This window comes from Artemia franciscana, chromosome 20 (genome assembly GCF_032884065.1).
Source record: "Artemia franciscana chromosome 20, ASM3288406v1, whole genome shotgun sequence".
NCBI lineage: Eukaryota > Metazoa > Arthropoda > Branchiopoda > Anostraca > Artemiidae > Artemia > Artemia franciscana.
In genome coordinates, this window is record NC_088882.1 from 22789396 (window position 1) to 22923013 (window position 133618).

Here is a 133618-nt window from a genome sequence, read left to right on the forward strand (position 1 = left end):
TAACGTCACCACTTAGAAAGGAGCAGAGGATAAGCTCCAATTTCTTTAGCAATGACAGAAATTTTAAAGTTTAAGAGGTACATCTGATAACATTTCTCTACCTCAATCCCAAGTCTGAAAAAACAAATGATAAACCCAGCCAAAATCACGGCAGCACTTTCGGACCTGTGGGAAAATGCCGCTTTCTTGCTTCTGTAAAAATTTCTATTTATCACTCAAAGAAGATATATTGGCTGTGGGGCCGGGTAACTGCCGCATATATTTAACACTTATAGATTTTAGTCCATCTTGAATTTGAAAGTGGTGCCTGCCTGCTTGCCTGCTAGAACGGAGCTTTCCACTCGAAAGCAGAAACATGGTTTGACGAAATGTAAGCTTGGCTGCACAACTTCAGATACTCTTCTCTGACATAGACTATATAACTCCACTTCACTTTTCACACCATAGGCTCTGGCTCGTGGACAAGCAAAAACCATCCTTTTTGGCCCCAGGTAAGAGTTCTGCGGAGCTTCCAAAATGTAATGTCATATTCATCAATCCGGCCTGAGGTCCACGCTTTCCGTAAAAACCGCACAGGTTAGACCCTTGCCAGTTTCCAGGAATAAGCTGAGATCGGTGGCATAGGAAAAAAAAACGGGACAAAACCAAAGTGTTGCTCTCGCAACACAAATTAAAATAAATTGCCAAGTCAAACTCAAAACGAGCAAAAATTAACAAGAGTAGGGCTGATAACCCCTATGGCTTCATAAGACCAGAACACAATCTGCGCTTTACTGTAAAAAAAAATTCGTTTGAAATGTTTTCACCTTTCTTACTTTCATAATGAAAAATTTTTGAAACTTTAAGGAAGAAATGTCAATATATGTCAATTAACTGACAATCAACCGTCATTTGTTTATTTTATTTTTTTTCAGTCAAGTGCAAATTGTGTTCTGGTCTTAAGAAGGCATAGGGGTTATCAGCCCTGTGCTGTTAAAATTTAAAAATGTTAATAATTGTAAATTCATTAGTATCGTCCTACTTTTTCCGTTTTTCTACTTCAAAACCAAAATGTTGGATTGCAATTTAAATTTTGGATAAAATTTGAATATACTGCCAAAATAAAGCAATTTTCACCAAGATTGCTTGTTTTTTACAATCACCTGTGAGGATAAAACAAAAACAAATAAACATGCATCCACACTCTTTCTTCTGGGAAAAAATATGTATATTTAGATTGGATTTTGAAACTTCTGTGTTAGAGCTTTTTGATAAGTGTAATGAAGCTATTTTCACTAAGATTGCTTGCTTTTTATGGCACTTGGTATTTCCAATTGACATATAGCGATCGCAATTTCTGTCCGTCGGTCTGTCTGTCGGTCCCGGTTTTCCTAGTTCGGGCACTTCCAGATAAGCTAGGACGATAAAAGTTGGCAGGCGTATCAGGGATCAGACCAGATTAAATAAGAAATAGTCGCTTCCCCGATTTGACTATCTGGGGGGGGGAGTGGAGGGACAGTTAATTGGGAAAAATTAGAAAAAATGAGGTATTTTTAACTTACGAAAGGATGATCGGATCTTCATGGAAATTTGCTATTTAGAAGGATCTCGTGTCTCAGAGCTATTGTTTTAAATCCCGACCGGATCCAAAGACATTAGGGGAGTTCGAGGGGGAAATCGGAAATCTTGGAGAACGCTTAGAGTTTAGAGATCGGGATGAAACTTGGTGCGAAGAATAAGCATAAGTCCTAGGTACGTGACTGACAAAACTGGAACAGGTCCGCTCTGTTTGGGGGAGTTGGGGGATTTCCAGGGCTTTGGCGAGTTCGGTGCTTCTGAACGTGCTAGGACGATGAAAATTAGTGGGCGTCTCAGGGACCTGCACAAGTTGACATGATAACAGTCTGTTCCTTGATTCGACCATCTGGGAGGGCTGGAGGGAGGGGAAATTGGGAAAATTGAGGAATTGAGGTATGTTTATCTTACGATTGGGTGATCAGATATTAATGAAACTTGATATATAGAAAGATCCCATGTCTGAGATACTCCATTTTCAATTTGGATCGGATCTGGGGATATAGGGGGTGGAGGGGGGAAACGAAAATCTTGTAAAACGCTTAAAGTGGAGAGATCGGGATGAAACTTGATGGGAAGAATATCACAAGTTCTAGATATGTGATTGACATAGCTGGACCGGATCCGCTCTCTTTGCGAGAGTTGGGGGGATTTCTGGTACTTTGGCGAGTTCGAGAATAAGCACAAGTTATAGATACGTGATTGACATAAGCGGACCGGATCCGATCGCTTTGGGGAAGTTGGAGGAATTTCTAGTGCTTTGGAGAGTTCGGTGCTTCTTGACTTGCTAGGACGACGGAATCGATAACTCTAGTACCGAGTCCAATTTTAGGTTCCGACCTCGTCACAAGTGCCATATGAGCTCTTGGCTCTTGTTTGAAGGCGTTTTTCTCTTTTTTCGAAAATCAGGCAAATTTTCTCAATTCTCTAGCTTTTGGTAGATAATAAACTGAATAGATTTAATATATTTAAAGTCAGCATAAAAAGCCAATTCTGTTGATGTGTCAATTGTCATCGAAATTCCATTTTTAGTTTTGATGAATAATGGCCCGAGTCACCCGTTATTTGCAGTTCGTTATAACGGATAATTCGATATGATTCTGTTACGGTAAACAGTTTTATTTAAATCTATTCAATTTATTCAGTTCAATTTGAGTATCGACAGAAAGAGAATTTGACAGCTAAATTGCAAGTTTAATATCTGAAGATACAAGGATTTTCAGTTCGAGGGGGAGAATTGTGCTGTTTTCGAAGAGGTATATTTTATACTGCCATTATAAAATCAAAACGTGGTATCTATGCAGGCAGGATGAGTTTTGAGTAGGAGTCCATAAAAATTTGAAAGATCTTGGCAAAACCCCACTTTAGGGGGCTTTTGAGATCTTAAAAATCTTAGAAGGCTTAGGAAATTGCATACAGACTTGTCTGCACCTGTTAATCTTGAGAAACGATAAATCTTTCCATAACTTTGGTTTGAGTCTAATTTTTCTTTACTTAGGGTTCGGATATAATAACATAAAATTAAATACAAAATAATTAAATATATTATAGATTAAATGAATTGATTCCTATAACAGGAATCTTCACCATTTCTAAATTGAAAGTTTTTTTCTAATGTATATCCTAAAATATTATCTCGTACCTCCCCCCCTCAAAAAACACTTTGGATGGAATTTTTTTTCAATTTTGTTATAGTGTTATCAGTTATTTTTCAAACACTAACATATTTTGCGTTTTGTCCCCACTGCTGTTAAGATTTCCTATCATATTCTGACAAGTTGTAGGTCTTTGAAGGCAAAAAGAAGGTCTGAGATCACTATGATCGATTAACAGCAAGCGGGACATACCAGACTGTGCTTACTTAAAATATAAAGTTTTGACATACTTCAGAAAATGTGCTGGAAAAATTTGGTTAGCCTATCACTTCTTTTGAGACTATCAGGTCGTTTGAGTTTTTCTCAGACTTTCCACATTTTACATAAACTCTCATTTGCGCCATGTATCAAAAGAAAAGGCTAACTTTCTGGGATATTTTAGAGATTGGCTGAGAAGCTTTTTCCTAGAAATCAAATTTTACGCTCGTCAGTCCCGACTTGATGATATTGCGTGGATTGATCCTGCTGCGACAAATTCTTTATCTGTATTAAACAACCAAAGGAATAAACACATCTTAATACCTGAGATTAACTCTAGGGTTAAACTTTTTTTTAAACTATAAGCTAAAGAGTATGGGTACCTTACAAGAGCGGAGACTAGCGCTAGTGTCGACACAAAAACATCCCATCGGCGCTATCTAGTGTTTCTTTGCATTTTTCGGTGTAATAATAAGAACAATTTATTTAATTCGCGTAGTTTGTAAAATTAGTGTAGTACAAATAACAGTTCGATAGGGAAAATCATTTTATTGGATAGTGGATCACAACAAAAATATTGGATATTTCGGGGACATATACTGTCCTGGCCGAGTGGATTGGTGCACTGGATTCGGGATCCTTTGTCTGAGTGGACGCGGGTTCGAACCCCAGTGTATCCAAATTCTTCAGTTTGGGACGAGGGTCAGAGGCGTGACTCTGTCAGCTTAGGCAGAGTCGACCCAGCTCTAAATGGGTACCTGGAGAAATCTGGGGAAGGTAAACAGGAAGGGTGTGCGAAAGCACAGGATGGCTGGCCCCCAACCCCCCATTGTACTTCCTGGCTGAAGGGCCAAGAAGCGGAAATCAGCACCGCCGGTAGGGACTGTAAATTCTAATGCCGTATCCTTTACCTTTTTTTTATACTGTGGCCGTCATCAGCAGATAAACTAATTCAAGCGACGGATTACCTTTTTTCAAGGTTGACGAAACTATCAAAAATTAATAGAGATAGAAATTTCACGATGAAAAAAAAAATAAAAGGGACATTTGACGAAACTGTACTACACAGAAAACTCTTAGGTACACTGAGTGATGTAGCTAAGGGGGGGGGTTGCAGGGGGTTTGAACCACACCGGGTAGCACCGGGTAATAATCACAAAATGATTGGATGATCACTTCTAAAGTATGCTTATGTAGAAGATCAACGTCAAGCCAAACAGCTTAAAGAAAAGGTCACCATATCAGGATTTTTGGCTTTTTCGCTTATTTGGCCTTACTGTTGGTATCTTGTCTGTATTTTTCGCAGTTTAGCGGGTCTTGGCCGTAAATAATAGTTGTAAAATGTGGAATATGTGAGATTGTTTTGAAGCTTTCGGTGGAAATCCATACAAGCGTTTACTTGTATGGCTGGTATATTATATAAAATAATATTAGGAACAATAGAAAGGCTTCTTCCAAGCCGAGTACGTACGCTAGAGAGCACACTTGTCAATAGAAGAAGAAAAAAAAAATTTGGGACATCTAGTGATCTTTTGAAAAAACTATCAGACTGCTGGTGTTGGAACTTGGTCCTTAAGGCTTTTTTGGGCACATGCGTTCCTCAAACTATCACTTGTGCAGTGTTTTCAAGCTTGTAAAAAGAGCAACGTATTTTTTTTTTTTAGCTTTTTTGCACTCAAAATATTATCAACAGTATCATTGCACTACCCCTTAGCTTGGGTTTAACACAATCTTCGATAAAAATATTGTGTGATAGAATTATAAGAAAACGTAACATAAGGCCCTAATTCGGCCCTATTTTTAATATCTCCTTTTTACACAACAATCAACCTTAACTGTCTCTTATCTGAATTTGGTAGTTGTGGCCAGTTTTTGTGCAATGTCCTATACAAACCCCTAACCCTGTCGTACCAATAAATCCCTACCAGACACCATCACACTAAATCAAGAATATTCTTCATTAACCGTATAGCGTACTTTAGTTTATTATCAAAAACGCCATACCTTAACAGAAAAGCATCTGTGAAAGTAGCTTTATGAGGCAAATTAAAATAGTCTTTCGCATTCAACGTAAGCAGAAAGCTGTTTATCCCCTAGAAAAGAAGAAGAATGTAATACATTTTGCTTCATACATTTGAGAAGTTTCGGTCAAACGAAAAAACTCTGTGCATGGAATCACTGGGGTGTAAAACCCCCTCCCCCCATGGGAAACAGAGATTAAAATTATATCTTAAGACGGAGATTAGAAATGCTTCCAATAAATCACGGTAATGGCAAAGGTTCTGGCAAATCATTTCCTAGGGAAATTTCCTGTTGGTGTTCATGGAGTCAATGCTTTTTGGAACGTGTTACGAATAATTTTTGTAGGTATGATTGTCATACTTTATATACTCGTATAATTAAAGGTGGCCAATCACACTAAATATCTTTAAAAGAAGTGTTCATGTTGAAATAAAAATTACTGGACAATTTGCTCCTGAGCAAACTTTGCATCATAATGCACCAGGAAGAGAGAAGCTAGATTCTAGATCAGAAAGTGAAGTTAACGATAGTTTAATAACTAAGAGGTTTATAATTCCCACGGTGTAATTTAAGGATAGACACGCTAAATGGAGCTAAAACTAGTTCTGAAGGAATCAACCCTAGACAAAATCCACTTTAATGCTGGGTTGACTCCTTTAGTAGTAATCACGGACAACCAAACTAATTAGATCATCGGTTTCAATTTATGTCACTGGCACAATAAATACTGTATATTTCCATCTCTGGAAGATTCTCCGCAGAAATATATGGCTAAATTTCCGAACTCTTATTAAATCTTCTAGGTCTAGGCTTGATTCTTGGGCATAATCAAGTGCAACAAGGTCCATTGAACCTTCCTTAGAATAGAATAGAATATATTTATTCACTACAATAGCCGGAGCTAGCATTAGTATGTCATGACAAAAATAATTTATACCTTCAAAAACGCTCACAGGAAAATTTAAACAAACAATACATTAATCAAACACATATTAATCAAACATTAAATATTGGTCGGGTCAATATTCCTTGTGCAAGACGTTGAAAAACAAGGACCTAAATCTTTTACATATTTCTTCCGGAACTTCTTGCATTTCCTTTATGTAAATCATCATGTTCTGTATCATGTTCTGGTTACGTTATAGGCTTATTTGCGTTCTTGCAGGGTCGTTCTACTATGAGACTCAAAGATTTTAAGTTTCTCGGCGTTATTCAACGGTGATTGCTTGATGTTAATGATTCAGGAACTGAAGATGTTGCAGAAGCAACTCTTTTCGGATATATCTAAGTGGTGGATTGATTATCTGACCGCTAAACAGATTCAGAATGTTGGCCCAAGTGGCAAACCATGTGTCTTGGCTACAGCAACTCGAACCCAGCTCTAGTTTCACGGCAATTAGTCACAGAAATCGATAAGTCTATATAATGTTTAGACAATATCTTGTACTGGACTACTAGACTCGTCGAGTTTAGATGCTCTTCTCAGAAGCACCATTTTGATTGCCTTTCTTCCGAATTTGCCTACCTATTTTTTGTGCAATCTAAAGAAGGTTTAAACACCTTCTCAAGGTATATCTTAGTCCCTGGTTTCATTCCTGAAAGTTTTGTTTACCTACCTAACTCTGATACCCTTAAAAAAACTATTAGCTAGAACTTTATCCAATATTGGTACTATTTTGAATTGAAATGAAACTAAAAAACTTCAAGGTGGAGAAATAAGACTAGTAGGGGGGGGGGCTCAGGAATTGGTAATAGTTACTTTCACTGAGTACAGAGACAGCTAAAAAGTAATCATACGAGTTGATTCAGAATTCGATGCTCTATCCAAACGTGACAATCATTTCCATTTTAATTTTCTTTTTATAATGTATTTAGAAAACTTGTTCTTCTTCTTTTGCTTGACATTATGGATTCTTCAGTTAAAACTATTTAGCCCTCTTTGTTTTTCTCCCTCTATAAGCGGTGTGTTAAACTATTGCAAGTTAATCCAATTTATATGTCCTATAGTAGCTCTTTAGATGAGGCAATGAATAATCCGGGTGTATCTGTCGAGTTCAATATTCTTTGCGAGGATGTGGTCAGTCAGGCTTTTAACTAAAGGTGGTAGTGACTTAACTTATAGTTAATGCTTTCTTATTCTTCTTCTTGGAAGCTCAAGCCTTGGATGAACTTTTTAACAAGTCGCTCCGTGAATCTGGCAAAACTGCAAACGAGACTTAATAGATAGCGCTAATCTTTGAGGTCTTTTGCAAGGGTTAAGAACCCCTCCGAGGAACTTATTCCCAGGTATAGTCGTAATCAGATTTTTTGATATAACTAAAAAGTGTTTTTAAATCGAGTAAAACAGATGTGTCATGGCGACTGTTAGCGACCTAACAAGTTGCTCCGTGAATCTGACAAACGAAGCTTGCTAGATAGTGCTAATCTTTGAGGTCTTTTGCAAGCATTAAGAACCCCTCTGAGGAACCTACTCCCAGGTATAGTCGTAATCAGATTTTTTGATATAACTAAAAAGTGTTTTTAAATCGAGTAAAATAGATGTGTCATGGTGATCTGAAAATGCGTGTCTCTTTATCTACTGGTGTCTGCACTATTAATGGTTTTAGTGATCCAAGACAATAGTATTCCTGGTTTTGGTCGCCATATTCTTTTTTTTTTTTCTTTTTTAGCTCCTAACAATACTCACGACTCCACCTGATCCACGTCGAATAGATGAGCGAATAAGGCCAAATTTTGGGCAATCACATGAATTGTCACTAGAGGAGGAGTTTCGGCTAAGTGGAGATTTTGATGATGTATCGTCAGGAATCCAGTCCGATATTGATTCCAGTTTAACAACGAGAGATGTTTCACCTGATATAGAAGAAAGGAAGGTAAAGAGTCAATTTTTTGTTCTGTTTTTTTTCTCACTCATGAGCTATTAGGTGACAGTTAGCTCAAGCTAGAGGTTATATAACTCGGACATGTCTTGCTACTTGAAAGACAAAACAAAAAGCAAGTGAATTTTAACTAATACTAATAGTTCAACTTGTGTAAATATTAATATAAATGCATTAATATTATTACTAAGATATCTTACTCATAAGATACAATTTCGTTTTCTTGAGCTGTATCACAAACGATTGATCACAAATTCAAATACAACAAAATTAACACAAATCATGTTTCGGAAAACGAATAAGTAAATAAGATGTTATAGTTATATGTTAATGCTGAAATTACGTCAAGTTACATCATATCTTGATATGTTTTTTGTATTGTAAACCTAACATTTCACAGATGACCAGTAGGACCATCCGTTAGCAGTGCGCATTAAACATCATCCTAGAAACAGGACACATAGTTTTACCCATAAGACATAGTTAAAATAGATTTTGGTTATAAGATACTCGTAAGATACAGTCTTTTTTTTCTTAAGCTGTATCGCAAACGATTGATCGCGAATTCAGCAAAACTAGATCTGCGTTACATGGGCAACGTGAAGTGTTGCGGCGACGTTTGTTCGGCTTCGCCGAGCAAAGTGTTGCAAGAGCAACACTTTGGTTTTGTTTCCTCGCTTCGATTAAACGCTGAAGTTCTTAATCTGTAAGGATCTTAAAACAAACAAGTCCCCTACATGTCTTACCACTGGAACCGAATTGATCTTACCATCAAATACACTGGAAACAGAATAGGTACACCAACTAGCAAAAGTTGCGAACCCCTCATTGCCGAAGATGATTATACCGATGATTGCCGAAGATCGACTGCCGTTGAAAAAAATCTATCTGTTTTAGTTCAAAAGTTGTCTTTTTTGCCGTAGGCTAAGTTTCTAACGTCATCACTTAGAAAGGAGCAAAGGATAAACTCTAATTTCTTTAGCAATGAGAGAACTTTTAAAGTTTAAGAGACACATCTTATATCATTTCTCTACTGCATTCTCAAGTGCGAAAAACCGAATGATGAACTCAGCTGAAATCACGAACAGAAATGGGTAGAAACAACAGATTGCAGTGCTTTCAGACCCGTGGGAAAATGTTATTTTTTTGTTTCTGTAATTTTTTCTATTTATCACTCAAAAAAGATAAATTGGCTGAGGGGGCGGGTGACTGCCGCATATATTTAGTACTTATAGATTTTAGTCCATCTTCAATTTGAAACTGGTGCCTGTCTGCTTGCCTGCTAGAACGGAGCTTTCCACTCGAAAGCAGAAACATGGTTTGATGAAACGAAAGCTTCACTGCATAACTTCAGATAGTTCTCTCTGACATAGGCTATAAAATTCCACTTCACTTCACACTATAGGCTCTAGCTCAAGGACAACCAAAAACCATCCTTTTTGGCCGCAGGCAAGAACTCTACGAAGCCTTCCAAAATGCCAAGTCATATTCATCAGTCCGGCCTAAGGTCCACACTTTCCGTAAAAACCGCAGAGGTTAGACCCTTACCACTTTCTAGGAATAAGCTGAAATCAGGGTGCTAGGAACAAAAAAAAAAAAAAAAAACACGACAAAACCAAAGTGTTTATCTCGCAACATAATTAAACACAAATCATATTTTGGAAAATAAATAAGTTAATAAAATGTTATAGTTATATGTCAATGCTGAAATTACGTAAAGTTACATCATATCTTCATATGTTGCAAAAAAAAACAGTAAAAAAAAAAAAAAAAAAAAAAAAAAAAAAAAAAAAAAAAAAAAAAAAAAAAAAAAAAAAAAAAATACACTCACAATCAAATTGGTACTGCCTATAGACAATTGTTGACGTCGATGGTGTTGCCGCTGAATGTAAAGAGCTAATGGTTGAAGATAACATAAAAAAATGTTCATGATGATCAAATAATTATATGTGCAGTTCATTATATATTCAAATACCTATCTGAATAATTATAATCGATCATTTGTAAGAAATGGAGGATAGAACTGTTTAAGCCTTTCAAATATTTTTTTTCTCTCCCCAGGATGTCCTGGATTTTAGTCGCAATAGTTTGTTGGTTTTACTGTTGATGAAAAAGTGACTTGTGTTCATGAGGGACGATTTGATAATGACTAGAAGCTCGAAATGCTGTCAAAAATTGGCTAAAACCTCTTTCAGCAGAATTGTGTGGCGATCATCTTGTATACCCAAAAATATTACTTTAAGTATTAAGATTTAACTATCTATTATCTGGGAATGTAGGAGTAAGCTATAGCGCTAGAATATACGCACAATGATAAAAAGTTCCCCGTATAATGAACAACAGTCTATTCCATACACGTACGGAGGGGGTATCTTTGCCGACTTCCTCAAATAACTTGGGATTCTTATGATTTTCCTCATTATTTTCCTTATTTTCTAAAAAATTTAACAACATTTTTTCTCATTTTGGCCCCAGCCGCTATTTTTGCCTCCGAAATAAACTAATGCGTATTTGGCTGGTCTAGTCTCTTGATTTTCTTTTCGTAGCTTTCGTTTAAAGAAAAAATATTGAAAAGCGGTCTAAACATAGAAATTTCAAATTATCCACGGAAATTTTTCTGCAATTTAACCGTGCATATCTCATACAGAGAATTATTGAGCATAATATTCTTTTCTCGAGTAATCTTCAGTATTTTTGCCCCCCCCCAAGCATTGGAGCACTAACAGCATTGGAGCTTACTACTAACTTATTTCTTGCAAATTAGCTTTTTTTTTTCAATGCAACATGTGCATGACAGTAGCATGATTGTTTGCAAATGAAAAGATCATTCCCCATTTCTTTTTCTTGAAATGGATGCTGTCGTAGCTGATACAAAAGGAGGAAAGGTAAAATCTGTCCGAGAACTACTCGTTGACCCCTCTTCCCCACGCACACACATATACATAGAATCGTTTTTTTTTAGAAACAGTCTAAGATTGTAAAAACTTTCATTGATACTGGCATGAAATTACACCTTTGTAGAGAACCACGCTCCCAATGTAAATTTTTTAGCCAAGTTGTATATTTTTGCTTGTTATCTTAGCTTATGGGCATTAATTAATGGCTTCAATTGCAGTGCTTTAATTTATTTTTAGTTGTTTTGGTAATTCGTTAAAACAGTAAAACTGCATATTATTTCGTAACTGGGGGAAATTACGAAATACATCGTTAAAATCATAATATTTTGGGGAGGCTGTCTAGAGACACGGCTCGGACTAGATCCTTATCGTAACTGCTTGACAGCGGATGAGAAAAAGTTATATTTTTCTTATCTAGGAATGAGAAAATACGTCAATTAACTATGTGAGGTTGATTTAAAAATGATCGTGAAAAAAGAAAAGAGTAGAGTGATAAACAAATAAAAGCAACAGTCGGCAGCCAGGCATTTACGCTAGAACTTATTTTGTGGGATAGGTTCCGAACTCGGAACCTATCCCATGGGAAAAATAACCTTAATGAAAGAGTAGGAAACCAAGTCGAGAAATATTCAAATGTTCAGATGTGGTTTTCTTGGCAAGGGGGGGGGATGAATCCCATTCCTTTTTCAGACGTTCCTTTCTAGAGCCGTCTCTCCCAGTGCAGGGGTTCTTTGTTGCAGCTCTCTTCCTTAAGAAGATGATGTTGGAGAATACAATGCGGGTGGAGATTACGTTTTAGATGCTCGACTAAAAAATGTGCCTAAAAAAACTTTTTAATTAAATTTTAATGATAGATCGTGCATAGTTCAACATTCGTTTTTATTGAATTGTGTTAGTTTCGCATAATATTTGAGCAAAATAGCGCTTCTACCCATGCAGGGATTTAACACGTATCCCTGTAATTTCAAGTGTTTTTTTAATTTATCTTTTTTTGGGGAGGGAGGAGGGGTACTGCAGATGTTATCGCCCCTTCTCCTCTGGTAAATAAATTTTACCATACGTGATTTTTATGTGATTCATAATTTTTATGGTGGCTGAAGGACTAAATTTTGAATTCCAAAAACTAAACAATTTAAATAATTTAATTTATTATTTATGTGTTGTTTTGTTAGCTAATTTGCACGGTACATTCGTAATAAATAGGTGTATAGGGACACAAAGACTAACAGTATTGCCCAGCTTAACAGTATTGCTTTATGGAAATCACCAACAATATTTGTTTATAAACCCATAGCTTAACTTTTTAGTTTTGTTTACTAATGTCTGGTAGAGACTGGTGCTATTATCGGTTAATATTGCATGAACTGTGAATGTTGCTTCATTTTAGGTAGTCACTGGGCAGAGCACTACTAACAATAGCACAGATTTTTCCCAAACTGATCATTTCTCTACTACTCAAGGAACTGAAGAAGAGGAATCACTGCTGTTACCATCTTCTTCTTCTGTTGGCCTTTCTTCTCATCAATGTTCTGGAGAGGCATCTTGTATCAACTGGGAGTTGAAAGGGGAAGGTAAACTTGTAGAAGAATGCCACGAAATTCAGGTTGCAGAGTCATCCATCCCAAAAATGAGATCACGAGGAGTTGAATCAAGCTATCACGTGTTCTCTGATTCTCAGAAAGGAAAGGAAATCCCAAGTTCTAAAGATTATATAAAAAGTCTGACACATCCAGGGAGAAACGATAAAGCCAAAAGTACAAATGTGAAAAAGAATGAAGAGGGAAGTAGCTCCTCTAGATCTGCAGAAGTACAAATTAAGAAAGAACAGAATAATGTTGATATTTCTGAAGACTTGGAGAAATATGATACTATTTTACAACAAAATATGGATCGAAGTGCAATATTAAATACATCAGTGCCAATTAAACCGGATGAATTGTCCGAAACTTCATCAAACTATGCCCAAAATGAACCTTGTGAAGTTCAACCGTGTAGTAGCAAGAAAAAAGGAAAAAGGAGACGAAAACGTGTTTGTAATGGAGGATTTCCCTCCAAGCCTGTTGAAAAGGTGCCAAAAATAGAAGCAATACGAGAAACGGAACCTATCCAAGAAACCAGTGCATTAACAAAACCAATAAAGGAACTTTTGAGTGTGTGTAAGGTTGTCGGAACGTTCGCTTTTTGTTATATGGTTAATGCTTATTTCGAAATCAGTGGTCAAAGTCAAAATCCTATTTCAGAGCTGGCTCCTCCCTTATTCGTTGTTAACGACTCGGTGACTTTTGTGGGCAATTAGTTGCTTAAGCCAAAAACATGAGACGCTTATAGCTGTTGAGCAATCACTGTTACATAAAGTTAAGCCAAGTAAGAAAATAGTTTTAGATTTTGCAGAAAATACTCAGTTCTTTGAAAAAAGGAATATTTTTCAAATTTACTTTCACTTTTATATTGTGTTTCCAAGGTGATTGTAAAAAAAAATACTTCTTTTTTGTAATTTGAAAATGGTTTCCCTTTTATAATTTGCTATTACGAGTTAGACTACTACTAACAGGGCACAAAAAGTTATTATTATTATTATTGTTATTATTAATTTATTAGGGAGGGGTTTCGAGCATTATTTTTTTTTATTTTGCTGAGAGTCTGAGTGGCTTTGTCCACCTACCTATGATTCAAAATTCACCAAAAAATTTTTGACAGCGTTTTTATTTTTAGCACACTTGATATATTTTCTGAAGAAGCGTTTCTACCTTCTGCATAAATTTTGGTACAGCTACCCTGAATATCTTTGCAGCACTTTAAGAAAAATCAAAAATCAGTTTTAACCAAACTTAACTGGTACAGTCACATCCCCATCAAAGCCCACAGTTACAGATTCATAATATTATATTAATATGAAAGTTGCATTCAATATTTTTATGAAAAAATAATTAGCTTGATTGATAAAAACAAATTATTCTCCTACTCAAAACCAGGGTGTGCATCTTATACTGTTTTGAAAATACATCAAAAAGTGGGAAAATATTTTCTAGCAGATTAGAGGCAACGGAGATGAACTATAAATATAAAAAAATCTTTTGAAACTTCTTTCTTAAAGACCACTCAATATAATGGATCTTCTGTATGTCAAGTTGAATGAATACTAGCCGCCTATATACTTTGTCGGGAAAATTCTTAGCTAACAGTTTTTGTTTAAGCGGCGGAAAAAAGCCTTATGTTTTTTTATTATATTTTATATTTGCCAAAACTTCAAGGAATATACGCATAAATGTGACATAAAATATAAGAAGACCTAAATATCTTCTGAAACCCTTTAAATTGAAGAATTATCTTGTCAAATTACAAAAGAACTGTTTTGGTGAAAAGGTTAAAAACATTACCTTTGCTATCAAGTAGGACAATGAAACATGAAACAACCTTTGTTTTAGGGTGTAAAAGTTTAATTATTTGGTTGTTCGAATAGAAGGATTAGCCGTATTATTTATATCTGATCAATCATATTAATCATAAGGAATAAATGCATTTGAATAATGCTCAGTTGTAAACATTATAGGCTATTTTTAATTGTGCTCAAAGAACAAGAAAAACACTATTTTGAAACTGCTAAGATATGAATATCTTAAAAAAAATATAAACACTAAACTTTACTTTGTAAGTTGGAATAAAATCATGTCTATTATTTAAATTATTCCAAAAAACGTAATAAATGGTGCTGATTTTTTAGTTTTCTTTGTTGCCGCCCTGGCCGAGTGGGTTGGTGCGCTGGATTCGGGATCCCTTGTCTGAGAGGACGCGGGTTCGAATCACAGTGTACCTAATTCTTCAGTTTGGGACGGGGGTCAGTGGCGTGACTCTGTAAGCTTAGCCAGAGTCGACCCAGCTCTAAATGGGTACCTGGAGAAATCTGGGGAAGGTAAACAGGAAGGGTATGCGAAAGCACAGGTTGGCTGGCCCCCAACCCCCCATTGCACTTCCTGGCTGAAGGGCCAAGAAACGGAGATCAGCACCGCCGGTACGGACTGTAAAGTCTAATGCCGTATCCTTTACCTTTTTTTTTTACCTTTTGTTACCTTTTTAGAGTGAATATATTTTTAAATAAAATGCATCATTCCCGTCATCAAAGCTCCCTCTAAAAGAAAACGATAATTATCACCAGAAACTAAATATATGTTTTTTTTAATGATTTTCGTGTTGACTTTTTTCTTATTTAATTTGCCATTTTTTTTTCTATCAAGAGTCTTAGATATTCAACAAGGACTTTTTTTTAATAGCACTTCGCACAGTTAAACCAGTAGGGAATTTTTAAAACTGAACAGCACATGCGCATTGTTTGATATGTGTATGGTATTAGAAACAGGATTTGCGAGCTGGCTTTCCTTTCAATTGTTATTCATAACAATCGGAAAGCTTTCAAATAGATATTACCGAACTAGTGAGAGTCAGCTAGATTTAAAAGTGAATTCAATTTGTTACTAAATAACGTTACCAGCAAGAGCTTTTAGAGCCAAATTCAAGCCATTACCCCTAGGATAATAAAACAATCTATGAATTAGCTATTTTTGAAGGCCACATTGCGTTTCCATGACACATAAATAACAGTTCAAATAGGGATACATATTAAACAGTAAAAACAATGATAAAAGCTCTGTATATTTCGACTACACATACAATGACTGCCATCAGCAGATATCTACTGGTGATGATCGCTGTGTATGTGATCCAAATATCCAAAAATGTTATGATTGTTTTTCACCGTCTAATAAAAAGATTTATCGCTTTTTGAATTGTTATTTGTAATTCTATGAATTCTATTTTTATTTATAGAATTTTTCAGAATTCCTGGCTAAACTGTTTAAGAACGAATTTTAGTTAGAAGAACGTTACTTTTTTAACAATACCAAAGATCTATTATATTCCTATTTGTCTTGGTCCTGTATTGCCATTAGTTGTTATAGTCGGTTATGTTGATTTGCGGAATTCTGTATACTGTTTGTTAAAGCTTTTGTACTTTCATGAATTGTGTTAACATTTGTATCATATTCTTATTTTTATTGGTATTGTATTTTATTTATTTTAAAAAGTTGATTGAAACAATTTACGATATGTCAGTGAAAAAATTGCAAATGAAATGGTACTAATGCGTTGTAATTATTTATGCAAACGACTCTCAAAATGAAACTGCCGTATTTTTCTAGAATTTGTTCCTAACATAATTCTCTTAAAATACTAAAGACTAGGAATAATCTACTCAATTTGGGTTCTAACTTCTAAACAAATAGTATTTATCCTATATAATTTGTGTTTTCAGTAAATTCATATTATACCCTGGAATCAAAAACGGAAGAAGATAGGGGGTAGTAGCCTCTTTGCATGGGAAAGTATCAGTCCGTATTAAGTGGCAGCTTTGATCTTTCCTCTCTGTTAAATAGGATGTTTAATTCCTAGGGGTATCAAAAATACGGATTTGTTAAGAATATTCGTTTCTCTTTTATTACGAAGGAGAATGTGTTTATGCCCAAAACTCAAGGGTTTTTTCTAGAATCTATTTTCTGAAAATATTACCGTGCTCTACTATGAATATGTTCTCTTTCCATTCCAGTAAGTAGTAGCCCCCTTTTGCTCTAGCTACTTCATAAAAGGTTGGCAAGACAGAAAAGCCAAATAGGGAAACCTTTGTATAGCTCTACCTCAAAAATCACTTTACATAGACTACATTTATATGTAACCTTTAGTAAAATCAAGGCACACCAATATGCTCCATATCAACGAGACAGGGCGACTTATAAAAGTTTAAACTAGTGCTAATATCTAAAAATGAAGATCACCGGTGTCATCTATCTTTTGGCGTCTCTTGGATTTTTTTAAGCTTTGTAATTATGCTTTTTTAAGCAATTGAATTATTGCTAAACTAATTTTGCCAATTTCTCTAATTTTGCATTATTAAGACAGTTAAGAATGCCAAGGGTAGATGGCCTGGTGAACGCCAAATGGTAGATGGCCCTGGTGAATGTTTGTCAACATTAGTGCCAGTTTTCACTCTTTTTAGCTACCCGTACCATTTATCATACTTCAATTTTTTCTGGATTTTCGTTTATTTAGATCCTTCACAAAATTTCCCCAAAATCCTTCGACCCCTGTTTTGGCTCTTCTGTTGCTTTAACATTTGGTTTCGTGCTTTGCAATTTTATAGTTGTCAATTTGCGTCTTACCTAACATACAGCGCATTTTTGTAAAAGATCTTATTTATTTTTGAGGGTGTCTCATTTTGTATCCTCTTTGTACCCTCATTGTCGAGAATGGTAATCATAGTGACTTATTCTCCTTATAAACTAGTTGCGACGACTAATCTTTTTTATTTCATTCTTAAGATTATCAGCTCACTAAACGTCCTCTTAAATGTATCTGTACTTTAATCCAAGTTTATTTGGTTTTTGGTTAAATTCCTCAGAAATTTTAATTCTTCTACCCATTTTTTCCACTTGCTTCATTATTTTATTGTTTATTTCTAAAAAAATTCTTTATTTGCTCGATAGTTGGAACTATGTCACTTAAACATTTTTAAAGCTTGACATGTTGAAAATTAACGTAGGAAAAGTTAAATTTAATACCGGTTTTAACTTACTAATCAATTTCAAAACTCAAAACAATTCTGAAGGAATATTAAAAAGAGTTAGCTTATTAACGCAAGGTAAGAATTTTGTTGGTATTGTTGCTAGTTTAAAGTGGGAGTGATCTAGCAAGATAATCTCTGAAATGAGTTAAATAAATGAAAGTAAATAATTTTAAATGAAAATAAATGAAAGTAAATAATTTTATAGTGAGGCAGACCTCACTGCCTTTGTGTTAATAGTCAGATAAAAAAAATAGTTTCTTCAACTGAAAGTAAGGAGCGACATTAAAACTTTAAAAGAACGGAAATTATTACAGTATATAAAGGGGGTGTCCTCTCCTCAAAACCTCGCTCTTTACGGTAAAGTTTGAATTTTGTCCCGAATTTTTAAGAGTGACTCCTGAAATCCAACGACCGTTTATTTAGAACAATAAGACGCTTTTTTAAAATGCCAAAAAAATTACCTTTATGCTTCATAACTGTAAAATTAAATCTTTTTCAAAGTGACAACTAGATAAATACAATCACACCAGAAAAAATAATGATAAAACAGAAAAACGTATCCGTTCAAGAAAAATATTTCTGATTATTGTGGCTTTATATATCAGCTCATAGGTACTCTTGGAATGCAAACAAAAGTTGGCGGGGTATTCTTACCATAATTGCCCCTTATTAAGTTGCTTTCCTTGTGTTTTCTATCACTATACGAACTTTCTTGTGTTCTAATACTGCACCAATTACTAAAAAACAATTGCATATTTACGATAAAAAGAATGTGAAAACTGGCAAGGGGTCAAGACCTGGAAAGGGGTCACTCAGTCACGAATTAGAACTTGTATTTTCCTTATTAAGGGTCAAAATCTGTTGGCAGGCAGCCAACAATAGGGCAACAAAAAAATTTTCCATGGTTTTCCCCTATTATGCTCTCTTTCCTTTGGTTTCTGTATAATTACTTTATAGTTCAAAATTTCTAGGGGGGGCTTTGCCTCCCTAGAAATATATTTTATTAATATATATATATATATATATATATATATATATATATATATATATATATATATATATATATATATACATATATATATATATATATATATATATATATATATATATATATATATATATATATATATACTGAACCCCCTAAATTTTTTTTCATTTTATGTAGAGTTACAACTATGTGAAATTTCTGATCTTTAAAATTGTTGTTGTAGTTATAAAAAAGGTAATTGTACGTAGAGTATGGCTATTTCGAATTTTGCAATGTAATTATAAATTTGCTATCCCTTTTTTTTGAATGGTAATTTTCTGTTTACTCGTCTTAGGAGTTCTGAGTCCTTTGTAATTTACATCTGTTCTCTATTATTTTGCCAATAAATGCTGCCATAGACTTTAATTCCCATTTTTCACGGCGAAGCTTATCGAATTTTGCTCTTGCGAAATTTTTGGTTAAAATTAAAAAAAAAAGGTCCAGTTTAGGTAGATAAAAAAAAGGGAAAAAATTGAATGACCTAGGGATGAACAACTAAAAAAAAACCGCACATTTGAATGAGATGATTTTCAATTTTTCAAGGTCTTAAAATACTGGTTCGTTAAAGGTTAGTTCACCCTCCCCCTCCTTTTTTCCAAAAAGCAGAGGTTGTCTTAAAATTTGTCCAAGCGTCAGATCCTAAAATCAGCAGTAAAAGAAGTAGAAGTTCTTCTGTGATTCATAAAATCTATTAATACTGTGCAAGATTTATTAATAATTTAAGTAATACGATATTATTGTTGTCCCCCTTGAGCAACTCATAAAAATATTTGGAGGATGTACCACCATATTTCACTCGTTTTTGCCCCTTCAATGAAACGAAAGATGCATATTTTGTAAATTGACTCGAGCATTAATTTAAATAAGCAATAGCAAAAAAGGGAATTCGCCGTTGAACGCTACGTATTTTTTGAAGAAGAGAATTTTACCAAGTCTATTCAAAATGCACTTAAGAGCTTTTTTCCCGTTCATTTAATTCATTTTCCCGAAAGCAAAATTCGAAGTTCCTCCCTCCCTCCCAAAAACTTCTGAACTTTTCGACTCGACCCCCCCCCCCTCAGACAAAAACTTATAAATTTTTCTTTTACGTCGATATCTCCCCTTAGCCCTCCATCCCCCCCAAAAAAAATACAACTGAAAAATTAAAATTCAATTCTGTGCCCCAATGGTCAGACAAAACAGGGTAGTAGACATACCAAAAACTCCTTATAAAATCCAATAGCAGTTTTAGTGAAATTAACTGATTCTAGTTTTACAGTGGAGAAACATTCGCTTCGCGGGTCGGGAATCCCATCCATAACGTCAGATGATTGTTTTCAGAAGTGATTGGCTGGGAGTTATCGATAATACTAATTATACAAAAGTAAAACACTAAAACTTTTTCCGTCAGACGTTTTCCCCCAATTTAGTTTTGCATCAAAATCTAGAACAGCAATAAATTTTCCTTTTGGTTTATTTCAATCTTTCTTAGAACTGTTTTATAGAAATACTCAAATTGACCTCGGAGCAACTCCTTTGTAAGTCTAATTAAAGTTACTCCTGAATATGCGTGAATCAGTTTCAGTATCTTAAGGTGTCGTGTGTCTCTTTCAATGCAATCTTCAACAAGGATCTTACTAACGACCTAGGGGGTGCTGCCACCTTCTTTTGGACCTAATGACTTTCTTTTACCTTGCACGTGCTCGTCATTGAGAATGGGATTTTTTTTATTTGTGTTAAAGTTTAACCATTTCAATTAAATAATAGAAAAGCACAGCTTATTCAAAGCTGTCAATTAGGGTGCCATTCAATGACCAATTATAAAAACCCAACAGTGAAACATTCCTAGGAAATAATTAGAGGTCAGAATACTTAATTAAAGAAACATAATTTATTAGAATGGAATCAAATAATTAAAATCACAATGTTCATACTATTTTCAACATGAGAAAATTATATTTAAATGCAAAATACCCTGTTTTTTAGAGCTGGATTTTTAACTCTGTCTTCACACAGATCTCCAAAATTATAGGTTTTGGTACCTTCGATAACCTTTTTTTAAACTAATAGCTGATTAAACTTATGTCAAGTAAAACATTGAAAACTATTTCTTAAACTTTTCAATGGTTTACTTTAGGAAAACATTTTTTTTTTTGCGTTTTGTTAGTCCCGACCAACGTCTTGAAAATAAAAATAAACCCTTTGTACCAAAATTCTAATAAGGTTAGGCTCAACCAATAAAAATTACTCGTCTAACTTCTAACCCTATGCAGTAAACCGTAATGACCATCTTGGTCCATTTATCAGAAACTTGAAGCTAATTGTTTGAAAAAATATATATGCTTATCTATAATTAACTGAGTTTAGATTTTTTATCTGGAGTGGGGTGGGGTGAGGTTTTTGGGAGTGGATGGGGAAAAATCCTTTTTGGTCACAAAATGTAGTTAAATATGTTGTGTTAAACGAAAAATTATGTGGTTCAAAACTTTGCATTTATGTTGTCTAAAATGTATTGAACCTTACATGTGTAGTATGTTGTAGTATATTGAACCTTTTATGTGCCTTTTTGCTTTTGATTAAACCAAGTTCTGATCTAGAAAGAATGTTCAAGAAATGTTGAAAGTGTCCGATGTGTTAGAAATCTTAAGGGTCTAGACAGCGCCCTGGGTATTTTTTTTTTTTTTTTTATCCATCTCTGTTACCATACTCAATCAAAGAACCCGAATATGTTTTTCCGACGAGAGAGCTAAGGTTTGAAAAATGGCTCTTATTACAAAGGTACAGCAGTTATCCCAAATGTAGCAAAATTTCGTATTTTTCGTATGTAGTTTTGGTTTTCTGTGCAGAGGGCGGGGGCTAGCCAGCAATTGAAGGTGCAAATAGTCAACAAATGAAATGATCCGTTGAAGATTTTGTTGGTCAATCATGTGCCTTAAACAGAAGTTCAAGGTTTGATGTGGCTTTTAACAATCGTAGGAAATTCGGAGTCTGAAATGTGTCATAAATTAGCCGAAAATGCTTGTCAAACGACAGGCTAAAAAAAAAAAAAAAAAAAAAAATCAGAGCATGAACTCTTTTGCGACGGATGCTACATAAAAGCCGTGTAAAAATTGCATGGACCAGAAGGGAGCCATCTTTTTAATGCCTTTGCTGGTTTATTTGTCGTAGGAAACATACCTAACAAATTCTGCAATAATAAAGGATGTCTATGCGTATAAGCAAAAATACAGGGTTGTCAATGTACTTGGCAAGGACTATTTTGGTTTTTCTCATAATTCTCAAATTTATAGACAATTTTATACAGACTTTTACAATGTGATCGTTCAAGCTAAAAGACAGCTAAATCCTTGATAGCTAAAAGGCACACATCTCGATAGCTCGCCTTGTCTCACTTATATCCCTAAAATCTAAAGATAGTAATTTACTGTTCTGGTGAGAACTATAAGCATTGACTTACGACTATTCAGATGTAACTTATTAACCCCTAGCCAAAATTTACGCATAAGTTGTAGGGAATTAACCAACGTTGTTTCTAATAAAGTTGTGATCTTAGCTGTGACCAAAACTGTGCTATCATCAGCATTTAAATATATTGGCAAAATTCTTCCCCTTCTTCAACAGCACGGAAACTATTACTCTAAATACCCTACAGTGAAGCTTCTTGGGCCACCGTTTTATGTTTGTATTTTTTTTTTTTTTTTAGGAATAATGAATGATTGAAATTGATTGATTAGCAACTAAAAAATGAAGCACCAAGGACTGATCCCAATGGGAATGTGTTACTTGGGTAGTAATTATGCAACGTTACACATCGGCTTCTATCAGGTACAAATTCTACAAGAAATGAAACAACATTTCTGTAGATTCCATAAGGGCATCAAACCATGATTAACCAAATCAAAGTCCTTCATAATTTCTATAAAAAGTGTTCTTATTACCACTATCCAGCTGATTTATTAGTAACAGCAGTAAGGTAAATTTGCGCCTGCTCTATTTTCCTTTTCTTTCTAATACCAAAATTTAATGTCGCTTATAAGTTATGGTTCCATAAGAATTCCTAAGAAACTATTGGTTTGTCAGCTTAGGCATTAAAAAAATGTTTTCAAGATAACTCCATCATTTGTTCTTTATCGCTTCAAAAATCAGCGGCTGGTGAGTTCTCTGACGGATCTCTTTGCTACTAAACTTTTGTCTCAACCCGACGTTTAATGTACACCTCAAGCATATATGTTCGAATACTGTCTGTCATTTTTTTTTCTATCTTTATATCGAGTTGCCAGAACTCACTAGCATAAAACAGAACCGACATGACATTGTTGTTGAAGGTTTGCAGATTTACGAAAAGGGTTTTTTCAACCTCCAAGCTAATCTAAGTTTGTTGAAGGTGACGATCGCCTTACCTATTTTACCCAGTTTTCGAGACATTTAATTTCATGGGCTTTGTCTATTTTGGTATTTCTGCATCACAGATGTCATTGGCAGATGATTGTGGAGTTTGATATTCTCACACATTCTGTTTTGTCAGTGCTGATGTTCAATTTATATCACTCTACTTTATTGCTTACTTTGTGAAAGAGCTTTCGTAACCGCTGTTTTTCACGTTCCAGAAGGGTCATATCATCAGCCAAACCAAGGCTAGACAAAGGTCTATTTCTGACTGCTGCTCCAAATCCAGTCACTTTCCTCAAAACATAGCCCGTCAATACGATAAGAAAAACAGCAACAAGCGCATCCTTGTCACACTCCTGATCTTATATAAAATATCTAGTAGCCCCAATCTCTGTCTTAATGCAGCATTCATTTTATTTCGCCGAATGCCTTTTTTCATTCTCTCTAGGATGATGAGAGCCACTATCTTCTTTGGTACAGACATCTTGTTCAAATATCGAAATATCGAAAATCCCAGGAATCAAATTTTTCCCACTGCAATAAAGTCCACAAAGTCATGTGAGTGGACATCACACAAATTTATTGGCGGTGCGCCAATAATGAAAGAAGTGCCAGCTTGGATAAAAATGTCGGTGGCAAACCGGCGTGCCGCCAGTACTATCGATGCAGCAGTGCGTCACTGGTCTGTTTATATTTAGTCCTTTGTTCTCGTAATGGTTTGTTGATTTTAATATTCTAAGTAATGTAACGTGCCAAGTAATTTTGAAAAAGTCTATCAATATTGAGTTCTAACCAGAAAATAGGAATAATATCTTATAGACAGAGTAGACAACGGCGCATTTAAGGGGAGGACGGGCGTATGGATCCACCTTAATTTTATCAGGATTTTTTTAATAGCTTATTCTCTCACTGTCGGCAGGCCTCTTGATTATTTGCAGAATAGTTTAATAATTATTTTTGGCAGGCTCACAGCAATAAAAATTTCCCTCTTTAAAGATAATGTTTTATTAAACATCTATTAAGAATACCTAACAGTCCGTGGTAAGGAACTATAAGTAAGTAGCGACTCGGTCAAATAATAATCGAAACTCTAAAAACAAAATTTTGATAACAATAGATACATCAAAAGAATTGGCTTTTATCTTGATTCCAAATATATATAAAATTAATTAACTTTCATGATACCCGTCAAAGGCTACGAGCCTGAGAAAATTCCCATGATTTTAAAGAAAGGGCGAAACACCCACAGCAAGTCAGGGCATCTCAATGAAAATCGCACCACCAGGCTCAGCGCACGGATACTATAAGTTCTAGTGTGCTTCTTAAGTGACCAAAAACAAAGAAGGGCAACTATTCCTCCTCATAAGCTCTTATTTCCCCAAAGTTTTCCGATCAAAATCTTGAGATAGCCATTTTGTTCAGCATAGTTGAGATTTCCCAGAACTATGCCTCTTGAGGTGGTAAGACCCAACAGCACCTGGGTAAAGGGCTTTAAGCTAATTTTCCCATTGTTTATATGTTATTGGGTCTTATACAGAAGTTTTTCCGGGAGGGGTTCTTATTTTCTACATGGGGAAATTTTTCAAGGGTAGAATTTTCAAGGGAAATTTTAAACAGGGAAAATACCAGAGTTCCTATAGGAAGTACTTTTTATTTGTTTTAATTTTTCTTTGGTGATTCAATCTGGAAGATTGCCAAATACCTTTTTTTTTTTAACTTTCTCTCTCGAAGAATCTAAATGTCCTTTTGTTAAACTTTTTCTTCCTTCATGAACAAAACTCCACAATTTCAAACAATACAATATATTTACATGTGACAAATTGTTATTCTCGTAGTTATCCATAGCGTTTCGAATGACAGGTGGCCGGATAAGTATTTGTTGTTATCTTTTAGGGGTTAAACCGGGATAAGTCGAATATAAGTGGATAAGTGGAAATGCAACCGGACAAGTAAAAGAACACGGGGTCCGTTTATTTCTCGGTTTCAGCATAATTTTAGACTCTTGGTCCGAGTTTCGTCGTATCTCAAAAAGATTGGGTTGCTGCCCCCTCCCGTTGTGACACCTCTTTCCGTTACAATGGAGAAAAAAGCAAAATCAACTTGCATTTACATGTATTGCAGCTTCTGTTGTTCAAATCCTGCTCTAGGTAAGGACTCTAGACTAGTCTAGACTGGGTCGAATTTAAATGATACAAGGTATTTGCAAAGGCGGAACTAATGGTGCTTGTGGTAACTTTTAATTTATAAATATAATCACTTTCAAGAAGAAGAAGAAGAAAAATTAAGTAGAAAAAGCTGAAGCCTAGCTAATTATACATATGACTGATACAAAATATATTAAAGTCTGGTGTGATGGATGGTAAGTGGTATTGATTTAGGTAAAATTCTAGATGAAGGACTGAGTTTAGATTCTTTTTGCTATGTTGGAAATGGGTTAGCCTATTTTAGGAAAATGAAACTTTTAGAGATAGGTCTACAGGGTACTTAAATGGATACAGACTACTTAAATGAATTAGGCTACAAGAAAACTGTTTCAGCATCGCAACTTTGCTCAATCCCAATTTTTAAGGTTTCAAAGACCTGCAAGTTCATTTCCTAAATTTAGAAAAAAGCCTTTAATTTCCCTTAAAATTCTGCTCACATAACAGGAATTGTATTATAAGAATGAAAACCAGAGAAGAAGAAACTGATAACTGAAAATTAAGGTAAAATGTTGTTTTGTCAAAATTTCAATAAGTATAGACCTATCAAGTAGGCTAGGCAAATTTTTAACCCTTAGAAATCAGAAGAGGGTTAACATAGAAGCTTGGCAATACCTTCCCAGAGTATGTTTTTGGCCCTGTATTACTGAAATTTTCACTTTCTTAATCTAAGGCCATTCCAAGATTAGAAAAAGTAGCTAAACTAGAATAATACCAGGGTAGGCTATAAGATGCTCTTCACCAGGCCTTTTTTTGCAGGTTTTGTTTTGCACAAGCTTGGTGACTAAACACTAAACATTTGCTAGCGCCTTAACATCTGTTTTATGCTTGGGACCACCAATATTAGGCCAATCTCTACATGTGGGTAGACTAATGCCTTATAGAGTTTCTTTGCCACACCCAACTTTCTGGTGGTAAAAGTTCTGTAGAAGAGCCTAAGGACTTAGTTTGCTTCTGCACCTTGAGTGCAAGTATGGCCATGGAACTTAAGCTTCCTGTCTATAATTATACCCAAGCCTTTTTCTTCAGCTACCACCTTAAAGTGGCTGTTCCTAATAGTTAAATTTGGTTAGGGTTATTTCAGCCATGAAGAAGAACTACAGTAGACATTAAACTACAGGCTCTAGTCTTTTGGACTATCTTGAATGCTCATTGAGGTTTTCCTGAAGTAGTGAGGGTTCTTTGTTACATATGGCTTGCCCCAATAGCTTACAGTTGTCTTCATATGAATAGGCTATTCAGGGCTATTGAGCAGTTGTTGATGTACACACTGAACAGTGTAGGTCCCAGGATGGTTTGCTGCAGGACAGTGCTGAAAACTACAGCTGGTTCAGTAAAGATGACACCATTTTTGTGTGAGAACCTTTCTGTTCTATTTGATAAGAAGACCTTGTTGTTGTTGGTGTAATTGAATAGTTTCCAGAATTTCTTCTCTATGCTCCAGGATCCTTTTAATGTTTTTTCTTCAACTGTCCTCAGGAAATTCCTCATTGTAGTGGCATCAATAATTTACCAAAAATTAAATTCAAAAAAGCAAAAATTAAGACACTTTCATTGTATATTTAACAAAATATAATAAATTACTAATTTTGAATTATAATCAATTTCAACAGACTCACAACTTGCCTTCATTAATAAACATGTATAAAAACAAGCAGTAAATCCAAAACCAGTTAAAAATAAAATTAAAACTTAATTTTATACCCCCAACAATTAATAACTAAACTAGGCCTATATTATATATATTTTGACTGTTCATTAAAAAAAAAAATTAATTGATACAATATCCAATAATTTTTTTCTTACTTACACAATTTTATATTTACAAATTTAACTTACAATTATTTAACAGGGGAGGAAGAATCAGATAATGTTTACATTACAATTCATGCATTACCATACACCCACATATAATACACTATTCATTATTTTACAAAACATCAATTAGGCCAGTGTCCTTTACTTATTGTCCTTTTAACAATATCAACAGTTTTGAACTTGGTTATCAAACACTAAAATATTTAATGCCTTTAGACTCAGTGTTTATAAAAAGTAATGTTTAAAACATTAAAATTAAGATTAAGAAAATCAGATAAAAATTTGTAAGTCAATATTTTTAATTTAGTTTTGAATACCAAAAACCAATATATTTGACACCTTTATACTTCATAACTATAAAAAATTAAATCTTTTCAAAGTGAGAACTAGATAAATATAATCAGTCCTGGAAGAAAATAAATGATAACAACACACAAAAAACATGTTTGTTGAGGAGGAAAATACAGGAATTCCCAGCATTCCATTCAGGGGAAACATTTCTGATTATAGTGGTTTCATATATCAGCTCCTGGGTACTCTTGCAATGCAAGCAAAAGTTGACAGCATATTTTTGCTGAAATTGTCCCTTATTAAGTTGTTATTATAATTACACCAACTTCTTTATGTACTAATAACTGCACTAATTACAAATAAACAAATACATATTTAGAACCACCATAAAAAGGTGATTCTTTGATTGAATGTTATGAATAGTTAGGCTCTTATACTTTTGTTGTTGACAAGGATTGTTATTTACTTACCATTTATTACTATGAAGAATTTGAATCTTTTTTGTTGCTCCAACCAAATCATATTGGAAAATGTGTATGGAAAACATGAAAGGGGTCACTCAGTAAAAAATTAGAGTTTTTATTTTCCTTATTAGTCATCAAAATCTATTGGCAGGCAGCCAACAATGGGGCAACACACTCCTCTCCATAGTTTTTCCCTATTGTGGCCTCTTTCCTTTGGTTTCCTTCTAGTCCCAAATTTCCAGGGGGGCCTTGCCCCCCTGCTGGTGCCCATGAATGAATATGTGTATAATATAGTTATAAATAGAGCAAAGTATACTATAGTAAAGTGAAGCAATTATGTAGTTATAAGTATATAATAAATAGATCAATATAGATATTGGCAGTTCATTTAAGCACATGCACCTGTTAGTCATATGACAGAAGCATTTAACAAGGACCACTAAGAGGGAATAGTTCTCTTGTCCTGGATGGAACACTTAGTGATTTTCCATTATAGCATTACAATTGTATTAGCTGTTTGAATAAAACTTTCCTTGGGTGTGTATATGTCTGATATATAGCCTAGCTTTTTAGATATTCCTGCATGTTTTAACTTAAATACTGTGTATCTGAATAATGACAAGAAGATTAATTTTCAATTCATGCTTCAGAAATATAAATTTTAAAAGATTTGAGCTAAATGATGTATGTAAAAAGTGCCTCAATCTGTACCTTAAATATTGCAGTTTTCTTCTTCTTATAGATATTGTCAGCTTGTTTATTTTTCTTGCATTACTTAAGAACTCATCCAAAGATCCAATCTTCAGAATAGGCTGATTATAGTCCATCAAAAGTTATGGACTTTAGTGTCAAGGAAATTTTTCTGATGGCTAGGAAATAAGATACTAAACTACTCTTTATGGAAAGAACTTTCTGTAAAGAAAAAAAGAATATTTCCGAAAAATATTCTTTAAAATATTTGAAAGAAAAATTTATGGAAAGAATAATAAGCATATCTCAACATTATCAAATCCTGTCTCAATAATTGAAAAATAAGCTGGGGTCTGTCCATGTAACATCAGCATTGCTATGGCACTCAAAACCTCAGTTTTTTTTTTAAATTGGTACATTTTGTGGACATAAGCAACTATACTAGTTATTCTTTGCATATCTTTTTTAATTTTTGTTTTATGGCCAATTGAAATATTGATGGCATTGACTTATTCAATTGACTTATTTATCATAGGAAAAAGACATCAAAGTTGTGTATCTTTGGAAAATGCTTCCTGTCTTTTTTTTTGAAAGGTTTAATTCAAAACTGTTGATGAATGCAAAAATCTTAACTATCAATTGAATAAACTACAGATCCCAATTCTCATGTACATACATCAAACAGATGATGTCATAATGGCTTCGAAACTTTTCAATGCTGACTCCTCCTGTCAAAGGCCCTTTCAATTTGATGATTCCTCCAGAACAGGGGGCATTGTAAGAATTTGTCCCAGAAGAGGGAAGAGACCAGAGTGAGTAACCACTACTTCTCCAATTGTAACATATGGACCAGTTACCTCCTCCCCCTTTCAGAACTCAAAACCAAATCTCTCATTCATTTACTTTAGAAAGTTTTAAAATCAGAATTTCTTATACATATAAAGATTTTAAAGTGTAAATTCATTATCTCATAGGATTTGTGCTTTTTGGCACAAGTTTTACAGCAAGCAAAAAATGATAACTTTTACCTTTGGTACAAATCTTACTGCAAGCAAAAAAATGATACTTTTTTGACTACCAAAATTAGATTCAAACTTTTGAATAAGCCAATTAGAAACCAGATTTCTATTTTCTGGTCTGGTCAACAAACTGAAGGTGAAAACCCTCGTTATAATAAATCTTTGCAAAGAGGTTAGACCATATGTTGTATAATCAAAAAAAAAAAAAAAAGAGTTGTGTTGCAACATTTCTGAGGTCAGTCTACCCAGTGCTTAATTTAGAAATCCGGGTTGATTCAGGATATATAAGGTGAACCAAAAGTTGGGAGTGTAATTCAGTTTTTTGGTAGTCACTCTTTGATGCACTTTATACTACTATCATTCATTGGAGTCATTTTACCTGAAGTTGTATATGAAGTAAGAAAATAAAATTATTGTCAATAATTGTGTTTGTCTTTGAGTCGAGGTACAGGTACAGTTCCTATTGTCTACTGGTTCGTTCCCAAGGGAATCTGCCCATCTCGGCAGACCTAAACGTCATGATAATGAGTTCGTCTCCAAGGTTATAGAGACTGGTCAATAGAACCCTCCCAATCTATATCCATTTAACTATAAAGCTCCCATACCACAAACAAAATAAACTTTATAAGCAATCAATAAACTATATAAGAAACCAAATAAACTTCATAAGAAATAAATAAACTTTATAAGAACCCCCCCCCCCCCCCCGTAACACAATAGAGTGATTGCCCATTGGAAAAAGTCTTTTTGATATTGCTGTTGCTGCTCCCTCCATTGATGCCCTTAAGATTGCCCTTGACAAGAGTTGGTCCATTAAGCTTTGGAAGACTGGGTGAGATGCAACTGAGTCAATGGCTCCCCATCATCAGTGACCAGTGACTCAACGTGATTTTTCCTGATTTTGCTGGACAGTGCGATTTAATGTAATAGTAATAGTTAATAGGTAATAGTAACACTTGCTGAAATAGTTCACTAAACCCTATAGGCTATGTGATAATTAAATAGCATGGAACCCTTATGTGTTTCACTCCATGTTTGAATTTTCTTCTTATTTTTTCATTACAATGGACTTATTATGTTACAAGGCTTACTTTAATTCTTTTATAAAATTGTCGTTGTTGCTGTATAGTTGAAATTTTTGAGCCTTGTTATAGAAAAGTTAGGTGTGATAAGTAGTTTTGAAAGTTCCTCTATGGAGAAATGCTCCTCTTAAAATTTGCTGGGAATGTAAAAACTAGCTGAATAGCAAAAAAATTATCAAAAGTACAGGGAAACTATGACTTTTTGGGAGAAGGAAACACAGGAACAAGGCACCTGCAATATCTTTGGTTTAGTTTAATGGTTTAATGGGAACCCAAGCAAGCACCTACAACAAAAAAACATATATAAGCAAGCAATTAATTATAAGCACAGGCAATGCACGTTAATAAGCAGAGCTTCAAGCACAGCAAGTCAATATTCTGCATCCTCCTTCTTTTGTTGATAACATCAAAGGTTTAGCCTAGTGGGTGGGTTTTTAATTCGCCCAGAATGTGTGGTGTTGCGTAGCGGCTGTCTTGGTCGTTGGGTTAGGTGCGAAGGGGATTGTGAAGGAGACTCTGCAGTGGCAGCATCTGCTAGTGGGGCAGCAAATCTTTCGGTGGGTGTAGTTGTAGTGCAAGGTGGCGTTGGGAAATTTGTGGGACTTGATGGGATGCTATGTGGATGTTCAATTACTATTTGGGCTTGAGGAGATACGTGGGATTGATCTGCAGTTATATTGGGTTCCAGGGACGTTGCTTCAAAATGCGGATTGATGGACATACTTTGGTTTTTCTCTCTGATCTGTTGCCTGTTCTGTCTGTAGACCTTTCCATTCTCTGTTTGAAGAATGTAGGATCGTGGCGGGTATTCGTATTTTTCCAGTATCAGTGCTTTCTGCCACCTAGCATTGTGGTCGAGCTTCACCCACACAGTCTGATCCTTGAGCAGTGGTTTTAGGTCCTTTGAGTGTCTATTATACGACTCTGTTTGTAGTTTCTGTTGTCTTTCTCTGGCTTGTTGGAAAGATGAGGGTGGGATGACCTTGGAATTTAAGTGTCTGGGAAGAATGGGTAAGACGGATCTGAATTGTCAGCTCATCAGCAACTGTGCTGGTGAGGCTAGCCCATCGACTGGTGTGTTACAGTACTCCAGCATTGCTAAGTACAGATCAGACTGGTGTTCTACGACTTTGGACATGATCCTTTTTGCCGTCTGTACCGTTTTTTGCTAAATCCATTTGACTGTGGATAGTTTGGGCTTGATGTTTTGTGGTCAATGCTCCATTTGTCTACGAAATCTCTGAATTCCTTCGACGAGAACTGAGTCCCGTTGTCTGACGTCAGTGTTTTCGGGATTCTGTGTCTGGCAAAGTGGGCTTTCAGTTTGGTGATCACTTGCTGTGATGTGCCAGTTGTTAGCTTATCGACTTCTATGAACCTGCTGTAATAGTCAGCAGTGACTAAATACTGAACTCCTATGAATTTGAAGATACCCGTTCCAACATGTTCATATGGATGTGTGGGGATTTGAGATGTCACCATACTCTCTTTGACTTGGTTTTGTGCCATAGTACAACAAGCACTGCATCTACTAATCATGTTCTCAATATCTTTTGTAATGTTTGGCCAGAACACTACCATCCTGGCTCGTTCTTTGGTTTTGACCATTCCTAGGTGGGAAGCATGTAGTTGGTTTAAAATGTCATTCTGCAGTGTTTCTGGGATTATGATTCTGTCGCCCTTCAGAATCACGCCATCCATGTATGTTAGTTCATCTCTGTGATTCCAAAACTTGAGTATTGCAGTGTTGCATTCATGGCGATGATCAGGTCATCCCTCAGCAATGGTCTTGACCAGCACTTGTAGGTTTTGGTCAATCCTTGTTTGCTCTATGGTTTGTTTGATCTTGTTGTCGCGAATTGGGACAGATCTGAGAAAGCTGAGTACTGCAAATTCGGAGTCATGCTGTGTGTCTGGATCTGTTTTGGGCAAGTGTAATCTGGAAAGGCATCTGCAACCGGAATCTTGGAGCCTGGGCAATATATGACTTGTATGTCATAGTTCTGAAGTGCTATCATCATTCTTTGAAGTCGTGGTGGAGCTTTGGATATGGGCTTCTTAAGTATTGACTCAAGAGGCTTGTGGTTGGTGGTTACAGTGGTTGTCCTACTGTATATGTATTGGCGGAAGTGTTTGCAAGCGTATATTACGGCTAGCATTTCTTTCTCAATTTGCAAATACCGTTTTTCTGCTCTGCTGAGGGACCAGAATCCAAAGGCAACTGTTTTGTTGTCGACAACTAGCTGGGCTCCTAGCCCATGTTGAGAGGCGTCCACTATGACTTCTACATTTCTGCTCTTATGGTCAAAGTATGAGAGGTTTTTGCAGATTGAGGCTTGGATTTGATAAATATCTTTGGATCTTGATAAATAATTGTACATGCCTAGGAGCACCTGTAGCTGTTCGTGTGATTCTGGTGCTGGCATGTTCGCAATTGCCTTTGTCTTCTCTGGATCTGCTTTGATCCCTTCACTGGTCAGCTAGTGCCCGAAGTATGGGATGCTTATGGCATTAAAAATACATTTATCTTGGTTGAACCTTACTCCTGTTTCTCTGGCTTGCTGTAATACTAGCCTCAACTTAGCATCATGATCTTCTGTATTTGCTGCTGTTCCAGCAATGTCATCTATTATGAGTCCAATGTCGAGTCCTTTGAAGACTTCCTCCATCTTCTGTTGGAACTCGTCCTGTGCTGATTTGACTCCAAATGGGTATTGCTTCCAGCAATATCTGCCAAATGTAGTGCTAAAGGTGGTTAGGAGGGATGACTCTTCATCTAGTTCCATGGACCAGTATCCTTGTCTTGCGTCCAATTTAAAAAAATGTATTAGATGCTGAACATTTTGCTGCTACATCATCAAACGATGGTATTGGGTGGTAAGGATGCTGCACCCATTTGTTTAGATCGACAGGATCTAAACAAATCCTAAGAGATCCATTTGGTTTTTGGACGACTACGATTGAGTTTACCCATTCAGTTGGTGTAGTTGTCTTCTCAATAATGCCAATGACTCCAAAGCGATCAAGTTCTTCTTTGAGTTTTTCTTGTAGGGCAAATGGAACTCTTTTTGGTGGTTGTACTGTCGGTACAGCTCCTTCTTTCAAGTGGATTTTACACTTCCCCGGGAGTTTTCCTACACCTTCAAAAACATTTCCATATTCCTCTAGTATTTTGGCCGTTTCGGGTTTCATTGTGGGTGCTGGTTCGCTCTGTACATTTAGAATGAATTTGATCAAATTCATATTCTGACTTGTCTTTCTGCTAAGGATTGGCTTGTGATCAGTGTTGACCACATGAAACTGGTGAACCTGTTTCTCACATTCCTTGTAGCAGATGCATAGCTCTACAAACCCCAAAACCTGTAATCTTTCTCCGGAGTAGCTTGTTAGAATGTCTTTTGTTGGTTTCAAACGAGGTTTAGGTGCCATGCTATTATAGTCACTGACCGGAAGAATATTTGCTTCAGCTCCTGTGTCTATTTTGAAGACTAAGTCTAGTTTCTGGTCAACAATTCTTATTACAGCATCTGGCCCATCTGCATGTTTCACTAGCATACTGTTGACAATGTCAATCATGAACTCACTTGCACTTGTTCCTGCTTCTTGTTGGCTTATTTCATTCACAATTTTGTTTTTACATACTTTGGCGAAGTGATTCAGTTTGTTGCATTTTGAACATGTTTTGCCCCTGGCTGGGCATTTATGATTCTTTGTGTAAGGTGCACCACAGAAATAGCATTCCTTGTGGTTGTACTGTTTCTTCAGGGCATCTATCTCTTGTTTCATCACGGGCACTGAAGTCCTACTAGCAGCTGTCATCTGCGCTTGGGTTTCCTGTACAGATTCGATGGCACGGCAAATCTCTGTTGCTCTGGCAAGGGTTAATGTCCCTCCTTCACTTAGCAATTTCTTTCTAATCCTGTCACTCTTAACTCCAAAGACAAGACGATCTCTTATCAGGTAGTCTCTGCTGGTACCAAGGTCACAGTCATTAGCAATTAACTTGAGGTCAGTCACATATTGTTCAATGCTTTCATTACCTTGGTCTCGCTTGTGGAAAGTAAATCTTGTCACTATGGGGTTTGATATGGGTTCAACATGGGCTCCAAATTTATTAAGGTACGTTTGAACCCTGTCTGTCTTGGCATCTGTTAGAGTCCATGTACTGAAAATGTCTCTTCCTTTATCACCAACCCATATCAATAGATACGAACACTGGACAGCCTGGGATTTACCTTCCAGTGGTCCAGAGAACATTAATTCACAGTGTTGTCTGAACCTTTTCCAGGCCGATTTTAGGTTCGCCGATGACCAGTCCAAGGACGGATGTGGTGCGCTCTCCATGTTTACTGTTTTACTTCTGACACTATGCAATATCTTCGGTTTAGTTTAATGGTTTAATGGAAACACAAGCAAGCACCTACAAGAACAAAACATATATATGCAAGCAAATAATTATAAGCACGGGTAATGCACGTTAATAAGCAGAGCTTCAAGCACAGCAAGTCAATATTCTGCAGCACCCATCCTGCATGCCTTCCTGATTTATTGAATATCTTCAAACCAAGACTTAGTTTTAGGTTAGGGCCTAAGTAAAATGTTTTGAGTCAGGTATCATCTATCTTTTGGGTGCTATAGAAGAGAAAATCACAGGAAGCTGATGGAATTGCATACTCTTGCCCCATCAGTTATCTATTATGCTTTATCAGGAAATAAGCTCTAGAAGAATGCTTCTGGCAAGTACTGTCATTATTATGTATCAGATCATGGCACCCTAATAAGACCCTCTGATAACACTACAGGAAATCGCCTCACTGTTATAGAAACATGTTATTTTCTTTGTAACCAAAGTATCCACAAATTTGTCCCCCTTTCTAAGCTTTCATTTAAAACCAAGTCATTTTTTAGAGTTACTTCATGGTCTGGTTTTGTTAATTTTACTCTAGGAAAACTTACGTTATAGTAATACTAGAAAAAACAGTGCTTCTTCTATCAACTTAAAGGACTTGGACCCCCTCCAAAATAGAGTCTCCTTCTCATCCATTTCCTTCTTGCTTCATGTTTTTATTTTATTTTAATAGTTGTAATAGTTTATGGATTTCTTTCTCTAGTGACTTCAAGGAAGGATTAATGGCATTTTACATGGTATTTAGCATATATGTATTAAAACAGGAATCAAGAGAAACTAAAGCTCTGACCAAATTTAATTAGAAAATGTACAATTCGCATTTAAATGTATATTTTATCTGATGAAGAAATGAAAATTGTTTTTCATGACATCATAATCTAAAAAACAAACTAAAAACAAAAGATAAACCTCAGTCTAATATAAAATAAAGACTAATTAAATTTGAAACAAACAAAACCAACCTTTATTTGAGGGGGACTATCACACTCATAAATCTCCCCCTCTGGGAGATATAGGTTAACATGTTTCAATAACGTACTAAACTCAATATGCATAAGAATTGGAATTGGGAATTTATTGAAATTGGAATTGTGATGTGGAATCAGTATTGGAATTGGGTAAATTTTGGTATGTCCAATCACTATCTCATATTGGCAGTAGAGTTGGTCTGTTAAATTCCTTACTTTGACTCCTATATTTTTGGATTTCAAACTTCAAATCCTATTTATCAAATGAATTTTTTTTTTTTTAATGAAAGAAATCAAAGAACAAAACAACAAGAAAACTTTGCAGGCTATGCAAAATATGCTCATAGTTGTAATTATGTTGCTGTCTTTTTTCTCCCTTCTTCCCAGTTTTCTCCCTCTCTTTCTGTTGGTTGTGCATATGTGTCAGTGTGTTTTTGAAACCTAACATCACCTTCTTCAGTTACCATTGAGACTTGGTTCAGAGTCTTTGTATCAATAACATTCAAATAGTAATTTAAGCCTGAATTTACTTCTAGCTATGACATGGTACATTTTGGCCATGCTAATTCATTAAGGCAAGCAAAAGCCCTGGGTGACTATTTAATTGTTGGTGTCCATACTGATGAAGAAATCGCCAAGCATAAAGGACCACCTGTTTTCAATGAGCAAGAAAGGTATATTTTTAATAATGCATCTCTTGTTGCACAAAAATTGTTTGCAAAGTATCCAAATATAGTGGATTTTTTGTTTTCTAAAGGAAATATTGTTTTTAAGTTTACACGATTCTTCAAATCTGCCTAGGTTGACCAGCAGTATGCAAAGCCAATTTTTTAAAGAGACCCAACTAACAAAAATACAACATTTTTAGAAAGGCAGAGAACCTTTTGGGGTTTTGGTATTTTTTTTTTCACTGAGTAGAACCTACTTAAATCATTTTTAACACTCTGCCTTGAAGAGTTAGACATTTATGTTGATGTATGCACAGCACTGGGTCTTGGGGCTGGTATCAGAAAACTTAACAACAGGGATAGGGTTAAAAGGGATTTAAGTGTATTTTCAGGCCTCATTTCTTTCTTACGTGCAGATATAATCCATGGTTACCTTAAAATTTTTATAGCTTAAAATATAACTTCTTAGTGACGTATGCAACTAAAATTATGGCCATTTCATGGATATTTGGCTTAATTTTTCCCAGTCGTCTTGCTCTAATCATATGAAACCAGACGTGTTGTCTACTTTTATTTTGAAAAACATGTCAAGGGCGTTTTGGGTTGAATGCCCCCCCACACACACACAAACTCACGAACAAACTACAGTTGATAAATCATGTATCTAATTTTTTTGTAACGCAATTACAAAAACGGATTGCCATAGTTGATACCCTCCCCCAAATCCAGGGCGCAGGCTTAATTGTGTCAGTTGTAGAACCTGTGCATGATAACAAATAATTGATTCTGACATTAAACATTCTGACAGGAAGTTTTCTAAAGAATTCAGGTTCTTCATAACACTGAAGGAGTTTCATAACCTAAGCAACTGCCTGTATATAGAGCAAAAGTTTACATAGTCTGTTTATTAATGTAAATTAAATAAAAAAACAAGTTTTTTTAAATGGAAGTAAGGAGCGACATTAAAACTTAAAACAAACAGAAATTACTCCGTATACGAAAGGGGCCTTTCTTCCTCAACGTTCTGCTCTTTACGCCAAAGTTTGACACTTTCTCGTAACTCTACTTCTTAAAACAGTAACTATGTATAGTCATGTATGCTCAAAACAAAAGGATCTCATGTTGTCATAATTTTAGAAGGGGAGCGAAAATAAGGGTTTTGGTTTTTAAGAATAGGGTTTGTTCAATGATTAAAATATTGAACAAAAGAATAATGACATAGAACACTGAAATAATTTTTGTGCCCATTGTGGATTGTCTCTCTGACATCCTATGAAGTAAATACACCCTTCAGATTATCAATACGCTGATGGCAATTGAAAAGATGTCACATCAAGTTTTAATCAAATGCCGATTTTATTTTACATTGTGTTTTATTTTTCTTATTTGTTAAAATAGTTAGAAAGTGGTGCTTTTGATATCAAAGATTGGGTTGCATACTTGATGCTTCAAATCCTTGCACAACTAACTATAGTTGAAAGGCTAGGTCAAAGAGAATGGGAACCTGACAGTTGAATTTGAAACTATTTAGCATGGGTTGAAAGGGATTAAATAGCTATAGCAGTGTAGCAAAAAGAGTATGAACAACTGTAAAAGTGGAAACTTGTTTAAGTGCTGAAAAAATTACATCTGCTATCTAGCGTTTTGGTTTTTTTCCAAACTTCCCAATTATTTTTTTTCATGCAATTATTGCTGCACTAATCCTGCCAATGACACTTATTTCACCTTTTTATTATTCTCGATGAATGCCAAGAAACTCTAGATGGTATCAATGAGTTTTTTTTTTGTTTTTTTGTTAACACTAGGGGCAGTTTTCATTCATATTAGTTACGTATACATTATGAATTTGAAGCCATTTAGCATGGTAAAATAGGGATTAAAAACTTCAAGATGGGCTAGCAGTGTAGCACAAAGAGCGTGGATAACTTGTGAGATTGAAAACTTGTGCTAGTGTTGAAAAAAACACCACTGCTATCTAACGTTTGGCTTTTTTTCAAACTTCGCAATTATTTTTTTCATATACTTATTTCTACAGTAATTTTTCTACAGTAATTATTTCTACAGTAATTTCTACTACTAAAAAATGCCAAGAAACGTTAGATAGTATTGATGAGTTTTTCTCTCTACACTAGGACCAGTTTTGTTTCCATTTTGGTGTAGCATCTAATGACTTCGTTTATAAAGTGGAAAATTGGATAATTGATATAATTAATCTGCAGTGCTGTCGGATTATAATGGAAATTTTTCTGAAAAATGCAATTTGTTTTTGGTTTCAAGAAGTATTCAATTCAAATCAAGTTTGTACAAGGTAGGTCTAGGTTGCCTTTTGAAAATCTTTACAAGATAAGTATACTAGTTTGTTTTAAGCTGGTGAACCTTCTGAGGCCATGATTACGATTTATTTACCCTTCCCTGTATTTTAAAGTACATGAAAAGACAGGTATGCAGCAGTTTAGGGCATACATAAGTTGTCAGCCGCTAGATAGCGTTGGCGTTTTTTGTTTTCCGCTTAAGTGCCTGTTTTCACTCCTATAAGTCTCCCGTGGTCTTGCGGCTCGTCTTGAATCGACTGAAGAGTTTTACACACAAGCAACGTATTATCTATATATCAGCAAATTTTGTAAAACACAGCAAATGAAGGGGAGAAAGTGTGTGATTCACGCGCATTGGAAACGTAGGGTGAAAGATGTGTTTTCCGATTTTCTATCCTTTTTCAGTTTATTTTGGTACATCTTTTCTTACATGTTCATCACTTTAAATATTCCACAACAGAGCCATTTACTCGGATTGACTCTTAATTAGTGGTTGATTCCAACAAAAACGTATTTTTTTCCGACAGTGCAGTAGATGTGTAATGTAAAGAGTTATAATTGTGCTTATTAATAAAGTATCGTATCGTATCGTTGATTTGAGTTACCTCGATAGCATATCTTTAATTGTTCCAAGTTTTTTTTTATCCTTAACTCTCGGGTCATTATAGGATTCTGGAACGGTCCAAAATTATTCAGGTTTAGATTGGTACGACGGAGTAGGGGTGTCAACATTCCTGTCTAGGAAGGGGTGTCAACATAATAGATAATCATACAAGTCTAAATATTGCGATTTTGCATCCTGAAGCCTTTGTCAACGGGAGAAAAACATGAAAAAACTAGCTTATACATCAAACAGTTCGTGGTAACGAACTGTAGTAAGGAGCGACCCGGCTCAATAGTAACCAAAACTCTAAAAAATTGAAGTTTGATATCAATAGCTACATCAAAAGAATCGCATATTAATGCTGATTTTAAATATATAAGTTTCATCAAGTTTAGTCTTACCCATCAAAAGTTACGAGCCTGAGAAAATTTGCCTTATTTAGGAAAATAGGGGGAAACACCCCCTAAAAGTCGTAGGATCTTAACGAAAATCACACCATCAGATTCAGCGTATCAGAGAACCCTACTGTAGAAGTTTCAAGCTCCTATCTACAAAAATGTGGAATTTTGTATTTTTTGCCAGAAGACAAATCACGGGTGCGTGTTTATTTATTTTTTTTTTTTTTTATTTATTTTTTTTTTCCAGGGGTCATCGCATCGACCAAGTGGTCCTAGAATGTCGCAAGAGGGCTCATTCTTACGGAAATGAAAAGTTCTAGTGCCCTTTTTAAGTGACCAAAAAAATTGGAGGGCATCTAGGCCCCCTCCCACGCTCATTTTTTCCAAAAGTCAACGGATTAAAATTTTGAGATATCCATTTTGTTCAGCATAGTCGAAAACCATAATAACTATGTCTTTGGGGATGACTTACTCCCCCACAATCCCTGGGGGAGGGGCTGCAAGTTACAAACTTTGACCAGTGTTTACATATAGTAATGGTTATTGGGAAGTGTACAGACGTTTTCAGGGGGATTTTATTTTGTTTGGGGGTGGGGCTGAGGAGAGGGGGCTATGTTGGAGGATCTTTCCTTGGAGGAATCTGTCATGGGGGAAGAAAAATTCAATGAAAAGGGCGCAGGATTCTCTAGCATTACTGTAAGAAAACAATGAAAAATAAACATGCAAACGTTTTTTCAAATGAAAGGAAGAAGTAGTATTGAAACTTAAAACGAAAAGAGATTATTCCGCATATGACGGGTTCTAAAAATACTTTAGCATAAAGAGCGAGGTATTTAGGAGAAGATAAATACCTTGCTCTTTATGCTAAAGTATTTTTAGTAATTTCAACTATTTATTCTAACGCCTTTCTGATTCAGGGGTCATTCTTAAAGAATTGGGACAAAACTTACGATTTAGTGTAAAGAGCGAGGTATTAACGAGGGTACAAACCCCTTCGTATACATAATAAAAATATAAGGTTATGAAAGTTTGTTACGTAAGTTAATTCTTAAGTTACGTATATTTTTTACTAATAAAAACGGTCGTTAAAAATTAAAAGTTCTAGTCGCCTTTTTAAGTAACAAAAAAATTGGAGGGCAACTAGGCCTCCTTCTCCACCCCTTATTTCTCAAAATCGTCTGATCAAAACTAAGAGAAAGCCATTTAGCCAAAAAAAGAATTAATATACAAATTTCATTTTAATAATTTATGTGCGGAGAGCCAAAACCAAACATGCATTAATTCAAAAACGTTCAGAAATTAAATAAAAAAAAACTAATTTTTTTAGCTGAAAGTAAGGAGCGACATTAAAACATAAAACGAACAGAAATTACTCAATGAAAAAATAAACATGGAAAAATTCTTTCAATTGAAAATAAGGAGTACCATTGAAACTTAAAACGAACAGAGATTATTACGCATATGAGGAGTTCTAAAAATACTTTCAAACAGTTCGTGGTAACGAACTGTAGTAAGGAGCGACCCGGATCAATAGTAACCAAAACTCTAAAAGATGGAATTTTGATAACAATAGCTACATCAAAAGAATCGGAATTTAATGCTGATTTTAAATATATAAGTTTCATCAAGTTTAGTCTTATGCATCAAAAGTTAAGAGCCTGAGAAAATTTGCGTTATTTTAGAAAATAGGGGAAAACACCCCCTAAAAGTCATACAATGTTAACAAAAAGCACACCATAAGAAAAGCGTATAAGAGAACCTTATTGTAGAAGTCTCAAGCTACTATGTACAAAAATGTGGAATTTCGCATTTTTTGCCCGAAGACAAATCACGGATGCGTGTTTATTTGTTTTTTTGTTTTTTTTTGTTTTTTTTCCCCAGGGGTGATCGTATCGACCCAGTCGTCCTAGAATGTCGCAAGAGGGCTCATTCTAACGGAAATTAAAAGTTCTTGTGCCCTTTTTAAGTGACCAACAAAATTGGAGGGCACCTAGGCCCCCTCCCACGCTCATTTTTCCCCAAAAGTCACCGGATCAAAATTCTGAGATAGCCATTCTATTTAGCGTAGTCGAAATACCTTATAACTATATCTTTGGGGACGACTTACTCCCCCACAGTCCCCGGGAGAGGGGCTGCAAGTTACAAACTTTTACCATTGTTTACTTGTAGTAATGGTTATTGAGAAGTGTACGGACATTTTCAGGGGGAATTTTTTGTGCTCGGAACAGGGTGTGTTAGGGGGGGGAGTTACGTGGTAAGATCTTTCCGTGGAGGAATTTAGTATAAGGGAAGAGATTCTTCATGAAGAGGGAGCTGGATTTTCTAGCATTATTTGAAAAAAAAAATGAAAAAATATATAACAAATTTCTTTGCAATTGGAAGTTAGGAGCAGCATTAAAACCTTAAAACGAACGAAAAATATTATGTATATAAGGTGGTTCGTCTTCTCCGCAATACCTTGCTCTTTACGCTAAAGTATTTTTAATAATTAAAACTATTTATTTTACAGCCTTTTAAATGGAGGGCTCATTATTAAATAATTGGGACAAAATTCATACTTTTCAAACAGTTCGTGGTAACGAACTGTAGTAAGGAGCGACCCGGCTCAATAGTAACCAAAACTCTAAAAAATGGAATTTTGATACCAATACCTACATCAAAAGAATCGCATTTTAATGCTTATTTTAAATATATAAGTTTAATCAAGTTTAGTCATACCCATCAAAAGTTACGAGCCTGAGAAAATTTGCGTTATTTTAGAAAATAGGGGGAAACGCCCCCTAGAAGTCTTAGAATCTTAATGAAAATCACACCATCAGATTCAGCGTATCAGAGAACCCTACTGTAGAAGTTTCAAGCTCCTATCTACAAAAATGTGGAATTTTGTATTTTTTGCCAGAAGGCAGATCACGGATGCGTGTTTATTTGTTTGTTTGTTTTTTTTTTTTTTTTTTTTTTTTTTTTTTTTTTTTTTCAGGGGTGATCGTATCGACCCAGTTGTCCTAGAATGTTGCAAGAGGGCTCATTCTAACGGAAATGAAAAGTTCTAGTGCCCTTTTTAAGTGACCAAAAAAATTGGAGGGCACCTAGGCCCCCTCCCACGCTAATTATTTTACCAAAGTCAACGGATCAAAATTCTGAGATAGCCATTTTATTCAGCGTAGTCGAAAAACCTTATAACTATGTCTTTGGGGACGACTTACTCCCCCACAGTCCCCATGGGAGGGGCAACAAGTTACAAACTTTGACCAATGCTTACATATAGTAATGGTTATTCGGAAGTGTACAGGCGTTTTCAGGAGGATTTTTTTGGTTGGGGGAGGGGTTGAGAAGAGGGGGATATGCTGGGGGAACTTTCCATCGATAATTTGTCATGGGGGAAGAAAATCTCCATGAAGGGAGCGCAGGATTTAATAGCATTATTTAAAAACACAATGAAAAAATAAATATGAAAAAGTTCTTTCAGCTGGAAGTAAGGAACAGCATTAAAACTTAAAACAAACAGAAACTATTACCCATTTGAGGGGCTCACCTCCTCCTAATACCTCGCTCTTTACGTTAAAGTATTTTTAGTAATTTCAACTATTTATTCTACGGCTTTTGTGATTCTGGGGTCATTCTTAATGAATTGGGACAAAATTTAAGCTTTAGTGTAAAGAGCGAGGATCTGACAAGGGGGCGAACCCCCTCATATATGTAATAAAAATATGAGAATACAAAAGTTCTTTACGTAAGCTAATTTATAAGTAACGTAAATCTTTTACTAATAAAAATATTCGTAAAAAATTAAAAGTTCTAGTTGTCTTTTTAATTGACCAAAAAATCGGAGGGCAACTAGGCTTCCTCCCCCGCTCTTTTTTTCTCAAAATCATTCGATCAAAATTATGAGAAAGCCATTTAGCAAAAAAAAAAAAATTCAAATTTCGTTTTAATTATTCCTCTGCGGAGAGCCAAAATCAAAACATGCATTGATTCAAAAACGTTCAGAAATTAAATAAAAAAAACAAGTTTTTTTAACTGAAAGTAAGGAGCGACATTAAAACTTAAAACGAACAGAAATTACTTCGTATATGAAAGAGGCTGCTTCCTCATCAACGCCCCGCTCTTTACGCTAAAGTTTTTTACTGTTTTAAAAAGAAGAATTGAGAGACAGAGTCAAACTTTAGCGTAAAGAGCGGGGCGTTGATGAGGAAGCAGCCTCTTTCATATACGAAGTAATTTCTGTTCGTTTTAAGTTTTAATGTCGCTCCTTACTTTCAGTTAAAAAAACTTGTTTTTTTTATTTAATACCATGAAAAAACAAAGAAAATTCATGAACTCTATAAAAATAAAGAAAACAAGAAAGAAAAACGAAAGGAAACTCCTATTTAAAGAAAGCCAATCACGGAACACTACACAAGTCACAAGGCAGGATGTGTGCTATATGCTATGGTACTCATCTCTCTGAAATAATCTTCTGATACGGGACTCGAGCAAAATGAAACTGTCTTTTATTGAAAAAATCTTGCTTAAGCAAACTATAGGTCCATAATCTATGATGTTAGATCAACTGAATGAATCTTTTGCATCACTAATTTGGCAAAGACTCATTCACTTCTTCTAAAGTCTGTTTTATCTTAACGTTTTAAATTCAAACTTCTATGAAGTTGGACATATAAATTTGCTTGATCTTCTTTACTAGTATATGTAGTATATACTAGTATAAGTAGGTGCATTTTTAGCCTCTCTTTGTTAAGCTATTATAAATTGGATTTAACTGATATTCCTCTATTCCGCCTCATACAAGTTTGAACTTCAAAGGCCAAGATAAAATGAACTCTATATGATATTAAATAAAAAAAAACTAGTTTTTTTTTCAACTGAAAGTAAGGAGCGACATTAAAACTTAAAACGAACAGAAATTACTCCGTATATGAAAGGGGCTTTTCTTCCTCAACGTTCTGCTCTTTACGCTAAAGTTTGACACTTTCTCGTAACTCTACTTCTTAAAACAGTAACTATATATAGTCATGTATGCTCAAAACAAAAGGATCTCATGTTGTCATAATTTTAGAAGAAGAGCGAAAATAAGGGTTTTGGTTTTTAAGAATAGGGTTTGTTCAATGATTAAAATATTGAACAAAAGAATAATGACATAGGACATATGAAATGGGTTGTCCCCTCCACAATCCCTCGCTCTTTACTCTAAAGCTTTTAATTATTTTAAAAAGTAGAATTGTGGCAAAGAGTCAAACTTTAGCGTAAAGAGCGAGGGATTGTGGAGGGGACAAGCCATTTCATATACGGAGTAATTTCTGTTCGTTTTAAGTTTTAATGTCGCTCCTTACTTTCAGTTAAAAAAAAACTAGTTTTTTTTTTTATTTAATTTCTGGACGTTTTTGAATTAATGCATGTTTGATTTTGGCTCTCCGTACATAAATTATTAAAATGAAATTTGTATATTAATTCTTGTTTTGGCATAACGGCTTTCTCTTAGTTTTGAGCAGATAATTTTGAGAAATACGGGGTGTGGAAGGAGGCCTAGTTGCCCTCCAATTTTTCGGTTACTTAAAAAGGCAACTAGAACTTTTAATTTTTAACGAACATTTTTGTTAGTAAAAAATATATGTAACGTAAGAAATAACTTACGTAACAAACTTTTATATTCTTATATTTTTACTATGTATACGAGGGGGTTTGTTCCCTCGTTAATACCTCACTCTTTGCACTAAATCTTAAGTTTTGTCCCAATTCTTTAAGAATGACCCCTGAATCAGAAAGGCTGTAGAATAAATAGTTGAAATTACTAAAAATACTTAGCATAAAGAGCGAGGTATTTATATCCTCCTAAATACCTCGCTCTTTATGCTAAAGTATTTTTAGAACCCCTCATATGCGTGATAATCTCTGTTCGTCTTAAGTTTCAATGCTACCCCTTACTTTCAATTGAAAAAAGTTTTCATGTTTATTTTTTCATTGCTTTTTTATAGTAATGCTAGAAAATCCTGCGCCCTTTTCATTGAATTTTTCTTCCCCCATGACATATTCCTCCAAGGAAAGATCCTCCAACATAGCCCCCTCCCCTCAACCCCACCCCCCAAACCAGAAACATCCCCCTGAAGACGTCTGCACACTTCCCAATAACCATTACTGTATGTAAACACTGGTCAAGGTTTGTAACTTACAGCCCCTCCCCCAGGGATTGTGGGGGAGTAAGTTATTCCCAAAGACATAGTTATTATGGTTTTCGATTATGCGAAACAAAATGGCTATCTCAAAATTTTGATCCGTTGACTTTGGGAAAAAAATGAGCGTGGGAGGGGGCCAAGGTGCCCTCCAATTTTTGGTCACTTAAAAAGGGCACTAGAACTTTTCATTTCTGTTAGAATGAGCCCTCTTGCGAAGTTCTAGGTCCACTTGGTCGATACGATGACCCCTGGGGAAAAGAAAAGAAAAAAAACGCACCCGTGATTTGTCTTCTGGCAAAAAATACCAAATTCCACATTTTTGTAGATAGGAGCTTGAAATTTTTCTATATGGTTCTCTGATACGCCGAATGCGATGGTGTGATTTTTGTTAAGATTCTATGACTTTTAGGGGTGTTTCTCCCTATTTTCCAAAATAAGCCAAATTTTCTCAGGCTCGTAACTTTTGATGACAAAGACTAAATTTGATGACTTATATATTTAGAATCAGCATGAAAATCCAATCCTTTTGATGTATGTTTTAGCATCAAAATTCCGTTTTTTAGAATTTTGTTTACTATTGAGCCGGGTCGCTCCTTACTACAGTTCGTTACCACGAACTGTTTGATATGAAAATAAACTTCGTACACGAGATACGGCCTTGTGAATTATTAGGTGATCGAATTTTGTTTAAATTTGAATTTCCTTTTGTTTTTGTTTTTGTTTTGTATAGACTGCGTGGGTCTTTTTTTTTTTTTCATATTTTATGAAACCCAGTTTTTCTTATTTATGTTTTCCCCTTTGATAAAGGCTTCTGGACATGAAACCAAAATATTTGGACTTTTATTATTTTTTTTTGTTTTAGATTTTTTTTTCTCTGTCTTAAAAAATATTGCCTGTTATTAATAGATTTTCACTTAAATTGTCAATGAAAAGGCAGCATGGTCTAATATTTTTTAACAACATTCTTATTTACTGCAATACGAATCGTGATACTTGTATGATATAGCGCTGACTACTCAAGTCGTTCATTTGTTGACGCATTATAGAACCGGTTATTTTCGCTAGTTTCTTTCAGCTTAGCGTGAGACAAGACAAAAACAAGTAACAGCATAGATGGGAAATATATATTTTGTGCTGGGTGGGTGTAAAGTATTTGGACAATGAAGTTAGAAAACAATTCTTACTTCATAATATGCAGAATAATTGTAGCTAAAACATTTTACATGCATACCTGCTATAATTTACCCCCCCCCCCCCCCTTATGTGCAAATGTACAGCCCGAATGAGTTTCTAAAGTATTATATTTTTAACATACTTATATTTCGTTAGGAATAGTCTAACTTCGCTTCTTGAGTGGTCGGCGCTATATCATACAAGTACCCGAATCGTATTTGATAGAAGACATAATTCATCTTTTCCGAGTAAAACTCGTAAATTTCTTATTGTCTTTTTTTATCATCTATCAAAATAAAATAACATTTAAAGAATCCAAGACGCTCATCTGAACGCTTGAAGAGAAAATCTGTTTTAATTAGCCTTCTCTAGATTGGAATGTTCTGTTAAACACTTTGGTAGCAACCAATATACACATTTATATTTGGACGATAGTTAATTTTCAACAAAATTAAGCAGCATGCAAGGTAGAGATTTTTTTAATGTTTGATATCCGTTATTTGTGTAAAAACAAATTTATGGATGGTTGGATGTGTTTGAAAAAAGCCCGTTCTGCCGACCCAATAGAGTACCTCTAATATATGTATGTATTTATTTATAACTCATCATACAAAATAATGAAGTGATGGAGTACATTGAAAAAAAAAGGAAAAAAAGAAGAAATGAACAACATATTGTAATTACATTCTAAAATACAAACAAAAATAATTCCACGTCAAAAAACAACATTTTGCCATTCATGGTCGGTTTGCTTATTGCACATGTGTACATTCAGTTCAGCTAACTTAGCACACGGGTTAGGCAAGCTATATTTTTTCATCAAATAGGAGTTGCGGGTCCACGGAGGAACTCGCAACAGATACTTAGCAAACTTGAAGAAAACGCGTTTCATCCTAACATGGTCAGATTCACTAAATATAGGGTAAAACGGTACTAAATACAGAATATGTGGCAGGACGACACTATTGTAAATTCTCGCAAGATGGGCTCTATTCAAATGAAACTGAGAACTAACAATTGTACCATATGCACGACGGATTTTCGTTTCCATACTTGCTAGCATCAGTAGCCTAGTTTTCTTCAGATTTTTTCCAATAGGAAGGCCAAGATATTTCAATTTAACACAAGTCTACCTGATAATAGTAATATACCTGATAATAGTAATATACCTGATAATAGTAGGCTACCTGATAGAACTTTAGTTACGCGACTGATTTTCATACCCTCGCATTAACTGACTTCATTTTGTCTTTGGCAGCCTTTTTTTATTTATATATCTTATTTATAGCCTTTTCTTATTAAAATATATTTTAAATTATCAAAAATAACCATCCTTAGACAGAGAGTCAGGGGGGAATATCGAGAAATATCGCACGCTAGTGTCTTTAATTCAATTTGGCTTAGTCTTGTTCTAATGTCTCTTATTATTGCAAAACCCGTTAAACGGTAGATATTGCAACCGAAAGACTAAAAACAAAACAGAAAAAGAGAAAAGAGAACAAACTGACTTAATAGCAAATAAATAGGAATTTTGTATAAATTCCTTCAGTAGTCGAAACTTAACATATAAAATTGCTGACATAGTATAATTAGGATTAAGGCCGTTCCTAGGGTTGACGGCGCCCGGGGCAAAATTTACTACAACGCCCCCTCCTGACTCTAAAATCCCTGGCTGAATTAAAATGAAAAACTCAATGAAGCGTGTAATCCCCCAGTCACGGCGCCCCCTAGCTGCAGTGTCTGGGGAAGCTGATCCAGTTGCTTCCCCCTCTAGAAACGGTTCTGATTAGGCTTTGATGAAATTTTGCCTCATCCTCAGAAATATTTTGGAGGGTGTATCACAGCTAATCAAGAGAATAGGTTAATTTTATCTTCAAAGTTTACTCGAAAAATAAAAAATTGTATATGTAGTGCATCAACGAGTGTCATCAATAAATATAGGTTAGCCCCAGCCAGTAGTGTTGAGCGATAATTTTGATTGAACGATATATCGATATTTTTACTTTGGGTATTCGATATATCGATTTCCATATTTCTGATCAGGTTTTATACAGATTAAATCTTAGCTTTACCGAAGTTAAATAAAAAATTGGCACTTATCTGTTAGCCAGTGCACACTCGAGAATTTGGATCTATAACATCAAACAATAACCGTTTTTTTTGCTGTTTGTATACGGAGACAATTAGCTATATTTTAATAAATATTAAGTTGGTATTTTGTTTAGGTTAGGTTGGGTTACATTTTTCATGCAGCACCGCTATACGTACAGCGCGAGGAGGGGTAACTCCTCTCATATACGGTCTGATTTCTTTTTGTTTTAAGTTTCAATATTCCTCCCTAGTTTCAGTTGAAAAAAACTCGTTTTATGGCACTTGGTATCTACCAAGTGACATGTAGCAATCGCAAATTCTATCGGTCGGTCTGTCTGTCTGTCTGTCCCAGTTTTGCTAGTTTAGGCACTTCCAGCTAAGCTAGGACGATGAAATTGGGCAGGCATATAAGGAACCAGACTAGACTAAATTAGAAATGGTCGTTTCCACGATTCGATCATCTGGGGGGTGAGGGGAGTACGGGGGCAGGTTAAATTGGAAAAATTAAAAAAAATGAGGTATTTTTAACTTACGAACGGGTGATCGGATTCTTAATAAAATTTGATATTTAGAAGGATGTCGTGTCTTAGAGCTCTTAATTTAAATCCCGACCCGATCCGGTAACATTGGGGGGAGTTGGAAGGGAACCTAAAAACTTGGAAAACGCTTAAAGTGGAGGGATCGGGATGAAACTCGGTGGGAAAAATAAGCAGAAGCCCTAGATACGAGATTGACATAACCGGAGTGGATCTGGTCTATTTGGGAGAGTTGGGGGGGGGAGGTTAATTCTGAAAAATTAGAAAAAATTAGTTTTTTTTAACTTACGAAGCAGTGATCGGATCTTAATGGAATTTCATGTTTAGAAGGACCTAGTAACTCAGATCTCCTATTTTAAATCCCGACCGGATCCAGTGTCGTTGGGGGATGGGGGGACCGGAAATCTTCGAAAACACTTAAAGCGGAGAGATCAGGATGAAACTTGGTGGGAAGAATAAAAACAAGTCCAAGATACGTGACTGACATAACCGGACCGGATCTGCTCTCTTTGGTGGAGGATCTTGTATTTTTGGTGGAGATATATAGAAGGATCTTATGTCTCAGATGCCCCATTTTCAATTCGAATCGGATCCGGGGACATAGGGGGCTGGAGGGGGAAAATAGAAATCTTGGAAAATGCTTAGAATGGAGAGATCAGGATAAAACTTGGTGGAAAAAATAAGCACAAGTCCTAGATACGTGATTGACATAAACGGAACGGATCCGCTCTCTTTGGGGAAGTTGAGGGGGGAGGGTTAATTCTAAAAAATTAGGAAAAATGAGGTATTTTTAACTTAAGAATGGGTGATCGGATCTTAATGAAATTTGATATTTAGAAGAACCTCGTGTCTCAGAGCTCCTATTTTAAATCCCGACCGTATCCGGTGATATTGGAGTGAGTTGGAGGGGGAAACAGGAAATTTTGGAAAATGCTTAGAGTGGAGAGATTAGAATGAAACTTGGTGGAAAAAATAAGCCCAAGTCCTAGATACGTGATTGACATAACCGGACTGAATCCGCACTCTTTGGGGTAGTTGGGGGGGGGTGTGTTAATTCGGAAAGATTAGAAAAATTGAGGTATTTTTAACTTACGAAAGGGTGACCGGATCTTAATGAAATTTGATATTTAGAAGGGATGATGACAATTTCATCGGAACATCTTGAAATGAAAAATTGAATCGGCAAAGAGAAAGAGATTGAATCGGAAAGAGTGAAAGAGAAAAATTGATTCGGCAAAGGCAAAGAGACGAATTTCGAATAAGAGTTCTGACAAATTCTCTCATGTAAAATTCCTCCTTGTTATTTCATCCTTGGAAACCTCACTATCCTTGTTAAATTCTACCCGTGGAAGATCTCTCCACAGAAAATTCCCTCTCCCCGAAAAGTGCCTGTTTACTTACAAATAAAACAAGAGCTAAGAGCTCATATGGCACTTGTGACGAGGTCGGAAGAGCCAAGAGCTTATATGGCATGAGCTCTAGCAAAATTCTAAGAATCAATAGATTGATTAAAAGGAAAATCAGAGGCTTAATACCGGTCGGGATTTAAAATAAGAGCTCTGAGTCACGAGGTCCTTCTAAATATCAAAATTCATGAAGATCGGATCACCCACTCGTAAGTTAAAAATACCTCATTTTCTAATTTTTCCTCCCCCTTCAGCCCCCCAGATGGTCGAATCGGGAAAAACGACTTTATCAAGTCAATTTGTGTAGGTTCCTGACATGCCTACCAATTTTCATCATCCTAGCACGTCCAGAAGCACCAAACTGGCCAAAGCACTGGACCCCCTAACTCCCCCAAAGAGAGCGGATCCAGTCCGGTTACGTCAATCACGTATCTGTGACATTTGCTTATTCTACCCACCAAGTTTCATCCCGATCTCTCCACTCTAAGCGTTTTCCAAGATTTCCGGTTTCCCCCTCCAACTTCCCCCAATGTCACCAGATCTGGTCGGGATTTAAACTAAGAGCTCTGAGACATGAGTTTCTTCTAAATATAAAATTTCATTAAGATCCAGTCACCCGTTCGTAAGTTAAAAATACCTCAATTTTTCTAATCTTTCCAAATTAACACCCCCCCCAACTCCCCCAAAGAGAGCGGATTCAGTGCGGTTATGTCAATTATGTATCTAGGACTTGTGCTTATTTTTTCCACAAAGTTTCATCCTGATATCTCCACTCTAAGCATTTTCCAAGATTTCCCGTTTCCCCCTCCAACTCCCCCCAATATCGTCGGATACGGTCGGGATTTAAAATAAGAGCTCTGAGACACGAGGTCCTTCTAAATATCAAGTTTCATTAAGGTCCGATCACCCATTCTTAAGTTAAAAATACCTCATTTTTTTTTATTTTTCCTCTCCCTCCAGCCCCCCCCCAGATGATCGAATCGGGGAAGTGACTTTTACCAAGTCAATTTGTTCAGGTTCCTGATACGCCTACCAATTTTCATCGTCCTAGCGCGTCCAGAAGCACGGGACTCGCCAAAGCACTGGAAATACCCCTCCCCCCAGCTACCCCAAAGAGAGTGGATCCGATCCAGTTATTTTAATAACACATCTAGAAATTGTTCTAAGTCTTCCCTTCAAGTGTCATCCCGATCTCTCCACTCCAAGTATTTTCCAAGATTTCCGGTTTCCAAGATTTCTGTTTCCCCCCCTTCGACCCCCTCAGTCCCCGGATCTTATTCGAATTGAAAATGGAGCATCTAAGACATAAGATCTTTCTATATATCAAGTTTCATTAAGATCCGATCTCCCATTCGTGAGATAAAGATACCTCAATTTTCATGTTTCCAAGAGTTCCGAATTCCCCTTCCAACTCCCCCCAATGTTACCGGATCTAGTTTTGAAATAAGAGCTCTGAAGTACAAGATCCTTCTAAATATCAAATTTCATTAAGATCTGATCACCCGCTCGTAAGTTACCTCATTTTTTCTTATTTTTCCGAATAAACCCCCCTCCCAACTCTCCCAAAGAGAGCCAATCTGGTCTGGTTATGTCAATCATGTATCTAGGACTTATGCTAATTCTTTCCGCCAAGTATCATCACGGTCTCTCCACTCTAAGCGTTTTCCAAGATTTTCGGTTTCCTCATCCAACTCCCCCCAATGTCACCGGATCCGGTCAGGATTTAAAATTAGAGCTCTGAGACACGAGGTTCATCTAAATTATGATCCAATCACCCGTTTGTAAGTCAAGAATACCTCATTTTTTTCTAATTTTCCTGAATTACCGAATTAGGCCACCTTCAACTTCCCCAAAGAGAGCGGATCCGGTCCAATTATGTTAATCATGTATCTAGGACTCGTGCTTATTCTTCCCACCAAGTTTCATCTCGATATCTCCACTCTAAGCGTTTTCCACGATTTACGGTCCCCCTCAACTCCCCCCAATAACACTAGATCTGGTCGGGACTCAAAATAAGAGATCTGATTTACGAGGTTCTTCTAAATATCAAATTTCATTAAGATCCGATCACTCCTTCGTAAGTTAAAAATACCTCATTTTTTCTAATTTTTCAGAATTAACACTCCCCCCCCACTCTCTCAAAGAGAGTGGATCCGTTCCGGTTATGTCAATCACATATCTAGGACTTTTGCTTATCCCCCCCCAAGTTTCATCCTGATCCCTCCACTCTAAGCGTTTTCCAAGATTCCAGGTTTCCCCCTCACACTCCCCCAAATGTCACTGGATCCGGTCGGGATTTAAAATAAGAGCTCTGAGACACGATAACCTTCTAGATATCAAATTTCACTACGATCCGATCACCCGTTGCGTAAGTTTAAAATACGTAGTTTTTAAAATTTTTCGAATTTACCGCCCCCCACTCTCCTCCAGATGGTCGAATCGGGAAAATGACTGTTTCTAATTTAATCCGGCCTGGTCCTTGATATGCCTGCCAAATTTCATCCTCCTAGCTTATCTGGAAGTGCCTAAACTAGCAAAACCGAGACCGACAGACAGTCCGACAGAATTTGCGATCGCTATATGTCACTTGGTAAATACTAAGTGACATAGAAATACTATACGTAAACTATAGGCAAAATCCATAACTTAAAGCACTCTCCTCAGATTTTAGGGGGTCATGTTATCTCCAGAGGCACAGTTATTTGATCTTTCATCTATAGTGAACAAAATGAATATCTCAAAATTTGGATCGGGGACCTCAAGGAAAAAAGGGCGTGAGAGGGGGGCTAGTTGCCCTCCAATATTTTTCATTACTTTAAAAGGACACTAAAACTTTTATTTTCTTTCAAAGGAGCCATTTCTCAATACTCTTGGGCCATTGGTTTGATACGATCACTCTGGGGAAAAAGGAATAAATAAACAGGCATTTTATTCTGTTTCAAAATTCGCTTAGACAAAGCAATGTCCAGAAGTTAGACCTGGATAAGGGCTATTGAGCCGCAAAAAACCATTTTTGGGGAACTGGGGATTTGACTTGCCCTTTTTTGTGATTTCGCCTTAATTCTCGTGATTCTGTGAGCAAAGAGGTAGTAAATAGCAATAGCACAAATGCGTTTGTTTAGACTGGATTTATGTCGTTTGGGCAACATGAAGTGTTCCTGAAGCCTTTTGACAAAAGTATTGCTGGAACTTAAATTTGGTTTTGGTTTTAGAAAGGTGGTTTAGAAGAGGCCACAGGCTGATTTTGTATACCGATCACACAGATCAAAAAGTCCATTGTGATTCAACTTCAAACAAGATGCAACGTACCTATTTTTCTGCCAAGAATTTGTGTGTTTTAGAGGGGTCCTGGGCCCCGATTGCTCTTTAAATCATATACATCGGTAATTTTTGCACGTTCCATTTAAAAAAAACTGCTAAATGCTTACCTTTCAAATTAGAAGCTGGAAATGGGAAGTGTATGTTGCTCCAGAGGCAACTGTACTATATTAAAATAACTTGTCACTTTGTACGGAAGTTACAAATGTTAGTGTAGTTTTGCTAACTATTTTTCAATTCTTTAGCGTTTAAAGCTGTGTTTTTTTTCGGTTCGTTTCCTTTTCTGGTTTTCCATAAAGCCTAGCTCTTCAAAAAAAAAAATGTCTAAATTCTATCGTCCGATGTTCAAAGTCAATTAAAAATTGTTTTGTGGCACTTCTCTTACCGCCATCTTAATAAATTTTATTTAATGTAGATATAAAATGGTACGGGCGATAAAATGGGTTGATGAAGTTGTAGAAGGTGCACCTTATGTTACAACTTTGGAAACGCTTGAAACGTATGGCTGTGATTTTTGCGTCCATGGAGGTATGTTGTCATATTCTTATTTTTAACCATATAATAAAAGATTTGTACTTCTACCGCAACACATGTGACCAGGGAGGAAGGTGAGGTGGAGTGAAGGCAGACTTCTTGTAAACCCCCAAATGTAAACTTTAAGTATTATTTTTATTATCATCTAGGTCTTTGACATAAATTCGGCGAGTGTAGGGCTATAAATCACCCTTGACTATTCTCATGTTTAGACTAAAAAACCATAGTAAATTTGAGGGTAGTAGACTTCTTACTCCAAACCGGCGGTGCCAGTCTTCGTTTCGTGGCCTTTCATCCTGTAAGTGCAATGTGGGGTTGTGTCCAGCCATCCCTTAGATTTCCTTTAATGCATTCACGACCATGCTAAACATTTCCAATTCCAATATCCTATTGGTCAGTCCTATACCTGCTAGTGAGTGCTATTACAAACTCTTTACAGCAATAAATCGACTGAGTTATGTGCTTTAGTGAACAGTTTTTTTTATTATCTTTGTAGCTTTTGCTTTTGTTCCGACCCGTGAAGCGCACACACATTTCAGATCATTTTTATTATTACATCCTAGCCTAATTTAGGGTATCCCTTATTTAGCTTTAACGACCATGCCTGTGTTGTAGAACTTCTTTTGGGGTTTGCTCTTTATACATCCTTAGGGTATATCTTGAAGATGTGAGTAGCTCTTTCGCAATGCGTTTTTTTTTCAATGAACCCGTGTCCAGCCATCGTAAAGATATAGAATAAGCCCCTCTCCCTCCCCAGATGAATTCTTGCATTTCTGGCACCCAGCTTAATAGTCACTCTTTTAAGTTTTCACGTTTTAAAATCAAGCCTAGCTTACTTGTTCGTATATTAACTGTGTTAAAGTGTATATCTGTGTGCACTTGGATCTATCGTATGCTTTCCCTTTAATCGCAGATGAGTTTGTCACAAAGTATAATTTTTGGCAATCCGTCGCGGTTTTGGAAAACCATGACATTTGTCAAAAAATGCAATTTTCGGCAATCCATCGAGGTTTTGCAAAACCAGCGACAAGGATCATATTGGATCGTAAAGAGTATACACAGTTTAACGAAAAGCAGCAGTGACAGTCACAAGTCCAAGGAGAAAACAAATTCTGTAAAATGGACTATTCTTTGATGCATTAACAGGAAAGAGGAATTGAATTCACGCCATAATTTCTTAACTCAATTGAGATTGCTTTTTCGACCCCTCATGACTAAAAATGAAGAATAACGAATGTATACTCCTTTTAAATGAACAACCATGTATTTATTCATGCATGCATGTATGTATGTATAATTTTATCTTGAAAACAATATTTAATGAATCCGAGCAGCTATAGCAAAAAGCATGGAAAAATGGCTGCTGTATTGATGCACGTAGATGAAGCCCAAACGAGATGTGTGGCCAGAAGACATGCGACAACAAGCATCAATATGAATCTCAAAGGAAAATACTAGACACGCCAAACCTGCGATAAGTAAAAAAGTGACAGGAATGATCACATCGAATCGTAAATAAAATCTGGGGCTAGAAGAGAAGCAACAGTGAGAATCATAACGAGTCCGATAAGAAAATAAATCCTATAAAATGGATGATTCTTTGATGGATTAACATGAAAGAGGAATCGAATTTTTGAGAGAATTTCTCATATTATGCTAATAAATAGAGAATTAAATATATACAAGCCTGTCGAGTGTAAGGGTGCCGGTAAAGCTCGTGCTCACTGTACCATATTTGTATTAGAACATTATTTATTTTCAGGTTCGCCATGGGCGGATATTTTATGCTTCTTAGTCTTAGAAATACTATGAATGAATTGGAATAATTAGCCTTCCTTAAATCTTAGTTCATTAATTTTTCCTAAGTGCTATAATGTACAGGAATATTATGCTTGATGGTGACCAGATTATTTGGTACAAGAATGGTTTTTGGCGCCTTACTCGTCTGAGTGATCGTATATTAAACAATAACCTACAGAAAAAATTTAATTCGAACCAATAACGACATAATAAAAGAAATATTAATATGACAAGGCTCTTATTTATCGGATGAAGGACTCTAGGTTGCTAAATATTGTTTTTTTTTAGCAGTTTAAGTTTAGCCAATCAAAAAGAAGGACCTCAAATTGGGTTGGGAGCAGTCGTAAGTAAATATTAAAGAGGCAAGGACTTCATGGAGAGCAGTAAAAAGTAATGCTTAGAACAGAATGGTTGGAGGAGAATTGTTTGAAGCTGAATTGGCCCCTATTGGACTTGTTGTCGTGATGAGTTGTCAGTAGATGTGTCAGTAACCCTGAGCTGTGTCACCAATTTAGGCACTTGTGAAGGGTGTGGATCTAGGACCCCGAAATTCTATAATTCTATCGATTTCCTCTAATTTTTTATAATTATAATTAGAGGATTTGACCTTTTCCTTGCTCCTGATACAAATTCTTGCATACCAAGTATTTGGTCACCAAATACTCGGTTCTTACTTATTGGTGAAACATCAAACTCCTTTTTTTCTTTGACTTTTTTCTATTTAGGAATTAGCTCCTAGTTAGGAAATAATAATAATAATTTATTTATGACCCACTTTACAAAACAGAGGTTAAGTGGAGGAAATACAAAAGAAAAACAGCGAAATAAAAAACAAGAAGCAAAGTTAATCACGTACAGAAAAAAGATGGATTAGCCGATGAAAAAACCCTAGCCTATAAGGCGCTTCAATAGCTAGCTTGGCACATAAATTTTCGAGAACACCAGTAATATCTATCGCGCAATATTTTTTAACCAGTTTTGTATTCCAGTAAGAACGAGGCAGATATAAAAGAAATTTGCAGTGCCGGTAATAATTTATACGAATTCATTTTAGATCACCGGTCAACAGAAGTGGCCTAATACCAGTACAGAAGAGTGCAGAATAATCACAAATATTTGAGTAAAGCGGAGTTAGGCTCTTCTCCTGTAGTGTCCACCATTTGCCACAATCTTAGAGTAACCGAGCCTCAGCTTATCACTAATATCTTTGACAGCACGAGACCGGAGAGCATTCAGAGAATCACAAACTGTTATGCCAAGCTAACGAAACGATTTAACACAGGGAATACTAAAACCACCGCAGTATCGTGATTCTGAAGAATTATTACCGTTGAAAACAAGAAACTCGCACTTGTCAAAATTTAGGTAGAGGCTGATATCGCGAAAAGCAGAAGTAACTGACTTCACTGAATGGGCAAGACCAGACTCAGTTTGACTAATCAGAAGAAGGTCATCCACATAAGCCACATATGAGATATCAGATGGTTTTAGCAGGCATGTAGTCGATATTTTTGATAACACATCATCAATATAAGCATTAAAAATATACGGAGAAGGAACTCGTTCTTGTCTTACTCCGCAACAAACAGGGATATGACCAAAATAAGAATTATCTAATGACTTAAGGCGAAGGTAAGAATGGGAGTACCTAAAACGAAGCACATGAATTACCGATGGATTTACTCCTCTCTGGCATAACGCTGTCCATGTTTGAGTATGACAAACACTGTCAAATGCTTTAGAAAAGTCTGGGGTTGCGAAATGAAGTACCCGACGATTGCGATGGGCATCTTTTAACAAAGAAGTCAAAGCACGGTGAGCATGCTAACAGCCTAGCCCAGATCTAAAACCAAATTGATTACGATCTAAACCAAAAATCGTGTTCATTCCTGTTATCCACTTGCAATAGAAAGTTAACTAATCTTCCCTTTCACCAATAGGAAAGTACCCTCTTTCTAAAGTACTTACCTCTCAAGCCTGAAAAGGAACAAGTTTCTTAAAAAGATATAACGCCCCCGTAACTAGGCTTGATCTCAAAATCTGTTTTTCAACACAGGAAAGTAATACATTATTAATGACAAAAAAATTAAACGAATTAAAGTGTCATCACTGTTTTTATTTATCTTTCTTTGCATTAGTATTAACCTGGTCTATTGATGGAAACTTTTGTTTTTTACCTAAAGTACTTATCTTTGATTTTAGACGACATAACTATGACTTCGGATGGCACGGATACATATCATTTGGTTAAGGCAGCTGGAAGATATGTGTAAGATTAATTTTTTTTGTTCTGTGCTGATTTTCAGTCAAAATGTAATTTCATTTTCTCAAATTTAGATTTGCCAACGTAATTTAGGTTAGGCTCTTAAGCGTTAAAAAGCACAACGTTACAAGTTTCATTTTTTTTTCTAATATACTAACCTGATATTTTAAAATCCTTTTTCCTCCGAACGTAAATATACTCCAAGAAAATTTAATAAATAAGCAAAGCTGTAATGAAGAAATTAATAGTGTATGTCAATTGATGTTTTTTTTTTGTAAATATTTAAACCGGTATTTTCTGATGCTTGATTACATATGAGATAATTGTAGCCTTTTTTAGGAGGGGAGGAGGCTTCAAAAGTTCTGCTGTCTTTTTGGTGAGAACAATACAATCAAGTCCAGAAGGTGTCTTTTTTTGTTTACCGATGTCATTTGGCCTCTGAAGGACTTCCATGTCACTCGAAACTTCTCATTTTCGTTTTTGTTGCCGTACTGTCAGGGTTAAAAAGAAATAGAAATTGAGGAGTTAGATCTTTGGTGGTTTATAATAAGTTTTTTCACTCTTGGAAAAATTATCTATCTTATTGCATAGATAGTACCGGGCTACCCTTTTGAATTAAAAAGCTATATTTTTAATATAAAACAAATGGAATTTATGAAATATTAAACTTATTTCATATTTAAGCCCGACATCGATAAACTGCTGCTCCCAAGTCTCCCAGTTCACTCTGAAAGGGTGCTACCCAGAAACATAACAAATATCTTGAAATTCCACAGTATAGTTGAATGGACTTGTATTGTCGTCATTCCTTGACCTTTCATCCTCTACCAATGCGTAAATCATGTGAAGCTGATAGGAGACCAAAGTGGGCACCGGAAGTCTTTCTTATAATTATGGAATTTCCATTATTTTTTTTCGAAATAATATTTTACTTTTAAGACTAATAGAGATAACACTTACCAGCTACGAATGGCAATTTTTTCCCAGCCTGCTCTTATTTAAACGCGTTTTTAAATTTTTATTACTTAATGTTTAATTACTTAATGTTTTATTACTATGGGCCGTGGTTCTTGCTTTGCTAGATTGCAGGTATCGTGATAAGTATACCATGACAAGCAGAAGAACACCAGCGTTGGAACGACTTCAGTGGCATAGAGTAAGATTGACAAGGGTTTACAGCCTTAAGATCTTGATACGTAATGCTAGATGACGTGCTAGATCTACTAAAAATTTCCTGAACAAAAATCCAAAGCAGCAACTACCATTTCAAGGTCAATACGAAAAGATGTATGAAAAATGTCAAGAAAATCGATTGTTAAAATGACGAATAAAATACTGCATAGTGAAATTCCGATTTTTTTCTGTTATTGAAATAATGAAACTCTATTAAAGTAGAAATCTACTGACATTTAGACCATCTTTTTAAGTAGCAACAGAAGAATAAAAAAGAATTCAATGTCGCTTTTTTTGAATAACATTGATTTTAAATCTATAATTTTTGGTGACACGTAGCTGCCAAATGGATGTTTATTTCTTTTTTTCAGAGAATGCCAAAGGACTCAAGGAGTATCAACCACGGATCTCGTTGGCAGGATGCTTCTACTAACCAAAACCCATCTGCAGCGGGGACCGAATGAATATACCGTTGAAAGACAAAGGTATATTAGATATTCAATGATTTAATAGGTAGCCAACTATGTTCACTTTCGTCTTTTTCTTTTTTTGTTATTACTAGTTTTAATCACTAATACTGTTTGTCTTTTCGATTCATGATTGTCTCTTTCTTGGGGGATTCACTGTTTACCACCAGGGTTGTCACTCAACTGAAAATATAACCTTCATATTAGTCTAACTCTTTAACTGATAATTCAATCCACTAAAAAATACAACAACTTTAAGCCTCAAAGGAGAATAGAGCTTGTAAAATTGGATATATAAATAGCAGGGTATGGAAAAAAAACATCTCATCATAAAAGTCATAATAATGATAATTGCAAAAATTAACAAGGTTAACCAAAAAAGAAACAAAAAGAAAACAACAAAAATGATATGTAGCAAAGAAATAAAGAAATGCTAGGCAGGAGGGGCGTGGGAGGCCATTCCAACACGGGAACGGTTCATTGCGACTGAACCACCGTGTATCTGAACCCCAAGCAATTGAACCACTGTAACTGAACCACCGTGCAACTGGACCACTGTGAAACTGAACAACCGTGCAATTCAACCCTCGTATAACCCTCGCTGATTGCCCTCCATTAATTTTTTACTCTTAAAAGGGGCACTAAAACTTCCAACTTCCAATCAAATGAGCTTCATCCGATTCAAAGTTTTTACGACCACCCGTTCCATAAAAAGCTTAAATGTCCTGGTGCATAGCTAAAAACCTTTGCCCATGGGCTCTGGGGGATTGTTTCCACCCTAAAGACATTGTTATATGATTTTTGGACTATTGGTAACTATTGGCTGTCTCAAAATTTCATTTGAATGCGTTTCGGGAAAAGAGGATGTCAGGGGGGGGGGAGGGTTCAATGAAGCTATTCTCAGTAACATCAACAAACAACAACTGCTATGGTTCGGCCGCGTCAAGTGAATCGAGCCGAGCTGCTTCCACAAAAATTGCATTTGAAGGAACTCTGTATGGATGAATTTTCCATTTTCTCAAGAAAAATTTTATGGTTTAAAGTGTAGAATGCTTTCTTAACAGCAGCCACACGGAAATCATCACAATCACTTATTTCTAATGAAAGAGCTGCAACTGCAAATTCTGTCGAACGACTTGCCCTAAATCTAAGTTGGTATTTGGTAAACTGATAAATAAATTAAAAATATGAATAAATGATTTAAAAATCACTCCAGCAATACTCTTTAGCAACATTGTTGATAGTTCATCATATCTCACTGACTTACCGTTTTTCATACTTTTGATAACCTTTTGAAATTCTGCAAAACTAACCGGGGCCAGAAATATGCTCTCACCTTCAGTTGGAGGGAAATACTGTTTATGCGACCTGCGAGAAGACAAATCTATTTCTGTTCAAACGGTTGATTGTCCAACACCAGTAAAATAATCACTAATCATCTTAGCAACAGTTTGTGGTCCTCTAACTTCTTCATAATTTATATCAAATAATACCTCGGGATGTGAAAACTTTTTATTTCTTCCCAACTCCAAGTTTTCCGGGGAGAATCGGAATTTTGAACTGAATTTTCATAATAGACTTTCACTTTCTCTAAGAATCTTTACCGACATGTTCTTATAATTTTTGATACGGATTGTTTTCATTTCTGCGGTATACTTCAGCCTGATTCTGCATAAACGATTTTTCATTAATACACCTCAAAAGCGATCCATTTACCCATGGTTTCTTCTCGAATTTCCATGCGGGTAAAATTGAAAAAGCTTTTCTGTCAATATATTATACAATTTACCTAAGGATTGCTTTGGATTCTTTTCATTAATTACTGAACTCCACTTGACATCAAGTTCTTCTTTTAATTTCAACAAATTTTTATGCGAAAAGTCTCTACGCTTTGTTTGACTTATTTTTATTTCAAGCGAAATATAGCAAAAAATCATTCATAATTATGCAGTGATCGAATAAATCTTCAGGAATGACATATGTAGTAACAGCGCTGTAAGGTGGAAAAATATCAAATAGTGAAAATGACGTATCAGCTATCCTGGATGGCACAAAACATACAGGATTTAATCCATGAGATAGCGGTCATTCTAAAAACTGCACACTGTTTCTATCAATTTTATTCTGATTAACAGATACAAGGTTCATTAAATCAACATTAAAATTCCATATAACTAGATAAAAAGGATTAAGACTAGCTATTTTATCCTACGAATTTTGATAACAGTATTTAAATTCTACCTGACTAGCTGACATAGTACGGTGAATAATTGCGATTAGAACATTTTGATTATTTGAAAAAAAAAAAAACATTCAACAACACAAGATTCTAATAGCATTTTTATATTCATTGGCAAAAAATCTAGCCTTGTGCGAGCTGGTATGCAACTTTTAATTAAAACATATAGACCACCTTGCTTTTGTCGACTCCGATCATTATGAAAAAATTGATAATCTTCAACATGAATTCTTTCAGTACCCAAAGTAAATAAAAGTAACAAAACATGGACCGTGAAAAACGAAGAGGAACGAAAACTTCTGACTTTGAGATGAGAAACCTCCGTCGCATTGCTTGAATCAAATACACTGACCGCATCATAAATGTGGAAGTACACCAAAAGTTTTAAGTTCAACGAAACTATTTTCAGTAACATCAACAAACAACAACTGCTATTGTTCGGGCGCGTCAAGTGAATCGAGCTGAGTTGCTTCCACAAAAATTGTATTTGAAGGATCTCTGTATGGCCTTCGTCCACGAGGCATACCCCGAAAACGATGAATTTAGAAACTAGATTTCGACAAAGTCAAGTTAGCCCAGTTATCACGCACCACACCTGATAGAATAATATACCGAACCCTTACTCACGAGCTAGCAGGAGGAGTGGCCCAAAAAGTACAACGAGGTTGGCGAGAACCTAAGCAAGTAATTAAGCACTCATATATTCTATTCTTCAGAAGAATTACTCAATGGAGACATTTTTCGACTTCTTCCAGATCATCTACTCCATTTTTGGTTTCTCATTGATTTTCTGTTCAATCATGTAAGCAGATTAGCCCTTCGACAGCCCTTTCGAGCCACATAAGCTAATAATGCTGTCTAGAAATCTAGATCAAAGTGGTCTGGAGGGAAGATGCCGTTAGAAGCAATGGGAATGGTAAAATAAATTATGTTTTAAATGGTGTTAAATTTAGTTTCAAACGTTATTGATTGCGTTTATTACACAATAACACACAGTTAATTATATTTCAAATGGTAAAACTTTTAATAGAAAACCGTTGAGTTGAAATATTGAGTGAAATAGACTAGAAGCAATTATTATATTTTTTCTGCCCGAAGATTTCTACCACGGGTAAGTAATTCGGGTATCTGGATAATGATATTACCTGTATCCTCTCTAAGGTTATAGTCTCTATAACTACCTAGGATTGCAATTGTGTATTCGATAGTTCTAAATCTCCCGGTCCTTTGATTTAACTCGCCCTGCATGGTCTTATTTTGTTCCATAACTGGATGATTTTTGTCTTACAGTATTGTTTACTAATTTGTTTGAGAAATATTTCAGGTCAAATTCCATGTCCCAAGATGCAGCGGCTCGGTCTCCATGGACGGGAGTGTCTCAATTTCTACCTACATCTAGAAAAATAACACAATTTAGTGAAGGAAAAGAACCAAAGGTATTTTGTATTAATTTTCTTTTCAGCAAACTTTTTTTCTTCAGATAATGATGCATCAAAATCTAAGCAGAATATTTTGTAATGTAAAATAATTATTGCTGGGGCGGGAGTTAAACACAAGATTCCCTGGTCACAAGCCACAGCTACCAGCACTGGATCAACCGGCTCAACTGGTATATTCCTATATATTTATTTATTTACAGTATGAAATATATCCTATGTTTAATTCTTTATTCTAAATTACTTAATTCAACAGTTTTCTTTTTTTTCTCAACTAGGACAGCTACTCCTTCGGATTTCAGTCCTGAGCTTGATCTCTTGAAACTATATTTGTTTGGTCATAGGAGGACATATTCGCAGATAAACAATTATATCTCTTTGATTTGATTTTTTGGGCATCTTGGTCAATGTTGATTGTGATATCTGAAGTGCAGGGGGTAATATTATTAGTTTTTTTTTTCTCAAAACTAGCACCCTATAAAATGAACTGAAAAGTAATAAAAGTTAAAATGAAATGAAAAATAAAATGAAAGGTAGGTGTTGAGCAAATCCATAATCTAATTTCCCGAACTGCCAGCATAGGAATGAAAGGTTGAAAGGTTAGAGTCTAGAATTTCACCAATTTCTCGTGAAGTTTTATTTCATTCGTTCTAACATCTGAAGGGCGATAGTGTCGATGAGAAAACGGCTCGCATAGTGCCATTTGTATTTTTAATTTGAAAAGATTGCATATTCAGATAACAGGCAGGGGGCTAAAAAGGAGGTAAGGAGTTACCATGGATATCCGGGATAAGGCATCCTGTAGCGTAGATTAAAAATAAAGATTTTGTTAGTTGTTTGCTGGTTCAAATAAAATTCTTGGGCTGTGGGTGGGGACTGCCGGGGTTAATTTCCCCCGTGTTTCACACATACACGCCTTTGGTTTGGGGAATAAAGTTTTTACCATAGGATTCTATTTAACAATTTACAAAACATGCTTCCGCGCATTGAACATTTGGATCATTTGCAGCTTCATATAGAGATTCCGAGAAAAACGGTAAAAAAAAGAGTCAGATGTCGTGTTCAGTTCACACCAATATCAATTCTAGAGCCTGAGAGTGGTCTTTGATCCAGTGAAATATATTCAAAAATGGTGATAACCGCATCGATGTTTTTATTCTGATTTTATTGGCCCTAATTCACCCTGCTAACAATGGAAACATGAATTTCTTTTTTGTGTTCAATATCACCAAAATACCGCTGTGCAATAATAGTTTTGATCACGAACGATTTGGAGAAACATTTGAGCTGCTATGGAATCAAAATTGTATGGTCTTCAATTTATGCTTATGACAAGGAGGATGGGATGAAGCAATTGTTTAGCAGTTCTGCTAACTGAGAAAGCCGAAACTAGGGCCTCCATTTATTTTTCTAAATGCCCCCCACCGGAACTTTGCCCTGTTCCATTGTTTCGTTTTTAACTTTTGTCTTCTAAACCCAGATTATGTAGTACAGCATCATACCCCTAAGACTCCATAACTATTTTAAGGCTTATGCTTGAAAGAATATGCCGTAAATTGTTTGAGTAGGTGAAGTGAAGGGCAATGAGAGTGGAAGCTGCACTGAAAAGGAGTGCAAGACATTCCATAGTCTCAACAATAGAATCAAAGAGCAAAAGAGAATAATGGAACAAACTTGCATTGATTTGATTGAAGAGTCAATACTTGGCAACACTGCAGACATCAACAGGTTACAAACATTGATCGTGACGGTGCAGCCAACAAATTGGACATAAGTTTTATGCGCTTTGTAATAATGATATATGGAAAAATTAACACACAAAATTTAGTAATTGTCATTTGACTTTAATATTTAGACAAGGTATATGTGAACCAATCTTAATCATTTTATATTAAAATAAAGATACACTTGTCTCTCCTTAAGAAGCTTTCTGTAATGGGTTCATAGCAATCAAATTAAAATGAATCAATTTTGCATCATCATTTAGGGTTCTAAGCTATTTTTAAGTCAAATTTAGCTTATTTGTCTATGAAAGAGGTCAATCAAAACCTCCACTGTCCTAAGAAAAAAAGGTAAAGGATACGGCATTAGACTTTACAGTCCGTACCGGCGGTGCTGATCTCCGTTTCTTGGCCCTTCAGCCAGGAAGTGCTATGGGGGGTTGGGGGCCAGCCATCCTGTGCTTTCGTCCTAATAAGTCCTAATTCGTCCTGTGTACTGTCCTAATAAGGTTAAAAAGTGTATTAACCTTTAGTATTGAACATATTCAGGAAGTTCTCTATTGTGAGCACTCGCAAGATCAGCCTTATTTTTCTCTTAATTCTGGGTCTTTTCTAACTGACGTAGACTAGATTTATTTTGAACGTATATGCAAAGCATTCTGCAGCACCCATCAAAAAAGTTTTAAAGGGGTTGTTGGCAACAATTGGCAATCTTCCATGTTCTACGTATTTTGACAACTTTTTTTTTAGATTATGCTGCTTATCATTTTTACGTGATTCGTATATAAAAAACCACCGTTCTACTTACATGAAAAATATTATCCTTTGCATAAAGTCCTTACACAAAACGCTTATATCATTACAAACATTATTTCTTTTCGCTGAAAAGCAAAATTCCTTACTGCAGCCTTGAAGGAGGCCAAACGACTCGAATTTCAAATTTCCACCGTAACTCTATCGTCTACAAGGAGGCACAATTCCGAATCCTCAAAGAAGCTCTAGAAGTAGTACTGAGTGGATGTACTAGATCTGAAGCTCCTTGGCTATGATCAATATTAATGGATAAAGATTTCCAAGAGAAGAGGGAAGTAAATCGTTAAAAGTATTTGTATCTGAAAATACTAATCAATAATCTTTAAATTTTTGAAATAGCATGAAATTGATTCTTAATGTAACTTCATTAAGACTATGAGTAATCAAAGTTTTAGGTGATAAAACTTTAACGGGCTTGGACTTCTTTTATAACATGCCATAAAATTACTTGCTCATGTATAGCAACCATAGTAAATGTATTGGTAAAGACGGCGAAATACAGGCAAGAGTTTTCTGAGACATCAGAATTTTCACTCAGCGAAGCACTCCGAGAAACATTGATAGTTTTGAAGCTATAATATTATGCACATTTATTTAAAAAGCTTTATCAATAGAAACGTTAAACTTTACTATTAATGAGAGGTTGAGGGGGTGATATCCTCCCTCGTATTTGGCCTAAGGGCTAGTAGTACCTTGTGTTTGTTTTAGATTTTGACATTGTTCTTTACTATTATGTGAAAAACATATAGTTTTTGATTAACTTGTGCCCATTTTTGGTTGGTTCGCAGTAACGAAATAATATTCTGCGAATTAATGTGTGGACAGAGCGCACCAACGCGCCGGAGTATACCATTAATAAAAGCCATACCTTTCTTAATAAGGGTTTAAAATAACTTCAGAAAAAGTATCTTAAGTATGGATTAATGCATCTTAAGTAACGGATTCCTTCGTTTATTTACCATTTATCCAAGAACTGGTATCATAGAAATAGGCACGTACGTGGGTTGTATGGGAGAGGGTCTTGTGGCTCGATCCATCGAAATCTCCATATTATATTGTCTAAACCCATTGTTTGCTATAAATTTCACACAGTACGGCTGCTCTTTTCTTTTTAGGAGCCCCCCCCCCTACCCCCAAGAAATATCCAATATTTGATACCATTGTTAGGTAGCTGGAAATAGAAGAGTGGTAGTAAGAGGTAATCTCCCCACCGCCGTGGTCAATCTGAGTGATCCAACCCTTAGACAACCTAGAAAGCTGAGGACTACAATCTCAAGTTTCAACTTCCTCTTCCTTTCAAAAAATTATAACACCTCCTTCTCCTCCATAGGGATTGGGCTTATGGGTACCTTTGCTGTATTAAGCAGCTGAAACTAAGATGATTGTAAGTATAAATTCGAAGCCATTTTTTATCTATACATTATTTATGAAGACTAGCTATATTTAATTTTAATTTCAGCCTGGTGACAAGATTGTTTATGTAGCTGGAGCATTTGATCTCTTCCATGTTGGTCATTTGGACTTCTTGGAAAAAGCACGCAAAGAAGGAGATTATTTAATTGTTGGACTTCATACAGATCCTGTTGTTAATACTTATAAAGGCTCCAATTATCCTATTATGAATCTCCATGAAAGAGTTCTTTCAGTTTTGGCTTGTAGGGTAAGTCTTTTTGTTTTCATCTCTCTCTTTCATTATTCATTTATGTTTCTTTCAATGCTGCTCATATTTGGGAAACTTTTTTTTAGTTAGTTTTTTACTTTCTGTTTTCTTATTTTTGTTCTTTCTCCATTTGAGAAGTGTACCTTTTTTTATTGTTTGTTGTAATAAAGGAGAAGCTTCAAATTCTAGCCCTCTGTTTGACTTATTATATTCTGATCCAGTAAAACTCCATTCACTGATTAATCGTGCTGATCACGATTAATGTAGTGAACGTAGAGTTCACTTAAGAAGGTTAGATTTTGTTGTTGCTTTTTCTTTGTTTTTTTTTTTTCCTCTTTCTTATTTTTTTTACCACTGAGGATGATCTGAGGGAAGTCCTTGTCGAAATATTCGCTCGATTTTCATTTTATATTTTGCTACTGACAGACAAAATCCTCGTTTTTCACTTATATGGTTTTCCTCTTTTCATTTATTATTTCCTTTCTTGTTTTCATACGCTGATCAACATTTGTCATTTGTTGTCAAGATTTGTCAAATATTGTCAACAATGTCAACAACATTTGACAACTCTGCATTTGTCACTTTTTTTACTCTGCATTTCAATATAAAATGCTTTAAGAAGTATTTGACGTTTGTTTTATCGATTTATTTATAATCGTTGTAGTTTTGATTCGAATGTATTTGTGATGTAGTTCTACTAGCTTAAGCTATTTTGTCATCATTCACCTTTATATACTCATTTCGTCGTTGTTTTCTTCTTAACTTAAATTAACCCATAAACCATCAATTAGTGGTTCTTTGTTTTGCCTAGTTAAATTGACTGCAGTGATTCAATCTAAGATTTTATGTCTTTTGATCTGTTGACTGTGTCTCTAATAATAATTCGCCCCCTCACATTGGAACGGTATCTAGATTTTCATGTTTAGCTAGTTTGTATGCCTACCAGATTTACAAATGTTTTCACTGTGCCAGTTTTAGCTACTAAAATGACTTAAAAATTCATAGATCTTTTGTAAGTGTCAAAATGACACCTAATGGATATAATACTTAGTCGATCGTATCTTGCAAATGGAGCCAAAGTTCAGTTCCACTTTGACAACAAATCATTAATTGACATTTAACGAGAATTCAAAAGGCGAAAGCGAAATCATTGAATTAAAAAAGAAAATTTAAATAATTACACTTCTGAATCAAATAATCTGAATGACTATGCGTCTAAGCCCTTCTCTCAATATTTTCTTACAATGAGTCCTTTGAATCTTTAATCATGTGTCAGTGTAAAAACTTAAGAAATTCAAGTTTTTGGAAGGTATCTTTGGTTGAAGAAAAGTGAATTAAGAAAAAAAAAATTATACTGGTAGCAAGAAATTGTCTGAAGGAGATAAAAACTTTTGTCTGAGTTTGGAAACCGTCAATGGAATGCTAAGACCATTTTCCTTGTGGTTTTGATTAGCATGATTAAAAATCTGCCTACATAATTGGCCTTTTTCCATAAAGGCCATTGCCAGCCATGGAAAAATATCGTTATATGCGAAACAAATATTTCTCTTTATACATTCAGTAGGTTTCCTGTTTCACTAAGGATTCGCTACGCTGTTTTTCTGTAACTGCCGTGTGAGAGGATGTGCTGCTAATTCATACATAAAGATATAGGATGCTTCTAGGGATTTGAATCTGAAATTTCCCCTTGGACATCCATTTTGATCACTCGCTCGTTTCTTATATGTGATTCTTATCTATATTTCAGTATGTCTCTGAAGTTGTGATCGGTGCTCCATACTCCGTTACTGCCGATTTAATGGATCATTTTAGTGTTAATTTAGTGTGCCATGGAGTTACTAAGGTGGAGCAAGACATTGACGGCAGAGATCCTTATCAAGAACCAAAAAAGCGTGGTCTTTTTAAAATTATTGACTCGGAAAATCCTATGACTACTGATATGATTGTGCAAAGAATTATTAAGAACAAGCTAGATTTTGAAGAGAGAAATAGAAAGAAGGAAGCGAAAGAGTTAGCTGTCTATGAAGCTTTTCAGAAGTTTGAAAGTAGATAAGTTTTTACATTTTAGTTTGTCTTGTTTGAATGCTTTTCATGGTTCTTTACATCCTTCACAAGGGCTTAAGCGTTTCTTTCAAATAGAAACGATTGTTTTCAATAATTTAGATGTATTTTACGCCAGTTTTTAATCCAAAAATTTTCACGCATAATTTTGCAGCTTAACTTTTTTTAGATTTTAGCATTCGGCATACCAACACTGAACACTTTTTGTGTTGAATTTTTGTTCATATAATCGATGCCCTCCCCCCTTCCCCACTGAAAAGGCTCATGCAATTATTAGTATTCCAATGTGTTTTTTTTTTACTGAACATAACCATTTTCTTTTGCCTGCCAAAATTGTAAACAAAATTAAGTAAAAGCTAAATTAAAGTTACTCATTTGCTTTACAGAACTTGGAACCTAACCCATATCCATTGAAAACCCTTGAGTGACAAAGTTTGAAATAGTTACCAGCTTAAAAGTTAAAATTGTTTTGGCTTTGTTATTTTTTTAAGGTAAAGACAAGGCAGCTTATCGGTCATACGGATGCCTCTTCAAATGCCAGAATACAGCATTAAGACTTAATGGCCTTTGGGGTTTACTGAGCCTATTGTTTTTTTTTTCTGGATATTTGAGTTGGGTGTAAGAAACATGAAAAGAATTGTGGTATACAAACATTCTCAAGGCTTAAGGGTGCTTATGGGATTTCATAATAGGGTAATTTTTGCGTTTTGGCCTTATATGCAATACTTAGATCTTTTAAGCAATACTTTGTGATAATACTTAGATCTTTCAAACTAATTGATCTGTTTAACAAGTGAAAATTTTACCAGGTTAAATTATTGCTATCATTTTTTAGAAAGGAAAGAAGAAATGGTGGGACTTTAAGAAATCATGAAATGAAAGTTTTAGAAAAAAAAATCCAGAAATAACTACATTCACGGGATAATTTACTTCCTCACATGTAGTTATTATTTCATATATAGTTATTTTTCATATATTTTAAAGTATGTGCTTTCGAAAAACTAATCTGATTAAATTCCTAAATTAAGAACATCGGATTGCTGGAAAAAAAGAATTCAATTTCTATCCTAAAAATTACGCTATTTATTTTTAATTTCCTCTGCGTTTCATTTTAAAGACTTGATCAAGTTTGCTTCAGAACCGTGCATACATATTCTATGTACTTTTTGTGCATTTTCGTATAAATTGTATCATTTGTAACCAGGGACCTGCGCTGAAACTGAAGGGCTTAATTTTTTCAAAAAATATGCAAACTATATGGAATCATTGGAAAAACTTTGGCAGTCTTGACCCTGCATACGTATCTGGTGATTATTATTTTTTTTTTTTATTTGTTAAGCTTAGTAAATTTTGAAGAATTTTTCACATAGCCTACTATGGCGCCATTGACTTCTGTTTACAATATGGTCGTGAGAATATTTTATCCCAGGGTTTTTGCTTGAAAAATCACTGAAGAAAGCAAGCTTTGTTTGAATACTACAACAGTGATAAATTCCGTTTTCTTAAAAGGGAAAATAGTAAGTGTGACGTACGGAATTAAGTATGCTAAAATTTTGAAATTAGAATAAAAAAAAAAAACCTTTATAAGCTTTGAAAAGTCTTTTGAACTTCGATCACTGCGCGGTGTCCATGCCTAAGAGGGTATTATTATCTGGAGGTGTTTTTTGAAAAAAAAAAACTATTATTAGAGTTAGAGCCGGCAACTTTCAGAATACTAGCAAAGGACCTTAAGCTAAGAAACATTGCCAAAGGACTTCGATTTCTTTCCAACCCTTCATGGGCTGCATATCCCACCTTGAAATAAATTTTAGCTTCCTCACTTCATAGAGGGACGCCATAACAATTACTGTGGAGAGTGGAAAGAAGACAAGAGCCAAGAAATTTTGCGGGGGATGGGAACAAAGAACTGAACAACTTTTTTGCACTATTTAAGAAAACTGCCTCTTTTTATGCATATAATCTGTGATAGTATGAGCCGATCGGACCATCTTCCAAACGGTGTTCCTAACTATAAAGTCTTTGTGCCGCACGTATTGCGTTTTCATTTAATTACCATTTTTAGCTTTAAATAAAACAGTGCAATTTATTCAGTGCCTAAGTTATAAGATTGCTTGATTGTTAAGTTGCAGCTTGATGCCACGAGTCGACAGACGATGTAAGAGAACTAGCATATTATTGTTATTTTAGTTTCCTTGCCATTTTTCAGGTAATCTTTTTCTTTTTTTTTATTTTTTTTTTTTTTTTTTTTTTTTTTTTTTTACTCACAGAAGGACTGTGGTGTTAAATCGGCCGGTTGAATTATTTATCCTGTGTTTAGCTGAGCTTCTGTAATCTTTTTTTTTTTTTTTTTTACTCACAGAAGGACTGTGGTGTTAAATCGGCCGGTTGAATTATCCTGTGTTTAGCTGAGCTTCTGTGTTAGCTTCTGTAATCTTTTTTTTTTTTTTTTTTTTTTTTTCTTTTTTTTTTTTTTTTTTTTTTTACTCACAGAAGGACTGTGGTGTTAAATCGGCCGGTTGAATTATTTATCCTGTGTTTAGCTGAGCTTCTGTGTTAGCTTCTGTAATCTTTTTTTTTTTTTTTTTACTCACAGAAGGACTGTGGTGTTAAATCGGCCGGTTTAATTATCCTGTGTTTAGCTGAGCTTCTGTGTTAGCTTCTGTAATCTTTTTCTTTTTTTTTTTTTTTTTCTTTTTTTTTTTTTTTTTTACTCACAGAAGGACTGTGGTGTTAAATCGGCCGGTTGAATTATTTATCCTGTGTTTAGCTGAGCTTCTGTGTTAGCTTCTGTAATCTTTTTTTTTTTTTTACTCACAGAAGGACTGTGGTGTTAAATCGGCCGGTTGAATTATCCTGTGTTTAGCTGAGCTTCTGTAATCTTTTTTTTTTTTTTTTTTTTTTTTTTTTTTTTTTTTTTTTTTTTTTTTTTTTTTTTTTACTCACAGAAGGACTGTGGTGTTAAATCGGCCGGTTGAATTATTTATCCTGTGTTTAGCTGAGCGCTTTAAATGAAAATCTAGGATTTATGTTGCCATTAAAGACATTGAAACGTTTTTCAAGGGAAATAAATATTGTTTGCAAATTTTGTTGGAGTTTAAAATCTGTTTTGGAAGAAATTTACTGTTAGGAATTATAAATTGGTCATTTAATAAAAACCTGCATTTGACGTTTCTGTAATGTCTAAAGCCACCATAATGTATCAGTTAACTTGCTCGTCTGATAATCGGTAAATTAACTTAAGAACCAGTCAAGTATCTCCTTTGGATTTTTCCATTTTATTTTATCGACTCAATCAATTTGGCTTCTGAACGATTCAGATTACCACTATAATAATTAATAGATTTTCAGCTGGATTTTCGGCCAAAAATTGTTTTTAGTCGACAGAAATCTCGTCTGTTGTTGTGGGTGTCTTACAAATTCGCACTTTAACTTGAAAATTCGACTTCACCTTTTCTACTCTTAACTCGCTAGATAAGATCACTTTCAAGGCTTTTGAAAGTGTTTAAAAAAGAAAAAAAAACATATAACGAATAAAAGTTCGGACCCTTTGTTGAGCGACATTTCGGCAAGCAATGCAGTAGAGATCAATTATCACAAGAGATTTAATTTTCTTCTTCTGTATGTGTCTAGTATACTCTGTCGAGACAAGAAACGAATACACCATATATATATATATATATATATATATATATATATATATATATATATATATATATATATATATATATATATATATATTTGTCGATAGCTAAGTCATTTTCGTCAATTTGAGTTGACTGATTCAGTTCTAATCGTAAAACGCTTTGATGATTTCTGATGAAATTTGTTTTCCCGTCATTTCCAAAATTTCTGAAGCTAACTACCTTATTCTTAATAAATACTTTCCTAAATTCAATTCTGATACTGAAGTCACACAAAAATTGATTGATTTGACTATTTTCAACTAAGTAATTAATAGCTTATAAGTCTATTTTATTATCTAAATTTGTTTTTAAATCAAAAGCATTTTACTAAATCAAACAGAGCTTCAAGACTTATTATTTGAAGGAACAGTCATTTTTTTCTTAGTCCGAATCAGAAGAGGACGACTTGCTGTATTTTCGGCGTCGAACTGGGCTCCGAGACTTAGAACGGGACTTGGTTCGGGGTCGTCGTCTCGGTGGCGAGGGACGTCTCCTCGGCGAGCGTGAACGAGAAGGACGGCGTCTGGGTGGAAACCTTGAAAAAGAGGAATTAATTCAAGTCCGTCTTTTTATAAACTAAGAAATCCGTCACACACGTCGAAAGTCTCAGTTCAAAAGTTGACTTATTTGCCGTAGGCCAAGTTTCTAGCTCCATCACTTAGAAAGGAGCAAAGGATAAATTTGATTTCTTTAGCAATGAGATAACTTTTAAAATCAAGAGACACATCTGATACCATTTCTCTACTGCAAACCCAAGTGCGAAAAACCGAATGATAAAATGTCAGTCAAAAACCGTCTGAATTCGTCAGTCAAAATGTTGATAAGATAGTAATTTTTTAACGTCGTTAGTTCCAAGTTCTAATTTTCATGTTCTTTAAATTATTGCAATTGTTTTGGTCTCAGAAAAGCAATGGCCCCGGATACCAATGCAGGGCTGGTACCAACACATCTTCTCAAGTCTATGCCGAAGTGCTTAAGTCGGCTTAGAACCGGACAGCAAGAAGTCCCTGGCACCTCCAGCATGAAAGGAGGCTCTGCGCAATGCTGGACCTATTCTTTGTCACAACATGGTTTTCAGCACTTGGCGATGCTCTTCTATCACCAAGAGTCGAAATCCTGCACAGACAGTCTCAAGCCTATTACCTCCTGCTCATTATATACCCAACCCTACAAATATTATGCTACTACGAGGAGGCAACCTATGGTAGATAAATTAGCCAGCAAGAGATTTTTCAGCCTGAAAACGTCCATCAAAACAGACTAAGCCCAGAAGAATTGTCCATTAATCAGAATCCTGTGTTAATAAATCGTTTATTTTAATACAGTAAACCTTTTATGAAACTACATAGAAAAAAAAAACAAGTTTTTCAACTAAAAGTAAGGACCTACATTAAAACTTTAAATAAACGGAATTTTTCCATATATAAGGGGGTTCCCTCTCTCTTTACGCTAAAGTTTGACTTTTTTCCCAATGCCTTGAGAAAAACTTCATAAACATTAGGGCCCTTTATTTAGAATAAAAAGCTTTGTCAAAGCAATGAGACGTTAGTTTAATGAGGAAGAGATTTAGGAGGGTCTGTTAATCAGATCATGCCGGAAAATCCGGCTCCCTCAAGGTGGGTTCCGGTACCATCCCTTTTCCCCACTCTGCACCCACCGACACTCTTTCATAACAGGTGATAGCAAACTGAAAAAAGGCTTATTATTCTTATTAAACGTCCATTGTGTTTCAGGAGTCGTTCTTAAGGAATTCGGACAAAAAGTCAAAACTTTAGTGCAAAGAGCACGGTCTTGAAGAGGGGGAAACCCCTTTTCATATACGTAATAAATTCTGTCCATTTAACTTTTGATGTTGCCCCTTACTTTCAGTTGAAGTAACTTTTTTATAATTTAATTTCTTATCGCTTTTAATAACACAGAAAAATCCGGCTCACCCCTCCATGAAAAATTTCTTCACCCACGAAAAAAAAAAATCCACCGTGGAAAGTTTTTTTTCACGTAAACACGCCCTTCCCCCTTTCCTAGGAAATTCTCCCAAGACAATTCTTGAAGATGATCTGGGGTGAAAAATTTTTTCTTAGCGCACTTTCATTTGAAAAAGACTTATTTCTGATTATTTTTAAAATCATGCCGGTAATCCCTTTCTCGGTCGAAAAGTTTCCCTGCAAAAAGACAGCAAAAGGGTGCAATCCCCTTTCCAGCAAAGATTTCTAGGGGGATCAAAAGAAACTTGAAAAAACGTATCAAAATATGAAATTAATATATATTCCTTTACAATTTATGGGAATATTTTATGGTCTACGCTGTTATTATGAAAGTAAAGAATAACACTAAACTCCAAAATGAGCAGAATTTATTCCGTAGAGAAGGAGGACTGTCCCTTCCTCATTCACACCTCCAACTCAAGATCACAGAAACTTCGGAGTTTGCTCATTGGATCAGTAATTGAAATTTTCCGCGGGGGGTATTTTCTGCAGGTAGGTTAACGCCGGCCACCGAGAAAGGACAAGTAAAGATAAAAAAAGAACTAACTTTTTCAATAAAAAATACGCGTCAAACGAGGCATGTTCAATGCCGATAAAAGCCAGAAAAGAACATAAACATCTAACAATAATAAAAAAGGGATTGCGACTAATCAAGTGAAGAAGAGAAGGTGAAAATCAGAATGGTTCGTCATTAAAACTAAAAGTAATTAAAATCTAACCTGAATTAGGCCGGACTCTTATTGCCTCGATTCAGTTGGAGTATCTTAATATATTTGATTTGCTTTTTTGTGCGGAAGAGGAGGGGGAGGGGTCAATTTTTTTTGCTTTCCTTTTAAAAAATGTTGTAATAATTTTCTTATCTCTTCTTGCATTATTCTTTTGTTGTATTAATATAAATGAATAAATAAATCTTAAAACGAGTACAGCTTAAATGGAATATGCAAATCAAGCTTAAAACGAACACAAACTAAATAAACAATCATAGCAAATAAACATACAATATGTAGTAATATAAATGAATAAATAAACTTTAAAACGAATAAAGCTCTAATTAAACATGCAAATCAAGATTGAAACAAACAAAAATCAATTCAAAAAGAGTATGGGTACTGCCTCCTTGAAAATGGCGCTTTATTACAACATTTTCTTACGTACTTAATTACGGTACTGAAAATAAAAAATGAAATTACAGTCAAATCAAATTTTGAACTGATGGGCTTTTAAGCAGTTGATATCATTGTATATCAAATATTTAGTTTAACTTTATTTCTTCCAAGACCGTTCACAACAAATTTATTTCCACTACAAACAAGAATTTAGCTACTGCCTCCTTTCCTAATTTTAAAAATCTAAAGCCTACTACGTCATTGGCACTTCTCTGAAAGCGAATTATATTACAAATATACTCTTTTCCAGTTATTAGAGCATTGAAATGAAAATACATATTGCGCTGTTCGAATTTTATTTATTCAAAGAAAGGTTGAGATGGCTAGTGCACGTTCTGCGGATGAAGGATAACAGATTGCCGAAGATTGTCCTTTTCGGCCAACTGTCTAAGGCTAAATGCAAAGCAGGTCGTCCTCGTCTGGGGTGGGAGGATGTCATAAAGAGAGATTTTTAAGGAAATAGGAACTTCCTGTGATTGTGTAAAGAGGGAGACTTTGACTAGATTTGGATGGAGGAGGAGCACGCGTAGCTGTGGTGGCCTCAGCCGGCTTCATGCTGTGGTGAGTTATTAGTAGAGTAATATTTTTATTTATTATAAAAAGAATTTTACTTTTTCAATATTATTTATTCAGTAAGAATTAAAACTTTAGCCTCCTTATAGTATATTAAACGCTAAATGCATATTAAATGCGTTCAATACCTTGTGGCAATTCAATATTTCTTCTTGTACTATAAAAATATTACATTCAGGTGCCTACTGGTACAGAAATTTTAGCCCACTACGCCACTGCGCGTGTGGGTGGTTCTGACAGACAACAGGCAGAACGTAATCAATGAAATCAGATTCCAATCCGGGTCTTCTGTTGTTCAAATAGGTTCTAACCATAACTGCTATGACTATGCACCTTATCTATGCGGCTATAGTGCCTATTACGTACCTTATACTATTATATGTCACTTTGTACCTTGCATTGCATGATATATAGGAGTAAACAAGGGAACACCGTTGATCAAAATTATCACTAAGTTATCAATTAAGGAGGGGGTAGCTTACCTTGGAGGTGATCTGGGTGTCCAACGTGGACGCATGCTTCCTCGTCCTGGTCTGATAGGACTCCGACGACTGTTAAACTCGCGACGCATAGGGGGACGTTCAGGAGGCAATGGCAAAACTGGTGCAGCTGTGATTTCCTGACCGTCTATCTGGGCTAAACATGAAAAAAACCTAATGAAATTTCACTATATTTACATAAGCAAGATCAGTAAAGTTTCTAGATCTTATCTACTACACTAGTCTGCTATATACATTCCTTTTTTAGTTCAGCGATTCCCAAAAATTTTCATCTTTTCCTTACAAGGCTTCACAACCCAGTAGACTGAATCTGAGCTAATATCCGGTTTTAGGAGCAAGGGGTGGTTGACTAAAAATGGAAGAAGACATTTTGTAGTACATTGCAGCATCATGGGATTATTAAGGGTTTCAGCGGGGGGGGGGATCTTGACTAAACTTAAGATTACAGCAATAGCTTCAGTCTAGTAAAGAGCAAATTACAGCCCATAGAAATGGAAAGTTTAAAAATGCGTTTTGAGGACAGCTGTCTAGTGAGAAAAATTGCGATTTGAATCAGGATTGTTACCAAAATGATTAACCAAATGGATTAACCAAAATGGTTAATCTTAATAGTGCTTAATAGCACCTAAGTACTTACTCTTAATTGTAAATGCAAATTAAATTGTAAATGCATTGTAAAACAAATTTCAAAGAGCATTTAATGCAAAATCATATTAATATGCTTTTCGAAAGAGCCTGAAAACCCTCGAAAATGGTAGATCGAAACAGAAAGTGTACCATTGATATCTCCTTGGCCAAAAACCCTGTAGAGGAGAATTATAGTCCCCCACCTAAAAAAAAACTGCACCAATGAGTCTCCTTTTTTTTACCAGTGCTAGTAGGCTACTACAAAATCGTAGAGATATTTGATATCTCATTTAAAAGCTATTGCTTGTATCTACGCACTTCTTATAAATTCACATCGACAACGCGAAAGCCATATGGTACCATTTCTCAGGTGGAAATTCTGGGAAGCATAGCAAGGGAAGCAACCATTATATAACTCCAAGGTTGAGAACCCTTAATCAAAGGTTTACAATAATTTTTCTTGTATACTACCCCTCTCAATGCCCTTACTATGTTTCATAAATTTTCTAATGACTAGCAGAATTAGCCGGCTACTGCAGCCTCGTAGAGAGACGTTTAGTGGTTCACATCAAAGCCTTTGATCATATCTGCGTGTTTTTGTAACTGGTATTGGAAACACCATCGGCCGAGAATGTCAAACTTCCGCAATCTTTTCAATCATTAATTAAGAAAAAAAATTCTATAGAGCTTCAAAAACGATCCAAATCTGAGATCTACAATCTAAATTATTGACTTCTATTTATTAATTGTTCGACAGTGACTTTTCGCCTGTTGATTAACAAGTTAATGCAACATTGTAGAGAAATGTCTAATGGCTCATTTCAAAGCTATTAATCACATATATGTGCTTTTATAGTTTTATCTTGGTAAAAGCATCTTCAGCACCACATGGCACCATTTTGGTTTCATTTTTGGAATTGAAAGGCTGGGAAGCCTAAAAAGAGAACAATTTTAGTTTCCATAGTCGAAAACCTTAACTGGAAGTTTACAACTCCCCCTTAGTGAAAACTAAAAAGCACGTTCTAAAAAAAAAACGCCACCTTTTTGCCGTTTGCAAAGTGAATAAGCTTAAAAGCATAAACAGTACACCATAAACCCGATGTTTGATAAAAACGCTTTGATTTAGACATATACCCAGTAAGCAAAGTTTTCAATGGCTCTGGTGGTAAAGCCAGTTGAAGAAGCTTAACTTTTCCTGAGGCGCAACACATTCCCATTGTTTCACCATTAAATTCCATTAAATTCCAAGGCCCTGCAATAGGGACAAATGTCAATCACATTCCCGATTTGAATATCTTGACTCAAGCTATAATCATCGGAAGGGCAGAACTTGAATGCCAGATGATTATACACGCATTTCTTTTGCAATACAGCGACATGCCTTCTTTTTTTTTACTATCTCTATCAGCCGCAAGCCTGGTTTCGCTTTGCTCTGGTAGTTACTCGACACGCCTTCTTTTTTTACTTGCTCTTTCAGCAGCAATATCTCTTTGAGCTGCAAGCCTGTCTTCACGTTGCTCTTGTGATTCCTCGGCACGCTTTCTTTTTTTATTTTCTCTTTTAGCCACAAGTCTGTTTCTACGTTGCTCTTGTGATTCTTAGGCACGATTTTTTTCGATAATTTTTCTTTGAACCGCAACCCTGTATTTTGCGTTGCTCTGGTTTGGCATTATCTCTTTGAGCCGCAAGCCTGTTTGATTCCTCGACTGTTTCTTCTGCCGTTGTAGGATTTATACTAAATATTCTCTTTGAATCGCAAGCCTTATATACTTATGACGACGTCATATACAAAGCCTTATATACTTATAATGACGTCATACGCAAACCCTCTTTTTACAAAAAAAAACATTCATACAACTTATTTATATATATAGACAAGCTGTTGGGGTGGCGCTTCGCGCCACCCCAACACCTAGTTGGTGGGGCGCTTCGCGCCCCCCCAAGCCCCCCGCGCGCGTAAATCGTTACGCGCCATTGTAGTTGTGTCCCTGTGTCCCATCTGTGAATATAGATAGATTTATATATGTGTTTCAAACTACGTAAAAATTGCGAATATACAACATTCTTGGCTTTCCCATTGTCTGTGCATATACAAAGTCGTATGTACTAATAATGACGTCATATGCAAACGCTCTTTTTACAAACAAACAAACATGCATACACACAACTCGTTTTTATATAGATAGATAGATAGATAGATGGATACAATACAAATTAACTGCGTAAAACTTGCGAATATACAACATTCTTCGCTGTCCAATTGTCCCTGCATATAAATAGTCAGGTTTACCGACCCTCGAACATCCAACGTACAATTGTCCATGGGAAAAACAATAAGTATTAAGATCTATACCACATTTTTCTAATGATTGACCTTGAGCTTTGTTAATGGTGATTGCAAATGCTAATCGAATTGGGAATTGCAATCTTTTAAATTGAAAAGGCAGATCCGTTGGAATCATGGGAATGCGAGGAATAAGAACAGCCTCACCCTCAAAAGGCCCTGTCAAGATTGTGGCCTCTATTAGGTTTTCCATTGTTTTTTTTTACGGCAAGTCGCGTGCCATTGCAAAGCTTTGGTGGGCAAACCTCGTTTTTACCATTCCACTGAGTACATCCAGCATCGCACTGACCCAAACACTTCAAGTTTTACTATGTAGTTTATCAGTGATTTCAACTTTTGCCGGAAAACACGGGCCGTAATGTCATGTCTATGAACCGCCGATTGTCCTTGAAGTAAAAGCTGCAGTATCTCGTCCCAAGATTGATTAGATGTAAATGTAATAAATAAATCTGGACGATCATAGAGACGAACATACGCAATAGCATCTTGAGCATATTCATGCATATGACGGGGACTGCCAGGATATGACGAAGGTAAAATTGTTAATCTTCCCACGTTTGTGGTATTACCGTCATTTATAACTGCATCTCGCAAATGAACGTATTGTTCAGACCGGAGCTTGGTCTGATTCAGGCGGATATATAGCAAACGTTCTGATTCAATTTTAGCATACATATCAACGACGAATCGGTGATACAATTCACGGCATTTTAAAATATAATTTTCTTCATCCTGCCGAATCATTAGTCTATAGGAATAATAATGCATTGCACTGCATTTCTTATTCATTTCTTTGTTAGTGGCTGGATTCATCAATTTAATATTAAAGTGATAGCCGTCGGCTTCATCCCAAAAAATGATAGGATATTGTAGGGCATCGTAGCATCGATGAGTTTCAGCAATTCTTAACAACTGAGCGTTTCACTTATGAAGAATAATATCTCGAGGTAAAAACTGATCACCGACCATAACGATTGCCACTTCGTCGATAGTTGGAGCATTGTATCTACGCACATGTTGGCCAGGAGGCGTTTTGTCAGCGGAAATAACAATTTTATGCGTATCAGTAGGCATCAAATCGATGGCTGTTTTGAACAGACGCACTAAATTATTATTTTCGTGGAAAAGATGTTGCAATTGGGAAACGATTGTCCTTTCAACGTTGGGAGAAATTTCGCGACGTGCATTCAATTCAGAATTTCTATCACTGATGAAGTACAATTGTAAAAATTTATGATTCTCGCCTGAGAATGGTAGAAGGGACCCTGCTCTATGATAAATTTGCCCTTTTACTTTGAAAGTAGACATAAATTGATCTGGATTTTCGATTTGGGCTCCAAACGACGTCATTTGGAAACATGAGTTATATTTTCTGATTTGTGACAAAAACGCTTAGATTCTGACGTAGTTTCAGTAAGGAAAGTCTTCAATGGCTCTGGTGGTGCAGCCAATAGAGGAAGTTTAACTTTTCCTGAGGCGCAACACATTCCCATTGTTTCACCATTGAATTTCAAGGCCTTGCAATAGGGACAAATTTTAGACATAGTCCCGATTTGAACACATCTACTCAAGCTGTAATCATCGACTGGGCTGTACCTGAATGCCAGGCGATAACTTTCAGGTTGCTCTGATTCCTCGGCACGCTTTCTTTTCTTACTTTCTCTATCAGCAGCAAGCCTGATTTCTTGCTGTTCTTGTGATTCCTCGGCACGCCTTCTTTTTTCACTTTCTCTTTTAGCAGCAAGTCTGGTTTCATGTTGCTCTGGTAGTTCCTCGGCACGCCTTCTTTTTTCACTTTCTCTTTTAGCAGCAAGTCTGCTTTCGCGTTGCTCTGGTAGCTCCTCGGCACGCTTTCTGTTCTTTCTTTCTCTATCAGCCTCAAGCCTGTTTCCTTGCTGTTCTTTTGATTCCTCGGCACGCTTTCTTTTCTGACTTTCTCTATCAGCAGCAAGTTTTTTGGCATAGACTCTTTGAGCATCTTCCTCGGCTGTTGCCATTGTAAGTTCATAAGTCATTTTAAAGTTAAACATTAATAGATTTCTACGTGAACGCATGTCTTAAATATCTTTAATGACGTCACCGTCATAACAAAAATGACGACAACTAACTTCATGACCTCAGTCAACACACAAACATGACGTCACCTGACAGACACATCCACAGACAACTTATTTATATACATATAGATATATATATATATACATATATATATAAATATATAGATTTCATTTTTTATTATTTTTAAGTTTTTTATTTTTTTACTTTTTTTAGTTTTTTTCTTTTTTTTTATAGAAGATAGTGTAACAGACGGCAGACGGACAGTACAGTTTTATGTATATACTGACGGACAGTACATTTTTATTTATATAGATTTAGATAGTGTAACAGACGGACAGTCACTACATTTTTATGTATGTAAAGAAGATATAGATAATTCTCTGATAGTAGAAAGTAAATTACTGATGAAAGTAAATTAATGAAGTTATTGAAGAAATATTATTTATTATACCTTGCGATGGCGTAGTGGATGAACAGGTGCATCCTGTTCATCGGGTGGCAAGTTCAATCCTCGGTGTCGCAAGGAATGATATATTATCTAATTTAGCAGTATATAAATTGTTTTCTACTAATTTCTTTAATCTTGCACGATGATCATTTTCAGTGAATGCTTCATAATGGATCAAAATGATCCGTATAAAGGGGGATAGAACAAAACTATGCTTAACTCCTGATTGAATGTGAATTCAGCAGCTAACTCCCTTTCCTATCTTAACCGTAGCAGTCTTATTCTCGCAGCTAACACTTTTAACTTAATGTTAATATAGCACTATGATATACATTGTACATTATTTTATGGAATACAATTATATTAACTATTCATCTAAAATTCTTTTAATGTCCTTCAGTTTCCTAAAATCTATATATATATATTTCCTATACAAAAAACCATTTCATAAATAAGTGTATTTTCGATCCGCAATTCCTCAAATGTTCAGAGGATAGTCTATTCTTAGAACTCTTCATATAACTAAATTGTCCTTTTTTTGTGGGAAATATTGAGAGAGGTGCGAAGTAAATCTCAAATTTGCTGCCCTATTTTAACAAAAACTTATGTTGGTTTCTTTAGTTTCTTCACCTAAGTTAGATAAAAATCTTTTTGAAAGGTTTACTGTGTGCATTCAAAAAAACCCTGAAAGGGAACAAAGATTAAAAAAAAAAAAAAAAAAAAAAAAAAAAAAAAAAAAAAAAAAAAAAAAAAAAAAAAAAAAAAAAAAAAACCTTTCCGATGGAAGTGAAGAACAAAGCAGAAACTTCCAAACAACAAAAATCATTGCTTTGAGGTTTATGCAACACATATGAATCTAGTTAAATAATTTGACACGTGATATTTCCCTGTAGGCCTACTTGTAGAATTATGAAAAACTAGCATTTTACTGAAATCTGAGCTTGTTTGAGTTTTGAAGAGAATTAAAAACTGTATACTAAAATTTATTGATTTCACGGTCGGTGAAAGACAGATGAGAGCTTTATAAATTAGTCTTGTATTTTCTGATGAGCATTTAAAGACTTTTCTGCTCCTGGTCCTGTTTTGCTGGATTAGTTTTGTGTTTTCAGTAAAACGCTAGCAGGCTATCTTCCATGTCTTTAATACAACACTATAGCTATATGATACAGAGTCATATGCTTCCACCTTTTTAAACAAGAAAAACGAACCCCACCCCTCACCCTTTTTACCCCTAGTCCGTTGTTTGTCATATCATTCACTTGCCCTGTCATCATACTAGATTAGTTTCTTTTTTTTTCAATGGAGGCTGCTTTAAGGTTTAAAGCTTTTTAGCGACCCCTATTATGGAAGAAAACACATTTATTTTGAATTTTTTTTTTTTGAAATTCAGGGAATTGTTGCTAATTTCAAAGTAATTATATACGAAAGATTATATACAAAAGTAACTGAGAAATCATTAACCACTCATTTAAAACTTTTCCCAGTAAAAAGAAAAGAAAAAGAAAAAAACAATTCAGGTAAAGGGATAGATGCCACTTGGGAAGGCGCATAGATGTCGGAAAATATTCAAGCTTGGAAATAGACGATAAGTACCATAGGAGAATTCCAACACATAGCAACACTAGAAGTACAACGAAGATAATAAATCTAAGAAAGAGCAGACACACACTTTACCATAGTTTCTAGTGTCTTAATGATGTGAAAAAAGTAAAAATCTGTGTTTCTACAAATTGTTTGAGACCCGGGAAATACTATCTATGACCTAGGGCCGAGTCGTAGCCCACTCTTTAGAAAATGTTGCACTAGATGATGGAGCATTTGGCTGCGTTCATCCATTTCGTGTGCTGGATGCAGAGAAACCACCTGAGACTTCGTGTCTGCCTGGAAGCAACACACAATAATAAAAGAAAAAATGAACCTCGTCTTCTGTTTGCTTGATAAACTGATTAGTTAATTATTCTGATTTTTCAAACTTAGATCCCTTTGCTGCTGCATGAAATATTCCTACGCACCCATATACAACTGACGTGTGTGGTGCGTGCTATATATATATATATATAAAAAAAAAAAAAAAAAAAAAAAAAAAAAAAAAAAAAAAAAAAAAAAAAAAAAAACACTTATCCTATTAGCTTCGTTGGGTGTCACAAGACGTTTATATGTAAATACGAGAATTAAATTTATAATTATCAGCCAAATAATATTAGCCAAGCCTTATCTAAAGTAAACTATTCTTCTCAACCAATCTTTAGAAAAAAGTTCTTACAAAAACATAGAAATACAAGACATTTTGCTACTTCAAAATTCTGATTTTCGGATAAACAATAATTGACACTTTTAACCCGCGAAAGAATTCAAAAAGCTCCGAGCACGCTTTAAAGATTAACCATTTTTTTTCTTCAAATAAATTCTTTTCTTCGTATATTTTGGTGGTATTATGCTTCTTACCTGAGCTGTTAACAGCATTCAAGAGTACTAAGGATTTTGCCAATTCTCCTCCGCCTCAGGAAATCCATAAACAAAAAAAAAGGTAATTTTTTTTGTGATGTGTTTTAACCGTCATTTCAACAACGTAGCTAAACAGATCCAACGTTATTTCGCTCCAAAGTGCAAATAAAGGTGACTAAGGTAATATTCGGTACACTTGAATAAACAGCCATAATTATTCAACCAAAATTCGGTTGAATAATTATCAAAACAACGCAGCACCCAAAGATACAGAAAGAGACTTACCCCCATCCATGTGCTTCATAGCATTTTCAGCATCATCAGGAGTCGTATATTCTATGTAGCAGAATCCCTTGTGCAAGTTGGAAAAACGATCTACTGGTAGATCAACGTATTTGATTTGACCATATTCAAAAAATATCTCGGTAATATGCTCCTGAAGGAGAAATTCAGAATCAATAAAAAGCAATAATAATCGCAATTCCTTAGTCTCGATTTGTGTGAAAACCGATTACATAAGAGTCGGTCAAATTTTTAGTAAGAATATCATGCAATTATATACGGCGTTTTTTTCCAACCATAAAAATGAATTTAATTCGCTAAATAGCAGAAGATGTTTTGGAAGGGGAGGGGAGTTAAAAATGTGGCAAGGGATATTATCGAAAGAGTTTTAACTCAGTGAAGAGAGGTGTTTTACTACAAGGGCTGGGAAGAGGTCATAAGAGAGAATTTAAAGGAAACTGGAACTACGTGGGATGGGGGAAGGAGTGAAGCTTTGAATAGATTGGGGTGAAGGAGCAGTGCATGGAGCTGTATTCATCTCAGATGGCTTGGTACTTTTAGCAGTAGTAGCAGTAGTAATGTATGGCGCAGCTTCAGGGGACATAATAATCAAATAAGCTGTAAACTTCAATAACTGCCTCTACAGTTCAGAAGCAAAGAGACAGTCCTAAAACTAATGAGGTATGGAGACGTTAGGTTGCCATTACGCACACACACACACACACATATATATATACATGTAATATATATCTATATATATATATATATATATATATATATATATATATATATATATATATATATATATACTAGCTGTTGGGGTGGCGCTTCGCGCCACCCCAACACCTAGTTGGTGGGGGCGCTTCGCGCCCCCCCCAAGCCCCCCGCGCGCGTAAGTCGTTACGCGCCATAATAGTTACGCGCCATTGTAGTTGTGTCCCTATGTCCCACCTGTGAATATAGATATATATATATATATGGTTTTAACTACGTAAAACTTGCGAATATACAACATTCTTTGCTGTCCCATTGTCTTTGCATATAAATAGATTGTCAGGTTATCCCCCTGTTTCCCCCGGTGTCCCCGTTGTAGTTGTGTCCCTGTGTCCCGGTCGTCATTTATATTCCCTGTGTCCCGGGTCCCGGTCATCATTTGTATCCCGGTGTCCCGGTCTGTATATACATTCGTTTTTTAGTTTTGTTTTTCTCCTTTATTTTTTTCTTTTTAGTTTTTTTGTAGTTTTTACCTTCTTTTTAGTTTTGTTAATTTTTTTTTTTACTTGTGTCTTGGTCGTCATTTATACTCCCTGTGTCCCGGTGCTTTGTTGATTGCTAATCGAACATTCCTTTTGTCCTGGTCGCTTTCTCTTTGAGTGTCGTCATTTATTTTTTTCTTTTTTAGTTCTTTTAGTTTTTACCTTTTTTAGTTTTTTTTTAGTTTTTAGTTTTTTTAGTTTTTTACCTTTTTTTAGTTTTTTTAGTTTTTTAGCTTTTTTATTTTTTTTATTAGTTTTTAGTTTTTTTGTAGTTTTTGCCTTTTTTTTAGTTTTTTTAGTTTTTTAGCTTTTTTATTAGTTTTTAGTTTTTTTTGTAGTTTTTGCCTTTTTTTAGTTTTTTCAGTTTTGACGTCACCTGATCCAGTTTTTTCAGGTGACGTCACCTGATCCACGATCCACAGATCCACAGACAACTTATTTTTATATATATAGATAGTTTTTTTTTTTTACTTATGTCCTGGTCGTCATTTATACTCCCTGTGTCCCGGTGCTTTGTTGATTGCTAATCGAACATTCCTTTTGTCCTGGTCGCTTTCTCTTTGAGTGTCGTCATTTATTAGTTTTTTCCTTTTTTTTTAGTTTTTTATTGGTTTTTACCTTTATTTTAGCTTATTTTTCAGTTTTTTCCTTTTTTTTAGTTTTTTTTATTTTTTATTTTTTTTAGTTTTTTACCTTTTTTTAGTTTTTTTAGTTTTTTAGCTTTTTTACTTTTTTTATTAGTTTTTAGTTTTTTTTTGTAGTTTTTGCCTTTTTTTAGTTTTTTCAGTTTTTTTTTTAGTTTTTTATTGGTTTTTACCTTTATAGTTTTTTTAGTTTTTTAGCTTTTTTATTTTTTTTATTAGTTTTTAGTTTTTTTTGTAGTTTTTGCCTTTTTTTAGTTTTTTCAGTTTTGACGTCACCTAATCCAGTTTTTTCAGGTGACGTCACCTGACACATCCATCCACACATCCATCCACACATCCACAGACAGACAACTTATTTTTATATATATAGATAGATAGATATATATATAAATAAGTTGTCTGTGTGTGTGTGTGTGTCTGTCGAGTGACGTCATGTTTGTGTGTCGACTGACGTCATGTTTTCGACTGACGAAATTACAGGCCGGGACATCGGGACACAAATGACGACCGGGACACCGGCACATAGGGAATATAAATGACGACCGGGACACTCAAAGAGAAAGCGACCGGGACACAAGGAATGTTCGATTAGCAATCACCAGCAACAAAGCACAGGGACACAAATGACGAACGGGACACAGGGAGTATAAATGACGACCAGGACATAAGTAAAAAAAAAACTAAAAAAAAACTAAAAAAACTAAAAAAAGGTAAAAACTACAAAAAAACTAAAAAGAAAAAAAACTAATAAAAGCTAAAAAACTAAAAAAACTAAAAAAGAAAAAAAAACTAAAAAAAGGAAAAAAAATGAAAAATGAAGGAGAAAAACAAACCTAAAAAAAATAAAAATAAAAAAAAAATAAAAAGAAAAAAGAAAAAAAACTAAAAAAAGTAAAAACCAAAAAAAAACTAAAAAGAAAAAAAGGGGAAAAATACAAAAATTTATTTCATCATATACCATTTCAAAAACGAATGTATATACAGACCGGGACACCGGGATACAAATGACAACCGGGACACAGGGAATATAAATGACGACCGGGACACAGGGACACAACTACAACGGGGACGCCGGGGGGCACAGGGGGATATATAAATGACGATGGCGACACAGGGAATCGTCGATTAGCAATCACCATCAACAAAGCTCAAGAGCAATCATTAGAATCATGAGGTATAGATCTGAACACGGATTGTTTTTCCCATGGACAATTATATGTTGCATGTTCAAGAGTCGGTAAACCTGACAATCTGTTTATATGCACAGACAATGGGACAGCGAAGAATGTTGTATATTCGCAAGTACGTAGTTATATATATATATATATATATATATATATATATATATATATATATATATATATATATATATATATATATATATATATATATATATATATATATATATATATATATATATATATATATATATATATATATATATATATATATATATATATATATATATATATATATATATATATATATATATATATATATATATATATATATATATATATATATATATATATATATATATATATCTATATTCACAGGTGGGACATAGGGACACAACTACAATGGCGCGTAACTAATATGGCGCGTAACGACTTACGCGCGCGGGGGGGCTTGGGGAGGGGGGGGCGCAAAGCGCCCCCACCAACTAGGTGTTGGGGTGGCGCGAAGCGCCACCCCAACAGCTAGTATATATATATATATATATATATATATATATATATATATATATATATATATATATATATATATATATATATATATATATATATATATATATATATATATATATATATATATATATATATATATATATATATATATATATATATAGTCACTGTTCACCTACTGGTCATTTTGCCTAGTGTCTCCCGTGAAGGCAGGATATTTTGTGGAATACACTGCCAAATATGGACGGATTAAAGCCAGTAATAGCTTACACAATTACACTGGGGGGAGGGTCTTTCCCCCCAGACATATGAAGTGCTGACCATAGAACGAGAGAATTTCCCTTGCCGAGCATTCCGAGATGGGAGAAAGAACTTCTCTTTCTGGTACTGGTTCTGATACTCAAGTGCTGATGATGGCTGGCAAATGGTGGATGACACTCCCCTCTCTTTTGAGTAACAATAGCTGTCTGCCTAAAACCAGTCTCAAGCTGGCAGGTGGGATTTTCGGGATAGGGGAAAACAATGGTGGATGCCTTGGTATCATCAAAAGAAGCTCTTCTACGAATGGAAGACAAAGAGATGGACAAGCACTGTCTCAAAATACCACACCCAAGGGCAGTACCAATTCTCCCAGCTATTGGTGCTAATTTTTTTAGGGGGGGGGTGGATGCAATCGACCTTTATGGTTTGACACTCGACTTAGTGATACCAATAATAATAATGATAATAATCCCTATATAGATCATGTTTGGATTAATGGAGTGTTTATTCGAAAAAGGTAAGAAAATATAAATTATGAACAGAATAAATGAAAGCTTCTCTTGACCTAGTCATTACACGTTGAGGGGTACATAAGTGAGCCTTAGATCTCGCTGGATTTAATTAAAAGTCGTTTGAAATCTGAGAGCTATTTCTGTATACAGCCCTAAAAACATTACGTATAATTGGTCTAGGTGGCAAAATAAATATGAAAATATTGCACTGAGAAAAAAAAGAAAGAAAAAGAGTGTTATCAATGTCATTGAAGCGAAATGTACAATTGATCAATTCAGTTGGGATTTAAGGCTAATTTTTTATTTGAACTAAGATTTATTTAGGGGATGAAGGAGGGTGAAATCCTGGAAAATTGAATAAATGGAAAGAGGGAAAAAGTCGTAAAATTACAAATATTTCATTCGGGTCCAGACTCGAAGAGTGCTTTACAATGTGAAAAAATGGAAGATAACAATAAATTATCCCACTCAATTAGAATCTTTACTGTAAGGGGATGTTTTCTGAAGTGTGCAAAGAACAACTTTCTAGCACACTTTTTACAACATTCTTAAACGGTCTCTAATTCTCTTTTCATTGTCATTGTTTTGCAGCCTGAACCACCGGTTCAAGAACTGTGCAAAATGTTCAAGAACTGTGCTATTCTTAGGATTACGAAACGTGAAAAATGTCAACAACTACCTTAAGTTTCTATTTACAGCTGTTATAAGGCCTACCATATTAACTTTAACATTTAATGAGGGTACTTTCTTTTTCACGTTGAAATTCCATCGCAGCTACTGTTAATTCGCACTATTTGTTCTTCAAATTAAAAAAAACAACTCTTTTTTTTTCCTTTTTCTCCATGTTGTAATCCGGTTATAATCACATAGTTAGCTTGTATTTTCCTGTTCCTCTATCTTCTTCTCTCTTCTTTTGACTGCTTAATCCCGCCTCTGCTTCTCAATACCCATTCCTTTCCTCTCTGACCCTTATCCCCCTCTCCTCTGTAATCTCTATCTTCTTCTTCTATTTCTATCAGTTTGATTTTTTAGCTTGTTGGGATAGTTAACTTTCTTGCTTCTGCTTCCAACCTATTAAGCTTATAATTATTGGAATTGGTTAAAAAGAAGTTTATGTGATCAAATATGAAGGGAAAATGCAAACTTTTGGTAGGCCTTTTTTTAAACATGATTTCAGAAACAAATTTTTGTTCCATTCATAGAAACAAAAAATCAATTTGAAAACATAAAACAGAGAGGTTTATAATATACCAGAATCAACTGGGCTAAGAACTGGAGCCGGGAATCGTATCGGACGACTTGGGACCGTGGAATAAACTGAGAATCGGTATCAGAATCCGAAATTTTTTTTGCATCTTCTCATCACTGCTCACAGGGTTACAAAACATAAGACTAGACGATATAAATTTTGTTGTTTTTTTTTTCAGGAAGGAAGGATGAGTATCACAGCTCCTTACGATATTACGGAAACTTCTAGGCCTTCCTTAGAGGCTACAGATAAAATAGCAGAGGATGTGAATAATGCAGCTAGAAGTAAGACATTGTATTAGCGTGTACACAGATATAAGGAAAGAAGTCATAACTGTAATGGACATCATGTCTTGGTGGGGAAGGGGGCTCCAGGAAGTCCAAGCAAAAGATAGTAATGAAATCCAAACTTGAGTTCGTGCATTTTTACTCTTAATATTTTTATTCTGTGTAATTGTTTTTTTTTTTTTTTTTTTTTTTTTTTTTTTTTTGTAAAAAAAATATGGATGCTCCATATGGAGCAGGAGCGTGCTCAGCTTTGTTTACCTCAGACGGCTTGATACTGCAGAGAGTTGTCAGCACTAGCAGTTGATAACTATTTTAAACTGATTCATGACATGTATCAAAGTAATATTACTAAAGGTATGAAACAAAATTACTGGTTGACAGGGAGTGGAAACACGAACTAAGGAAGATTATTTTGGGTACCTGTTTAATTGCACTAATTTGATCGATTTTCTCTTAGAAAACCCAGCAAAGGCTAAGGGAAAACTTGAAACCAAATGGGAAGGTAAAGTCTCTGAAACTTCGATTATGCACGTGATTTGAGTATCCTTTGTTGATGTGTTAGCAAAATAAGTATATTTTCGGAAGTTTCAAGAGTTTAGGTTGCAAGAGTGAATTTGTGAAATAATATTAAGAACAGTTGAACAGTATTTATTGCGTTTCTGGCAATCCTTCTAGGGCCAGACGAAAACCAAGAGGTGAGAATTTAGTAGTTGAAAAACTTTAGGGAAGGAGGTGGGAACCTCCTTGAAGGAAGTAAAGACAAAGCAAAATTGGAACTGGTTGGGACAGAGGAGTGTGGGCATAAAAACTGCAATAAGTTGTCACGAGTAGTAAATGATTTTATAAGAAGATTAAACAAAAGAATATTTTATTTAAAAAAATGGAGCATAAAGGATGATCAATTTATGTTTACTGAAACCAAAACATTTGTTTTTAGGTTTTTTCTTGAGGGTTTTGGGAATAACTAAAGACTAGTCTATAAGTACCCCCCCCCCCCGGGAGGGAGAAGAACTCCAAAATTTGGATTGTCCAGTTCTGAAAAATGTTAGATATTTGGATTCTGCATGAAAAAGAATGCATGTTTTTCATCTTAAAAAATTATTTACGTTGGAAGTCTCTTAAAGAGGGATTCTTACCTATGCCCCCTCCCTTTTCTTGTGCAGATGGGGTATAATGTGTTACCAAACGCTATTTAAATTATAATATTAAAGCAGGAGACAAACCTTAGACACGTTTTTTGTCAAATGTCCAATATGAATCTTACACGGTTTCAAAGGCGACGGCGATCTTCTTTTACGATCTCTAGATATACTTCGGCTTCTTCTGCGAGCATCAGGACGACGCAAAGGTGAGATTCCTTTACGTTCAGTGCTTCGTCTCTTATCAGGACTTCGACGCCTCTCAGCCCGCTCAGGGCGCTTTTCAACTCGGTCTATCGAACGACGTTTCTCAACAGACTTCTCAATAATTTCTTTTTTTCCGGCTCTGAAAACAAAACCAAGTAATAGACCTGCACTAAATCTCAACCCTGAAAATAAACTATATGCATAAAAGAAGCTAGTAACTTCAGAAGCAGATAAATTTATTCATTTTACACGGCATCTTGATATTTTTGTTGTTTCAAATCATTTTGTTGGTTCGAAGTCTAAGTATGTTGCTTTATACCACATAAACCTGCTGTCTAGTTTTTCTGGCTTCCTTTATCGACACTTTTTGGGAGAGTTCCTTTTTTCGAACCCTCACCAAGTACTGTATTGTTGTAAATCTCTTTGATTTCTTTGCGAGTGCCATCTACTACTTCGCCATCTATACTATTTCCAAACTATACTTACAGTAGCATCTATATTTTTGAACAATAGAGTCATCATTATCTCTGATAAGGCAAATAGAAGAGGGACAGCTACCTATTGCATGAGTCGTTGTACCTGACGGGAAAGGTTCGCTTAATCTGAGAGGATTAGGTAGAAAGAACTGTCACTCCCCTTGCTAATTGGACTCCCTGGGTAATCTGAACGAGAATTCTCTGAAAGCAGTCTTCTAAGAATTTATTCAGCTCTCGAAGTTTTCAGATCTGCGTAGTGATACTATCAAACGAAAATTTTGCCTGCCGTATTTACTTGATAATTGATTTTTAGAACGAATTTGGATAACGATTATTGGGCTTTACTTCGTTTATCGCAAGGTGTTTTGACGAAAGTGACCTTGAAATGTGATCGACACTGGTGTTAAATGTAGTTTTGAACTTGGTTCCTGATGTATGGAAAAGGGCATAAAGACGGATGTGTTTATTAACAAAGGACTCATGTTTTTTGATCATGCAAGGAATGTGGTAGAGAAGCAACTGCTGTGAGCTTAAAATGAAGGTGAATTGGGTACAATGAACGACTACACGAATGTAAGAAGAATTAAAACTTGAAAGATAATGCAAAAATAATTTGACGCTGTGTAAAAGACGGTAAAAAGCTTCCAATATTCGCAATCCTGGAGCCGAAGTCAGGTTCCACATATGAGATGAAATCAGTCTATATTACTGCCGAAGTGGATGCATTTCCATGGAAAATGGACACTGAGTTATAAGAAGTGTCACGGAAGCTTTAACAAGCCAAGTTTAAGCAAGAGTTTAAAATTTTTTGAAGAGTTCAAAAACCAGTTCCCTGCTTTATTGCCATCACCTAAGCCACTGGATGTAGTAAAACCAAGCCATTGTATGTAACCATTGGATGTAGTAAAACAAAGCCATTGTATGTAACCATTGGATGTAGTAAAACCAAACCATTGTATGTAACCATTGGATGTAAAACCAAGCCATTGTATGTAACCATTGGATGTAGTAAAACTAAGCCATTGTATGTAACCATTGGATGTAGTAAAACCAAGCCATTGTATGTAATCATTGGATGTAGTAAATTTGACGATTCGGGGAGGCGCAAAAACTTTATAACAAGTTTGATCCAGGAAGATCAATTGCTAGATGATACAGTACTCAGACGGAGAAACAAAGAATGGCAGCTATCTTAATCTTCGAAACAAAGACCCTCAGAAGTACCCATAAGATCAAAAATCGAATGGTTGATTCTTAGTTCATCAGCATCGTGAAATGGTTGCCCAATAATGTGGCAGAAGATGATTTGATGAGTCTCTCGAAAGACTATGAGAAAGTGATAAGGTCCGGAACCTCGCGAGCGTTTAAATTGTACTATTCTTTGAAAAGTTCACTGTCTGCTGTCATAGCAACCACGATTAAATTTGGCTTCGAACCATTCCGTATTGAAGAATTCTTCTTTTACCAAAACGGTGTTATCGATGCCAATAGCCTTCTTCTTACGTAATGGTTACTCGTAAGTAACCATTTCTTCTGTATTTTGTAAGTTATTTGAAATCGCACTGTTTGGTGAGATTTATGATTGGTTCCAGATACGACTGGTGATTATTAAATGTTGGAAATCCATAGAAATGAGAAAATCTCGATGATCCTGAAAGTCAGAAAACATCGAACACAGTTAGCACTTGAATTCTTTCTCAGTCCCCTATGTGCTGAAGTGCATCTATGTAGCCCTCTAAGGAGATTTTTACAAGTCCACCAGGAATTACTCTCGACAGAAGTCCAAGCCATTGTAGTTACTGTGCTTTAAGCCTTTTCAGTATGGAGTAATAGCATTTCCACCTTTTTTTTTACCCCTTTTGCAACGGACTCCCGACCCTCTAAAATTTTAGTTGCGTGCGCCTGTACTTAACATAGCAAAAAAGGCGTATAAACACTGGATGTATTTTCTTATTTATTCCACACTTCAAAAAATATTACAAGAATTAGACAAGGCAAAATTTGGCTTTTTCAGTAAACAGCATGTTTAAAAAAAAGGGCTAGACAAAGCAACCCCAATAGCTCATGGAAACACAAAAAAAAAGATTACAGCTTAGAATAAAAATAGAATTAAACTAACCTCCTGTCTTTTTTAACAGGCGCTCCCTCTGTCGATGAAGCACTACTGCTACTCGTTGTACTGGTTACACTACTACTTTTGGAGGTCGTTGATGAAGATGAGGAGCTTCTTGAGCTGCGTGATGAAGCAGACGATGAACGAGAGCTCCGTGATGAATGAGAACTGCAATCAAGAATAGTTTTTATGACTAAATATAAAATTATATATTTTAAAATTAATTTTTCCATTTCTAAGAAAGATAGGGTCCTTAGGATTACTCCTAATCCGTTCTCATTAAAATATGAAAAAAACAAACATTGTTTTTTCGTTTGTGTAGTGGAAATATGTTTTGGTCGAACTTTGGGGGAATTCCGTGATCTCCCTCATCTTCTGCTAAAATGGGCATCCGAAGTCTAAACACTTATGGATTCTTTTTTTTTTGGGGGGGGAGAGGCTTGCAAAACGTGGGGTAGCCTGGTAACCATGATAAGTGGCAGTGTGCATGCCTAATTGAAAATTGTTGGCAAATTTTGTCAGAAAATTCTAGTGCTTCCATAATCCCCGAAATTTCGAGGATTTTCCCCAAAATCTTTGTGCCTCTCTCCCCCCTTAAACAAAAGATAAGTTCCACGAATATCTCCGAATATCACCTTTTGGCTGAGGGTTGACACTCATGATGATTTATTAATCCACGGCCGGTAACTTACCACTTTTACCTTACTTAACATAATTTTTTCACTACTGTCCAAAACTTCGGTCTCAGTTACTTACTACCCATTAAAAACCATAAAGAGACCATTGAAATATAGGCCTTTCTTCATTTATTAGTAAAACTATCGTGTTCATAAGATTATAGCATTTCATCAAATGTTATACGGTTCTCTCGTGAGTCAGGGCAAAGAATTTTATTTGAAGACGTTTTTCTTTGCTTGAATTTTAAACATCAATAGAAAAAGGGTATTGTGACAGCTGGATTACGAGGTTAAATTTTGTTTTCTATTGCCATTCTGTCTGATTTTTAAAAGTCAGGAAATACAAGGGAATTCAGTTGGAGAAGGAGAATCGTCCTATAATGAAAAAAGTTTATTTTACATGGTCATTATAAAATCAAAGCATCGTACCTATGCAGGGAGGGGGGGAGGGGTCTCATGGTAAATTTAGAGATGTTTTCATTACTGAGCAACGAATTAGGCGAACATACCAATCGATGCCTTTTGTATGCTCTTTCCGAATATAATAGTCGTTTTACTCGAAAATTAGATGGACCCTTATAGATGATGTCTGCCTCTTATTTTTGGCTGTAGAAAAGGGTAAAATTTAAAGTTATGTTACGTTATATTATGTTAGTTTATGTTAGGTTAAATGTGGTTCTAAATATCAGAAATGGGTTAAAAACCCAAGCTAACCAAACCTAATCTATTCTTATCTAACCTGTTATCATCAAACCTTGCATTAAACATATATATATATATATATATATATACACTAGCTGGGTCCCGCCGCATGTCCCCCCGCTGGGCTGGCATGCTTCTATATATAGATTCTCATTGTCCCTTGTGTTCTGGGTCCTAGCAACGCTATGTCATTTTTGGATCGAATTGATGACGTAAATTGGACATTCCTAATCTGGCCCTTTCTCATTGAGCCGCAAGCCTGGTTTCGAGTTGCTCTGATGTTCCCTTTTTGGTGACATCGTAGGATAATTATACACGCAGTGCTTTTGTAATATAGCGACATGCCTTCTTTTTTTACTATCTCTATTAGTCGCAAGCCTGGTTTCACGTGGCGAACATGACGTCATTTATAGATTTTTATCTTTTATTACAGTTTTTCCTTTTTATATTTTTTTTTCTTTAGTTTTTTAATTTTTTTGACTTCATAATTTCGTTTTGTTCTTTTTTATTTTTTTTCTTTTTTTTAGTTTCTTTTTTTTCTTTTTTTAGTTTCTTTTTAATTCTTTTAAGTTTTTTTTAGTTAGTTTATTTTTTATATATTGACGTCATACTTAGTGACAGCGACAGTGTAACGATAAAGATAGTGTAACGGATAGACGGACACTACATTTATATATATATATATTAGCTGTTGGGGTGGCGCTTCGCGCCGACCCCCACAAATAGTTGGTGGGGGGGCTTCGCGCCCCCCCGCGCGCGTAAGTCGTTACGCGCCATTGTAGTTGTGTCCCTGTGTCCCACCTGTGAACATAGATAGAAATATATATATATATATATATATATATATATATATATATATATATATATATATATATATATATACGTTTTTAACTATGTAAAACTTGCGAATATACCACATTCTTCGCTGTCCCATTGTCTGTGCATATAAATAGATTGTCAGGTTTACCGACTCTTGAACATGCAACATATAATTGTGCATGGGAAAACAATCCGTATTCAGATCTATACCTCATGATTCTAATGATTGCCCTTAAACTTTGTTGATGGTGATTGCTAATCGACCATTCCCTGTGTCGCCGTCGTCATTTATATATCCCCCTGTGCTCCCCGGCGTCCCCGTTGTAGTTGTGTCCCTGTATCCCGGTCGTCATTTATATTCCCTGTGTCCCGGTCTTCATTTGTGTCCCGGTAGCCCAGTCTGTAATTTCTCTTTGAGTGTCCCGGTCGTCATTTATATTCCTTGTGTCCCGGTCGTCATTTGTGTCCCGGTTTCCCAGTCTATACATTCGTTTTTGAATTGGTCTTTTTTTAGTTTTTAGTTTTTTACCTTTTTTTAGCGATACCTCATGATTCTAATGATTGCCCTTGAGCTTGATGGTGATTGCTAATCGAACATTCCCTGTGTCCCCGTCGTCATTTATATATCCCCCTGTGCCCCCCGTTGTAGTTGTGTCCCTGTGTCCCGGTCGTCATTTATATTCCCTGTGTCCCGGTCATCATTTGTGTCCCGGTCTGTATAAACATTCGTTTTTGAATTGGTATATGATGAAATAAATTTTTGTGTTTTTCCCCGTTTTTTCTTTTTAGTTTTTTTTTGGTTTTTACTTTTTTTTAGTTTTTTTTTCTTTTTTCTTTTTATTTTTTTGTAGTTTTTACCTTTTTAGTTTTTTTTATTTTTATTTTTTTTTAGTTTTGGTTTTCTCCTTTATTTTTCAGGTTTTTTCCTTTTTTAATTATTTTTTCTTTTTTAGTTTTTTTAGTTTTTTAGCTTTTTTAATAGTTTTAGTTTTTTTTATTTTTATTTTTTGTAGTTTTTACCTTTTTTTAGTTTTTTTTTACTTATGTCCTGGTCGTCATTTATACTCCCTGTGTCCCGGTCGTCATTTGTGTCTCGGTGCTTTGTTGATGGTGATTGCTAATCGAACATTCCTTGTGTCCCGGTCGCTTTCTCTTTGAGTGTCCCGGTCGTCATTTATATTCCCTATGTCCCGGTGTCCCGGTCGTCATTTGTGTCCCGATGTCCCGGTCTGTAATTTCGTCAGTCGAAAACATGACGTCAGTCGACACACGAACATGACGTCACTCGACAGACACACACACACACAGACAACTTATTTTTATGTATATATAGATTTTTACTTTTTTTAGTTTTTTTTTACTTATGTCCTGCTCGTCATTTATACTCCCTGTGTCCCGGTGCTTTGTTGATGGTGATTGCTAATCGAACATTCCTTGTGTCCCGGTCACTTTCTCTTTGAGTGTCCCGGTCGTCATTTATATTCCCTATGTCCCGGTGTCCCAGTCGTCATTTGTGTCCCGATGTCCCGGTCTGTAATTTCGTCAGTCGAAAACATGACGTCAGTCGACACACGAACATGACGTCACTCGACAGACACACACACACACAGACAAGTTATTTTTATTTATATAGATTTTTACCTTGTTTTTAGTTTTTTTTTTTACTTATATCCTGGTCGTCATTTATACTCCCTGTGTCCCGGTCGTCATTTGTGTCCCGGGGCTTTGTTGATGATGATTGCTAATCGACAATACCTTGTGTCCCGGTCTCTTTCTCTTTGAGTGTCCCGGTCGTCATTTATATTCCCATGTCCCGGTGTCAGTCAACACCGTGAAAACATGACGTCAGTCAACACACAAACATGACGTCACCCGACAGACAGACCCACACATCCACAGACAACTTATTTATATATATATATATATATATATATATATATATATATATATATATATATGTATGTATGTATGTATATATAATCACGCTTTACAACCAATAACTATTCAGAGTCAGACCTGCTGCTAGACACAGAGCTAGATCTTCCGCGTTTTTTCTTATCATCTTTCTCTTTTGGTTTCTTTTTTGCATCTGAACTTTTCTTCCTATTCTTTGTATCTTCACTTGTATCAGAGTCTGATCCACTGCTGCTGGAACTTGAACTTTTGGTTTTAGATACAGCCCTACAAAAGAATAAAATATAAGCAACAAATATAAAACAGATAGGGATAAAAATTAAATAAAAAGGCAATAGAATTGAACATGAAATTAAACTAAAGGATAGCCATGAACGGGGAGTTCCCCTTTAAAACTTGAAATATAGAGGCTAAGAAGAAAATGCCTCATTGAGTTCACTTCTTTGATAAGTGACATCAAATGAGAGCCTATCTATTGTACCATAGCCTAGGCCTATGATTACCCGATTGGGACAAAACGATTCATTACGAAGACATTATGCATCATATATATATATATCTGCATTGTTTCCTTCCCCCTTCATCAGAACTCTTTTCCTAAAGGTTTCCAATTGATCACCCAGCCTAGAAAGACACAAGAGGGTACACTTACCCAAACTTTAGATCTAGTTTGGTGATACCTAAATCAATATTTTACCATATTCAGCGCAATAGCGCTGCCTAGAAAAATAGCAGTTCAGCAACACTGCCTAGGAAAAGAGCAATATGATTTCAGTGTAGACTATTATTAAAAAAAAATTATTTTGCCCTGACCAATTTGCATGGAAGAAACAGTATTAGAAACTTTGGAGAGGGGCTTATTTAATTGAAATTAGTTCCAGTGCCCTTTTTTAGAGATGAGTGATTGGAGGGCAGCCACCCCTCCCCTACTTAATTTTTAGATGAATATTGAGATATTTTCTTTTTTGTAACTATGTCAAACTTAATATTCCTGAGACTTCGAGGAATGAATATCAAACAACTGGTAATAACAAACTGTGAGTAGTGGCCAAGCCTCAAAAAAAAAAAAAAAAAAAAAAAAAAAAAAAAAATGATGACAATATAAACATCAAGAGAATAGGATTTTCAGGCTGATTCCAAATATGTAAAAACTTTTTGACTTTAAAGTTACCAATCAAAAGCTACAAGCCTCAAAATGTTGCATTATTTTCAAAAAAGGGGGGAAACATCCACAAAAATACACTTGATTTTGTCGAAAATCACATTCAGCACATAAGAGAGCCCTTTTACAGAGGTTTTAAGTTCCTATTGAAAAAAAAAACATGGAATTTTGCATTTTTTCTTTACCAGAAGAAAGATCACATTTGTAGGTTTTTTTTTGTGTGTGTGTGTGTATGTTTTGTTAAGGGTGATTTTATCAAACCAACTATCCTAAAAATAGTGTTCATTCGAGTGGAAATTAGCAATTCTAGTCCCCTTTTAAGGGGCCAAAAAATTGTGCCACAGGAAAGTGGCGTTCTCTGTCATTTTGAGACACAAATCTATGATTTTGCCCCAAATACGACCAATTCTGAAAAGGTCAATCAATTTTAAAATGCTAAAAAATTAAATTAAGTCCTGGACAGCCATGAATTCTTTACAAAGATCAATGGATAATATTTTCTTTTATTTTGAGCCTTCATTAAACTAAGTTGATTCAGCTAATCTATATATATATATATATATATATATATATATATATATAAAAATAAGTTGTCTGTCTGTGTGTCTGTCAGGTGACGTCATGTTTCTGTGTCGACTGACGTCATGAAGTTAGTTGTCGTCATTTTTTCTATGACGGTGACGTCATTAAAGATATTTAAGACATATATGTTCACGTAGAAATCTATTAATGGTTAAGTTTAAAATGACTGATGAACTTACAATGGCAAAAGCCGATGAAGATGCTCAAAGAGTCTATGCCAAAAAACTTGCTGCAGATAGAGAAAGTCAGAAAAGAAAGCGTGCCGAGGAATCAAAAGAACAGCAAGGAAACAGGCTTGAGGCTGATAGAGAAAGAATGAACAGAAAGCGTGCCGAGGAACTACCAGAGCAACGCGAAAGCAGACTTGCTGCTAAAAGAGAAAGTGAAAAAAGAAGGCGTGCCGAGGAATCACAAAAACAGCAAGAAATCAGGCTTGCTGCTGATAGAGAAAGTAAAAAACCAAAGCGTGCCGAGGAATCACAAGAACAGCAAGAAATCAGGCTTGCTGCTGATAGAGAAAGTAAGAAAAGAAAGCGTGCCGAGGAATCAGAGCAACCTGAAAGTTATCGCCTGGCATTCAGGTACAGCCCAGTCGATGATTATAGCTTGAGTAGATGTGTTCAAATCGGGACAATGTCTAAAATTTGTCCCTATTGCAAGGCCTTGAAATTCAATGGTGAAACAATGGGAATGTGTTGCGCCTCAGGAAAAGTTAAGCTTCCTCTATTGGCTGCACCACCAGAGCCATTGAAGACTTTCCTTACTGGAACTACGTCAGAATCTAAGCGTTTTTTGTCACAAATCAGAAAATACAACTCATGTTTCCAAATGACGTCGTTTGGAGCCCAAATCGAAAATCCAGATCAATTTATGTCTACTTTCAAAGTAAAAGGGCAAATTTATCATAGAGCAGGGTCCCTTCTACCATTCTCAGGCGAGAATCATAAATTTTTACAATTGTACTTCATCAGTGATAGAAATTCTGAATTGAATGCACGTCGCGAAATTTCTCCCAACGTTGAAAGGACAATCGTTTCCCAATTGCAACATCTTTTCCACGAAAATAATAATTTAGTGCGTCTGTTCAAAACAGCCATCGATTTGATGCCTACTGATACGCATAAAATTGTTATTTCCGCTGACAAAACGCCTCCTGGCCAACATGTGCGTAGATACAATGCTCCAACTATCGACGAAGTGGCAATCGTTATGGTCGGTGATCAGTTTTTACCTCGAGCTATTATTCTTCATAAGCGAAACGCTCAGTTGTTAAGAATTGCTGAAACTCATCGATGCTACGATGCCCTACAATATCCTATCATTTTTTGGGATGGAGCCGACGGCTATCACTTTAATATTAAATTGATGAATCCAGCCACTAACAAAGAAATGAATAAGAAATGCAGTGCAATGCATTATTATTCCTATAGACTAATGATTCGGCAGGATGAAGAAAATTATATTTTAAAATGCCGTGAATTGTTTTACCAATTTGTCGTTGATATGTATGCTAAAATTGAATCAGAACGTTTGCTATATATCCGCCTGAATCAGACCAAGCTCCGTTCTGAACAATACATTCATTTGCGAGATGCAGTTATAAATGACAGTAATACCACAAACGTTGGAAGATTAACAATTTTACCTTCGTCATATGCTGGCAGTCCCCGTCATATGCATGAATATGCTCAAGATGCTATTGCGTATGTTCGTCTCTATGGTCGTCCAGATTTATTTATTACATTTACATGTAATCAATCTTGGGACGAGATACTGCAGCTTTTACTTCAAGGACAATCGGCGGTTCATAGACATGACATTACGGCCCGTGTCTTCCGGCAAAAGTTGAAATCACTGATAAACTACATAGTAAAACTTGAAGTGTTTGGGTCAGTGCGATGCTGGATGTACTCAGTGGAATGGCAAAAACGAGGTTTGCCACACGCACATATACTAATCTGGCTACATAAAAAAATTACTTCGAACGAAATTGATGATGTGATTTCCGCTGAAATACCTGATAAAAATGTCGATAAGGGGTTACATGATATTATTGAAAAAAATACGATACATGGACCTTGCGGTGCACTGAACGAAAATTCACCATGCATGGCCAAAGGAAGGTGCACAAAGCAATATCCTCGACTTTTAGTATCCAACACAATTACTGGCAATGATGGTTACCCACAATATAGAAGAAGATCTACTGAAGATGGCGGTAAAACAGCAATAATAAAGAAGCGTAACGGTACCACCATCGAAGTAGATAACCAGTGGGTTGTTCCATATTCCCCATTATTATCAAAAACATTTAATGCACACATAAACGTTGAATACTGTAACTCCGTAAAGGCAATCAAATACATATGTAAATACGTCAACAAAGGCAGTGACATGGCAGTTTTTGGCTTGCAGCCCGAAATCAAAGATTTCGTCATTAGAAAAATGTGGTATAGATCTTAATACTGATTGTTTTTCCCATGGACAATTGTATGTTGCATGTTCGAGGGTCGGTAAACCTGAGAATCTATTTATATGCAGCGACAATTGGACAGCAAAGAATGTTGTATATTCGCAAGTTTTACGCAGTTAATTTGTATTGTATCTATCTATCTATCTATCTATATAAAAACGAGTTGTGTGTATGCATGTTTGTTTGTTTGTAAAAAGAGCGTTTGCATATGACGTCATTATTAGTACATACGGCTTTGTATATGCACAGACAATGGGAAAGCCAAGAATGTTGTATAATCGCAATTTTTACGTAGTTTAACTCCTGCAGACGAAATGAATGCTTGCCTGAAAAATTCTAATTTATGGGCACACGTAAAAATATTAAAATTAACTACAAATATGCGTGTCCGATTGCAAAACGATGACTCTGGTCAAACATTTTCAGATCAATTGCTGGCAATTGGAAACGGACAGCTCCCAGTAGTGGGAAAGCCAAGAATGTTGTATATTCGCAATTTTTACGTAGTTTGACACACATATATAAATCTATCTATATTCACAGGTGGGACACAGGGACACAACTACAATGGCGCGTAACTAATATGGCGCGTAACGACTTACGCGCGCGGGGGAGCTTGGGGGCGCGAAGCGCCCCACCAACTAGGTGTTGGGGTGGCGCGAAGCGCCACCCCAACAGCTAGTATATATATAAATAAGTTGTATGTATGTTTTGACGACTGACGTCATTATAAGGATTGATCATTATGACGTTATGTATGTATTTTGTATATGGCGTCATTATAAGTATATAAGGCTTTGTATATTACGTCATTATAAGTATATGAGGCTTGCGGTTCAAAGAGAATATTTAGTATAAATCTTACAATGGCAAAAGAAACAGCCGAGGAATCAAATCGTGCGAGAAATTGCAGTATAAATCCTACAATGGCAGAAGAAACGGCAGAGGAAGCGGCTCAAAGAGATATTGCCAAAAGGCTTACGGCTAAAATAGAAAGTAAGAAAAGAAGGCGTGCCGAGGAATCACAAGAACAACGTGAAAATAGGTTTACAGCTCAAAGAGAAATTACCAAAAGAAAGCGTGCCGAGGAACCACAAGAGCAACGTGAAAACAGGCCTGCGGCTCAAAGAGAAATTACCAAGATAATGCCAAAAGAAAGCATGCTGAGGAATCACAAGAGCAACGTGAAAATTGTCGCCTGGCATTCAGGTATAGCCCAATCGATGATAATAGCTTGAGTAGATGTGTTCAAATCGGGACTAAAACAGCAATAATAAAATAGCATAACGGTATAATAAGCGGGAAGCGCCCCCACCAAATAGGTGTTGGTGGCTAGTTTTTAGTAAAAATATGTTCTGTGATGTATGATTGTGCATCAGCTATTATGAAGAGGGGTGGTGGTTTATTTTGTAAGCAAGGACTTTTGAGGCCAGATACCCCAAAGAGTGCATTTCAATACCCAAATTGTCTAATTCTCCATGGGTCCTAATGTAAATTTAGAAGATAAGGGAGGGTAGGAATTAATCTCTTATATCCCTTCATTCAGACAAAGACTGAATGAGGGCAATAGCTCCCTTATTAATGCAGAATAACATTATTTTCAATTACATACACAATTCATATGAAATTAAAAATAAAATTTGTGAAAGAAAATAAATTTTAAAAACAAGGTTTCTCAAATGAAACCTTCTCAAGCACCAAAAGACTCTCATATTCTTGAATTTGCAGCAAGATCAGCAATTCCACAGGTGTCAGACCAAGTCAACTTTGTCTATTTGAAAAAATTGGCAAAAACTTTGTGGAATAAAGAATGTAAGAAAGGTGTAGAAGCAATGAAAAAGGCCACAAACTGTCATTACTGTAAAAAACTTCTAATTTTGAGAAAAGCTGAGGCAATTATAAAGAATGAAAGTTCTTAAGCCAAACTGACCAGACATGACAACAAACAACAAAGAGAGATAAAACTCAACAAAAAAAAACTCAAACGAGACTGCAGCCAGTAAAGAGAAAAGAGATGAAAGACTAAAATAACCTGGATATTTCGCTTTTGAGTTGCTTTGATGTTCTCATTGAAGTAACTCGAATAGCTTCTTTTCCCTACGTGGATCAGTAGCGACAATTGTATCTATTATTATTGATGGTGGTCTTATTTGTTTTTATGGCACTTGGTATTAACCAAGTGACATATAGCAATCGCAAATTCTGTCCGTCTGTCTGTCTGTCGGTCCCGGTTTTGCTACTTTAGGCACTTCCAGGTAAGCTAGAATGATGAAATTTGGCAGACGCATCAGGGACCGGACCAGATTAAATTAAAAGTCATTTTCCGGATTTGACCATCTGGGGGAGTAGGGGGCCGGTTAATTCGAAAAAATTAGAAAAAATGAAGCATTTTTAACTTACGAACGGTTGATCATATCTTAACGAAATTTGCTTTTTGGAAGGATATCGTGTCTCAGAGCTCTTGTTTTATATCCCGACCGGATCTGGTGAAATTGGGGGGGAGTCGGGAGGGGGAAACCTAAAAGCTTGGAAAACACTTAGAGTGGAGGGATCGCGATGGAACTTGGTGGGAAAAATAAGCACAAGTCCTAGATACATGATTGACATAACCGGAACGGATCAGCTCTATTTGGGGTAGTTAGGGGGGGGAACTCTGAAAAATTAAAAAAATGAGGTATTTTTAACTTACGAACAGGTGATTGGATCTCAATGAAATTTGACATTTCGAAGGATATTGTGTCTCAAAGCTCTTATTTTAAATCCCGACCGGATCTGGTCACATTGGGGGGAGATTGAGGGGGAACCAAAATCATGGAAAACGCTTAGAGTGGAGGGATCGGGATGAAACGTGGTGGGAAAAATAAGCAGATCTTAGATACGATATTGACAAAAATGGAACGGATCCAATCTATTCGGGGGGGTGGGTTAATTCTGAAAAATTAGAAAAAATGACGTATTTTCAACTCACGAAGGAGTGATCGGATCTTCATGAAACTTCATATTTAGAAGGACCTCGTAACTCAGATCTCGTATTTTAAATCTCAACCGGATCCAGCGTCATTGGGGGGGGGGGCAGAAATCTTAGAAAATACTTAAAGCGGAGAGATCAGGATGAAATTGGATGAGAAGAATAAAAACAAGTCTAAGATACGTGACATAACTGACATAACTGGACCGGATCCACTCTCTTTGAGGAGTTTGGGTGGGGGGGGGGGGGTAATTCGGAAAAATAAGGTATTTCTACCTCATTGTCCCTAAAAACTTGTGCTTATTCTTGCCATCAAGTTTCATCCCGATCTCTCCGCTCTAAGGGTTTTCCAAGATTTCCAGTTTCCAAGATTTCTTTTCCCCCTCCAACCCTCTATGTCCACGGATACGATTCGGATTGAAAATGGAGCATCTGAGGCATAAGATCTTTCTATAAATCAAGTTTCATTATGATCCAATCACTCATTCGCAAGATACCTCGATTTTCACGTTTTCCAAGTATTTCGGTTTCCCCCTCCAACTCCCTTCAATGTCACCGGATCTGGTCAAGATTTAAAATGAGAGTTCTAAAGCACAAGATCCTTCTAGATATCAAATTTCATTAAGATCTGATCACTCGTTCATAAGTTACAAATACCTCATTTTTTTCTAATTTTTCCGAATTACTCCCCCCCCCCGCGCAACTCCACCAAAGAGAGCGGATCCAGTCCGGTTATGTCAGTCACCTATCTTGGACATGTACTTATTCTTTCCACCAAGTTTCATCCTGATCTCTCTGCTTTAAGCAGTTTAGAAGATCCCCCCCCCCTAATGACACTGGATCCGGTCGGGATTTAAAATAAGAGATCTAAGTTTCGAGGTCCTTCTAAATATGAAATTTCATTAAGATACAATCAATCTTTCGTAAGTCAAAAATACCTAATTTTTTCTATTTTTTTAGAATTAATCCCCCCCAGCTCCCCCAAAGAAAGCAGATCCGTTCCGGTTATGTCAGTCACGTATCTAGGACTTGTGCGTATTTTTCCTACCAAGTTTCATCCCGATCCCTCCATTCTAAGCGTTTTCCAAGATTTTAGGCTCTGCTCTCCCAACTTCCCCTTCACTGGATCCGATCGGGATTTAAAATAACAGCTCTGAGACACGATATCCTTCTTAAATAAAATTTCATTAAGATCCAATCACTCCTTCACAAGTTAAAAATGCCTCATTTTTTTCAGAATTAACCCTCCTCCCCCAAAGAGAGCAGATCCGTTCCGGTTATTTCAGTCACGTATCTAGGACTTATTATTATTTTTCCCGCCAAGTTTCAGCCCGATCCCTCCACTCTAAGTGTTTTCCAAGATTTTAGGTTCCCCCCCCCAACTCCCCCCCCAATGTCACCAGATCCGGTCGGGATTTAAAATAAGAGCTCTGAGCCCCGATATCCTTCCAAACATCAAATTTCATTAAGATCTTAAATTCATTAAGATCTAAAAAATTTCATAGATCTGATCAACCGTTCGTAAGTTAAAAATACCTCATTTTTTCCAATTTTTCAAAATTACCCCTCCCCAACTCCTTCAAAGAGAGCGGATCCGCTCCGGTTTTGTCAATCACGTATCTAGGACTTGTTCTTATTTTTCTCATCAAGTTTCATCCCGATCCCTCCATTCTAAGCGTTTTCTAAGATTTAGGTTCACCCCCAACTCCCCCCAATTCCGGCGGATCTGGTCGGTATTTAAAATAAGAGCTCTGAGACACGATATCCTTCCAAACATAAAATGTTATTAAGATCTCATCACCCGTTCGTAGGTTAAAAATACTTCATTTTTTCTATTTTTTCCAAATTAACCAACCGCCACTCTCCCCCCAGATGGTCAAATCGCGAAAACGACTATTTCTAATTTAATATGGTCCGGTCCCTGATACGCCTGCCAAATTTCATCGTCCTAACTTACCTGGAAGTGCCTAAAGTAGCAAAACCGGGACAGACAGACCGAAAGAATTTGCGATTGCTATATGTCACTTGGTTAATACCAAGTGCCATAAAGACTAGCCTTAACCCTATACAATATGTTTAGAAAACTCTAAAGTTAAACCTGTTGATCAGATAACATACTTGGGACTCCTTATTGGTTCATCTCTTAAACATACTTGTGAGCTGCTAGTATCCCATATTCAGTGCTGCATTTGCATATGCTTAATTCACTAAAGCAAAGCCTTGCCTTAATAGAGCAACACTTACAATTCTGTAAAACACAATTGCAATGCCCAACTTTCTTTACCATGCACCGTAATGAAAAATCTTTAATCAAACAAATAATAACAAGAGCTAAGAGTTCATATGGCACTTGTGATAAGGTTGGAAGAGCCAAGAGCTCATATGGCATGAGCTCTGACAAAATTCTAAGAATCAATAGATTAATTTAAAAGGAAAATCAGAGGCTTAATGCCAATTAGGACTTAACAAAAGAGCTCTGAGACACGGGCTCCTTCTAAATATCAAAATTCGTTAAGATCTGATCACCCATTCATAAGTAAAAAATACTTCATTTTTTCTGATTTTTCCTCTCCCTTCAGCCCCCCAGATGGTCCAATCGGGGAAAACGACAGTTATAAAGTCAATTTGTGGAGGTCCCTGACACGCCTACCAATTAATTGTCCTAGCACATCCACAAGCACCAAAATTGCCAGAGCACTGCCCCCCTAACTACCCCAAAGAGAGCGGATCCAGTCCGGTTATGTCAATCACATATCTATAACATGTGCTTATTCTTCGCACCAAGTTTCACCCCAATCTCTCCACTCTAAGTATTTTCCAAGATTTCTGGTTTTCCCCTCCAACTCCCCGCAACGTCACCAGATCTGGTCAGGATTTAAAATAAGACCTCTGAGACATGAGTTACTTCTAAGTATCAAATTTAGTTAAGATCCGGTCACCCATTTGTAAGTTCAAAATACCTCAATTTTTCCAAATTAACACCATCCCCCCCAACTCCCCCAATGAGAGCAGATTCAGTCAGGTTATGTCAATCATGTATATAGGACTTGTGCTTATTCTGTCCACCAAGTTTCATCCCAATCTCTCCACTCTAAGCGTTTTCCAAGATTTCCTGTTTTCCCCTCGTCCAACTCCCCTCAATATCACCCTATACGGCAAGGATTTAAAATAAGAGCTCTGAGACAGGAAGTCTTACTAAATATCAAATTTCATTAAGATCATATCACCCATTTGTAAGTTGAAATACCTATATTTTCTTTAATTTTTCATCTCCCTCCAGCCCCACACATAGTTGAATCGGGGAAATGACTTTTATCAAGTCAATTAGTGCAAGTTCCTCACATGCCTACCAATTTTCATCGTCCTAGCATGTCCAGAAGCACCAAACTTGCCAAAGCACTGGAAATCCCCCGAACTCCCCCAAAGAGTGGATCTAGTCCAGTTATGTCAATCACATATCTAGAACTTTTGCATATTCTTCCCATCAAGTTTCATTCTGATCTCTCCACTCTAAGCATTTTCCAGGGTTTCCATTATCGCCCCTCTACCCACTGTGTCCCCGGATCTGATTCAAATAATATCTGAGACATAAGACCTGTCTACATATCAAGTTTCATTCAGATCTGATGACCCATTTGTAAGATAAAGATACCTCAATTTTCATGATTTCCCATCCCTCCAGCCCCCCCCCCTGATGGTCGAATTGGGGAAATTACTGATATCAAGTAAATTTGTGCAGGTTTCTAACACGCCTACCAATGTTCTTTGTCCTAGCACATTCAGAAGCATCAAACTTGCCAAAGCACTGAAATACTCCCCCAAAGAGTGGATCCAGTAAAGTTAGGTCAATCACATATCTAGAACTTGTTCTTATTCTTCCCATCAAGTTTCATCCTGATCTCTCCACTCTATGCATTTTCCAAGATTTCCATTTTGGCCCCTCCACCCCATATGTCCCCAGATCTGATTCAAATTGAATATCTGAGACATAAGATCTTTCTACACATCAAGTTTCATTAAGATCTGATCATCCATTTGCAAGATAAAAACCTCAATTTTAATGATTTCCCATCCCTCCAGCCCCCCAGATGGTCAAATCAGGGAAACGACTGTTATCAAGTCAATTTGTGCAGGTCCCTGACATGCCTACCAATTTTCATTGTCATAGCATGTTCAGAAGCACCTAACTTGCCAAGGCACTGAACCCCCCCCCCCCCCAACACCCTCAAAGACAGCAGATCCGGTCCAGTTATTTCAATAATGTATCTAGGACTTGCGCTTATTTTTCTCACCAAGTTTCATCTGATCTCTCTACTCTAATCTAATTTCCTCTAATTTTCCAAGATTGCCATTCCCCCCCCCTCAACTCCCCCCAATGTCACCAAATCTGGTCGGGATTCAAAATAACAGCTGTGAAGCATGAGATCCTTCAAAATATCAAATTGCATTAAGATACGATGACCAATTCATAAGATAAAAATATCTCATTTTTTCTATGTTTTCCAAATTAACCATCCCTCCACCCCCCCCCCAGATGGTTGAATTGGGGAAATAACTGTTTCTATTTTAATCTGGTCGGGTCCCTGATACGCCTGCCACCTTTCATCATCCTAGCTTATCTGGAAGTGCCCAAACTAGCAACACCAGGTCCAAGACAGACAGTATTGCTTCAAATTTGATATATACCTACTGTACTTTCTCTTCCCCCATGGGGTAAAAATACAAAACTGATTAAACATTATAATATCATAGAATCATATACTGCTATGTGCAGTGTGAATTTCTTGAAGTGGAGGTTGCATCAGTTTTTATGGCACTTGGTATCTACCAAGTGACATATAGCAATCGCAAATTCTGTCAGTCTGTCTGTCAGTTCATTTGGGTTTATTAAAAAAGAAATATAACAGTCATAACATACATAATCTCTCATCTCTATGCAAAAAATGCATGCTGAGTCATTTACCACCTCAAAAATAAATATACACCATGGTTCTCCCTCCACTCCTCAATACAACCATGGCCCCTACCAACAAAACCATCCTTACAAATCCCCATTTCTTCATCCAAGAGGAAACCACTCCAACCCCCACACAAAAAACTCAATAAAGGCGAAAATCACTTTTCTATTTAAAATCTTTATTCAAATTAAACTAATTCAAAACAAAATAATTCTTTATTCTCTTTTTGAAAGAACCAAGAGAGCTCCTACCTTTCAGTTCAAGTGGTAGGGTATTGTAAGCCTTAGCACAGATGATGTCAGGCAAATAATCCGATCTCACTGTTGGCATATGTCGAATATGGATCTGAGCAGATAGTCTTGTAATTGGAAGATGCTGTTCAGATACCAAACAGAATAGATTCCTAAAAGGCGGTGGAAGAAAGCCGGAGAGAAATCTGAAAGCAAAAACCAAGCAGGAAAGCTTAAACAGCGATTTCAGCAAGAGATAATCTTCTGTGTGTTTGATGATCTTCAAGGTATTCTTGTGGATGGAATCCAGTTTTTTCAGATGGGATTTGAACGTCAACTGCCATACAATTGCGCAATAATATAAGTGGGGTTTAATGAGTGCATTGTAGAGAAGGGTAAGGGTTTTACGTAGGAATGTGTGCTTCAGTTTCTTCATGATACCCAGATTCCTTGAAAGCTTTACTTCTACAGCATGGATGAGAGGAAGGAAAAAAAGGTTTTCATCTACTATTATTCTTAAATATTTTGCACATTCATTTGCTGGTTGTTGAACCTTTCCACAAAACGTCACAATTCCTGTTATTTCTGGGTGAAGGGTTCCTATCCTAGAAAATAATAGGATGCAAGATTTTTTGACATTGATGACAAGTTTGTTGGCATCCATCCACAGATAGGTCTCTTCTATGATGTGTTCAATCTTCTGCTGGAGTGAAGGCATATTGAGTCTGCAGCAGGTCATTGTAGTGTCATCAGCAAATACTATAAGTTCATCTTGCTTGTTAGTAATGTCCTCAGATGTTTGATCAAAGCATAGGTTGCAGCATTTTGGATCGTCATGATTCGGGTTAAGGATACGAGTTAGGTCATTTACATGGACTAAAAACAAAGACGACCAAGGATAGATCCTTGGGGCACACCAAATTTCACAGTAGTGTTGTTCTTTGGGTCATCACCAATGTAGATGCATCTATTTTGAAGGTAAGATTCAAACCATTGTAGGGCTATCCCTCTCACTCCAATATGTTGCAGCTTTCCCAGTAAGATTGTATGATCCATACTGTCAAATGCTTTCTTGTGTCAATCAATGTAGCAGCTGGCAGAAGACCTGAGTCAAGTGCTCTGTTGATGAATAAACTTAAGGATGCCAGAGCGTCTTCTGTTGAATGACCAGGTCTGAAGCCAAACTGACGACTATTAAAAAATCCTTTTTTTTCAAGAAACTGTAAGGGTTTTTCAAAAACTTTTGAAAAAACAGATAGAATTGGTATGGGTTGGAAGTTCAATGGATTGTCCTGAGGGCCCCCTTTATGCAGAGGGATTAGTCTTACTTTTTTTTAGTATCAAAGGAAAAACACCACTTCTTAGAGACAGATTTATCAAATAAGTTAATGGCTCTAGGATAGAAGGGAGAACTGTTTCCAGGGCTTTCATGTGTATCCAGATGCTGATAGCTCTACTTCAGTTGATGTCACAGGAATTATTGCCATTGATTTGGTGCACGCTGAGCCAAGGTAATGCTTGCAGGATTTCTGGGGACTTCTTGCAGAATTAGATGTAATTCCTCCTATCCCTGCAAAAACTGTACCGAGTTCTTTTGCAACCTGAGTGGGTTCCATAACAGTCTCCCCGTTGACAAAAAGTCTGAAGGCAATTCTGCTCTCTTATCATTTGATTGTAAAATCGAATTAATGACCTTCCAGACTTTTTGTCCATCTTTCCCACTTCCCAACATTTTGTTGTTCACATAATCTCTTTGCTTTCCTCAGAACTGAACAAAGGCATTTCTTATAAATCTCATATCTCTCTAGGTTTTCATGGTTTGGGTGGTTTCTGTAATTTGCCCATAACTTGTTTTTCTTATTTATGCACTTGAGTAAGCTTTCAGTAACCCATGGACATATTGAGGTATTTTTCCTACTATGGTTTCTTGGTTTCTCTTTAAAACAGCATGTTTTATATGCAGCTACAAACGCATTGTGGAAAATTCCAAACCTTTGTTTGTATCTTCATTTGCTAGGACACTGTCCCAAGAAACTTATTTTAACTCATCATTTAACAGTTTAAGATTAATTACTTATAGATCCTGCTTAGTTCTTACAAGCAGTTGGCATCCTCGCTGTGTTGAAGATAGTGTGTGAAGGAAAATGATCAGATGTGTCACTGGTGATGACTGATACCTTCACTGGACATAATGTAGAAAAAATATTGTTGATCAGTGAGTGGGTGTTTTCTGTTACTCTAGTTGGAATCATAATTGAGGGGTAAAGATAAGACCCTGACATAATAGTGAGAAGATCCACAGAGCTGTTTGTTAAAGTAAAGGCTAGATTAATGTTAAAATCACCCATGATGATCACATCTTGGTTCTGGTTTCCTATCAGCTGTAAAATTGGAGTTAGTATTTCCATAAATCTGTCCTGGTTTTGCTACTTTAGGCACTTCCAAGTAAGCTAGGACAATGAAATTTGGCAGGTGTATCAGGAACCAGACCAGATTAAATTAGAAATTGTTGTTTTCCCGATTCGACCATCTGGGGGGGCGAGTGGGGGAATGGTTAAATTGGAAACATTAGGAAAAATGAGGTATTTTTAACTTATAAACGGGTGATCAGATATTAATGAAAATTTATGCTTGGAAGGATATTGTGTCTCAAAGCTCTTATTTTAAATCCCGACCATATCTGGTGACACTGGGGGGAGTTGGGGGGGCCTAAAATCTTGGAAAACGCTAAGAGTGGAGGGATTGGGATGAATCTTGGTGGGAAAAATAAGCAAAAGTAGTAGATAGGGGATGGACATAACCGGAATGAATCTGCTCTCGTTTGGGGTAGCTGGGGGGGGGGGTTAATTCTGAAAAATTAGAAAAAATGAGGTATTTTTAAATTACGAATGGGTGATCTAATTTGATATTTAGAAGGATATTGTGTCTCAGAGCTCTATTTTAAATCCTGAATGGATCTGGTGACATTGAGGGGAGGGAACCTAAAATCTTGGAAAATGCTTAGAGCAGAGGGATCAGGATGAAACTTGGTGGAAAAAATAAGCAGAAGTCCTAGATACGTGATTAACATAATCGTAACGGATCCGCTCTATTTGGGGGAGTTGGGGGGGGGGGGGGAGACTTTATTCTGAAAAATTAGAAAAAATGACATACTTCTAACTTACAAAGGAGTGATCAGATCTTAATGAAACTTCATATTTAGAAGGACCTCATAACTCAGATCTTTTATTTTAAATCCCTACCGGATCCAGCGTTGTTGGGTGGGTAGTTGGGGGAGGGGAATCGGAAATCTTGGAAAATACTTAAAGCAAAGAGATCAGGATGAAACTGAGGTGATCAGATCTAAATGAAACTTGATATATAGAAGGATCTTATGTCTCAGATGCTCCATTTTTTACTTGAATTGGATCCTCGGACACTGGGGGTTGGAGGGGAGAAACAGAAATCTTGGAAAACGCTTAGAGTGGAGAGATTGGGATGAAACTTGGTGGGAAGAATAAGCACAAGTTCTAGATACATGATTGACATAATTGGACCGCATCTGTTCTCTTTGGAGGAACTGAGGGTGTTACTTAGGAAAAATTAGACAAATTGAGGTAATTTTAACTTAAGGATGGGTGACCAGATCTTAATGAAATTTGATATTTAGAAGGAACTTATGTCTCTGAGCTCTTATTTCAAATCACGACCAGATCTGTTGACATTGGGGGGAGTTGGAGGTGGAAATCAGACATTGGAAAATGCTTAGTGGAGGAATAGGGATGAAGCTTGATGGGTAGAATAAGCAAATGTCATAGATACATGATTGACATAACTGTACTGGATTCACTCTCTTTGGGGGAGTTAGGGGGTGGTGTTCAGTGCTTTGGTGATTTTGGTGCTTCTGGATGTGCTAGGACAATGAAAATTGGTAGGGCTGTCAGGGAGCTGCACAAATTGACTTGATAAAGTTGTTTTCCCAATTTGACCATCTGGGGGCTGAAGGGAGAGGAAAATTAGAAAAAATGAGGTATTTATAACTTATGAGTAGATGATTGGATCTTAATGAATTTTGACATTTAGGAGGACATCATGACTCAGAGCTCTTATTTTAAATCCCAACTGGCATTAAGCCTCTGATTTTCCTTTTAAATCAATCTATTGATTCTTAGAATTTTGCTAGAGCAAAGTTGTGAAGCTGAAAATAGTTTTGTTGTGCTTCATTTAAGCAAAAGATCTTTTTTGCAAGGTTCCACTTTTATAACACATTGATTTTTAAAGGTCAGGACCTTCTAAAGAGAGAAGGAATGGAGGTAGGTATTTCAATATACCTTCCCAGGATATACTTTAGCCTGAAGACTCATCCCTGAAAGTTTCTTTTTCCTAACCTAAACTCTTTTGAAGATTGTCAAAAGTAGCTAAAGTAGAATTTTACCCAGATCCTGAGTGATCTTGACCAGAAATGAGCAAAGTTTTGAAGCTGAAAATACTTTTTGGGACTTGTATGATCTACTCACTACCTAAAATTCTTCTAATATGTTTTTCTGATATTCAATCTTAATGAAATATAAATACCCTACCTTCTTGGTGAAATTCTGACCAATAACTTGTCAGCATAAATTAAAAATGTGTTCTCTGTTTTGACAAGCAATTAAAAATAATAAAACTATATTTAATCATAATTTATAGAATAAATAGCAAGCAATAAAAATTATATTTTTAAAATCAGAAGAAAATCAGCTTTCTGTTAATATGTCAAACAAAATGAAACACTGAGAGGATACATATGTCAAAATAGCATAACTGGTATTTCCAAGAAGAGGTCCTTGTATGTAAGTCCATAAACTAATGATTTCTATTGCCTGATCTTAAATAATTTATTAATAACCATATTGACACATAGCTTTGATTTTTAACTATACATTAACATATACAATTTTTCTTAATTCTTTGTTGGTGACATAGTATAAGGGTTTTAGTTTTAAATAATTTTACTCAATTGGATACTGGTTTTTACCCTATATATTTGCACCTTAGAGGGGGTGGGGTAAAGTATAATGGGTCTGCCTGCCTAATGAATTAGGTACAATTATTCTGCCTATTATGCAGTAAGAGTTGTTTTCTAACTTCCCACAGTCAAGTATTTTACACCTTCCCCTGCCCTAATGTAAAAATATAAAGCCCAAATTATATATTTTCTATCCATTCTGTCACTTCTCTTTGTCTTGTCTCATACTAAGCTGAAAGAAACTAACAAAAAAAAAACAGTTCAGTAATGCATTAGTGAACAAGTAACTAGAACAGTATGATGCAGATCATAATAGTACCTACTTTCTTGTAGGCCTACTTAATTTAATCAGAAGATCTATTTAGCAAGGTTTGACTTTTATAACACCAAAAAATTTTAAGATCATCTAAAGTTAGCATCCACTAGAGGGAGAAGAAGTGGAGATAGGTACTTCAAAAGGTAAAAATTCTAGTTTAGTGATGTCTTGCTATCTTGGAAAGGGGTTAGGTTAGAAAAATGAAGCTTTCAGGGATGGGTCTATAGGCTAAAGTATGTCCTGTGAAGGTGTTTTGAAGTACCTACCTCTACTCCTTCTCCCTCTAGAGGGTCCTGATCTTTAATGACGTTTAAAAATATGTGTTATAAAAGTGAAACCTTGCAAAATAGATCTTCTGCTTGAATGAAGTACAACAAAATTGTTTTCAGCTTCACAACTTTGCTCAATTCTAATTTCTAAGGTATTAAAGATAAGCATATACATTTCCTAAATTTTGAAAAACAAACATTGATATGGATCAGAATTCTACTCAAATAAGAGGAATTGCAGTTTCAGAACTAAAGGCAGAGAAAAAGCAACTGGTAACTGAAAATTAAGTTTAAGTATTGTTTTGTCAAAATTTCATTCATTGCAGACCTAGGCGAATTTCATGGCCCTCTAGAAGGAGAAGAAATGGAGGTGGGTACTTTAAAATACCTTCCTGGGATATAGGCTACTTTAGCCTGTAGACTCATTCCCAAAAGTTTCGTTTTCCTAGCCTAGCCCCTTTCCGAGATAGCAAAAGGTCACTAAACTACAATTTTACCATTAAAAATACCTTTCCAAAACATACTTTAGTCTGTAGATCCATCCCTGAAAGTTTAATTTTTCCCAACCTAACCACTTTCCAAAATACCTTATCAAGAATTTTCCCTTTTCAAGATAGCAAAAAGCCCATAAACTAGAATTGTACCCAGACTCCTTGTCCTGAACCATACTTACATTCTGTATTAGCAACAACAAGCTCAGGCTCTCCTTATTTCAATTTTACAGAAGAGGCTTCCTTGGTTTTTTCCTTTCTTCAATAAATAGAAACATTGCGAGACGCTCGGAATTCGGGTTCTTCTGGGAGTCAATCCCACTGTAGTTCAGAATGAGCGGAATTACAGACTATGATCGCTATGTGTATCTTTTGAGGAAAGGTTTTTAATTCTCTCGTGAAATCTTTCGATCTCGGATAATTAGAATGAAAATGTTGTCTTTTTTCTAGTATATCCTATGTAAATTTGGCCATACAATAGCATTTTGAGGTTTGGCTCATGGGATTTTTAGAATGGAATATGTTAGTGGAAACTGGCCAAAACCTGACCTTTATTCTTTTTCTATCTATGCCTGCTGCTAATGAAATTAATTGCTCACCATGTTCTGTAGAAAGATAACTGTGATATAAAATAATATAAAAATCTAATTTTATGCCTTATTTATAATGAATCTCATAAACTTTTCGTGGCTCGCAATTAATAAATTATCATCCTTTTGTAAAGACATCGTGTCCCCGTCTTTTTATCTTCCATTCCTTTTGACTCCAGATAGGAATCATAGACAGGCTAGGACCATATACTTCAATACCCGTAGTGGGGGATACTTGTAACAAGTCTCAAACTTCCATCCCTGGACATTGGAGGAAATCCGTCAGCGCCCCTCAAAGCGGCGGAAGAGTGTAACCATCACTAGCTCACTAAGCTTCACACTGAGCAAAGTGATGGCTGGCACAATCAGGGTAGGCCTCATCACTAGGAACTTAGGTAAAAAAAAACGAGCCAACCATGCTATGGCCTTCTCATGTCTTCTTCGACCAAGGTCCACTTCGACATTAGATAAAGAAGTTCGACCGGCCCAACAATAGAGCTTTCGAACCGATTTGAAGCCTTTAGTTCTGATGACAATCTAAAGCGAGGTAAAAGATGGATGAACATTAAAGATAACGAGAGAGATTTTTGATGAGATCCTAGGCCGGACAAAAATCAAAAGATGGCACTGGATTAGCATTAAAACCCTGTCAATAGTCAGTGAACAAAAACAAAAGAGAGTGATCGGAAAAAAGAAGAAGAAAGAACAGAGCTGCAAAGACAGCTCAAGCGCTTTTTGCCTTAACCTGCACCAAATACGCGAAGATGCTACGTTCTTATTAAGGAAGTCAACACGTTCACAAAGCACACGCAACTTTACCAGATCATGGTTGTGGCGTCGGACGCAACCTAGTAAAAACAGAACTCTAGCTCACAGTAAAGTAAAGTTTAAAAACACTTTTTTGAAAAAAACAGTCAAATAAGCAAGAGTCATCATGTAAATTTGATTCAGTGCTGTTAACTATTATTTCGATTAATCTTAATGGTGAAAATTTATTCTGAAAATAAAGTTACTTCAATTTCGAAAATTGCCCGAAACCAATCGAAATTGACGCTAGATTAAAATGAAGAAGGTAGTATTGGAGTTATCACAGTGAAAAACCCTAAGTAGGAAAATTACGATCCTCATCCTGAGCAACAAGGAAAATAACTTTTCCGCTTTGGAAGTAGTGACGCATGTCCTTTTGTTTTTATGTCCCTGCTAATGTGGCACTGAAATATCGCAGAGATGTTTAAGGGCTCATTTGAAAGCTATTTTTTATATAAAAGCTTTCATAAGTAATAATGTAAAGGGCGATTTTTGACCAAAAAAGGCCCCTTCATAAACAAAACGACATACCACAGGTATCTTTTAACAAAATGGAATAGAACACGTCTCTTTTGAACAGCTGCTTGGTTGGGGTATGATGTCATATTTGAGTGGCTCCATTACCTGATTTTCCGTGCCTCGTTCTTTACTAGGCGCCAGCTAAGAAAAAGCCAAAAAACTTTGTCCTGTGTATTTCGGTTACTATGGGCTGGATTTTATCCTCGCTAATTTGTAGCTGTTGTTGCGAGTAAGATGCTGCCTAGTTAAATATGAGGATTCTTTGGTCAATTTTCTCCTTACCTAACGTTACCTCTTACTTCCCATCTTTTGCAGCTTTTTCTTCGTAACAAAATACAGAAAGCGCAAACAGTCTTAGTCACTTGTCGGAAGCCCCTACTGGAAGCATACCTGTATGCAAAGAATCCTTAGAATACAGCTACATAACTAATCTCCAACTCACATATACGTCGAATGTATAATCTATCTTTATCTATCTATATATATAAAAACTAGCTGTTGGGGTGGCGCTTCGCGCCACCCCAACACCTAGTTGGTGGGGGCGCTTCGCGCCCCCCCCCAAGCCCCCCCGCGCGCGTAAGTCGTTACGCGCCATAATAGTTACGCGCCATTGTAGTTGTGTCCCTATGTCCCACCTGTGAATATAGATATATATATATATATATATATATATATATATATATATATATATATATATATATATATATATATATATATATATATATATGGTTTTAACTACGTAAAACTTGCGAATATACAACATTCTTTGCTGTCCCATTGTCTTTGCATATAAATAGATTGTCAGGTTTACCGACTCTTGAACATGCAACATATAATGGTCCATGGGAAAACAATCTGTATTCAGATCTATACCTCATGATTCTAATGATTGCCCTTGAGCTTTGTTGATGGTGATTGCTAATCGACCATTCCCTGTCCCGGTGTCCCGGTCGTCATTTACATCCCCCTGTTTCCCCCGGTGTCCCCGTTGTAGTTGTGTCCCTGTGTCCCGGTCGTCATTTATATTCCCTGTGTCCCGGGTCGTCATTTGTATCCCGGTGTCCCGGTCTGTATATACATTCGTTTTTAGTTTTGTTTTTCTCCTTTATTTTTTTCCTTTTTTTTCTTTTTTAGCTTATTTAGATTTTTAGATTTTTTAGTTTTTTTATTAGTTTTTATTTTTTTTTTTCTTTTTAGTTTTTTTGTCCCGGTCGTCATTTATATCCCCCTGTTTCCCCCGGTGTCCCCGTTGTAGTTGTGTCCCTGTGTCCCGGTCGTCATTTATATTCCCTGTGTCCCGGTCGTCATTTGTATCCCGGTGTATTTTTTTTTATTAGTTTTTAGTTTTTTGTAGTTTTTGCCTTTTTTTAGTTTTTTCAGTTTTGACGTCACCTGATCCAGTTTTTTCAGGTGACGTCACCTGATCCACGATCCACAGATCCACAGACAACTTATTTTTTATATATATAGATAGTTTTTTTTTTTTACTTATGCCCTGGTCGTCATTTATACTCCCTGTGTCCCGGTGCTTTGTTGATTGCTAATCGAACATTCCTTTTGTCCTGGTCGCTTTCTCTTTGAGTTTCGTCATTTATTTTTTTCTTTTTTAGTTCTTTTAGTTTTTACCTTTTTTAGTTTTTTTAGTTTTTTAGATGAAAATTTTTTTTAGTTTTTTCCTTTTTTTCTTTTTAGTTTTTTATTGGTTTTTACCTTTATTTTAGCTTATTTTTCAGTTTTTTCTTTTTTTTAGTTTTTTTTATTTTTTTATTTTTTTTAGTTTTTTACCTTTTTTTAGTTTTTTTAGTTTTTTTAGTTTTTTAGCTTTTTTACTTTTTTTATTAGTTTTTAGTTTTTTTTTGTAGTTTTTGCCTTTTTTAGTTTTTTCAGTTTTTTTTTTAGTTTTTTATTTGTTTTTACCTTTATTTTAGCTTATTTTTTCAGTTTTTCCTTTTTTTTTAGTTTTTAGTTTTTTTAGTTTTTTTAGTTTTTTTAGTTTTTAGCTTTTTTATTTTTTTTTATTAGTTTTTAGTTTTTTTTGTAGTTTTTTGCCTTTTTTTAGTTTTTTTAGTTTTTTAGCTTTTTTATTAGTTTTTAGTTTTTTTTGTAGTTTTGCCTTTTTTTAGTTTTTTAGTTTTTTAGCTTTTTTATTTTTTTTTATTAGTTTTTAGGTTTTTTTTGTAGTTTTTGCCTTTTTTAGTTTTTTCAGTTTTGACGTCACCTGATCCAGTTTTTTCAGGTGACGTCACCTGACCCATCCATCCATCCACAGACAGACAACTTATTTTTATATAGATAGATAAGTTGTCTGTGTGTGTGTGTGTCGAGTGACGTCATGTTTGTGTGTTGACTGACGTGATGTTTGTCGACTGACGAAATTAAAGACCGGGACATCGGGACACAAATGACGACCGAACACCGGGACATAGGGAATATAAATGACGACCGGGACACTCAAAGAGAAAGCGACCGGGACACAAGGAATGTTCGATTAGCAATCACCATCAACAAAGCACCGGGACACAAATGAGGACCGGGACATCTATATCTATAAAACTGAAAAAAGAAAAAATGTAAAAAACTAAAAAAATACTAAAAAGAAAAACAACTCAAAGAGAAATTACAGACCGGGACACAAATGACGACCGAGACAGAGGGAATATAAATAACGACCGGGACACTCTGTCGAGTGATATCACTGTCTTGTAAGAAGATCTTGGACGGAAAAATGTTTAATTGTAAAATGACTGAAGAACCTACAATGGCAACACCCGAGGAAGCTGCTCAAAACGAATGTATTCAAGCCGAATTAGCTGAGTTGGTAAAGCGTTATGTTTCAGGTTCTAGGTCCGAGAGGCTCCAGGTTTGAACCTTGCCTTAGCATTAATACAAAAGAAGAAAAAAACTAAAAAAGGTAAAAACTACAAAAAAACTAAAAAGAAAATATATATATATATATCTATATATATAAAAATAAGTTGTCTGTCTGTCTGTGGATCTGTGGATCAGGTGACGTCATGTTTCGGCTGACGTCATGAAATTAGTTGCCGTCATTTTTGCTTTGAAGGTGACGTCATTCAAGTTATATAAGACATATGTTCGCGTAGAAATCTATTAATGTTTAAGTTTACAATGACTGATGAAGATGCTCAAAGAGTCTATGGGCACACGTAAAAACATTAAAATTAACTACAAATATGCGTGTCCGATTGCAAAACGATGACTCTGGTCAAACATTTTCAGATCAATTGCTGGCAATGGGAAACGGAAAGCTCCCAGTAGACTCAATTTCAGGACGTATACAACTACCTCTGCTGATTCTGTAATTTAGTGACGTCCAAAAATGAATTGATTGAAAAAGTATTTCCGAATATTCTAAAAAATTATAAAAATAATAAATGGCTAAGTGAAAGAGCGATTCTTGCACCCAAAAATATAGACGTCCACGAAATCAACAATATTGTTTTGACCAAGATTCAAGACCAGGCAGTCCTTTACAAGTCAGTCGACACAGTTTTGGAACCGAATGAAGCGGTTAATTATCCATCTGAATTTTTAAATTCCATAGATCTTTCAGGTTTCCACCACACGTGCTACAACTAAAAATAGGCGTACCAATAATACTTTTAAGAAATATCAACCCACCAAAGCTTTGCAATGGCACTCGACTTGCCGTAAAAAAACAATGGAAAACCTAATAGAGCCACAATCCTGACAGGGCCTTTTGAGGGTGAGGCTGTTCTTATTCCTCGCATTCCCATGATTCCAACGGATCTGCCTTTTCAATTTAAAAGATTGCAATTCCCAATTCGATTAGCATTTGCAATCACTATTAACAAAGCTCAAGGTCAATCATTAAAAAAATGTGGTATTGATCTTAATACTGATTGTTTTTTCCCATGGACAATTGTACGTTGCATGTTCGAGGGTCGGTAAACCTGACAATCTATTTATATGCAGCGAGAATTGGACAGCGAAGAATGTTGTATAATTCGCAAGTTTTACGCAGTTAATTTGTATTTCGGAACCAATGAAGCGGTTAATTATCCATCTGAATTTTTAAATTCCATAGATCCTTCAGGGTTTCCACCACACGTGCTACAACTAAAAATAGGCGTACCAATAATACTTTTAAGAAATATCAACCCACCAAAGCTTTGCAATGGCACGCGACTTGCCGTAAAAAAAAACAATGGAAAACCTAATAGAGGCCACAATCTTGACAGGGCCTTATGAGGGTGAGGCTGTTCTTATTCCTCGCATTCCCATGATTCCAACGGATCTGCTTTTTCAATTTAAAAGATTGCAACACAGACAATGGGACAGCGAAGACTGTTGTATATTCACAAGTTTTACGTAGTTAATTTGTATTGTATCTATCTATCTATCTATCTATATAAAAACGAGTTGTGTGTATGCATGTTTGTTTGTTTGTAAAAAGAGCGTTTGCATATGACGTCATTATTAGTACATACGGCTTTGTATATTGACAGACAATGGGAAAGCCAAGAATGTTGTATATTCGCAATTTTTACGTAGTTTGAAACACATATATAAATCTATCTATATTCACAGGTGGGACACAGGGGAAACAACTACAATGGCGCGTAACTAATATGGCGCGTAACGACTTACGCGCGCGGGGGGGCTTGGGGGGCGCGAAGCGCCCCCACCAACTAGGTGTTGGGGTGGCGCGAAGCGCCACCCCAACAGCTAGTATATATATATATATATATATATATATATATATATATATACATATATATATATATATATATATATATAATATATATATATATATATATAATATATATATATATATATATATATATATATATATATATATATATATATATATATATATATATCTATATATATATATATATCTTCTATATATATGAAAATAAGTTGTCTGTCTGTGTAACGATGACTCTGGTCAAACATTTTCAGATCAATTGCTGGCAATTGGAAACGGAAAGCTCCCAGTAGTGGGAAAGCCAAGAATGTTGTATATTCGCACTTTTTACGTAGTTTGAAACACATATATAAATCTATCTATATTCACAGGTGGGACACAGGGACACAACTACAATGGCGCGTAACTAATATGGCGCGTAACGACTTACGCGCGCGGGGGGGGCTTGGGGGGGCGCGAAGCGCCCCACCAACTAGGTGTTGGGGTGGCGCGAAGCGCCACCCTAACAGCTAGTCTATTATATATCTATATCTATATATACAAAAATAAGTTGTCCTGTCTGTGGATCAGGTGACGTCATGTTACTGTGTCGACTGACGTCATGAAGTTAGTTGTCGTCTTTTTTGCTATGTCGGTGACGTCATTAAAGATATTTAAGACATATATGTTCACGTAGAAATCTATTAATTTTAAGTTTTAAAATGACTGATGAACTTACAATGGCAAAAGCCGATGAAGATGCTCAAAGAGTCTATGCCAAAAAACTTGCTGCTGATAGAGAAAGTCAGAAAAGAAAGCGTGCCGAGGAATCAAAAGAACAGCAAGGAAACAGCTTGAGGCTAAAGAACGCAAAACCGCGCAGTTAGATGAAGTTCCACCTGGACAGCGAGAGTCAAAACATATCAAAACTGAAAATGATAGCGATGATGATTGGGTTTGGATTTTGACTTGGATAAGGTCATCAATGCCTACCAGATTTTAGTTAAAAAAACGAAGGTTCGGCGATATGTATTTCATAGTGAAGCTGAAAAATAAAGAAGAAAAAAGAAAACTGAAAAAAGAAAAAATGTAAAAAACATGACGACTGGGACACAGGGAATATAAATGACGACCAGGATACGCTGAAAAATAAAGAAGAAAAAGAAAACTGAAAAAAGAAAAAATGTAAAAACTAAAAAATACTAAAAAGAAAAAACACTCAAAGAGAAATTACAGACCGGGACACAAATGACGACCGGACAGAGGGAATATAAATAACGACCGGGACACTCAAAGAGAAATTACAGACTGGGATACCGGGACACAAATGACGACCGGGACACAGGGAATATAAATGACGACTAGGACACAGGTATTTAAGAATATCGTTCAAAGACAAATTTTTAATTGTAAGAAGACCGTTGAAAGAGAAATTTCTAATTGTAAAATGACTGAAGAACCTACAATGGCAACACCCGAGGAAGCTGCTCAAACGAATGTATTCAAGCCGAAGTAGCTGAGTTGGTAAAGCGTTATGTTTCAGGTTCTAGGTCCGAGAGGCTCCAGGTTTTGGACCTTGGCTTTAGCATTAATACAAAAGAAGAAAAAACTAAAAAAGATAAAAACTACAAAAAAACTAAAAAGAAAATATTATATATATTTATATTATATATATATATATATATATATATATATATATATATATATATATATATATATATATATATATATATATATATATATATATATATGTTCTATATATATTAAAATAAGTTGTCTGTCTGTGTAACGATGACTCTGGTCAAACATTTTCAGATCAATTGCTGGCAATTGGAAACGGAAAGCTCCCAGTAGTGGAAAGCCAAGAATGTTGTATATTCGCAATTTTTGCGTAGTTTGAAACACATATATAAATTATCTATATTCACAGGTGGGACACAGGGACACAACTACAATGGCGCGTAACTAATATGGCGCGTAACGACTTACGCGCGCAGGGGGGCTTGGGGGGGCGCGAAGCGCCCCACCAACTAGGTGTTGGGGTGGCGCGAAGCGCCACCCCAACAGCTAGTACATATATAAAAATAAGTTGTCTGTGTGTGTGTCGAGTGACGTCATGTTTGTGTGTCGACTGACGTCATCTTTGTCGACTAACGAAATTAAAGACCGGGACATCGGGACACAAATGACGACCGGGACACCGGGACATGGGGAATATAAATGACGACCGGGACACAAGGAATGTTCGATTAGCAATCACCATCAACAAAGCACCGGGACACAAATGACGACCGGGACACAGGGAATACAAATGACGACCAGGACACACAAATGACGACCGGGACACAGGGAAACAACAACAATGGGGACGCCGGGGGGCACAGGGGGATATATAAATGACGACGGGGACACAGGGAATGTTCGATTAGCAATCACCATCAACAAAGCTCAAGGGCAATCATTAGAATAATGAGGTATAGATCTGAATACAGATTGTTTTACCCATGGAAAATTATATGTTGCATGTTCAAGAGTCGGTAAACCTGACAATCTATTTATATGCACAGACAATGGGACAGCCAAGAATTTTGTATATTCGCAAGTTTTACGTAGTTAAATATATAAATATATATATATATATTATATATATATATATATATATATATATATATATATATATATATATATATATATATATATATATATATATAATATTATATATATATATATATATATATATTATATATATATATATATATATATATATAATATATATATATATATATATATATATATATATATATATATATATATATATATATATATATATATTTACAGGTGGGACACAGGGACACAATAGGGAATATAAATGACGACGGACACTCAAAGAGAAAGCGACCAGGACACAAGGAATGTTCGATTAGCAATCAGGGACACAGGGAAACAACAACAACGGGGACGCCGGGGGCAAAGGGGAGTTATATAAATGACGACGGGGACACAGGGAATGTTCGATTAGCAATCAACATCAACAAAGCTCAAGGGCAATCATTAGAATGATAAGGTATAGATCTGAATACAGATTGTTTTTCCATGGACAATTATATGTTGCATGTTAAAGAGTCGGTAAACCTGACAATCTATTTATATACACAGACAATGGGACAGCCAAGAATGTTGTATATTCACAAGTTTTACGTAGTTAAAAATATATTTATATCTATCTATATTCACAGGTGGGACACAGGGACACAACTACAATGGGCGTAATCAATATGGCGCGTAACGACTTACGCGCGCGGGGGGCTTGGGGGGCGCGAAGTGCCCCCACCAACTAGGTGTTGGGGTGGCGCGAAGCGCCACCCCAACAGCTAGTATATATATACAAGAAGCGTCGTTAATCCGATTCAAATACATATACAGTAGCTCAGTTGGTAAAGCGTTATGTTCAGGTTCTACGTCCGAGAGGTTCCAGGTTCGAACCTTGGCTTTAGCATTAATACAAAAGAAGAAAAAAAAATAAAAAAAATAAAAACTACAAACAAACTAAAAGAAAATACTAAAAAACTAAAAAAGCTAAAAAACTAAAAAAAAACTAAAAAAGGGTAAAAACTAAAAACTAAAAAAGTAAAAAAAACTGAAAAAGGTAAAAACTACAAAAAAAACTAAAAAGAAAAAAACTAAAATTCTAATAAAAAAAACTAAAAAACTAAAAACTGAAAAGAAAAAAAAAATAAAAAAAAAATAAAAAAGGTAAATGTATTCAAGCCGAAGTAGGTGAGTTGGTAAAGCGTTATGTTCCAGGTTCTAGGTCCGAGAGGTTCCAGGTTCGAACTTTGGCTTTAGCATTAATACAAAAGAAGAAAAAAAACTAAAAAAGAAAAAAAAAAAACAAAAAAAAAAGCTAAAATACAGGTAAAACTACTAAAAAACTAAAAAAGCTGAAAAACTAAAAAAAACTAAAAAAGGTAAAAAACTAAAAACTAAAAAAAACTAAAAAAAGGGTAAAAACAGTAAAAAAAACTAAAAGAGAAAAAAAAAAAAAACTAATAAAAAAACTAAAAACTGAAAAAGAAAAAAAAAACTAAAAGAAGGAAAAAAACTGAAAAATAAAGGAGAAAAAGAAAACTAAACAAAATAAAAATAAAAAAAAAAAACTATAAAAGGTAAAAACTACAAAAAAAAACTAAAAAGAAAAAAGAAAAAACTAAAAAGCTAAAAACTAGGTAAAAACCAAAAAAAACTAAAATGAAAAAAGGAAAAAATAAAAAATTTATTTTATCATATACCGATTCAAAAACGAATATATAAACAGACCGGGACACAGGGAATATAAATGACGACTGGGACACTCAAGAGAAATTACAGACTGGGACACCGGGACACAAATGACGACTGGGACTTGTGTGTCGACTGAGGTCATGTTTGTGTGTTGACTGACGTCATGTTTGTCGACTATAAATGACGACTGGACATAGGGACAAAACTACAACGGGGATGCCGGGGGGCACAGGGGGATATATAAATGACGATGGGGACACAGGGAATGTTTGATTAGCAATCACCATCAACAAAGCTCAAGGGCAATCATTAGAATAATGAGGTATAGATCTGAATACAGATTGTTTTACCCATGGAAAATTATATGTTGCATGTTCAAGAGTCGGTAAACCTGACAATCTATTTATATGTACAGACAATGGGACAGCGAAGAATGTTTTATATTCGCAAGTTTTACGTAGTTCAAAACATATATATATATATATATATATATATATATATATATATATATATATATATATATATATATATATATATATATATATATATCTATATTCTCAGGTGGGACACAACTACAATGGCGCGTAACTAATATGGCGCGTAACGACTTATGCGCGCGGGGGGGGCTTGGGGGGGGGGGGGGGGGGCACGAAGCGCCCCCACCAACTAGGTGTTGGGGCGGCGCGAAGCGCCACCCCAACAGCTAGTATATCTATCTATATATATCTATCTATATATATAAAAATAAGTTGTCTGTCTGTGGATGTGTGGATGGATGTGTGGATGGATGTGTCAGGTGACGTCACTGAAAAAACTGGATTAGGTGACGTCAAAACTGAAAAAACTAAAAAAAGGCAAAAACTACAAAAAAAACTAAAAACTAATAAAAAAAATAAAAAAGCTAAAAAACTAAAAAAACTATAAAGGTAAAAACCATAAAAAACTAAAAAAAAAAACTGAAAAAACTAAAAAAAGGCAAAAACTACACAAAAAAAAACTAAAAACTAATAAAAAAAGTAAAAAAGCTAAAAAACTAAAAAACTAAAAAAACTAAAAAAGGTAAAAAACTAAAAAAAATAAAAAATAAAAAAAAACTACAAAAAAAAGGAAAAAACTGAAAAATAAGCTAAAATAAAGGTAAAAACCAATAAAAAACTAAAAAAAAAAGGAAAAAACTAATAAATGACGACACTCAAAGAGAAAGCGACCAGGACAAAAAACTAAAAAAAAAGGCAAAAACTACAAAAAAACTAAAAACTAATAAAAAAAATAAAAAAGCTAAAAACTAAAAAAACTAAAAAAAGGTAAAAAACTAAAAAAACTAAAAACTAAAAAAAACTAAAAAAGGTAAAAACTAAAAGAACTAAAAAAGAAAAAAATAAATGACGACACTCAAAGAGAAAGCGACAGGACAAAAGGAATGTTCGATTAGCAATCAACAAAGCACCGGACACAGGGAGTATAAATGACGACCAGGACACAAGTAAAAAAAAAAATTAACAAAACTAAAAAGAAGGTAAAAAACTACAAAAAAACTAAAAAGAAAAAAAAACTAAAAACTAATAAAAAAACTAAAAAATCTAAAAATCTAAATAAACTAAAAAAGAAAAAAAAGGAAAAAAATAAAGGAGAAAAACAAAACTAAAAAACGAATGTATATACAGACCGGTACACCGGGATACAAATGACGACCGGGACACAGGGAATATAAATAACGACCGGGACACAGGGACACAACTACAACGGGGACACCGGGGGAAACAGGGGGATAACCTGACAATCTATTTATATGCAAAGACAATGGGACAGCAAAGAATGTTGTATATTCGCAAGTTTTACGTAGTTAAAACCATATATATATATATATCTATATTCACAGGTGGGACATAGGGACACAACTACAATGGCGCGTAACTATTATGGCGCGTAACGACTTACGCGCGCGGGGGGGCTTGGGGGGGGCGCGAAGCGCCCCCACCAACTAGGTGTTGGGGTGGCGCGAAGCGCCACCCCAACAGCTAGTATATATATATCTTATATATATAAAAATAAGTTGTCTGTTTGTCTGTGTGTCTGTTGAGTGACGTCACTGTCCGCATACGACGTCTGAATTATTTCATCACATACAAATTCAAAAAACGAATGTATTCAAGCCGAAGTAGCTCAGTTATATAACTACCTGTGTTGGCGCAGTGGGTTTGACCTTAGCGTGGTAATACGGGACCCAGAGATCAAACCATGTTGCAGGAATTTACTACAGGGCCGACGCAGGGACCTTAGTAGTCAAGAAGCGTCGTTAATCCGATACAAATACAAATACAGTAGCTAAGTTGGTAAAGCGTTATGTTCCAGGTTCTAGGTCCGAGAGGTTCCAGGTTCGAACCTTTGGCTTTAGCATTAATACAAAAGAAAAAAAACTAAAAAGATAATTACTACAAAAAAAAACTAAAAAGAAATACTAAAAAGCTAAAAAAGCTAAAAAACTAAAAAAGGGTAAAAAACTAAAAACTAAAAAAGTAAAAAAAAATAAAAAAAGGTAAAAACTACAAAAAAAACTAAAAAGAAAAAAAACACTAAAAACTAATAAAAAAACTAAAAAAACTAAAAAAAACTAAAAACTGAAAAAGAAAAAAACTAAAAAAAGGAAAAAAACTGACAATAAAGGAGAAAAAGAAAACTAAAAAAAACAAACAAACTAAAAATGGTAAATGTATTCAAGCACAAGTATCTGAGTTGGTAAAGCGTTTTGTTCCAGGTTCTAGGTCCGAGAGGTTCCAGGTTCGAACCTTGGCTTTAGCATTAATACAAAAGAAGAAAAAAACTAAAAAAGGGAAAAACTAAAAAAAATAACTAAAAAACAGGTAAAAACTACTAAAAAAACTAAAAAAGCTAAAAAACTAAAAAAACTAAAAAAGAGGTAAAAAACTAAGCTAAACAAAGAAAAAAAACTAAAAAAACTAAAAAAAGGGTAAAAACAGCAAAAAAACTAAAAAGAAAAAAAACTAAAAAAAAAACTAAAAACTGAACAAGAAAAAAACACTAAAAAAAGGGAAAAAACTGAAAAATAAACGAGAAAAAGAAAACTAAAAAAAATAAAAATAAAAAAGACTAAAAAAGGTAAAAACTACAAAAAAAACTAAAAGAAAAAAGAAAAAAAACTAAAAAGCTAGAAAAAAGGTAAAACAAAAAAAAAATTGAAAGAAGAAAAGGAAAAAAATTAAAAATTTATTTCATCATATACCAATTCAAAAACGAATGTATATACAGACC

The 133618-nt window shown here is 35.6% G+C and overlaps 3 protein-coding genes and 2 long non-coding RNA genes across 6 annotated transcripts in view; 3 read left to right on the forward strand and 2 right to left on the reverse strand.

The window, feature by feature from the left end:
* Positions 1–5494, reverse strand: part of LOC136039911 (uncharacterized) — a 69005-nt gene extending 63511 nt beyond the window's left edge. The window contains exon 1 of the long non-coding RNA XR_010620581.1: positions 5412–5494. This is a non-coding gene — a long non-coding RNA (uncharacterized LOC136039911). The remainder of the gene's footprint in view (positions 1–5411) is intronic.
* The window catches only part of LOC136039910 (BICD family-like cargo adapter 2), a 154797-nt gene extending 133373 nt beyond the window's left edge, over positions 1–21424 (forward strand). For both annotated transcript variants that reach the window (XM_065723901.1, XM_065723902.1), the window contains exons 8-9: positions 8099–8302; positions 12593–21424. In XM_065723901.1, the coding sequence (XP_065579973.1) occupies positions 8099–8302; positions 12593–13501 (1113 nt within the window). In that variant the 3' untranslated portion in view covers positions 13502–21424. The remainder of the gene's footprint in view (positions 1–8098; positions 8303–12592) is intronic.
* Positions 21425–25437: 4013 nt separating this feature from the next.
* LOC136039912 (ethanolamine-phosphate cytidylyltransferase-like) lies at positions 25438–73077 on the forward strand. The gene is made up of 8 exons (XM_065723904.1): positions 25438–25569; positions 36688–36825; positions 55240–55352; positions 59361–59427; positions 60966–61079; positions 64625–64736; positions 68730–68930; positions 70678–73077. The coding sequence occupies exons 1-8, from the start codon at positions 25529–25531 to the stop codon at positions 70981–70983; spliced, it is 1092 nt and encodes a 363-aa protein (XP_065579976.1). The 5' UTR covers positions 25438–25528; the 3' UTR covers positions 70984–73077.
* A 1865-nt stretch (positions 73078–74942) lies between these two features.
* Positions 74943–119792, reverse strand: LOC136039913 (RNA-binding protein with serine-rich domain 1-A-like). Its single transcript, XM_065723905.1, has 7 exons — positions 119662–119792; positions 101146–101310; positions 96938–97099; positions 94220–94481; positions 87106–87256; positions 78881–79034; positions 74943–75209 (listed from the first exon to the last, which is right to left on the reverse strand). Coding segments are annotated over exons 1-7 (1050 nt in total). The 5' UTR covers positions 119664–119792; the 3' UTR covers positions 74943–75055.
* On the forward strand, positions 75200–93198 carry LOC136039914 (uncharacterized). Its single transcript, XR_010620582.1, has 2 exons — positions 75200–78386; positions 92888–93198. It is a non-coding gene; the product is annotated as an uncharacterized LOC136039914 (long non-coding RNA).
* Positions 119793–133618: the final 13826 nt, after the last annotated feature.

Excerpts from the sequence above, each read along its gene's own strand:
- LOC136039913 (XM_065723905.1), bottom strand. Across the intron at positions 94,482-96,937 it reads CCTGTTAAAAAAGACAGGAG|AGCCGGAAAAAAAGAAATTA; the intron begins GTTAGTTTAATT and ends TTTTGTTTTCAG. Across the intron at positions 87,257-94,219 it reads TGACAAAAAACGTGTCTAAG|GAGCATATTACCGAGATATT; the intron begins GTTTGTCTCCTG and ends TTTCTCCTTCAG.
- LOC136039912 (XM_065723904.1), top strand. The coding sequence starts at position 25,529 with ATGACTGATACAAAATATATTAAAGTCTGGTGTGATGGATG. Across the intron at positions 36,826-55,239 it reads GTTTTCAATGAGCAAGAAAG|ATATAAAATGGTACGGGCGA; the intron begins GTATATTTTTAA and ends TATTTAATGTAG. Across the intron at positions 68,931-70,677 it reads TTTCAGTTTTGGCTTGTAGG|TATGTCTCTGAAGTTGTGAT; the intron begins GTAAGTCTTTTT and ends TCTATATTTCAG.